Source organism: Thamnophis sirtalis, unplaced genomic scaffold (genome assembly GCF_051295495.1).
Source record: "Thamnophis sirtalis isolate CommonGarterSnake01/CBP01778 unplaced genomic scaffold, rThaSir2_p1.2 scaffold_7, whole genome shotgun sequence".
Taxonomy (NCBI): domain Eukaryota; kingdom Metazoa; phylum Chordata; class Lepidosauria; order Squamata; family Natricidae; genus Thamnophis; species Thamnophis sirtalis.
Genome location: NW_028261387.1, coordinates 23,909,093 through 24,053,271, shown reverse-complemented (window position 1 = coordinate 24,053,271; position 144,179 = coordinate 23,909,093). Strand labels below are relative to the sequence as shown.

At 41.3% G+C, this 144,179-nt stretch overlaps 3 protein-coding genes and 3 long non-coding RNA genes across 11 annotated transcripts in view; 2 read left to right on the top strand and 4 right to left on the bottom strand.

Annotated features, from left to right (window-relative positions):
* Positions 1–14,917, bottom strand: part of LOC106548943 (uncharacterized) — a 16,561-nt gene extending 1,644 nt beyond the window's left edge. The window contains exons 1-4 of one of the 2 annotated variants that reach the window (XR_015697254.1): positions 14,611–14,917; positions 14,148–14,477; positions 1,255–1,420; positions 1–15 (exon numbers count right to left, since the gene is read on the bottom strand). The exon at positions 1–15 is cut by the window's left edge and continues 1,644 nt beyond it. This is a non-coding gene — a long non-coding RNA (uncharacterized LOC106548943). Of the gene's footprint in view, positions 16–1,254; positions 1,421–9,631; positions 10,522–14,147; positions 14,478–14,610 lie in introns of those variants that run through there. The other variant, XR_001313547.2, reaches the window with a different exon arrangement.
* A 32,587-nt stretch (positions 14,918–47,504) lies between these two features.
* LOC148044569 (uncharacterized) lies at positions 47,505–49,497 on the bottom strand. Its single transcript, XR_015697253.1, has 2 exons — positions 49,377–49,497; positions 47,505–47,726 (listed from the first exon to the last, which is right to left on the bottom strand). It is a non-coding gene; the product is annotated as an uncharacterized LOC148044569 (long non-coding RNA).
* Positions 49,498–49,773: 276 nt separating this feature from the next.
* On the top strand, positions 49,774–53,540 carry GADD45A (growth arrest and DNA damage inducible alpha). 2 transcript variants are annotated; one of them, XM_014066445.2, is made up of 4 exons: positions 49,776–50,157; positions 50,794–50,895; positions 51,588–51,807; positions 52,849–53,540. In XM_014066445.2, exons 1-4 carry the CDS (start codon positions 50,114–50,116, stop codon positions 52,960–52,962), a joined length of 480 nt encoding a protein of 159 aa, XP_013921920.1. In that variant the 5' UTR covers positions 49,776–50,113; the 3' UTR covers positions 52,963–53,540. The 2 variants fall into 2 exon arrangements, with proteins under 2 accessions (XP_087575618.1, XP_013921920.1); XM_087719492.1 differs by lacking the exon at positions 50,794–50,895 and having other exon boundaries at positions 49,774–50,157.
* Positions 53,541–58,466: 4,926 nt separating this feature from the next.
* GNG12 (G protein subunit gamma 12) lies at positions 58,467–109,084 on the bottom strand. 2 transcript variants are annotated; one of them, XM_014066440.2, is made up of 4 exons: positions 108,946–109,084; positions 94,310–94,413; positions 66,297–66,414; positions 58,467–62,201 (listed from the first exon to the last, which is right to left on the bottom strand). In XM_014066440.2, exons 3-4 carry the CDS (start codon positions 66,390–66,392, stop codon positions 62,076–62,078), a joined length of 222 nt encoding a protein of 73 aa, XP_013921915.1. In that variant the 5' UTR covers positions 66,393–66,414; positions 94,310–94,413; positions 108,946–109,084; the 3' UTR covers positions 58,467–62,075. The 2 variants fall into 2 exon arrangements, with proteins under 2 accessions (XP_013921915.1, XP_013921916.1); XM_014066441.2 differs by lacking the exon at positions 108,946–109,084 and adding an exon at positions 96,167–96,185.
* Positions 109,085–109,129: 45 nt separating this feature from the next.
* LOC148044568 (uncharacterized) lies at positions 109,130–123,082 on the top strand. 2 transcript variants are annotated; one of them, XR_015697251.1, is made up of 3 exons: positions 109,130–110,506; positions 115,401–115,487; positions 122,982–123,082. It is a non-coding gene; the product is annotated as an uncharacterized LOC148044568 (long non-coding RNA). The 2 variants fall into 2 exon arrangements; XR_015697252.1 differs by lacking the exon at positions 109,130–110,506 and adding an exon at positions 112,782–114,234.
* Positions 121,465–125,238, bottom strand: DIRAS3 (DIRAS family GTPase 3). Of its 2 annotated transcripts, none has more exons than XM_014066437.2 (2): positions 125,024–125,238; positions 121,465–123,354 (listed from the first exon to the last, which is right to left on the bottom strand). In XM_014066437.2, exon 2 carries the CDS (start codon positions 123,290–123,292, stop codon positions 122,696–122,698), a length of 597 nt encoding a protein of 198 aa, XP_013921912.2. In that variant the 5' UTR covers positions 123,293–123,354; positions 125,024–125,238; the 3' UTR covers positions 121,465–122,695. The 2 variants fall into 2 exon arrangements, with proteins under 2 accessions (XP_013921912.2, XP_087575617.1); XM_087719491.1 differs by lacking the exon at positions 125,024–125,238 and adding an exon at positions 124,768–125,013.
* Between the last annotated feature and the right edge of the window lie 18,941 nt (positions 125,239–144,179).

Genomic DNA, 144,179 nt, shown 5'->3' with positions numbered 1-144,179 from the left:
CTTTCTCAAGTCTTTCTGGAGGAGAAAGAAAAAATGTGGTTTGTTAGATTCTCTAATAATCCATCAACAGCTTGTGCATTACCTCTCTCAAGAAAGGAAGGTGAGAAAGAAGGTGCAACTATCACTTTGGCTAAGTGACAAACAAAATAAACAAAATAAAACAATGCAAAGTAAACAATACCCATCCTGCCTCTGGGAAAATGTCACACCAGAAAACGTTTAAAGGACCAGTCTAGATTCATATCTTACATCAAGCCATAATGTGACTTAGTTGGGACTCCTTGTAAACACAGTACAGATAATCCCCCAACGTACAGCCATAATTAAGCCCCGAATGTCTATTGCTAAATAAGGCAGTTGTTAAGTGAGTTTTGCACCATTTTATCAGCTTTTTGGCAGCAGTTGTTAAGCGAACCATTGCAGTTCTTAAATGAATCATGCCGTCATTAAGCAAATTTGGCGTTCCCTATTTGACTTTGTTTAAGAGAAGTCAGCTCGGAATGGTAATCACATAATCCTGGGACAGTGCAACTCTCATAAATACATGCCAATTGCCAATGCCTGAATTTTGATCATGTGACCATAGGGATGCTCCAATGCAGGGGTGGGTTGTTGCCAGGTCGCTTAACGGGCTGCGTATGTGCGCACAGTTGACTATAAATTGTTCTGCACATGTACAGAATATTTTAAAAAAAAATACTAAAAAGATGCCGGCAACGGCATCAGCGACAGGGAACTGGTTTGGGGGCGTGGCCAGCCTGGGTCGCTGCCAGTTCAGGCAACCAAGGCCAAAATATCACTACCGGTTTGCCCGGTTCATGGACCAGGAGCAACCCACCTCTGCTCCAGTGGTTGTGTTGTGGCCTGCCAGTGGCCAGCAGAGCTGGCAGCAGATTCGGACAGTGAGGAGGTTGGGGAGGAACATGGGCCACTCCTGGAGTCTGGGGAAGGCTCTGATGAGGGCTCTATGATGGAGGCAGAGAGGGGGGCAGATCCGTATGCCCGTTATTAGATGCCTTCAGAGTCATGCATCAGTAAGGCAGACAAACAGCTGGAGCCTGTTCCCAGTGTGCACATGTACAGAGTTGCCCGACAAAGGGAATAGCTAAAGAACAGGGGTCGACTTGGGAGTAAGGCCACAGGTGGACAATGAATGGCTCCTCCCAGAGGAAATAAAGGAAGAGCAAAAGGGGAGTGGAGTTTGGAGGAGACAATTAGTTTGCTTAATTGGTTCGTGACTCCGAGACTCCTTACCAAGTTTTGCAGATGTCGGCCTGTCAGCTCTCCAAGCCAGATAAGGTCTGTGACTGTAAATCCTCCCTTGAAAGACTTTGCTGGATGTGAATGAGCAGAATTCATGGTCAATTAATAAAAGTGGTTTTTGTCAGGACCAGGAGTTTGCTTCATGCTCTTGGGAAGCCTAGGTCAGAACAGGTTGCAAGTGTGAAAACACACTTTCTTAGTGCTGTTATAACTTCAGTCACTAAATGAATGGTTGTAAGTCAAGGACTACCTGTAACTGATGTTGAAAGTCATGGAGCGTAGCTTAACATTATGTGTAAACAAACCACTTTGTCTTATTCAACAAAGTTCAGTGAAAACAAATTTCTGGTGGTGAAATCAGCCATTCATATCATATAGTTTATAGCAGTGACCGAAGAATCATCCTCAAGAGAGCTCATCAGACAGAAGACCTGAGTCAGGATTCAGTCTGTGCCTCCAAATATGTTGTAATGTACAAATCCCATAAGTATATTTAATTATCTGGTGTTTCAGTTCTATTGGGGTGGAGGTAGGGGTTATTTATAAAAGTATATAATTAGGATCATGCTACCTGTTGCCATCCCTCAAATTAACATATTGGACATGAAGCCATTTTCTTCCCAAACCTTAAATGTATATCCAGAAAGTCCCTACATTTAGTTAGAAGGCACTCCTGATTTTGCACAAGCTGCAGTGAAAGTTGTCTTCATTTCTTGCAGACAAAATACTGCCTTATAATGTTCTGCTCTCTCACCTCGATGGGTCTATTAGCAAAACATTCCATGTTGTTTTGTTTTGTGTGCACGAATAATCTGACTGGGTATGGAAATCCTAAGAAATTGGGCCGTCCCGTGGTGACGATAGGGAACTGCCCACGAGAAATATCTTGTTTCTCAAGTTAGAGAAAAAATGTGAAGCAACCAAGGACCAGGATATCTGGCCTAAGGTGACCTTTGAGATATGGTTTCAGGACAATGCATATTTTCAGCAGTGGGGTCTTTAATTCTAGAGGAATTTCATGTCTTAAAAGAGGTTTAAAGGGGCATTGTTCTCCTAAAGCAGGGGTGTCACTCGATTTCATTGAGGGCCACATCAGAGTTGTGTTTGACCTTGGGGGCCAGGTGGGTGTGGCCGGAGTGGGGTTAGAATGGGGTTAGTTGTATTGCATGCTTTAGGACAGGGGTGTCAAACGTGAGGCTCGCGGGTTGGATTCGGCCCGTGGGGTGTTTGGAAACAGCAAAGGACTGGCTCATGGTGCCTCTGCCAGCTTGACATTGCTCAAGTCGGGGGCAACCGTACCATACTCTGTTTTCGGCTGCGATGACCTCCTGCAGCACTCTGCCAGCAAAAATGGAGCTTTGGAGGGCTGTGCATGGATCTCCCAAGCTCCATTTTCACTGGCAGAGGCACCATGAGCCAGTCCTTTGCTGTTTCCAAGCACCCCATGGGCTGGATCCAGCCCGTGAGCCTTGAGTTTGACACCCCTGTCCTAAAGCATGCAATACAACTAAACCCATTCTAATGTGAAAATGGCCAAGGATGATCTTTCACATGCAGGTAAGTCTTTGACTTATAAGAGTTGAGGCCAAAATTTTTGGTGCTAAGCAAGGTGATTGTTAGGTGAGCTCTGTCCTATTTTGCAACCTTTTTTGCCACCGTTGTTAAGTGAATTGCTGGAGTGGTTAAGTGGATCACGTTGTCGTTAAGTGAATTCAGCTTCTCCCAGTGACATCGCTTGTCTGAAGCTGGCTGAGAAGATTACAAAGGGTGATCACCAGTGGTGGGTTCCTATCGGTTGGGAATGGTTTGGCCAAACCAGTAGTGGTTTGGTGGCCTGGGTAGCTGGAACCAGCAGCTACCCAGGCCTGCCATGCCCCTGAACTGGTTCTCCCGGTGGAGCCATAGGCAGCGCCATCTTGTTTTCGCTTCTGCACATGCACAGGGCAATTTTTATTGCGCTTCGCATGCACACACAGTAAGCACAGCACACCCCAGAGCAAACCCGCTGTAGTGCCTGCCAGAACCCACCCCTGGTGATCACATGATCCCAGGTCAGTGCAACTGTCATAAATACATGCCAATTCCAAGCACCCAGATTTTGATCACATGACCATGGGGGACTGCTGCGACGGTGGTTATGTGTGAAAAACAGCCACAAGTCACTTTTTTTCAGCACCGTTGTAACTTCGGTCACTAAACCAATGGTTGTAAGCCAAGAACCAGTGATGGGGTTTAGGTTTATGGCTGGTGAGGCAAGCGGTGATGTTTATGGCTGGTGAGGCAAGCGGGCAAAAGGTGCCCTATGTCTGCCAGCGGCGGGGCTTCGGGGGGGCTTTCAGAAAGCCCCCCCGAAGCCCCGCACAGCTTTCAAATTGAGAGAGAGTTTGTTTGAGTGAAGTAAAGAAACAAACACACACACACACGCAAATTACTTACAATAAAAAATTACTTACAAATTACAATAATTTTGAATTCCTCCCCCCTCCCTCCGACCCACATACCTTTTCCAGCTGTGTCACAGAGGATTTCAACTCTGCTCTTGTCTGCCATGATAAAAATGTAAAAAATGTAAAAAGAAGAAGGCAAGAGCTGCTGAGGTCAGGCTGGGTTAGCTGCTGCCAGAGTCCCCAATGGATGACTCTGCTTAACTGTTTAAAAAAAAGCCTCTAAAAAAGTGCCCTCTACAGGAGGAGGCGAGAGAACCACGTGCCTCCTCTACATAAGGAATTTTTCGGCTTTTAACCCTTGCTTAACTCTGCTCGAGTGATCATAAAGTCAGACTAAATGAGGCACGTGGTTCTCCCGCCTCCTCCTGTAGAGGGCACTTTTTTTAGAGGCTTTTTAAAACAGTTAAGCACTAAGCAGAGTCATCCACTGTGACTCTGGCAGCAACTACCTCAGCCTTTTTCCTTTTAATTTTTTTTTCTTTTCATGATGACAATGGTGAGACCCTGCCTCCTCTGCCTCCCCTGACTGCACGTCCCTGCCAAGGACTATTTGTACATGAATAAGCAGGACTTGCAAAGAACTGCAATGATGCCATTCAGATCATTACCTCCACCCCTCCATTTACAATCATCGGAAACATTCTCTCCTTCTACGGCCCAACCCATTTTGCCATGCCCTTCTTGCTAACTTTAAATAACGAGGTGGGAAAAAGAATGACAGAAGTTAAGGGGCGGGGGGGGGGGGAGGCTACTTGGTGTTTTTTTTTTCTTTTGCTTTCTGTGTAGGCACAATCCAAGTAGCCAACTGCCTTTGTCCTTGAAAACGGACTAGGAAGTGACAGGTTTGCAGTACAGTCAGTTCAGTCACTCCCTTCCTGGAAAATCAGCCTTGATATTCTGCCAAGTCAGTCTTGCTTCATTTAGTTCCTGAACAAACATTTGCTGGGTTTCCACTGGAGGTTTTTCTGCAGAAGTGAATTGTAAGAAAAAGTTTTAAGGGCCATTTGAAATGTGCAAAGTGGAGTTATTTAGAGCAGTGTTTCCCAACCTTGGCAACTTGAAGATGTCCGGACTTCAACTCCCAGAATTCCCCAGCCAGCGAATGCTGGCTGGGGAATTCTGGGAGTTGAAGTCCGGACATCTTCAGATTGCCAAGGTTGGGAAACACTGATTTAGAGATTTAAGGAGTGGGAAGCTTGTTTTATTGATATTGGTGTCATAACCACAACTGGGCCTGGTGTTAATTCTATGTAGATTGAACAAGCAGTTTTTTTTAAAAAAAAAAATAGTACGGATGGCTTATAGCTATTTCCAATAGCAGGGAAAATGTTAATTCAAATTGTTGGAAGTTAAAACCCATCCTTCTGCTAGAAAAAGGAAATATCCTGGGAAATTTATTAAGAAGGCAGAATATTATATTTCCCTGAATAAGAAATGGAGAAACATATTTTAGGCAGGAAACAGACTCACTGTTAATAGCCCCCACCTTTGTCATTGGGCCATTAAAATGCCTGAGGCATCTATTCTACATAACAAAGATCTCCCTTCAGCTCCAGGGTGATGGGATTAAGGCATGATAGGATTAGCCATTTACCCATCTCACCACAGGGCAGCTGGGAACACAACCAAGTTTGGGACTGAAATCTGCAAAGTTAGCTAAGACCCCCGCCCCTGGGAGTCTGACAACCAATCAGAATACATTTCTTACACAGGAACAGGAAACAAGAGAGGTGGGGCCGAACAGAGAGTATAAAAAACTAAGGAACTCTCAGCGAGCCCCTTCGCTTCTTTTTCTTCACTCAACATCTGTGAAGCATGTGATCCCCTTTTTGACTTTTGTCCACCATTAAAACCATCTTTCCAAGCAGCCTCCATATTTCCAGTGTCTTTTCCCCCACTTGGAACTGAACCCAGATGGACATTTCTTCCAACAACTTCTTTTTCCTGCTGCAAATGGAGAGAGACTCTGCCAGGATTTGCATGGGGGAAGTAGAGAGAAAGGGGAACTTTCCCATGAAAATGAAATGCAGTTTCCAAAGATCTTTTCCCTGGAAGGCAGCCTTTACTGTCATTCTCTTGCACAGACATTGGGCCAGTGTTCCCAATACATGTGACTCAGAATTAGAATAGCTACCTTAAAAAAAAACAAAACTCCAAGGCCTTTAAGGACTTGTTCTCTCAAAACTTTCACCCAGTTTCCTGTTGGCTCTTAAGGCACGGTGGGATTTTAGAGGATTATTTGGGGGGAAAATAAACCAGGGGAATTCCTTTCCACTTTCAGCCAGGGCAACTTCCTATGACTTTAAAGAATGCACACGCGCACACGCACAGAAACTACACAGGCGTGCAGTTTTATCTGTAACCCTGCAGACGTGGTGTGTTGTGGCATTCTCCTTGGGTGTTGTGTTCTTTTTGTTTTAATTTGCCCCACCTAGCCTACAGCATCTAAGATGTCACCCCGCGTAACCTTTTCAACATTAGCCAAATCAGCTACATTCTAAATTACCAACGCGTTGAACAGAGTCTATCCCCAAGGCAATTACAATCCCTTGCCATCCTGTATTTTATTATTATTATTTTTTTAAAAAGTCTGGACTGAAAGTTACACACAGCTATAGAGTTCGGCGGCACTCTAATCTGTCGGGGAGGCAAGCTGTGCCCAACAGATGGTAGACGGAGTCGGCTGGTTTTACATGCCACTGCGCCCTGCCTCAATGTGCAATCTGCTAGTAGCTCAGAGCACAGTGTAGGGTTGTCAGATTTCAAAACAGATTTGGACAAAATGCTTATGACCTTATGCCAGACCAGCTGCATTCAGCTATTGGTTAAAAGCAAGCATGGCCTCCCCCCCCACCCAGGCTTCTGCACGAAGAGGGGGAGGGAGGGAGGGAGGGAGGGAGTTGCAGCGGCGTTCATGAATAAGTCATTAAAGCAGCGTAACCTGAAAATGAGAGCCCTGAAAAAGTACATGTTAAGGAATAGCAGGAATCTAAAATTCCAAGCACTTCTTCTGAACCATTTTCTTAGTACACACAGGTCCCATTTAGCAAGCGTAGTGGGAAGAGGCGGTTTCTCCAGCCGAGAACAAAGGATGAGAGACTTGCACAAGATTGTGTTTCTCCTAAAAACGTATGGTGACCAAAAAAAAAACACCTCCCGTAAAATGTGCAAAAGACACCGAGGAAATTGAGCATTTCACTTACCAGCATCACTGGCAATATGCAATCAAGGGGGTTGCAAGCTGCTGAGTTGAAGCGTTATCACAGGGGTGGTGGAAATGTGATGTAAACGTCTTTACATTTTAATTCTTGCATGTGCAGCTCTGGGGCATATTTTTACGGGATGGGGAGAGACATTGAAAGACCCTGCATGAAGGGTGAGCAAATGTCCTGCGAGGATACGACACCTGCAAAGTTGCAATAAAGGGGAAATAAGATCTAAGCAAGTTGCACAATGTACACCGTGTATTTTGAAGAAAAAAGAACGCCATTTCATGCTCCCGGGGGATCAAGTTGTCCTCTATGCTGCTGAAGTCACAGAAGCTGCTGCATTGGCTGGAACGTCCCCAACCCTTTTGTTTCTTTGCTGCCGCCGCCACAGTTCCAGGAGCCACACAAAAGTCCATCACACATTGTGCTCTTATCTCCTTGCTCCTTCTGCTGCAAACTTTCCTTTGCATTATTCGAAAAGCATGTGATCTTGCAGAAGCGCTCATCATTTGTCATGCTTAGTAATGTCTACGCAATGCAAAAGTAGAACAAAAAACAAAACTGAGTTCATGAAACTGAATGTCCTGGGTCGGCCCCCCTCCAGCCCTCTGGGTTTGGGACAGTTCCCCAGGCTGTAGCCATTCACAGCCGGTTGCTGAAAAAGCCACCCGAAGTAAACAAGGCTCCCTGGTGAACTGCCTTGACCCAAGGTTTGAGGAAAGCAGCTGGCTGGCTGCCCATGCTGACGATCTGCCACTTGGCTGCAGGGCCAAACAAACGGAGGGGGCTGCACTTGATGAGCCTTCTCTGGGGTGTAAGAAACCACGTTTGCAAGCTCAGAGGAGAAAGAGAGCAGCTTGAGAAGAAATGGGCCCTTCACCTGCGCTCAAACTCCGAAGAACAGAACTGCCAGACATTTGTTAGTTTGTTTATTGAATGGGCATTTTCAGTTTAGGAGAGCAACCTTTCTCCCCCACCACAATCATCTACAGAAAGCCACCAGGTTGCAAGAGCTTTCTTGCCAGTGTGATAATGTTTGGAAAGTTGCATAAAATGAGGGCTCCCATATCTGAGCTGCAAATGTCCGGACGATAGCTAGATGGCAACTAAAAAGAGGCAGAAACTTTCTCTTGGCTGCGTTCCCATTGTTTACTGGTATGGGGAGAAGTTTTTGGTTTGATGCTATGTTGGGGGGCGGGGGAGGCTGTGATAATACCTCACAATTTGATGAGTGCCACACAGAGGACCGAAGAGGACTGGGAGAGTTGCTGTAAGAACTGGAAGTGTTGGGGCTGGGTAGAGAGCAATAGCCCTTAGACTTATAGACTGCTTCACAGTGCTTCACAGCCCTCTGTAAGTGGTTTACAGAGTCAGCATATTGCCCCCAACAATCTGGGTCCTCGTTTTACTTGAAAGATGGAAGGCTGAGTCAACCTTGAGCCTGGTGAGAATCAAACTGCTGGCAGTCAGCAGAATTAGCCTGCAATACTGCATTCTAACCACTGAGCCAAAGGTGGGTTCTTACCAGTTTGGACCAGTTTGGCTGAACCAGTAGTGGTTTAGTGGCTGGGTCTCTGGAACCGGCAGTGACCCAGGCCTGCCACGCCCCCAAACTGGTTCTTCTACAGTGCCGCCATCTTGCTTTTCGACTCTGCGCATGCGCAGAACAATTGTAATTGCACAAATTTATTTATTTTCCTTTTTTTAAGGTTTAGGCACAGATCTATTTTTGTGCAAATGCGCACCGAACTGGCAGCAATGCTGGGAGCAACCCCACTCCTGCACTGCGCCACTATGGCTCCAAAGATGAGTGGTTGTTGGTGGTCTGGGTGATATATGTGGATGAATTGACACCTTTGCCTAGGACAGGGGTGTCAAACTCACATCATCACGGTGGCATCACGTGATGTATCAGGACTTTTCCCCCCTTCGCTAAACTGGGTGCAGTCATGGCCAGCACATGACACATTCGGCCCAGAGTTTGACAGCTCTGGCTTAGGAGGAAAATACAACGACCGGGAGGGAAATGAGGAGAAGGAGAGGAAGTGGTAGGAACATACGCACCATGATGGACAGAGATATGATAGGATCCTGGGGGGGGGGGGGGCTGGGAGCATTGGGCTCCCTTGCTGAGAACAATTCTGATAACTAGCCCCAGGTTCTTCATTCAAAACCGAAATATTGGATCTTTGGTGATCCTGGACTCCACCTGCTGTTGAATGGCAGGTCAGTTTGTAATCAATCTTCCTTCATACACAATTGGGCTGTGAATGACGTAGCCAACTAGGTTATGGTGGGCCTATAGGGGATGCTCCCCTCTTGGAAAAGTGGCCACCTGGGTTTTGGCACCATCCCTCCCAAAGGAGGGGAGGTGTGGTCATAATTGTGATCCATTGAGTTGTTGTAGGTTTTCAGAGACTCTGCCTGCTCCACAGATAACTAGATATGAGATCTTTGACTGAAGTGGACCTATAGGAAACAGGATTGTTGCTGATGAAATGGCCTCTTGCTACCCAGTATCATCCCTGTTTGAGCTACTGGATTCCACTGCTGGGCTGGCAACAGAGATGCCAAGATTGGCGGTGCTCAGTATGTGCTGGGCCCATAATGACCTAGAACATGTCCATAATTGCCATGGAGATCACAAATCCCTGAGCCAACCCATACTCAATGCCACAAGGGATTATTTGCCGCCTGGTGATATTGAGTATGGGTTGGCTCAGGGATTTGTGGTATCCATGACAATTAGGGACATGTTCTAGGTCATTATGAGCCCATCAGACACTAGGTGCTGGATATTAGACTGTCTTCAGCATGGAGCAGTTGCATCATGATGTGGCTTTGGAAGACGTTGTCATTAGTCTGTTGTTGTGGACAGATCACTTCTTAGCTCACTGATCTCATCTCATGTCATGGGGAGAGAGAGCTTGTTAGGTCCGATGGTCCTGGTCAGTCCCAAGATTCCTTTGGTCTACTGAGTAGCTCTGCAAGATAAAGTGCATGAAGAGCCACCTAGAGCACCATTGGAGGAGGATGAGAATGAATCATAGCATAGGTAAGAATCTATATTTGGACTTACATCATAGTGATAAAGGCAGCAAAATCACATAATCCTCTACCCTTAGTGCATCTCCCTGGCAGCCCTGTTCAAGGTGACTCAATCTCTGCTGGGGAGAGATAAATCCAGGACTAACTGCTGTGAGAAATATTTTGCAATTTGGCAGATAAAGACATTTGGAATCATTGAGAGCCGGATTTTGAGTGAACATGTCCAGATGAAGTGCCCAAGGCATGGCCTTGTATAGTCAACTGAAGTGAGCTGGCTTGCGAGTCCTCAGACTACGAACAGGATGCTCTCATCTGGGAGCTTCATTCTCTGTTTTGATCTAGGCCTTTCCTGGATGGTTAAGGGTGCCTAGAGGTGACCTACTGCTGGAGCCAGGCGTACATATATGCTTCTCTGCAGGAGTAGTCTCCTCAGCCTTGAAGGAGACTGTGGTCTGCCTCCTCACCCCACCCTGGGCAATTTCATTCCGGTCTCCAATCTTCCCTTTCTGTGGAAGGTGTTGGCAAGGTTGGTTGGGCTTCAACTCCAGAGGACCCTGGAAAAAACAGATTATTTAGACTGGTTGAGATTCAGTGTAGAGACAGCAGTGGTCACACCGGTTGATAATCTGTGGCAAAACCAGGATGGGGATGGTAAATCCATCCTGGTGCTCCTCAATTCCACAGCAACTTTCAGTACTGTCAACCATGGTGTTCTATTGGGCTAGCTTTGGGGGCTGGAACTGGGAGCCACTTTTTGCAATGCTTTTTCTCCTTTCTCTGTGCCCAGTTCCAATCAAAGCTGTTAGAAGGTGAGAGGTAGCACTTGTGGTTCCTTGCTTGTAGGGTGCTGCAGGGTTCAACCCTTTCTCCCCTTTTGCTTAATATCTAGATGATATCATCCATTAGTTTGGGTTACTTATTATCAATATGCTGATAGTGATACCCAATTATACACAGAGACCTCAGGCCAACCAAGTGACACCACTTAAGTACTGTCCCAATGCCTGGGGGCTGTAGAGTTTGGAAGCGGAGGAATAGGCTCAGTCCTGAGAAGACCAAGTGGCTTTGTTTATTTCACTCACGCAGACAAGACACACACACACACACACACACACACACACACACACACACACACACACAGAGTTCCAGGAACCTTCTATCCCTAATCCTTAATCATAGTACACTCTCCCATACAAGATCAGTATAAACCTAAGGGCCCTCCTGGACTCACAGCTCCTGCTCAAAGATCAGATGGCCACACTGAGGCCAAGATAATCTTTGCACAGATTCAACATGTTCATCAGTTATACCCATTTCTGGACCAAGAGTCCTTTCAAGCAATCACTCATGCTTTTGTTGCCTCTCAATTGTATTAATATAATATGCACTAAATGGGGCTGTCTTTGAAAAGCACTTGGAAGCTACAGCTGGCCAAGAATGCAGTGACATCTGTCTCTGTTGCTTTACTACCTACATTGGCTGGCAGTTGGCTTTTGGGTGCAATTCAAGGTGCTGGTTGCCAGAGTTTCTGAATAGCTACTTGGACCGACCTAAGTACTAATTCATAATTTCATATCCAGTCACATGGGTGGCAAGCCACTCCCATCCGGTCACATGGGTGGCAAGCCACTCCCACAAAGGAGGCCACACTCACAGAGTAATTTCGAACAATTTTTGAAACCCACCACTGGACCTAGGAAATGTATCCCCATAGAGATGGCTCCAGCTTGTGGAACAATATTCCCTGTTGATTCATACTGCTCCTACACTTTGATCTTTCTGCAAATGGCTGAAGACCTGGCTATTCTTGGGCTCAGTAGATTATCGGAGACCCTTCAGTTTGGTCTTTTTGTTGCTTGGTCTGTCTTTCAGTCAACTCTCTTTCTTGATATTTTTTTCTTCTGTGCTTTTTTGTAAACCAGAGTCATTATGGAATCGAAAATAGAATCAATCAATTAATCTGGTGGCATGGAAACATGCAGCTCAGATCTGGGAGCTTTACTGAAATTGATTTGAGAACCCAGATCAAACTTGTTGATGTCTCCATGCTAGCTTCTACTATAAGCAACATCAAGCACTTCTGGTGAAACAGGATTTTGCTTTCATACCAGATACAAATCTCTCAGTGGTGGGATTCAAAATTTTTTACTATGGGTTCTGTGGGTGTGGCTTGGTGGGTATGCCAGGGGAAGGTTACTGCAAAATCCTCATTTCCTCCCGCTCAGGTGGGACTCAGGAGGCAGAGAATAGATGGGGGCGGGGCAGGGCTGGGTTTCAACCGGTTCGCACTGGTCCCTGCGATCCGGTTGGTCGCCGAACCCGGAAGTAAGTAACTTCCGGGAACGGCGAAGCCCCCCCCCCCGCGCCCGCGCGCGCCCGCGCGCGCCCGCACACCCGCGCCCGCTCCTTACCCGGTTTTTTTGAATTTTGCGCTTTCCACGCATGCGCAGAACGCCTGCGCGATCCTCCAGGAGCAGCTGGAGCATTGCGCAGACGCTAATACGCACGCGCGCGCCGCGTGCGTGCGCGAGGACGCCGCCGGCCTCATTCCAACCGATCCGGTTGGAACGGGGCGAGAAACCCACCCCTGGGGCGGGGCCAGTCAGAAGTGGTAATTACTGGTTCTCCAAACTACTCAAAATTTCGGCTACCGGTTCTTCAGAACTGGTCAGAATACCACCTCTGAAGTCTCTTTACTGCTTTTTTCTCATCCAGCTGAAAACATCTTGAATGCACCTTATTTCATTTTCTGCTTTCTAACTTTACACTTTGGCTGCATTCACATGTCCAAACACAAATGCTAAAACCATAGTTTGTTCAAGGCTGCTATGCCTTGATTCACACATTCAAGGCACAAAACATTAGAAGCAAACAAACCACACCAGGGGTTAATGGAAGAAATAAACAATCTTGTCACTACATGAAGTTTGGGGCTAAAAACCATTCTCCATGTTTTGGCTACAATGGCTTAAGCCAGTGATAGCTAACCTTTTTCTCCTTGTGTGCCAATATAGCACGTGCATGCACAACAGCACGCATATGTGTGTGGCCACACCCATAATGCAATGTGCCCCGCCCCCTGCGCATGCATGCACAACCCCTCACACTCCCTCCACGCATGTGCACAACCTCCCCGTGCTCCCCCTGCACCTGTGCGTGACCATCCTGCGCCCTGTTTTGGGCCTAGCAGGCCTCCCTGAAGCCTCCTGAAATAAAAAATGGGGGGGCACCGCACCCCCCCAGTCCCCTCTATGCACATGCAGCCCCCTGCACATGCACGTGTGTCTTTAAAAAATCAGAGACCCGAAAATCAGCTGGCTGGCGGGAGGTACATGAGCTGTGGAGCTGAGCTGGCTGGCGGCTCATATGCCTACAGAAAGGGCTCTGCATGCCACGTGGCACGTATGCCATAGGTTCGCCATCATGGGCTTTAGCTCTTGGAGTTGATATCCAAAACACCAGAGGGAACATCAGGGTGCCTAGATATGGCTTCATATTGTGTGTGACTCAGGATGCCAATTTAACATTCTTCTTAACAGCTGGCAGCAAAACTCTTGGCATCTTGTGTCTCACCAAGCATACAAATATTCCTTTGAAGCATCTCACTAAGGCTGTATCAAGCCACTGATCTCAAAGCTTTCTGACCCCAAGCAGACAATATGTGGTTTGAGAGCAGCATGAGATCCCCACAGATCTTTCTTCTTTCTGTAGTAAACAAGCAGTTCTCTGTAAAGTCTCATGTTCTGCCTGAAACACTACAGATTCATTTCAGGAAGTGGTGCAGAGCTGGGGTTTAGAGCAGGGGGTTCCCAAACTTGGCAACTTTAAGGCGCGTGGGCAGACAAGCTCCCATGATTTCCCCTGCCAGCCATGTTAAGTGGAATTGAAGTCCACGCGTCTTAAAGTTGCCAAGTTTGGGAACCCCCCTGGTTTAGGCAATGTGAGGATGGGGAAAGGAGTAAAGGGGTCTGCTGAATAAGCACCACTTCTGTAGTGTTCCTTTCTGCCAGAACTTTACCTTCGCTGTGTAACTCCCAGGCGTTTCCTTTCGTTTCTGTCGTGTGACTTGCACCGCCTGGGCTTACACACGCTGTCACCCTTTGCTCAGAAGTGATTTGCAGAGTTACCAGCACAGGCTGGGAACTCCAGTCTTTCCCCAATCACACCAACCCTGTCTCACCTTCAGCCCGATTTAAATCTTGATAGTGCTTTTTCCTCTTCCTCATTTAGACAGATCTTTAGACCACGCTGGATTGTCCTTGCCCGATGCCTATAATCAGGTGATGTTGAGAAGAGGAAAACGCCTTGGATCTCAGGAGAAAGAGGGGACAATGCCTGCCCTTCACTCTGGATCGATGACGTTCTCAAACTCCACTGATGTGACGGGAAGTCAGGTCAATGTATCCTTATGCTGGCAGGAGCTTAGATCATAACCGTAGGGATCCATATCCACTAAGATTGATTGTTTTGCATTTGCTGAAGTAGAAAAGGGAAATGACAGCTCTCGGCTCTGAAAGGAGAAAATGAAAAGGCTCCTGTCAGATTCCCTTATCCTCTTTGCCAACCCCACACACCCAGCCCCGCTATTCTTGCAACTATTTTTCAATATGTTTCTTTCTTTTGCATTATATTCTAATGTTTACCAGGTCTGGGGCATTTGTTTGTCCCAGTGACGCATTCCAGGGAATTCTCTCTCCATATAGCATCTATGACAGCCCCAAAGTTACGCCACATTCTACGCAGCAGGAAGAAACACTAGAAGCGAAACAAACCAGGATGTTGACAATATCTCATTGCAAAAAAAATAAAAATAAAACCCACCCACCCTGGCCGCTCAGATCCGAGCGGCAGGCAGCTACTGAAACAGGAAAGGAAGCAGACAGGACGTTTGGTCTTCAGCCAACCTGGTTCCTTTGCAATCGAAAACCACAAAACTAGGCTGGCCTTCAAAACACTTTCTCGAACAGAGGTTAGAAAGACCCGTAAGTTTTGAAGGTACTCATTTCACTGTCCATATCAAGTTGGTCTTGTCTTCCCTCACCTCTTCCTTTTTTGTCACAGCTTGATCTTTATAACAAGAGGGATTTAGCAGGAATATTCTGAAGGGGAAGAGTGGAACACAGCCCGAAGAATGGCATCTCATGGGTATTTGCAGAGAGCTGGTTTCGTCGCTTTCCTTTCACGCTCCATTGACTCTGAAGCCTACTTCCCTTGCCTACAGTTGTCACAGAGGAGGAAATTGTAGTACACGCCACCTGGCAACCCACCTAATAACTCTGCAGTATCCTTCCCATTTGTGTGTGTGTGTGTGATTAGGAATTGCCCCACTTTTGCATGTCACAATCTCAGTTCAATTAAGGTGAGAAAAGAAAAAGTGAAGCACTAACCTAGCTCAGGCCCATCAATCCTCATAGGTTACACCCATTGTTCCTGTCTTGGGGAAATGGTACAATACCATATGTACAGACCTGAAGATGAAACTCAAATACTTTAGCCACCTAATGAGAAGGAAGGATTCACTGGAGAAGAGCCTAATGCTGGGAAAGATTGAGGGCAAAAGAAGAAGGGGACAACAGAGAATGAGGTGGCTGGATGGAGTCACCGAAGTAGTTGGCGTGAGCTTAAATGGACTCCGGGAGATGTTAGAGGACAGGAAGGCCTGGAGGAATGTTGTCCATGGGGTAGCAATGGGTCGAACATGACTTCGCAACTAACAACAAATGTACAGACCATATGTAAATGGTGGACCATATGTCAGTCCTCAAGTTACAACAGTTCACTTAGTGATAGTTCAAAGTTACAACATCATTGAAAAAGTGACTTCTGACCGTTTTTCACACTTATGACCGTTGCAACCTCCCCATTGTCACATGATCAAAATTCGGATGCTTGGCAAGTGATTCATATTTATGACGGTGGCAGTGTCTCAAAGACATGTGATCTCCTTTTGCGACGTTGTAACAAGCGAAGTCAATAGAGAAGCCAGATTCCCTTAACAACCGTGTTACTAACTTAGTAGCTGCAGCAATTCACTTAACACATGTGGCAGGAAAAGTTGTAAAAAAGGGACAAAAGCCATTTAACAAATATTTCACTTAGCAACAGAAATGTTGGGCTCAATTGTGATTATAAGTTGACGACTACCTGTATTTACATCCACAATCGGGACTGAAATTTTTGCCATTAGTTGTTGAGATCATAAGTTGAGTTAGACACGACTGCATGACAATTTGACAATGGTTGTTAAGCAAATCACATGTCGTTAAGCAAACCCAGCTTCCCAAATGGGCACTTTTTGCTGGAAATTGTCAAAAGAAATAACAAATTGCATTTGTCTGACAATATCACCAGTTGCAAATGGAAGCTGGTTGTCAAGTGCCCAAATTACGATCCCATGATGCTGACGATGGTACGATATCGTAAGTGGGTGTACAGGCTGTAAGTCATTTTTCCTGAGGCCACTGTAACTTTGAACCAGTGGAGGGTTTCAAAAAAATTTAGAACCTCTTCTGTAGGTGTGACATGCTTTGTGGGAGTGGCTTGCTGGCCATGTGACCAGGTGGGAGTGGCTCATGGCCATGTGACCGGGTGGGTGTCGCTTCTGGCCATGTGTCTGGGTGGGAGTGGCATGCCAGCCATGTGACTGGGTGAGCATGGCCAACTTGTAAAATGTGGTGAAACTCACTTAACAACACTCTTGCTTAGCAACCAAAATGTTGGCTCAGAAACTCTGGCATTGAAGTGTGCAAGTCTTAAACCGTCAAGTTACAAGACCCTTGCACCCCTTAGAAAAAAAAACCCCAGGGGTGTTCAAACTTGACAGCTTTAAGACTTGTGGACTTCAACTCCCAGAATTCCTCCTCCAGTCATGTTGGCTTAGGATTCTATTCATGTGTGCATTAGGGCTGTGATGGTGAATTTATGGCACACATGCCACAGGTAGCAGCAAAGCCCTCTCGGCGGGCACATGAGCCATTGCCCCAGCTTAGCTCAACCGTGCATGTGCAGGCATCTCTCACCGGCCAGCTGATTTTTGGGTCTCATGCGTAGAGAGTGGGGGGTCATGTGCGCATGAGTGGGGGTGTGTGGTGCGCACCTCTGCCCCCCATCTTTGGTCCCAGGAGGCTTCAAGGAGGTCTGCCAGGCCCAAAATGGGCACAGAGGGTGTCATGTGCGCATGTGTGTGGGGGGTTGCATGCAGGGATCGTAGATGCATTAGATTATGGGTGTGGGCACGTGCATGCGCTGATGCACGCATGCTCTTTCAGTACACAAGGACAAAAAGATTAGCCACCACTCCATTAGGGTATTAATTACGGCACGAATCCTTTCTGAAGCCTCCCGTGTCAATGTTTGAAATATCAATTTTGAACATGCTAATAGTATGGTGTTCTTAGTCCCTGCCACCAGGCTTTCATTCTTCAAAGGCTTCTGAGAACTAAGAGGAAATATGGAATTAGAACTAACTTGGGTTACTGTGGAAATTGAAAAGGACTTTGCTTTTCTCCTACTGACAGCTCTCTCAATCTATAAAGAATTCTCCCCCACCCCCAAAGAATTACAATCAGAGGCACTTTATTCAGCCCCTCCTTTGGTTATTATGACCCATACAAGTTTGGCCCCACTTTCTGCGTTGCTTTTAAATGCAATAAAACCAACTGAGTTACAACATCTGGCTCTTGCATAAAAGAAACCTACGAACTGCCCAGCCAGCAAAGAGGTTCCTTCAAAGCTCAGACTGTTCAGCTATAATAGAATAAATGGCAGCAATTTCTTTTGTGAAGAAATGCATTCCATTCTTCTGGGTGCAGCATTTGAATTGCCTGAACTCAGGCTTTAAAATTATTGAAGGATGGCTGTGCATTTGATATAACCTAGAAACAGGCTTTCATATATATATTTCTGAGTTAGAAAGAACATGGTATGGGAATTGTTATCAGGGCATATTTTGTTTTAGGCGCAACCTGTAATTTGCATTTTAAATAGCAGTTTGATCATTTCCTGCCTACTGGAAGCAAACAACTTTCCCAAACAGCTTGGCAAACCAGCTTGGTTTGCTCCCTCAGTTTCTGCCAGCTGCAAACTCCAGAGAAATGCTTGGAACCTGAGCATTCACTGCTTGCTCGAAGTAAACACCGTTCCATGATTCTCTTTTGCAAAGCTAGATTAGATGGCTTCTTTCTTGACACTTGAGAAACCAGTGGCATTTGCAAGGCATGGTCAAAATGGTCACTCTCTACCATGGACCTCACCCCATTCCTAATAGGTCTATAAAAAGGGGTTGTGCATAAGTGCACCATCAGGTCTACTGTCCCTGTCCTACTGTCCCCATTTACTTGTACTCATTCCTTGTTCATGTCCATGTTTATCCTTATACCTGTTATCCAGTACATGTTTGACAAATTAAATAAATAAATAAAAGAATCAAGAGAGGCGGCTCGTACTACGAGTTTGATCGTACTATGGTAGCCTCCATCTTGACTTCACCATACCTTATCAACACTCTGTATACCACCCTATGCACAGCACATAAAAAATAAATCTGAAAAAGTGGAAAGTTGTGCATTCTTTTTTTAAAAGTGTTTTTATTCAGCGTTTTCCAAACATTAAAATCACAATTACCCTTTTACAGCTTTCCATTATCGGTATTTCTTGTTTCTAATTTCGGGTTTTTCATTTTATAACCTGTTGTCTTATACATATTCCTCTTTGTTTCGTACTATCTCATTACGTGTATATACAATATTTCCATCTCTATTACTTTCTAAGTATATACATCTCCTTTTATTGTGTTTTCTATGTATTCATTATGCATTGATTTTACATCTCTTTTCAAGCCAATTAAGCCACCTATTCCATATCTTGTAGTAGTTTCCTCTAAATCTCTTAGTTCCATCGTTAGTTTGTCCATTTCCACGCATTCTAGCACCTTTTTTATGATCTCTGCATTTGAGGGAATGGTGTTTTGTTTCCAACTTTGGGCAAATGAGATTCTGGCTGCAATAATTATATGAAGCATTATATACTGGTTATCCTTACTAATATTTCTTTTTATTATTCCTAGAAGAAACAGGAAAGCTGTGCATTCTAAGGGGAAATCAATGTGGACAAACCTGGTTTAAAAAGGGATACTTCAAAAACTTTGAAAGGGCAGTGAAAACATTCAGAAAATTATCTTCTTGCTACCAACTTTTTGCTCGTCCAGATTATCGCAAACACACATGTGGTAGCTTTTAGATTTCCAGCAGAAAAAACAGCCTGCATGTGTGTGAGGGAAACTTAATGCTTCCTATGATGTTTTTGTTTTCCAATTTACAACTCCCTAGTTGTTTCCCACACGCATGCCCCAGTCCCAGGAAGGGTTAAATGCATCTTTGAAGATTAATGACATGTAGGCAACTCCATCCTTCCAGGAGGAAGGAAAAGTAAGCACTTTGGGATAGGCAGAGCAGTCTAGTGAAAAAGAAGGCTGTGGGGAAAAAAATTAATATACCATGTCGTTTCTCCACTTTTAATCCTCCCCAGGAGACATTTACTAAAAATATGTGCGCTTGGTGTATATATGTTGTTTGAATTTTAGAGAAGGAGCTCTGTCATATTGTAGGGTTAGAGAAGAATCTCTTTCTCTGTAGAGAAATCTGCAAAAGCCATAAAGAAAACACCTTAATCTTAATATAAGAGTTCAAGGCTCCCTTAAGTGCAACTGATTTATTTTTATTTTCTATTTATTTGTATCCCACCTATATTATTTTTGCAAATAACTCAAAGTGGTGGACCAGAGGTGGTATTCAACTGGTTATCTTCAGTTCGGGTGAACCAGCAGCGGCGGCTGCAGGAGACTCCGCCTACCCACCTCGACGTAATGCATGAGCACTGTGCATGCGCAGAAGGTGGTGTGCATGCGCATGAACATGAGCATGCTCACAGTTGTGAACCGGTAGGGAAAGTAAGTGAATCCCATCTTTGAGGTGACCATATCCAACACATTCTATTTTTCCCACAAAAGCAACCCTGTGAGTTGACTTGGCTTGAGAGAGAGAGAGTAACTGGCCCAAGATAATCCAGCTGTTTTTTTTTGCTATACATTCATTTATTTTAAAATGATGATCACACTCCCCCCCACCCCATTTCAAGCATGGTGCCCCAAATAGCTTCTGTAAAAATAAATAAACCCCCAATTGAAAATAAGATATAAAAGGCAGTCAAGGGGCAGAAAAGACAATAAACAAGACAGGGAATCATAAATAATAACTTGATAGGGTAATGGTCATTAAAGGGGAGATTATAGCATAGAACAAGGCAATATAATGATTTTAATGTTGCTGTTCAATCAATGGACAGAACATGGACTCTCCATGGACAATTCTAACTTCTAATACCTAGCAGATGAATTAAAATAGAGGTGGAAGGGACCTTGGAGGTCTTCTAGTTCAACCCCATGTTCAAGAAGGAGACCCTATGCCATTTCAGATAGATGGCTGTCCAGTCTTTCCTTAAAAACCTCCAGGGATGAAGCACCTACAACTTCTGGAGGCAAGCTGTTCCACTGGTTAGTGATTCTCATTCTTAGGAAGTTTCTTCTTAATTCTAGATTGCTTCTCTCCTTGATTAGTTTCCATCCATCGTTTCTTGTCTTGCGTTCTGGAGCTTTGGAAAATAAATTAAACATCCTTCCCCTCTTATTTGTGGCAGCCCCTCAAATATTGAAATACTGTTATGTCACCCCTTCTTTTCTCTAGATTAGCTGAACCCAGATTAAACAATTTTGGGCTCAATTGTGGTCGTGCATCAAGGACAAATTGCACCAACAACAGAAAGTAGAAAAAAAGGGCGATATTAAAGAGAATGAAATAGCAGAGAATCAAAGGACGACCCATCTGTTTCTGGATCAATCCACTGGTACCATGCACCACCCAACGGATCACCCCCTGAAGAAAGAGGACTCTTAATGAAAACAAAGACAAAATTTCTTCCTCCATTTAATTGTCCCTATCTTAACCCCCTCCGATTATAAATATACATTTTGCTTTAAAAGCCTTATAGGAAAGATCACTCATCACTCTGAAGATTATTATTTTTATTTTTATTGATTTCTATCCCACCTTTATGATTTTTTTTACAAACAACTCACTGTGGCGAACAGATCTAATACTGCTTCCTCCGCCTCTTCCCCACCCCTAATAACAAGCCTGTGAGATGTGTAGGACTTGCCCAAAATCACCCAGCTGGCTTTCCTGGCTAAGGCAGGACTAGAACTCGCTGTCAGGGTTCCAAGGAACACCCCCATCCGAAATAAGAATATGAGGCTTGAAGTTCCTCAAAGTTCAATTTTATTAGAGATGTCATATTGGCACATCTGGGAAAACCCGAATCTGAAAGCTTCCAGGTTTTCCCTACCCAAATGAAAGTCCAAGCCCCTGCCCAGCACCCACATGTCTATCACATGGTCCAATCAAGGTACGGTCCCAACTGGAGATGCCTCCCATCACACCCTTCCAGGTGCAGGGCAAAATGTCCTTGACTCTCGGAGAAAAAAAAATCTTATTATGACTATACATCTCCCCAGATCCATGCAATCCCCCCTCACAGTTTCCCACAGCACTTAATGTGGCAGGCCTGAAGGCTCAATGCAAAAGATGGCTTCCAGGCCTGACAACAGGTCTTCTGTTTTCTAGCCTGGGGCATTACTAGACCAAACTATTGCCTTTATGATACCTCTTTTCTGCACATTTTCTAGTTTGAAACTATTTCCAGGGAGATGGTTGAAACTGAACTGCACCCAGATCTGGAAAGGGAGCCAAACTAACTAAGAAACTAATCAAGGAGAGAAGCAACTTAGAACTGAGGAGAAATTTCCTGACAGTTAGAACAATTAATCAGTGGAACAGCTTGCCTGCAGAAGTTGTGAATACACAACACTGGAAGTTTTTAAGAAGATGTTGGATAGCCATTTGTCTGAAATGGTACAGGGTTTCCTGCCTATGCAGGGGATTGGACTAGAAGACCTCCAAGGTCCCTTCCAACCCTGCTATTGCAATATTGTAACTCAGTAAAAAGGAAGTTCTTAACCAGAAGCTAGACATGTTAGGTAAATGGAGATTAATGCAGAAATCCCTATGAGGAAGAAGCAACCTTTTAGCAAAAGAAGAAGTGATAGCTGTCAGAGGGAGACATGTGTAAACTATGAGTTTAAACCGGTTGCCAGCTTGTTTGCAAGCTGCAAATTGTCACCTGGTGAAAATGGGAGGGAAGCTCAAACCTTAGTCATTATTTCAGAATATAGATAGTCCTCAACTTACGACCACAATTGAGCCCAAAACTTCTCTTGCTAAGCAAGACAGTTGTTGCATGAGTTTAGCCCAGGGATCCTCAAACTTTTTAAACAGGGCCAATTCACGGTCCCTCAGACTGTTGTGGGGCCAGACCAGCTGAGTGGGCATGGCTAGGTGGTCATGTGACTGGGTGTCTATGGCCAATTTAGCAGTCCATTAAACAATACACACAAATTAAACTTAAATTTGTTATGCTCCTGGGGGTGGAAAGCAGGCTAGTGAAGGGATGTGGTTGCCTTGGGATGTGGTTGCCTTGGGATGTGTTTGCGGGCCCATTTTCTGCCTCCTGAGGCCTCTGTGTGTCTCATTTTTGGCCTCCTCAGCCTCCAGTGCCACTCTGCCATCCAAAAACGGGCCCATTTTTGGCCTCTTGAGATCTCTGTGCATCCTGTTTTTGGCCTCCTCAATCTCCAGAAGACAGGTGGGGGCTGGTGGGTGGTAGGTGGGGTGATGCGAGTGGGGCAGCCTCATGGTCCCATGCGGGCCAGATTAATGGCTTCGGTAGGCAGTATCCGGCCCACAGGCCATAGTTTGAGGATCCCTGGTTTAGCCCCATTTTACAACCTTTCTAGCCAAAGTTGCTAAGCGAATGTGGCTTCCCCATTGACTTTGCTTGCAAAATGTGATCACATAGCATAGTAGCAGTTAGACTTATATACCGCTTCATAGGGCTTTCAGCCCTCTCTAAGTGGTTTACAGAGTCAGCATATTGTCCCCCAACAATCCGGGTCCTCATTTTACCCACCTCGGAAGGATGGAAGGCTGAGTCAACCCTGAGCCGGTGAGATTTGAACAGCCGAACTGCAGAACTGCAGTCAGCTGAAGTAGCCTGCAGTGCTGCATTTAACCACTGCGCCACCTCGGACAATGTGGCCCTCCTAAATACATGCCACTTGCCAAGTGTCTGAATATTATCAGGTAACCACAAGGATTCTGCAATGGTTATAAGTGTGAAAAATGATACACCCCCTTTTTTTTCAGTGCAAGCAAACAGTCGTAAGTCAAGGACTCTACCTATATTCCAATCAGGATTCATACAGTTTTATTTTCAGTCCAAAATTAAAAACAAGGCGACTTCTTTTCTTCCCTTTCCCAACAAGAGGAGGAGGTTGAAAAAACAGCTGCCCATCAAAATGCGGTGGAAAAAAAACAAAAGGCAGCTGCTGGAAATCCTGTTCCATTTATTATTGTCCCACCACATTGTGAGGAAAAGTTCTTTCTCAAGAGAAATGCTTACCCTCTCCTGTGTGAACTTCAAGCAGCTTCTCAGAAGGCTATAAATCTCCCTTGGGAAAGAGATTTTCTTCAAATTGTGCACAGATAATACAGGAAGTGTATTTGAAAGCACTGCTGTGCTCTGGCCCCCTTTTTTCAGTTTAAATCAGGGGTGTCCATCCTTGGCATTTTAAAACTGATGGACTTCAACTTCTAGAATTTTCCAGCCAGCATTCCTGGGAGTTGAAGTCCACACATCTTAAAGTTTCCAAAGTTAGACACCCCTGCTTTAAATCAGACCTGGCTGGAGCCTCGAGTTACATTTGTGAACAAGGCAGATATTTTTAACATGAAACTCCAAAAGAGTCCAATCAGAGAAAGGAATATAAACCTAATGTTTATTTATTTATTTTTCAATTTCCATGGCCACCCATTTCAAACAAGTTTATATAATGCTAATATAAAATAACATAACATAAAATTAAGCATAGAAGCTTCACCCCTATCTTTCATCGTAGTAATCAAGATACGCTGCATTACAAGATAAGCAATCATTTCTTTTAATAAATGCAATTGCTGTTGTGCAAAATAATATCTCCATTTAGCTATTTAAAGACCAGTGGACTTGACTTACACAATTCATTTCAAACCAGCTCAAATCTTGTACCTATCCAGGAGGCTACCCTGATGGGATATTGGATAGAATATGATGAGAATTTGATCCAGCCATGTTTCCCAATTGTGGCATTGTTGATCTTGGCACAACAGAAGGAAAAAAAATAAACAGGGAACTACATCCCTTCAGCTCACAGTTTTGGTACTATCTCAATTCAAGCTCATAAAATAATCAAGAAAGTCTTTAAAGTTGGGTCATAAAACAGGTGAAATTTGAATTGCACCATTGCAGCCGTCAACTTGATTTTTTGATTCCAATCTGAGGGTACTCTTGAAAATAATTGACCCCTAAATGGGAAATTAGAGACTGTATCCTTGGAATTTAGAGATATGTGGAAGTCTAATGGTTCCTTCTCCAAAGTGTGGTTAAGCCTTTGGGTGGGAATCCCAAAGGTGCTTTTTCAAGAGGCAACTGGACTTTCTGGTCTTTCTTTGAAGACGTTTCACTTCTCATCCAAGAAGTTTCTTCAGCTCTGACTGTATAGTGGGGAGCTGAAGAACCTTCTGGGATGAGAAGGAAAACATCTTCAAAGAAAAACCAGAAAGTCCAGTTGCCTCTTGAAAAAGCACAATTTTGGGACAACCATGATCTGGATGACTGAAAAATCTCCATAGATTTTTGGTGGGAAATAGCATAGTAGCCAAGGTAAGTTTTCATAGTACTGATGGTACAATTTCATCTACTAGAACTACAGACTGAACCTAAGGTCACTTCCACATAAAAAGACAGAAGGATTGCAGAAAACCGGAACAAGTGCACCAAGGCCAACACTTCCATTCCCACTTGCTTAACTTATCTCCCAAAACCTCCCCTCCTTCCTCAGCCAGGTTAACAAGCTGCACCAAGCACTCCTTGAGATACACACTGCAGAGAAGGGAGGCCTCTAATTTCCATGTCTCTTTTCCCTTCTGGCTGTTGTAATCAAACTTGGCACCACCTGCTTTCCTCTGTGCCTGAGACACATCTGTGTTTACACACCCACATTTGCCACCATCCCATTTCATTCTGCCCGAAGTGTGAAGTTTTAATGTAGATTTGATTGAGTAACCAGCTTCCCTCTTTCTTTTTCTTCTCACGATACTTTTCAGTCTGAGGGCAAGGTGCAGAGGGCCTATCCCTAAACGTAAAACAAATTATTCTGATTTTTTTGTTTGTTGCAAAGGACCAAAGGTCAAAGTGTTCCTGCAGAGTGTGTGAAGAAAATGATTGCTGGCTTGAATACACTGAATCCTAGCTAAGAAATGCTCCAGCTGTGAAAATCAAACATCTTCTCGCTTGGTAGGAGAACCATCAGCTGCATTCCTAGATTGGCACAGAAAACTGAAAATCTGTTGCAAAGACCCCAGACTCTTGGTTAACACCCCAGGAAAAGAGCATTTCTGCTCCCCCTCCCACCTCCCAAAATTGTGGCTCTCGTTACCCGATTGCCATTTGATGTCAAATGTGGGAGTATTTTGGAGTTGATGTCGTCAAGGCTGAAGCCTTAACACTTGCAAAGAGACCTTGTTTTGCAAATGCCACAGGGATTTTTATTTTGTTTGGAAGGGGCCCTGTAAAGAAAGCAAAGCCGGTGATGCACAGAGCTTTCTTTGCACTTTTGCCAAGTGAGAAGAGACTGGGAGTTACCCTGCAGCTGAAAATACTCCCAAGGGGGTGAGAAGTATATATTTTTCCCAAGCAATACACAGTACTTTCTCAGGCCCCTGTGGCAGGGGCTGCTCTCACCTGGACAGGGGAGGGAGGGAAGGAGAAGGGAAGGAGGGCATTTCTTTTACGATTAGCTTGAAGGCCGTTTGAGCACAGTAAGTGAGTACAGATGGTTGAATTCTGATCATTTGTCTGATGGGTAAATATGAAACAGCGTACAAGAACGCCAGTTGCTGAGGTTAAGTAGAGCTCCAGCAAATTAAGCCCTAATTCACTTGGTCTTCAAACAATGCCTCCACCTGTTTTTCCACTGCATTGCCATCTGTTGCTCCCTTCCTACCTGCTTGCACCAGCTGCTTTTCCCTTGAGTAAGCTGTTCATTTCTATCACATAAGATCTTCTCATAAGGTGCAACAGGGGCCTAGGCTCAGCTTACGGGAGTTCAGTAGACTATTCAACTGCGGCAAGGCTGTTAGAAGTAAGAATGACTCTGATGCATCTACCTGAAATTGCTTTTGATCAAATTTTTATTGTTTTTTTCCATCTATAACAACTTACAATCATCACATTAACATTGTTGTGTCATCATACCTGTATATATCAATCTTATATCGTTTCTATATTTATTTATATACATTCATTTACAGTTCTATACATTTCTCTATTGTTTCTTGGCTACATTAACTTTATTTGTTATGCAACCATTTATACCAATTATCCCAAATTTCACAGTATCCTTTAATTTTAATTTTAGCTTGTCCATTTCTACGCAATCTAGAATTTTCTGAATCACTAATTCATCTGGGGGAATATTACTCTGTTTCCAACATTGGGCAAACGTTATTCTAGATGTAGTCAACAGATGTATTAGTATATATTTAATTTTCTTTCTATATTTCCCTGTGGTTGTTCCCAGCAGAAAGAGTTCTGGTTTATATTCTGTTTGAAATTGCTTTTGAAGGCTATTTTGAAGTGCAGTTCAGAGGCAGGTGAGTGGGAGAGTGTCCATGAAATTCTTCAGAATAGTGAACATTTGCATTGCTTCTTTTAGGGAAGGTTCAAAGCACACAGTGGGAATCACTTGAGACTTAGAGATACATTTGCCCGGGTGAAGTTTCTCTTGCACAGTTCTGCTATGACTTGGAAATGTTAAGGCGTCTCTGTTTACAGCCAACTTGGAAACTGCAAGATGTGCATATTAATAAAAATGCAGTAATACGACTTGCATAGTTGTAACAAATGATTGTGTGCTGAAGGGGAAATGGTCAGAGAAGGGGATATTGATGAGAAATTTACATTTGTCATGGTAGAGGGAACTAATGCATTGGATTATATTGAATCTCTGCCCCATTGCAGGGAGTAAATAGAGTGATTTTGCCAAGAGTAAATCAACGTATGAAATAATGCAACATTCCCAAAATAAACATGTGTTAACTGTAACAAAATTCACACCATAACATTGAAGCTTGTACATGAGAAATGCATTATATATGTGTGTGTGCATGCATGTATATCCCACCTTTATTATTTTTATAAATAATTCAATGTGGCAAACATACCTAAACATTCCTATTTTCCACACAACAACCTTGTGAAATGAGTTAGATTGAGAGAAAGAGAGTGATTGGCCCATAATCACCCAGCCAGCTTTCATACCAAAGGTAAGATTAGAACTTTCAGTCTTCTGATTTCTAGCCACAAGACCAAACTGGATTCATTTATGCCTGCAGAAGATTCTAATTGAGGATTATAGTTCCCCATCAGATTAATTCCTTTCCATGGTAGGGATGCATTTCCATTTTAGCCTAATCCTCCTGAGCTAGCCCATCTATGGAACTGTTATACTAATTACCAAAGTATTGCAAAATATAATACAGACTCAAACAGGAGACAAAATGTTGAAATTGTCAAAATAGCAGCAGGGCTAGACGGAGAAGTCAAACAAACATATTAGATGAATCATTTTGGTATTGTTGCCAAGGTTAGCACATGACATGTCTATGCAATTACCAGAATCAGAAACCTTTATTTTTCTTTTTCCTCAACCAAAATCTTATAGCATTCATGCTGTTTTTACAACTAAGTTTTGGAACACGAGGTGAATGTCCTGTCATCTATTCTATGCAAGGGGCTAATGTTACAAAGACAGGTGAACATAGTCATCTTAGAAGTTTCAAGGTCTACTGATATTTAAAATATGGAAATCAGATGAAGTCCTTATTTCGAGCATTGGCGGTAATTATAACCCAACTTAAAACTGTTTCCAGTACATCATACTTCCTGTTTAAGGAGTTTTAGATTAGAAATAATTTTTGAAAACCATCAAAGACTTTTCCATTATTCATTTCATTTTTTTCATTTTATTTGTCTTGTATGCCGCCCACTCCCGGAGGAGTCCGGGCGGCTCACAACAGACAAGGGAAAGGGGATAAATAGACAAGACAACACTTTAAAAAAAAGGCGCAACATTCACAATTTCCGTGGGGCTGGGTGTTTCACAAGCCCCCCGGCCTGCTGGAGCAGCCAGGACTTGGTGGCTTTGCGGAAAACCAGGAGGGTAGTAAGGGTCTGGATCTCCACAGGGAGGTCATTCCAGAGGGCTGGAGCTGCAACAGAGAAGGCTCTCCCCCGGGGAGTTGCCAGCCGACATTGGCTGGCAGATGGAATCCGGAGGAGACCGAACCTGTGAGATCTTATCGGTCTGAGGGAGGTAATCGGCAGGAGGCGGTCTCTCAGGTACCCAGATCCGATGCCATGTAGGGCTTTATAGGTAGCGACCAGCACCTTGAAGTGGATTCGGAGACTAATGGGTAGCCAGTGCAGCTCGCGGAGGATAGGTGTGACGTGGGTGTACCTAGGTGTGACGTGGGTGTACCTAGGTGCACCCACAATCGCTCGCGCGGCTGCATTCTGGACTAATTGAAGTCTTCGAACACTCTTCAAGGGCAGCCCCATGTAGAGCGCGTTACAATAATCCAGTCTTGAGGTCACAAGGGCGTGAGTGACTGTCTGAAGAGCCTCCCAATCCAGGTAGGGTCGCAATTGGTGCACCAGGCGAACCTGGGCAAAGGTCCCCCTGGTCATAGCCGACAGATGGTGTTCTAAAGTCAGCTGGGGATCCAGGAGGACTCCCAAATTGTGAACCCTCTCTGAGGGGCATATAATTTCACCCCCCAGCCTGAGAGATGGAATAGTTATACAACTTAGAGTGCCATTTTACAACTTCTCCAATTCTGGTGTCTATTTTTAAAAACAGCCTTTGAACGTATTATAGTCATATACTGTTCTTTCTTTAGAAAGTGTAGAATACAGCAGTTAACTCGTAAGCAGTGTGTAAAATGTCATTCAGTGCAAAACATTGTTCTGCTTTTGAAATGGCAAATGGAAGGTTTAGACTGAACAAACTCAGTTATTTGGGGGTGATGCCTGTTTCTTAATTAAGTGGAAGATGGCTAGCTCTAAGGCAAAGAGGTAAATGGTCATGCCAAGATACACAGCACTGCAAGACAACAAAATTATTTGGTGCACAACACAGCAGTCCACAAATACTTCTCCCCATCCCTGGTAGGTAGAGTGCAATATTAAAAGCAATCAATTGAATAACTATTGATCCAATGCCCTTTTATGATAGCCCTGCTGCCTCAGGCAGCTATTTCACAGGACTGATGGGGGGTGGGGTGTCTCTGCCTGAAATTTAAATACAATTGTCTCATCAAGAGTTTTGAAATGCTGAGACTGATTCAGTTCACATAAAGGCAAAGGTATCGGCAAAAAGTCACGATGCTTGACTGATGAAATGTGCACTGGGGCATTACACCAGGAGCCTCAGATTTCATACCCACCGTGCAACATTCACATCTGTAAGTTTGCATTGTGATGTCAGGATGCATGTTTCACTGGGGCCCCAAAATTTTGCTTTTAAAATGTGATTTCTAATAGATTTAATCCAGCCCCACAACCAGTTTTATTTGGTTGTAGTTTAATGTGTGAATGCAGCTGCTTGTGTAAATGCAGCTGCTCTGTTTTGTGATCATGCTTTATAGGTTAATCTTACGTGACAATCCAGCCATTGTGGCTATTCAAAAAAACTGGTTAAAGGACAGAGCCATAGACTAAAGAAATTGAGAACTGCCACAAAATCTTGCAGAATAGCCTCATAACCAGTCAGTTTCTATTCTGGGTTTTATACATTCTCCCCAAGCTGAACACTTCCCTCCTCCTCCTCCAACTGGTATTCTGGTGTTTGTTTTTTCCCCAAACTACCAGTCATTTTTCTGTGACTAGAAAGTATGCTCAAATATTCTTGGTTTGTTTCTGAGACAAAACTGCCCCTTCATTAGTGTCTGCTTTTGCCAAACCCTTCATTTCTGCCAGGATGCTAAAACAACAACAACAACCCATCACATTTCTGTTATGACTCTATTTTTGTTGGCATACCTCACTTGGTTGTACAATGAAAGAAAGCGGTAACAAATTCCTACTTGTAAAAGTTAAAAGCTGGTCCTTTGGTCAGTACAAGTTTGACAAATCTTTTTTACTGAGGAATTACAGGAAATCTTTTAATCCTGAATATTGTGCAGCCTCTCACATTGCAATGGATCAATTCAAATGTAGAGATGACTGCATCACAAATGCAAAATGTGCTAATGTACAATGTTTTGGAAACTCTTGTACGTTGTCCCAAGTTTCTTGGAAAAACAGCAGAATAAAAATGGTGGGGGAAGGGAGGACACCCCCCCTCCCATGAATTGTGGGTGAGATTGATTATGTTGCAGGTAAGATAAGCCATGATCCAATACTGTCCCCCATGCAGCTTTTACAAGGATGAGAAAGCAAGTGTCTGAACGTGGGTTAAATGCAACACCATCGCACCTTTCTCCTCCTAATGTGCAATCCTACTTAGAGCTGAGTGCCAGGGACAAACACACACACACATGACGGCAGCTTTCAAATCCTTCTGCTAACCAGACATGGATGGCGCCACGGCATTACATTTCAGAAACTGAAGCAATAACAGCCAACAGACAGTGAGCATACGGAATCCCTGGAATCTGATGAGACAAGCTCAGATCATAAATATCCAGGAAATATGCAGGAAACAACTTGTGGAGACAAAGGAGTTGAATTTAACGTTGGATTCCTTTTTCTAAACCCAAATGGCATTTTGTGAAAATATTGCTATGTCTTTGTTTTCCTGACTTCCTCTCTTCACCGCTGGTATATGGGCAGCTCTCTTCCCCATCACCTTAGAAAACCTGGAATCCAGTGCATCTGTTCATGCAAGCAGCTCTGATCCATATTAGTCATTTTGGGCTCAATTACTGAGGTACGTCAAGGGTTACTTGTACTCAGGCCACTGGCATTCCTTTCACCAATTCCTTGAAGCACTGAGTATCAAATTGTGTCTCCAGGATTCTTACAACTGAGAGAGAGAGAGAGAGGGAGGGAGGGAGGGAGGGAGGGAGGGAGGGAGGGAGGGAGGGAGGGAGGGAAGGAGAGAGCGCCTCTTATTCCAATTCCACTCTTCCCTACAGTTTGTCTTAGTCACCAATTTTTTTGGCTTCTGTTTCAGGGCTCTGATCTATCAGAAATCACATTGCTTGACAGGGATCAGGGCCCCCCATAAAAGTGCTTTCCACGTGAGGGCTTCTTGGAGCAGGAAGCTGTTATGGAGGGATGTGCATTTTGAACATGTCAGGATCATGTGCATAAGGCACTGGTTGACTAATCTAAAACTGTCAGCCACTAATTATAGCAAACAGTAAAAACATTTTAAAAGCAAAAGCAGCTGTGTTAACCGCAAGACAATCTGAAATCTTTAGGAAGGCAATACCTATTAAGCCGGCTGAAAGTTTTGCACAACAATAAGACAGCTTTTGAGTTCAAGTTGTTCACAAAATGACTACAAATCCAGTGGAGGAAAAAAAGCTATTTTTAAAGACATGTTTATACTGTTGGATGTGTATGTGCACAGATAGAGACACGTAGACATACAGTTTTCCATGTTGACATCTTGAAATGGTATGTAAAGAATTAATGAAATGATTAATTGGCAACCAATACATTGAAAATAGTTCATATTAACATACCTCCCAGGGATTAAAGAGATAAAAGGGTGAAACTTTAATCCATAATGCAAATATTCCTTGTTTAGCAACCACAACTAGGACTGGCAACTCGGTCAATAAGCAAAGTAGCTCACAAAGTGAAACTGTGACCATACTACCAGTCTTAATTTAGCTTTCATTTGCTTTACACACCTGTGAAGGTCGTAAATGTGAGGATCGGTCATAGGTCACTTTTTCATCCTGTTTCCCCAAAAATAAGACCTTCCCAGATAATAAACCCAATCAGGCTTTTGAGAGCGCCCCGAAAATATTGCAACACAGCAGCAGCCATGAGGTGACCACACTTGCCGCCTCCTGCACCTCAAAAATAATAAGACCTCTCTGAAAATAAGGCCAAGTGCTTATTTTGGGGTCAAAAGAAAATAAGACACTGTCTTATTTTTGGGGAAACACGGTAACTGAAAATGGTCGCTAAAAGAGGCAGTTGCTAAATGAGGATTACCTGTATTTGCACTGGGCCAGTGAGTAAAAGGTATGGCTTTGGAGGGGGCTGCACAAGAACAGGAAAGTAGAGACTTCACAGGTTTCAGAGCAGAGCATTCCACAGACTTTCCAGCCGCGTAAATTTCAATTTGAGTGACAGCACATGCAACAAGACAGTTTCAGATTATTTCAATGGCTTTTCAGGTCCACAAGATGCAACTGTCAGCATTATGGTTCAAACTTGCTTTGGGCATTATACAGGTAGTCCTCGACTTACGACCACAATTGAGCCCAGCATTTCTGTTGCTAAGAGAAACATTTAAGTGAGCTTTGTCCCATTTTACAACCTTTCTTACCGCAGTAATTAAACGAACCACTGCTTGTTGCTAAGCTAGTAACAACAGCAATAGCACTGCTTCACAATGCTTTTACAGACCTCTCTAAGCGGTTTACAGAGTCAGCCTATTGCCCCCAACCATCTGGGTCTCATTTTACTCACCTCGGGAGGATGGAAGGCTGAGTCAACCTTGAGCCTGGTGAGAATTGAACTGCCAAATTGCAGGCAGATGGCAGTAACTCGGTTGCTAAGTGAATCGGGCTTCTCCATTGATTTTGTCAGAAGGTCACAAAAGAGGATCACGTGACCCTGGGACACTGCAACCATCATAAATACCGTAGGAACCAGTTGCCAAGCATCTGAATTTTGATCTCATGATGACCCCGAGGATGCCGCAACGGTCATAAGTCCCTTTTTTCAGTGCCGTTGTAACTTTGAATGGTCACTAAATGAACTATTGTAAGTCGAGGACTACCTGTAGGTTTGAACAGGGCATGGTAGCTGATTGTCCTTCACGCATGGTTGTATGTCCCATTGCACCCAGTGCCCTGGCTGCAACCTTTTGCGGAAGTCGCAGCTTTCATACCAAGAACAAGGGTTCAATCCAGTTTGGGTGAATCATTGAGTAATTCTTCTGTGGAATATGCTGTGGTTTAGCAGGGTAAGGCTGAGCAGACAGCTCACAGCAGCAGCACCAGTTTCAGGCTCCTTATATTTGGATTCTCCTTGCTTTGTGCCCCTCTTTGGACAACCCTGTCTGCAATTATCTTTTCCACTGGAGCATGCACAGCAGTGGTGGATTCTGGGCGGTATGGCCTGGTAGGGGCGTACCGGTGGTAGCTGGGAGCAGCAGCCACTGTACTGGAATGGTAGCTCATTTGGCCCACCCGCTCGTCCTCGTTCCTTACTGCTTTTTGATGCAAACGGGCCAATTGCTCATGCGCACACAGCGTGTGGCGCTTGCGCAACCTTCGCCGAGCAGCTGAGTGTCGCTGGGCAGTGGCATGCACATGCGTGTGCAGCGTGCATACTCGACAAGGATGCCCGGCTCCACCACAGCGTACTGCTTGCGACGGGATCCGGAACCCATTACTGGTTCACAGCTATGGCTCAGAAACAAAGCTAGTTTAGTTCTTTGCTAGACAAGATCCAGGCTGGAGGTCCAGACAGTTGAGGCTGACTCTAGCAATTTGGAGTTGAATTAGGATGCACAGAGAGTGGCAGAACATCATGATTAGCTAAGGAACATAAAGTTTTAATGAAAATCTAAAAATAACATAAATTAATGCAGAACTAAAAACAACAACGAAGTAAGTAAAAGAGAAATAAAAGTACAAGAAGAAAAGATAAAAAACTTTATAACAGGTAATAACAGAAAAGATAACAACATTATCCATTACCCTATGATTTAAAAAACTCACTTTTACTACTATTGATTTTTTCCCCCCTAATCATTAAAACCACAAATCCCGAACTTCTAGTTTGCCCATAGGGCTGGTTTTTTTGCGCTCCAGAGGCTTCAGGGAAGCTCCTAAAGCCTCTGGAGGGCCTCCAGGGGGGCGGGGGAGGCTGTTTTTACCCTCCTATAAAGCCTCTGGAGCCTGGGGAGGGCAAAAAAAGCATGCAAAAAATGGGGGGGGGAGCACCTGTCATGCATGCATGCACCCTGGGGGGGGATCACACATTGCATTATGGATGCGCATGCCCACACACAATCCCCCCTGCTCTCCCTCCGCTTATGGCACGCGAGCCTAAAAAGGTTTGCCATCTTAGCTCTATGGTGAGTTGTCAGACTTTCCCCCTTTTGACCATACAGTAATCTCGCTGCACTTGTCGTATATAAGACATAAAAAAGGTTCCATGGTTTTTTTCTAGCCGTCTATCCATTAATCCAAAAAGGAAGGATTCTGGTTTCAATTGTACGTTAGTCTTCAAAATCTTTTGAATCAGTGTATTTATTTGCATCTATAAATTTTGGGTGATTTTCCACTTCTACCGTACAGGATAAAATCTCCCTTTCATTAAAGAATTCCCACAACCACATGATCAAAATATGGGCAACTGGCATGTATTTACAACAGTTCACCTGATCGCCATTTGCAACTGGAAAACTTGAAAACGGCGATCAGGCAAAGTCAATGGGGGAAGCCAGGTTCACTTAATGACTGTAATTCTTTTAACAATTGCAGCGATTCACTTAAGAACTAAAAAAAAAAGCTTGTAAAATTGGTCATGGTTCACTTAACTGTCTTGTTTAGCAACAGAAAATTTGGTTCAAATTGTGGTCATGAGTTGAGGACTATCTGTATATTATCATTTTTCTTTTCTGCACCTTCTTTCTTTTTGTTCATTTTAGTTTGCATTACTTTTTATACTATTTTTATTACTTACTATTTTTTTTAAAAAGCAAGTGAAAACTCAGGAAGGTTTGGTGGTATATTTATTTATTTATTTAATTTTATTTAATTTCTCAAACAGGTACAAGATAACAGGTATAAGTAGGAAGATGGACATGAACAAAGGAAATGAATATGAATAAATGGGGACAGTAGGACAGGGATGGTAGGCAAGTGGTGCACTTATGCACGCCCCCTACAGACCTCTTAGGTAAGGGGTGAGGTCCACGCTGGACAGTTTAAGGTTAAAGTTATGGTGGTTTGAAAATGTAACAAAAGAGTCGGGTAATGCATTCCAGGAATTGACCACTCTGTTGCTGAAGTCATATTTTCTGCAATCAAGTTTGTATCTATTGTTTGCTCGCGTATTATTGCGGTTGAAGCTGAAGTAGTCATTGACAGGTAGGAAGTTGTAGCAGACAATTTTGTGTACTACGCTTAAGTCAGATCGTAGGCAGCGTAGTTCTAGTTTCTGCTTCTTTCCTGAAGGCCTGAACAAAACAAACAGGAAGGAAATTCGCCACACACGATGCCTGGCCATTATCTTCTGGGGTCTATCACATAATTACTGGGGTGTCAATCTGGCCCATAGGCTGGATGCGTCACATGCAGGCCACGCCTCCTCCCTAGCTCCGCAAAGGGGAAAAATGACTTCTTCAGCTTCAACCACAATAATACACAGGCAAACAATCGATACAAACTCAAGGTAAACCACTTCAAACTCGATTGCAGAAAATACGACTTCAGCAACAGAGTGGTCAACGCCTGGAATGCTCTACCCGACTCCGTTGTTACAGCCATAAATTCTCACAGCTTCAATCTCAAACTGTCTACCATGGACCTCACCCCATTCTTAAGAGTTCCGTACAGGGCGCATGCATAAGCGTGCCAGCATGCCTACTGTCTCTGTTTTACTGTCCTCATTTATTTGTATTTACTTCCTTTGTTCATGTTTATGTTCATACCAATATTTGTTATCTTGTACATGTTTGACAAACAAATAAAATAAATAAATAAGTTACAAAATGTCACGTGATGGCAAGGTGATGCTATGAGTTTGACACCTGTGACATAGTAGAACTGTCGTTCCACTACCCAGTTTTGTATTTTAAGAAATGTCTCCTTTTTTTCTCGTGCCAATTTTATATTTAAAGGAATGAAACTCTTTTGCAGCATTCCTGTACAAATAAAGCAAGAAATACAGCATATCTGTTATGCTGATGACTGGCAATCTGTGTTTCTATCCTTTATTTTGCTGAGACAGAAATAAGTTACTTCACCCTGCAGGGGAAAAAATCTGCTCTTAATGTCATTTCTTCCTTGGACGTTCACCGATAATAGAAAATGCTGACTCATATTGTGGAATTTATAGGGAACTTTGTAGCTTGATGCAATGTCTATCATAAGCCGGATCTACCTGGAATGTCAGTTGAGCAAACAGTCAATATCCAGAGCTAAATCTATATGCAGACAAGGGCTCCTCGCAAATGTTTGGGGGTTTGTTTAGTTTAGTTGTCGTATCTTCACACTTACTCCAGTTGATGAAGGGATAAGGGGTTAAGAAAAAATCCACAAAAGTCACAAATCTCTCCCTCCTAAGAAAATTGCACATAACATGTAAAGACTGGGTTCAACCATGGTTTATGCCAGGAGTCTCCAACCTTGGTCACTTGAAGACTTGTGGACTTCAACTCCCAAAATTCCTCAGCCAGCTGACTGAGGAATTCTGGGAGTTGAAATCTTCAAGTGGCCAAGGTAGGAGATTCCTGGTTTACACAATTGGCCGAGTTCACACATTATGTTAAGGTAGAGTCTGGCAACCTTTAAGGCTGCCTTGAACTTTTGGAGCAGGCAGACAGACAGACAGAATTGAACAGGGCAACATCACATATTTGGGAGATTTATGTGAGGAACTTAAGAAAGTCTTTATGTACATAGTTCAAACTCTGATACAATTATGCATTTCAAAGCTCCCATCATAATTTCAATCTCTTTCCCACCTAAATTTAGAAAGGAACTGTGCAGGTGGTTTTTGCCACTCAAAAGTCAGAGTGAACTATGAGGGTCCTGAAAATGGAAGGGGCACATTATGGCACTCAGGCTGTTTAATTGCCCATCCCTCCATTAGGGTACAAAGGCTGATTTCCAACCACAATGTTTGGATCGCACAACACTCCAAAGCAAACCAAGCCACAGCACAATGGATTCGGAATTTGTGAACTTAAGCAAAATGCAGGTCGTCCTCAACTTATGACCACAATTGAGCCCAACATTTATGTTGTTAAATGAGACACCTGTCAAATGAGTTTTGCTCCCATTTTATGATCTCTCTTGCCATCATTGTTAAGGAAATCACTGCAGTTGATAAGTTAGTAACATGGCTGTTAAGTGAATTTGGCTTCCCCATTGATTTTACTTGTCAAAAGGTTGCAAAAGGGGATCACATGACCCTGGGATACAGCAACGGTCATACCTATGAAACAATTGCCAAGTGTCTGAATTTAGATTACATGTTCATGGGGCTGCTACAAAGGCCATAAGTGTGAAAAATGGTCATAAGTCACTTTTTTCAGTGCCGTTGTAACTTTAAACGGTCACTAAATGAACTGTTGTAAGTCAAGGACTAGTTGTGTGCCTTCGCACACTTTTAAGGTTGAACTTTTGGAGATCTAAAAACTGGACTGAAATGTAATCTATTTTCCCCTTCATTGAAGAACTGAACTAATCAAAATTTGCAAGTGGCTAATATTGCTCTGTCCTTATCTCCAGCAGCCTTTTTTTTTCAATGTGAGAAAACGGACCTTGCTTTTCAAGACAGCTTTGGTGACATCAACAGCTCTATGGCTTCTCCCTTCCTGTTGCAACACAAGTACAAAGTTTCTCATCATAGCTTTCGCCTGAGTCTTTACATCAATTTACGAGAATACTAGAAATTCAGGATGTGACTCTGTAAAAAATAAAACACCCAAAATGGTGCTAAAAGACATCTGAGCCATTCTCATAAATTGGCCTCTCAGATTTGGGTTGTAAAAATAATCTGGTTAACTATGATCAGACGATTCTAATTTCCACCCTAAATCTGGTGGTCATCTAGAGTTTTAAGAACCCAATTCTGATAGACCCGTGATGGCGAATCTATGGCATGAGTGCCAGAAGTAGCACACAGAGCCATCTCTCCAGGCACTCTAGCCGTCGTCCATTGCTCTTCTGGGTGCTCTTCCAGCTGGACTTCGCAGGAGCACCGGAAACTGGAAGAGCAGCTCCCTAGCGGATATGCGCGCACCAGGAAGCTGAGCTTCCGGTTTCCAGCACACACATGCACACTGGCCAGCTGGTCTTTGTGTGCACATGCATGCCAGAAACCGGAATGCCAGGTGACTGGTACACATGTGCACGCTTGAAACTGGAAGCTCAGCGCTGGGGAACTGCTCTTCCGGTTTCTGGTGCTCCCGCACATGCGCGCCCCATTTTGGCACTCGGTGCCGAAAAGGTTCACCAATACTGTGTAAGACCTACCAAAGAGTAAATTAAAGGAATTTGGGATCAGTTGGCCAGGGCTCACCTAAAATTGGGAAAGCTTAAAAAGAAATCTGTCTCTCCATCATCTTATTCCTTATTGTAATGTTGGCATTTATCCTTGCTTCAATAAGGAAAGCTTTGAAGTGATGAGGATGAGCCTCTTCCTAATTATAGTTTACAGAAGAATGTGAAGAGCAGGAGAGCGAGAAACAAAGTCTTTCCTTTTTGTGTTTTCTCAACATTCCTCATCTTTTTTCTCACCACTAAAAGAAGTAAGATGGAACTGCTGCAGGGTACAGCATCTTTTGATGCGTGATATTGGGATTCTTCTCTCTGGACCATTTGACATCTCCAAAGGCTCATACAAAAATTATTCAGATGTAGGAAATCTGCTGGCAACATTTTTTTGAGTTGTGCTGTCTAGCAGCTGAAGATTTTTCTCCCAGAAATGAATCTATCTTTGGTAACTCTCAGAAAAAGAAGTTTTCATGCCATATTCCTTCTTGTACATCCAAAGATGTGAACCTACACACAAAGCAGTAGACTGCAGCAACTTGGAGATAAACTGTAAGCATCTTTCACTGCTGTTGGCCACAAAAAAGGGGAAACTCTACATGCAATATGTGGTGTTCTCATCTAGCTGATGAATGGATGGTCGTAACAAACAATACCATCCATGTGATCTATTTACTTGTTTGACAAGTTACACAAAGTCACTGAAGTTGTTATAATAGGGGGAAATTACCATGACACCATCCTCTTGCTCATAACTGAATGGAATAGTGAATAATAAAATATGAAGATGCCATCATAACAAAAACTCTCAAGGGGGGAGGGTTCTCACCAGTGGAAGAACACTTTCCTAAGCCCTATGGAGCTCCAGCATTTCACATGGGAATCTAGACTTACAATAATGATTGAGGACTGGGTCCAAGATGGACATAAACCAGACACATTAACATACAGTGTACTAGAGCACTGTTTTCCGAGGAGCATAAAAACTATTTCTTTAAGTGTCTTAATCTTAGCTGAGAATACAATAATGAAAACAAATGAATTGATTTTATCTATTTTTTTTTGTTCTGGAAAAGTTTGAAAGAGAGGGTTGTAGCCCCTTCAGATAAATACAAAACTTGTGAAAGAAAGGATTCCAGCTAAAAATTTATAAATGGATCCACTTATAGTAAGCATAAGTATTGAAGTATTGAAAAATATGGCTGCTGATTCTTTAAAATTCCATCTTGGAGATGCTATCCTCTCAAAAAGTTGAAATATCAACTTTTCAGGGAACATATCCCCAAAAAGGCAATGGGTAAAGAGATCAGGAGTGGTCCATCTAAAATCCCAGGGGCAAGTTCAGCCCTTAGTCTCCTTCTATGTAGCTGGTGGTCCACCCTGCTGAAAATGGATGATGTGATTCCAGCTATGTTGGTGAGAAACAATAAAACCATATAATGTATGCTTTAAAATAGGCTTTAACATCGTTCAGAAAATAAAGTACCGTATTTTCACGACCATAAGCCGCACTGAAAATCCTAAAATTTGACAAAAAACCGGCAGTGCGGCTTATAACCCGGTGCGCTTTATGTATGGAAAAAGATCGAAAATCTCTCCCTCCCGATTTTACGCTCAAACTTGAAGTCCCTTGGGTAAGGTGACCAGTGTACATAAAGAAAAATAAAATAGTAAGATAGTGGGATCCTTCCCCATCAAGCTCAGAAAACAGCGATCCCACGATCTGTCCCACACCTCCTCTTTCCCTAAGAGGTGGTGGGGTGGGGGATCTTTGCCCATCAAGCTCAGAAACCAGTGATCCCACGATCTGTCCCACACCTCCTCTTTTTCCCTCTCTCCCCAGGCGGATTTTGCAGTATTCTACCCCTGGAGTGGGGAGGGAATGGGGATTTCATAGTATCCTTCCCCTGGAGTGAGGAGGGAATGGGGATTTCATAGTATCCTACCCCTGGAGTGAGGAGGGAATGGGGATTTCATAGTATCCTTCCCCTGGAGTGGGGAGGGAATGGGGATTTCAAAGCATTTTAAACTATACCTTATAACCTTCCAAATGGAATAATAATAATATAAGAATGGCAAAGAAAAAGAATAATTATGCTTTATATTTTTACTGTCATTTATTATCTTACAGGCAGACAGGTTAGGAAACGAAATGAACGAGTGGCCAGCCAGGCTAGGAAACGGAATGCAGGCAGTGGGGGAAACGAAATGAATGAGTGGCCAGTCTAGGAAACGGAATGCAGGCAGGGAGGGAAACGAAATGAACGAGTGGCCAGCCAGGCTAGGAAACGGAATGCAGGCAGTGGGGGAAACGAAATGAATGAGTGGCCAGTCTAGGAAACGGAATGCAGGCAGGGAGGAAAACGAAATGAACGAGTGGCCAGCCAGGCTAGGAAACGGAATGCAGGCAGTGGGGGAAACGAAATGAATGAGTGGCCAGTCTAGGAAACGGAATGCAGGCAGGGAGGGAAACGAAATGAACGAGTGGCCAGCCAGGCTAGGAAACGGAATGCAGGCAGTGGGGGGAAATGTTGCAAAAAAAAGTGCGGCTTATAACCCGGTGCGCTTTATATGTGGAAAAAGTTTGAAAAACTAACGTTAATTGATACTGCGGCTTTTAATCCGGTGCGGCTTTTGGTCGTGAAAATACGGTAAGCTCCATAATTCCCTCCAAAATCAGCTTCTGCTAGAAAATCTCCTATTTTGCATCACTCACCACTCATAAAAGGTTAGGTGTAATTCCTGCTATCAACATTTGCCCAGTCTTGGTTTAAATGCTGGTTCAAGCAAATTAAAAATTTTGGTCATTATAAGCATGTAGTGAAATATTAGACAAAAGATATCTTACGATCACTGCAATCTTAAATCTGAAAAAAATATTTTAAATAATTGATAATGTTCCTTACGTGAAATCAAATCAACTACAACCGAAGTGTATATGCTTAAATTTGTCACATTCAGTGATGAGTTATATAGAGGTGACGTGCGGTGAGGTTTATGGCTGGTGAGGCACTGACACAGCGGTGGATTTCAATTTTTTAAAAACTTATGGACTTCAACTCCCAGAATTCCACAGCCAGGCATGTTAAGTTCCGATTTAAAGCAACAGCATTTGTTTTTCTCCTTTGCAAAAAAGTTTCCTTCATTCTTTTTCTTCTCTCTCCCCCTTCCTCCCTCTCTCCCTCCCTCCCCCCTCTCTCAAACAGACACATGCACACACAGAGAAATTGGATTGCACTATCTCTCCTACCCCCCTCCCTCTCTCACTCACTCTCTCTCAAACAAATACAAACACTGAAGTTGGATTGGAGCCGATCTGAACCTTTGATTGCAGGCGGAGCCACGTTGCCTTTTCAAACTTGTAATCAGTGAAGCTGGGCTTATATAGTTTTATCCAGCTGTGTGTGTGTGTGTGTGTGTGTGTGTGTGTGTGTGTGTTCGAAAAGGCAACAAGGCTCTGCCTGCAATCAAACTACACTTGGGGAGGGATCTACACTTGAGGATGAAGTTTGAATAAACACGACGTGCCTCATCTACGTCAGGAATTTTTAGGCTTTTAACCCTTGCTTAACTCCACTCGAGTGATCATAAAATGCCTAAAGTCAGACTAGATGAGGCATGTCGTTCTCCTGCCTCCTCCTGTAGAGGGCGCTTTTTAGAGGCTTTTTAAAACAGTTAAGCAGTGTCATCCACGGTGAATCTGGCAGCAACTAGTTCAGCCTGACCTCAGCTCTTGCCTTTTTCTTTTTACATTTTTTTCTTTTCATGATGACAGTGGTGAGGCTCTGCCTCCCCTGCCTGCATGTCCCTGTCACCGCTATCTCTAATTTGAAAATTAAATAGTCAGAAGTATTCAAATACCATACAGTATTTTCTAAATTTAGAAATAAAGGGGCATTAAGAGATTGAAGTAGCCTTATTTTGTAATTTGTTTGCTTACATGGTTTCTAGTCTGTCCTAATATTAAACTTTTGCAGAATTAAAAAAATTATAATTCTGCCAAGTTTAAAAATCCCTGAAATTTGTGCTATAAAACTAACATTACTTTTGACAACAACAAAAACTTAATCCTCTAACTATTCCTGTATTCCAAAATCTATTTTTTCTCTATTTTTAAGGGAAAGTCCCGAGATTATACAGTATATAATTGAATTCATAATTCTTGATTGATTTTTGGAAACCTGTGACGTACTCCTTTCTAAAGTTAGGTGTGTTTGGTTAGTATATTCTTTTTAACCCGCACCTTTAACGAGGTATTAATATAGTTAGATTGGCCCCCCACTGCAATAGTATTGAGCTTTAACACTCACCAATATTTTATCATTCTCCAAACTTTTTCTGAATTTTCATATGCCCTCGTTCCTTGCTTCTCTTTAACCAGGATTCTTAGAAGCAGCAGAACATTTGGCTCCTGCCAGTGCAGTTATGAAACTGGAAAACACAATGAAGACGCCATATGAGGTCCAAAAGGGAAGGAACGGATTTAATTAGAAGGCGTTTTTTCAAATGTTGAATAGTATGAATGATGCTCATATTTCACCACAGCAACACATTTAAAAAAAAATGTGAAATTGATGCCTCAGATTTCTGTAGTAATTCAGACAAAACTGTATACCTTTACTTAGAAGTAAGTTTCACTGTGCAGGATTTATTTCTGAATAAACTTCTGTACGGTTGCAGTCTTCATTTGCAGTTCTGGGCATAGCTATCTAGTGGAGAAAGCTCCACAGAATGTATGAGTCATACTTTTGAAGAAGTCTATCTGGCTTTGAAGTATAAAGATGTGAACATGTAACAGATACACAGAAAAGACAGAATAACAGAGTTGGAAGGGATCTTGGGGGTCTTCTAGTCCAACCTCCTGCTCAGGCAAGAAACCCTATAACATTTCAAACAAATGATTGTCCAAACTCTTCTTAAAAACCTTCAGTGTTGGAACATTCACAACTTCTGGAGGCAAATTTAGTAGTTTATGTAATTTAGACTACATTTGGGAACACACTTAAATGATTGAATACATATAATTTTAGTTAAAAACCAGACAGGCTCAAATGAAATACAGCTTTTTAAGACATTCAATAAATTCTCCAAGACATGCAGCTTGTACATCCAAGAAAGAAATCAAAATATTCCAGAAGACGTGAGCACGGCGATGATTTCTATTTGTTGAATGTTGACATGGAAGGAGAAATGGAATGGGAGAGTTGTTTACTTTAAGAGCTAACATCTTCTAGAAGGATCTTCAGCCTTTTGGAATCAGTGAACACACATCGAATATTGAAAGCACGTGATGGGTCTGTTATAAGCACAGGGCTGCAGCCATATTTCTTTGCGTATTAATTATCCTTTATATGACCTAGCAATATTTTTGGAAATACATTTATGCTTCAGACTGATGCTTTGCTTTGCAGTAAGCTGTCTCCTAGTAACTTTGTTTTGATTGGTAAAATTTGGTAAGCAATGTTTGATGGGCAATAGCCAACCTATCATCAGCTTTTGCATACATAGCAACCCAGAACTTTCATTCTTTACCCATCAGAAGTTACCAGAGGTGGAGAGCCAAGGATTCCCATAATTTGCGCTCCCTTTGACTTTAAACAGAGACAACAATGGTAGAGGTGCCATGCAGAGCGAATCACATGGGCTATATTTGAGATACAAACCAGGCTGTGGGAAGTGACTAGGTGTAGAGGCAGCATTCATTAAAGTCCATGTGGCAGTCATAGCAATTCAAGCCCCAACCCTTTTGTATGTGCATGCCTGCAAAGCAGAGGGACTTGGATTATCCGCCATCTTGACTTTGTTTGCTCACAGGTCAGATATCCCACCAGAGGCAGCTTCAAGCCTCTTATCGTGTGAGGGCTCCCACTTGTTTGAGGCAAATAACCGCAGCAAAAGGGGTGCTACTCTTGTGCCTTGCACAATGTTCACATCCTCAATTGATTGCAATTTTTATTTATTAAACTGTTATGCCACCCATTTCACTGGTACAGTGACTCTGGGTGGCTTACAATACGATAAAAAGTACAGAAGGTTAATGCAAGGCAATTAAAATGTACCACCCAAATTCTGTGAGAAAAGTGGTAAAAAATGAAATCATCCCATATCCCAACCTTTGTTTTAGCTGTCCACATGATGGTTGTATCTAATATTGGGGAATACTGCATGGATATAGTATTAGGTGGATGGGAGGGAGGGGAGAGGGGGAAGGAGGGGAGAGAGAGAGAGAGAAAGAGAGACAGGCAGAGACAGACACATCCCTTAACGCACACTTTCTCTGCCATTCAGAATTATTCTTTAAAAAGAAAACACAATGTCAGTTATAAAGAAACAGGAATCCCAGCATCATGTTCCTTCATTGTTGTTTTGGATTGTGAAATAAACTCAAACTTCGCTCTGTCATGGATTTAAACCAATAGATTTGCAAGGATTGGCAGAGAATATGCCTTTTTGTTATGAAACCTAAAATCTGTAATGTTGGCCTTTGAAGTGGACCGAGGAAGAACGAGGCAGGAGGCTCCTGAGGTAAGCTAACAGTGTTTATTCAAACTGAACCGAACAGTAGACAGGCTAGCGGTAGATCGGACTCCGCCCTGCTTGACAGCTATTTATACAGAGCTGTCAAGCAGGAAGGCCAATAGGCACGCGTCTGACAGCCCGCGCTCAACCAGCTGCGCCTTAGCCAATCAGGCAAGGCCTGGCTGTTGCTGGCTGTCAGTCGTACGTGCGAGGACTAACAGCCTTGTCTCATAAAAGCAGATTTAAACTAATTTGCAGGCTATTTTGTAGGTGTACATTCATACAACAGCTCTCCACCAGCTCCTAGCCTACATTTATTTGACACAGACCATTGCCTTCCTTTTTCCAATCCAGAAGTGATGGGTTGTCATAATTGTTTTCCTTTGTTCAGCTCTACATTGTGACTCTAGATAACTGTCATATATACCAATTAACTTCCATGTAACTGAATAACACATTCAGTACAAAATTTATACTAAACTAACAATACAGTATTCTGGCTTTCCATTCTGCTTCAGAAGTAGCTATTTTCTTTTCTATTCTATTTGATACCCCGAAATGCGTCCAAAATATCAACATTTGATTCTCAAGATAAGGTACCCTGGCCTTCACAGAAATTGCTGCTTACAGCCAGGTAATAATTAGATCCACTTGTCCTGTGTTTAGAGCCTGATAGTGTTCTTATTTGCACGGATCAGAGGTGGTATTCAGCCAGTTCTGACAGGTTCTGGAGAACCGGTAGAGGAAATTTTGAGTAGTTTGGAGAACCAGCAAATAGGCTGCCTCCCAGCTGATCTTCTTTTGTTGCCCTGAACAGGAGAACAGAGCTGGAAAGCAAGTTAGTGGGTGGGGAGGGAATGGGGATTTTGCAGTAACCTTCCTCGGGCACAGCCACAAAGTCATGCCCACAGAACCGTTATAAAAACATTTTTAATCCCACCACTGGTATGGATGTGAGTGACATTATTTAACTCCTGTGAACCAGCTTTCCCTTTAGTGATGCACTAAAATTATGATAAAACTGTAGTTTCCAGAAATCCTAAGAAGCTTGGCCTTCACAACTGGGAATTTTTGGAGTTGCATAACACATTTTCAGAGTCCCTGCTGAAAACTGATGCATGCAACAGCAATGTGGACATCATACTGAACCAGCAGCAGATAAACAAGAATGTGAATGTAATTTATCAGCTTTTGGTTGGTGTGTTATGTGAACTTAGCCACTTTGCTTTAGAAATCAGAGCTCGCACAAAAAATTGTGATGACACAAACTATAACTTGGTGTCATGTACACAAAAACAACCAATATCCAACAACTGAAAGTATGCATTGATTGGGTTGACACAGCCACACTAGTTATTATAGTGGAGGTAATTTAAAAATTGAATCTGCAGTACTGAGCTCTGGATGACAAATTTTTACACCTACAAGTCATTGCTTGATATTGTTCTCATATATGAGGAATGTGCATGCATAAAACAAAAACCCAATTAACATGGCATGATTGGACCCACCCTTTTTCTTCAGAATTCTTGTCCTTGGATTCAACTTGCCAGAGTCATAAAGGTGACTTGCACCAGACTTATTTACGTAAATAAAAATAGCTGAAGAAAAAAAAGGGGTTGTTAGGAGTAGCCTTAGCCTCTTGAAAGAGTAGGAGAAAAATATGAGGAAACAATAAAAGGTATTATTGAGTTTGAACATGCTAGACTAAAATGTGGATGACTTTCTGGTTCAGTATAGATAAGAACATAGGCAATTAGTTAAGGTCCAGCAAGTTTTAGTTAACTGTGAAACTGACACATCACACAAGTACAGCCACTGTAGCTACATGAAAATTGGGTAATCCATGGCAAAGCACCACTGATCCTGTTCTGCCATTGATCCAGGCATTCCTCCAGAGAATCCCTAATGTTCTTGCCCAATAGGGATTCTTTTGAGGCATTCTTTCCCGTCAAGGACTGAACAGGTTATTAACTCCCCCAAATTAAAATAATGGTTTTCTTCAATGGATTTAAGGTACACAGCTAGCCTAAAGGTAAACAATGAAGCAAGTTGCTTGAGATATCAAATGGTTGTCTTCTAAGCTTCCAGACAACTGGAAGGGACACGGTGGCTCAGTGGCTAAGACGCTGAGCTTGTCAATCAGAAAGGTCGACAGTTTAGTGGTTCAAATCTCTAGTGCCGCGTAATGGAGTAAGCTCCTGTTACTTGTCCCAGTTTCTGCCAACTTAGCAGTTTGAAAGCATGTAAAAATGCAAGTAGAAAAATAGGGACCACTTGTCAGCGTTCCAAATATCATGTAGAATTAAATCAGACTCCAAGGCAAAACGATCCTTAAAATTCCAATTTAATAAATCAGACATCTTGGCATTGTGCTATGAAATCCCAATACTGGAAATGACATCAGAATTCCACCCAATTAAAAGTTCATGATCTTGTCCCCATACCCACAATCCATCACATGGTCCAATCTTCTTCTTCCATGCTGAAATCCACACCCAGCTGCTTCCGGTCAGGTGTCAAAGTACGGAGACAAAGGATGACCTTGGCTTCTAGTAAAGAATGAAAACAATACATTCCATAATCCTACTCCTTCTATTCCCCCCTCCCATCGACTATACTAATGAAACAGCATAATGAAATAAGAGAAAGTGTGGCAGGCCAAAATTCTAAAAGGAATATAATTGCTGGCCTGACACCATCTTTGGTGGGAAGGTAAGAGCATTCCATGAGTCTTCGGCGTTTAGTCAGGCCGGCCACATGACCACGGAGATGTCTTTGGATAGCGCTGGCTCTTTGGCTTTGAAACGAAGATGAGCACCCACTGTAGAGTCAGGAACAACTAGCACTTATGTGTGAGGAGAACCTCTACCTTTACGTAAACTTCCAGAAGGTCAAGCCAATCATGCATTCTAGGAGGTACAGGAATGCCACATCAGTTTGAAGACAGGGCTGGCTGCCATTAAAAGGTTACAGAATCAGCAGCACAGGCCTTATAGAAATTTTGAACCTTTTGAAAAAATCCAATCAGGTTTTCTAAGAGGTCTGATTCCTAGTAGTGTTTCTAACACAGCCTTGAGATCTGCAAGTGATCTAATTAGAATCGAAGTGAGAATCTGGCAAGCTATTTTATTAGCTTGACTGAGGATCCATCTGGCTCCAACCGGACTGCTTTTCTTTCTAATAACTGACAATCCTAGGCTGCAATGGTGGAACACCATTACAAACATGTTGACATCATTTGGCCTCACTCCAGGATATGAGCTATTTTCAGGGTTTGGTATTGCCAAAAAGGTAAACAAGCAGTGACTAGCAAAACAATTTAAGCCATTTTTTACTAGTTGCCAAAGACAGAGAATCATTTACTTGGCCGCCACAAATTATGCTTTTTTTTGCAGCTGGAACCTGGCATACTCCTGCAATTGCCATAAGAGTAGATATTTAATTATGTAGTCTAAGATCCTGCAGTTGCCCTTTATTAATTTTATTATATGCCATTGTTCTGACCTAAGATCACATTAATGTTGTTTTGGCTTTGGTCATTGGCATTAATAATCTTGGCATGTGTGCTATCTAATCTATGATGTCTTTAGGAGCTCAATAGCAAGGGTAACAATAAACAAAATAAACTGCAACAACAAGAAGTGGCATCTTTAATTCAGTGGGTGTCTTTGAACATGACAACTGAACAAGGGAGACTGAGCTCACTCAACAGCCTGGATTCACACAGACGAATGAATCACAGGTAAACCGCAAGGGCTGGGGTTGGCGCAACCCACAAGACCAAAACATGGTTGGGTAGTTTGTGGTTGGGTAGATCTTAAGCCACTAAGTAAAAACACTCAGGTTGAGTTCTGCTCTGCACCTGGTGTTTCCCCAAACACAAACATATACCAGAAGACATCTGCCTCTGCCTTCCAGAACTTTTTGACTTCCCTCTTCCGTCCACTGCATTAACCAAGTCCAATCCTGATTACTTCGCGAGTCTAGGCAAAAGCAGCCAGCTGTTGCCAGCTGTTTCGCCTAGTGCTGCAGGGACTCCACCATTAGGCAGACAGCCCAGCAGCGTCACCTACTCCCCGAGGGAGATAAACTTCTCCGCAGCCGATGGGCTTCCCCTCTGACTTGTAGAGCTTGCTTATTACCAATTATTTATTGTAAACGATTATCTGCAGAGCATTTGGCTGCAAAGAGAAGCTTACCGTCAATCCCTCCCTTTCGATCGCTTCCCCCCCCCCCGCCACCTTTTCAAAACAAAGCGGGGTGGGGGAAAGCGCACCAACAGGAAAAACAGCTGAAGCAGTCAGGCGGGAAGGAGGAGGGGAACCAGCCGCCCGCCGCTCTCCCACAGCAAAGCGCCGCCCCTTTGCAACCGCAACGCCCAATCAGCATTAAGCGAAGGCAGAGAAAGTTACTGACAGCTCTCTTGCCTTTCTCTCGACTGGAAATCGCGGGCGAGTGGGAGGGGGGGGTCAAGCGGAGGAGCACGCGCCACCACCTTATTTGCATGGCCCAATAGAGCGGCGGTATGCAAATGAGGCGCCAGACGGTTGGCTAGGGGTTGGCAGGATAACTCCGGCCCAAGGGATCCTTTGTCCCTCATTCCAGCTGGGCGGTGGAGAGCAGCCGAAGGCAGCCGGTGTCGCGGGACTAGATCGAGAGAGGCGCCAGGCTGCAAGCGGCTTGGGGCGAAGGAGACTCGGGCAAAAGTGCAGAGGGGCGTGCGGCACAGTATAAGGAGAGCGGCGGCAGCCGAAAGCCGAGGATTGGCTTGCTGAAGAGAGAGAGATAGACAGGTCCGTCACTTTACGGGAAAGCAGACGGAGAAGAGGCGCCCTCCAGGACGTCTACAAGGCGAGAGGAGGAGGAGGAACGGGGCAGAACGCCCGATCCCCGCGACCTCTTCCCGTCCTTCTCTACTGGAACCTGCAGCTGCAACATGACCCTGGAAGATCTGGCTGGGGAGCATCAGGCTTTTGGAAGGTAAGTGAAGGATGAGCGGCCGGTGCCCTTTGGCCGTCCGAAAGGAAGGCTGCTCTCCTGCAGAGGCGTTCCGTTGCACGGTGGAAAATCGGGACGGGGGGGGGGACGCGGAGCTGCAGCGGAGATCGCCCCGCTCCCGTTGCTCCGCCGGCCGGCGACCGCGGCTGCCACCTCACAGCTGGGCAGGGATGAGGGGGGGAGGGGGAAGCCGGACAGGCGCGGTGGGGACGCTTGGAGGCGATCTGGGAAGAGGCGGTGCGGGGAAAGGGAGATTTGCGCCTGTGTGGGAATAGAAACTAGGGGAGACAGCGTTTGTGTGTGTGTGAGGAGAGGGCGGCATGGCCTTTTCTGACAGGACCCAGGAATAAGGCGAACAAGTTTTGACAGCGGCCGCTCCAATAGGCAGAAATGATCACACACACGCCTTGATCTCCTCCCTGCTTTTTAAGAGCGGTTCGGTTCCACTTGACGGGACTTTTCTGATGGATCTTGAGTTGTGCACCATAGGCTGGAGGGGGGTGAGGGGCTGGAAAGAAGTGGCCCCCTTACGCGTCTTGTTATGGCGATCTTGGATGACATTTTGGCTGGAGTTTGAGTATTGAAACTTTTTTTTTATTCCTTTCCTTGGGCTGCCAGCATGGAGAAGGTGGGGGATGCCCTGGAAGAAGTCCTGAGCAAAGCCCTGACTCAGAGAAGCATCACCGTTGGGGTGTATGAGGCTGCCAAACTACTCAATGTGTAAGTGGAGATTTGAGGTGCTGGTGCCTGACTGTCTTGACTGGGAGCCACAACTACTCCCAGGTCCTCCCTTCATGGTGCTACTGCACTTTGGTGTTTACTGGTTGATTGATCTACCTCAGGAAACATCAGGGCGGGGATGATGATCTGTCGGAAGCAAGCTCCTGAGCATGCATTATGCAGGCAGGGGAAAAAATAATCCTGAGTTTCTTGCCAAACACAAATGCGCTGATCATATTTAAGCTCCGCACTTGCAATTATTTTATTCCTCTCCCCTATTTACCCACAGTGCAAGAGTTCTAAAGCCAAGTGACAGTTAAGCTGATGGAAACTGCTGACAGGGGTTTTGCTTATGTGCCCTTTGCTTTGATGCTAAAAAGTCACTAGACTGCCTTTTTTTCCACTCTAAGCAATAGTTAGACTTATATACCGCTTCATAGGGCTTTCAGCCCTCTCTAAGCTGGAACTGTGGATGCTGAGCATTTAAAAATGCAGTTCCTGTCATCTGAAGTTCAAGTCCATATAAGACAATGTCTCAGCTTCTGCTTATACCCAGACAGAATTATTTCCCATGTTTGTAATATGCTCCGTGACTTCAGTTCCTGTTTTGTCTCAGTTCCTCATTATAAAATGCACCTATTATTGTTTGTCAGGCTGTGAATAATGCAATCTGTATTGTTTTACCCCTGCAGGGATCCAGATAATGTGGTGCTTTGCCTGTTAGCAGCAGATGAGGAAGACAACCAGGATGTTGCTTTACAAATTCACTTCACTCTGATTCAAGCTTTTTGTTGTGAAAATGACATCAATATACTTCGAGTGAGCAATCCAAGCCGCCTTGGAGAGCTTCTGCTCTTAGGGGCAAGTGGAGGGCTTGAACAGCCTGCAGACTTGCACTGTGTGCTAGTAACCGTAAGTTTTGTTTTTCTTAAGAGATGGGAGTATAAAACCTACTGGGACAGGATAATCTCTGTTGCTTCTTCATAGCCTGCCACTTAGCTATAATAGTAGCCAAAGTAAAAGCCTGAATTTCCAGCATTCTTACCTTACTTCATCTGGTTGTAAGTGAGAATTTGCATGGGCCTTTGTTTTAATTAGCCTTTTCCTCTGCACAAATTGTATCACCTCTTTCTTTGCTTATTGAGCATTTGAAAGCAAAGACCTGTACAAACATGTTTCATCCTGTTGACAACAGGATTGTACAACCTTATGAGTCACCTTCCTACAGTAACTCCCTGCCTATATTTGTCTTTCCTCATTACTAATTAGCTGAGAGGTCATTATTAGATAATTCACTTGGCTGTGATTAAAAGACTGGTCACTGTTACTTAGCAGTAATTTGTTTGTGGCCTTGATGTAATTTGGAGACTGCTAAATTATTTATAACTTCAGAAGTCATACTTTAAGAAGTAGGTTTACAATATTTATTTATTTATTTTTACATTCAAGTTACAATAAGGGAATTCAGTCAATATTTCTGTTGGTCAATCCATTATTTGACATGAACTGCAAATATAGTTTATACAGTTACTTGGCTGTTCATGCAAAGACAAATGATTTTTCGTCATTGTGAAGTGTGTGCATAATGCTTAGCTTGTGAATAAAATATTGATTGCTTATTTTTTTATCCAAACTATACTGCAGACAGTTTTTTTTTTTAAATCTACTTTTTATATTAGAGAGCTCTTTTGCTAGTTATTGGAGCGGGGGGGGGGGAGACAACTCTATTAAGGTGAATTCGTGGATATTTTAAATAAAAGTTGAAATCACGAAAACAGCTGTTTTTATACAAATCAGTTGAAAGTATTAAACTGAACTTACCCCCAGTAATAAATGTTGCATTGCAATCTTATCTAGAGCATTTTGTCTCTTTTATATATAGGTCCTTTTATTGTCAGCAGCATTTTACTTTGTGCTGACAGTGAGCATTTTCTGTCTCATTTTCTCTTGCAGAATCCACATGCTTCTCAATGGAAGGATCCAGCCCTAAGTCAGCTGATCTGCTTTTGCCGTGAAAGCCGCTACATGGATCAGTGGGTCCCCGTTATTAATCTGCCTGAACGGTGACAGCAGGCAAATAAAGCTGAACTGAATAGAGAAAAATTTGCACTGAAGTTTCAAGATACTTTAGTTATTTGCTCAGGAAGTAATTTCCCAGCCTGACACAAGGATTACAGTAATTGAGGTCAAGTCAGCGGGCTGAGGTTGAACTGCGCATTGTGTGAAACTGAAGGATATTTGACAGCACTGTTGGCCAATGATGGACGCAAAGCAGAAGCCATGTTGAGGGAGCAATAGGAACTCCCGAGGAAGTTAAGAGTTCTGCAAGACGGTTGTGAAATCAAGTGTGGCAGAGTTCCTTTCAGAAGCCACCAAGTGGGCTTAGTTGGCATTGTCAGAAAGGAAACTCCTAGTTTCTGTTTTAAATACCTTTCACGTTTGAGACCAAAAAGGGTTCGTTTACTCTAGCAACTATTCTCTTTGGTTTCAAAATGCCCATTGTTTTTCTTCTAAGAAATATTAAATTATTTTGCGAGACCAGTGAAAGATTTATTTATGCACCACTTGTATTAAAATGGTTGAACTGCTGCCTTTTAATGTTTGAAATTGGACTGTGTTCACTAAAATAAAACATTTAAAAACCACCAGGAAATAATTGTTTTTTGCATTTTAGGCTAGAGGCAATACAAAGCATTAGTGTTGGTGAAACAATTCCTGGATCACGATTGTGACTGTCATACAGCATGGCATTCAGAAGGGCCCTAACTTTTTTTCACAATACTTCGGAAGTTGTAGCAGCAAAACTTCTCTGAATATGAGAACATGCTGTGATTTATAAACCACTCTTATAAAATAGAACAGAATTTCTCCCCCCCAACTTAATAATAATAAAAATAGGCAAATGGTGAATTGTGGTTTGTCTTGTGGTTTGCATTCAAAAGAAGGAGCAGGTAACATGGGAAAACTTAACAAAAATAATAATTAAAAGTGTTGTGGTTCTGCAAAGGTATTAGCGTTACTTAAACACCTGAAAGTAAGAATAGCTAAGCTACTCTTCTCACCCACATGCTTGCCAGCCAAACATGCACTCTCTTGAGGAAGGATGGGTTCTACTAAATGACACTTTTGCCCTGAATATCTGGGTAAAAAGGCAAAGGAATCATCAGTAGAAGAAAGATGTATGGCAGTAAATGCATCTGCCCTAGAAAAGGTCTAAAAAAACAGCTGAAGAATTGTAATTGAAACAAAAAAATGTTCTGCTTTGTCTCATTACAAAGTATTGCAAGCGAAATGCTCCGAGTGCAGGGGGACTTGAAATCCCTCCAGACTGTATTGCTATTATTCTTTAAAGACCCTTGGAGTATATTTTATAATTGGACATAACAGGTATTAATTTTTACCTCGCCTTTATTTTATAAGTAACCCAAGGTGACAAACATAGTACTCGTTTTTCCTATTTTTCTCAAGAAAATCATTGGCCAAAGATCACCCAGGTAACTTTCATGCCACGGTGGGAGTAGAACTCACAATCTCGTTTCTAGCCTGGTGCCTTAACCACTACATAAAATTGGCTCATTGAAAACAGAACAAATCTCATTAAAGCAATGGAACTATTCACAGAAATAAATGTCATGGGTTAGGCATATCTGTTCTATTAGGTAAGAGGCAGCTTGTGAGAGGTAGAAAGTGTCCCCAATAGCAATTTATAGTGAACTATTTCATAATCTGTTATTTTTCTAGACCAGAGGCTGCCTAACGGCTGGATCAATTAACTAATATATGCCTCTTGTAAGAAAATGCATTAGTCTCTTTTTTATAGAATTCTTCATAATGAAATGTGCTTCAGAAATAATGTTTAATATATCAACAATAGTGAGGCCATGTTGTGTTTTAGGATCCCCAGCACCAGTAGCCACTCCCATTCTAATATTTTGAAATGTGTTGGACCTCAATTTCAAAGAATAGCTGTGCCACAGCAGGAGATTCAGGAAATCCAGGTAAAGACACCTTGCGACATCCAGAAGCAGCTGAATTGTTCCATTCTATTCTCAAGGTGTAAGACTAGGGAATCTCACTCATAAATTGCTTAATTATTTGTCTAGCCCAGGTCCCAGTGCTACACCATGCAAAAAAGCAAAGCTGCATAAACATCTGAAGTAGGTAAAAGGAAGATAATTATGAATTAGTTTGGGATGCAGGGCATCATTTGTAGCATAATTGTTCAGTAAATATAAAGCGTTTCTAACAAGTCCAAAAAATAATCCACAATACAGGAAAAATAGATAATGGGAAATAAAAACATATCACACCTCAGTGATGAGTGGCATCCGCTAATCCGCTTTCTTAGAGAGCAAGAAATTAAAAACACCAAATATGAAGCAAATAACAAAGTGTTAATAAGAAATGAAAGCATACTATTACTTGAAATATGACACTGTCCCTTGAAACCTCAAATAGCTGCTTTGCCGGCAATTTTAAGTGTCAGCCGTACAAAATAATACCTACAATTATGACTGACTTGGCTTTAAAAATATTTTCCGCTTTCCTTTTAAAATACATAGAAAGAAGTTATTAAAACATGTAAGTTTTTTTAAAGCTGTTTTTGAAAAGATGAGAGTAAGGAAAAGCATTATTGCCTAAAAAGTGTTGCTATGGGAGCTTGCACCTGACTGAATGAAATAAACGGAGACTATTCAGCAGCAAAACCAGATGGCTGAAACCAGATGGGCCAGTATCCTGCACAAAGTTAAAGATCTATGATTAACCACAGTTTCATCAGCAATTAATGTGTGTATACAGCAACAAAACTTGAAAGTAGGTTGCTAAATCATCACTTGATATTGTTGGAATGAAAATCTGAAAAAATATCAGTCCGTACCATCTTGTGCTGCCTGCAGTACAATTCTATATAAATTAGATATTTGGGAGGAAAGAGCGCCTTTGTTTACTGACGTCTAAGTGTGTGATGTGGTATTGATCCACAAGATTTCAAGACTGTATTTACTTGGTCAGTCTTTCTCAATTTGGTACTTTTCTGCTGTATTGGACTACAGCTACCATCTTGATATTAAAAGGTAATGGGAGCTGTTATACAACCCATGTGTGACGTGACGGTTGTGGAGGTTGCATTGCAGACAAACAAAACCATCAGAGAAAACAAACTGCAATTTTCCCAACTGGATGCCCTGCAAGGATCCATCATCCCCAGCCACTATAATTACTTTATGGACCCTTCCTCATGTAAGAATATTGAGCAGAAATTCTATCCCAGTGGTGTAACAGGTTAGTGGGGCATAAGCTCACTCTTACTCAGCAGCCTATGTCAGCACACCCACACAGAAATTATCACAGGCAGGAAGATGCCATTGCTCAACACAGACAAGCTTCCAAAATGTACCATTTAGGGCAATGAAAACTTTCTTTAGTGAATATCTGGTATTCCATTCTAAAATGGCCCAACTATAAATCATGTCTTTCTTAGTGGTCCAACCTTACATTATAGAGTTCAGTAGCCTCAGATAAGTGCATGAAATTGAATGGAAGGTAATATTTAAAGGAGCTGCCAAGAACAGCAATCAACAGAATTGGGTGTCTGAAATGAGAAGTGAGACTAATCCTTGTTCACTGATCTCCAAGCAGAATCTAGTCAAAGGAAGAATTTGTTGGATCTCATGTTTTGACAGGGCAGGTGAACATCTAACATGCAGTTTACCGCAGTCACAGATCCACAGCAAAAACTACCTACCAATAGAAAGGCAGATATTCTGAGCGGTGGAGGGCTATATGGATCTTATCCTGTCCTTTATTTTTTCTTTCCTCGTAAGTATAGCAAACATCAGCATACCAAATGCAACATCGCCTAGCAAGGAGGGCAGGGAGTGGAGATTTGCTACCAGTCCTATGATATTATGAGGATTATCACCACATTGTTGAATAGAATCTGACTATGGCAAAAGCTATTCTTGCTATTCATAATTATCTTTTCAGGATAGAGCATGCAGAATCAAAGGTGAAATATGTTCACTATTCTTGAAGCTAAAAGGTCGACATGCTTTGCAAACCATTTGCAAAGAAAGAATGTGCAGATGTCTTTGCAGTTCAGTGTTCCTCTGAAACGGTTCAGTGAAGTCAGGCTGTAAAAGTAGAGGTCACCCGTTGGCTTTCCAACTGATGCCTTAAAACAGTATCAATAGCAGCAGAATGTGATTGCAGTTACATGCCTGGCTCAAATCGATTTGTCATGTCTTTATTAACTGATGCAACTAATGTGATGTATTATTTCTAACACACTTAAATTCAGTGCACTGCAATGATAGGCAGAAAACAATATGAAAAGAAATGATATTTAATTAAAGTATTTTATATCCATGATACTAAATATATTAGCTGTGAAAAGGAATCTTTACAGTTTTTAATCTTTCTAATGTTTGCAAGAAACCACCTTCCAAGAGCAATCACATTGTATAGAGAGGTACAATGAAAGCAAACAATTACAGATTGTTTATGAAAGATAAAACAAAACTATTAAAGTAATTTCATGCATTCTTTTTTACTTCAAAGGCAAATCATGGTATTATTCTTTTCAATGCAACATTACAGTAATGTGAGAGCAAGAAAAAAAAAACAGAGAAGATTGTCTGTAAGAAATAAAGTTGTTTACTATTATATTTAAAAGGGATAAATAAAAACACAGCATGTTTCTAGACAGTATTATTTTTCTTCCGTGATGTTTCAAAGAAAACACCAAGGTGGAGGTTAGTGGTACAATGACTAAAAACTCCTTATTAAGTTTCATACTCTTAATTTCAAACTTCACAATAGTGTAGAAGTTATTATTTTAAATTAAGTGTTCATTTCCCCCCTATTCTGTTAATCACATTAACCTAAGCACCACTGCAGCAAGTCCCACTGAAGTGAATCCAAGGCAATAGATATAAAGGCAATGTTCTCAATTTCTTGTTGAGGTATCACCATTGCACACATGCAATGTGTGTATGTTTCAACTCTCAATATATTAAAAAAAAAAGTTATGAAAAGCTGGTGAGGGGTGAGGAGGCATCTAGCAACAACTTAAACTTGGAGAGAAATAACTCAAAGCAGCTCGTTACATTTTGGTTCTGAATTTATTGTTGCTTTGATTGAAAACTGCTACATCTCAATCAATACAAGAAACCGAACAAGGGTGAGGTTGACAGCCCATGAGCCTTTCAAGGGGAAGTCAAAATGCATTCGTAAATGGAAGTTGGCACAACATTTTACTTGGCTCAAATGAAAACATCTGCAGTTTACAACACCGTGTTTTCAATAATTATCTCCGGTTTGTAAAATACACATGAATGATAAAAATTTAAAGCACTGCTGGTGAAAATATTGGTTTGGATCCAAAGCACCACAACATAAACCAAATTGCTGCTTGCATTGCTCTGCAAATACAAGGAAAGCAGTTTCTAGACTACTTTAAGATGCAAGTTCATAGCATTTCCTATGCTTCTCTGGCACATGTAGAGAACGGTCTTTGCTTATATCGTACAAGACTATACATGCTTACTCAGAAATAAGCCCCATTATATCGTACAAGACTATACATGCTTACTCAGAAATAAGCCCCATTATAATGAATAGTGGTTTACCCTTAATAAACCATGAGAGACTGTAGCCCCTGAATGGTCTCTTATGTATGTCCCGTCAGCACGGCTCACTTGTGAAAGGGGGCTTTCTCCCTTGCAAGCATGTATTGGATTCTTGGATTCTTGCTTTTCCTTTTTCCTGGGAATATATTAGGGTAAGGCTAAAACATTGCTTTTTGGGATATAGTATATCTTATCCCACATATGGAAGGGCATATTTGGATCCAACCTATTTTGGCCTGGTGCTATAACACTACAACAAGGCGAATACATAAGTACTGTCAGATTTTAACAACAAAAGATCACATTCTAGAAGAAGGCAATGGCAAACCATTTCTATATTGCTGCTCCAAAGCTAGATGGATGTGTTTGTGAAGTTATCAAGAGCTGAGGCCAACTTGAAAAAGACTAAAGTAGCATGATTAGCAATGCAAAAAGAACAAAAAGTCCAGAAAGCAGGCCTAATATTAAGGTGTCAAAACTCAAGGCTTAATTTGGAAAAATGTGAACTGAGAGATGAGTAGAAGAAATTAGAAAAAAAAATAATGGCACCCATCAATTGCAAGGCAACATCTAATGATGTCCTTCTTTCTTTTGGTAATGCCTCCTCTATCCAGTTTGTGTTCAGTCAAGCCAGGCAAGAGGACTATTAAGCAGGATGCTTTTTCAAATGCCTGATCACCAAGTGCTAATCTTAGTTTTGACTCAACGTGTAACAAGTCAAACATCATTTATTAGATACTCAATCACTGAGGGTATTTAAGTAAGTTACAGAGGTTCATCTATCATAAATCTGATTTTAAAATTTAAGGATATGGACCTTTTAATCTTACATGAAGTAGAACTTAAATGAGAGGCAGGGAACAATCATAATCAGTTTAAAATGCCTCGCTAGCAAGAGTAACTGAATGTGTCCAAATTCATTCATTAAAGCATATGGAGCAGCATTTGCTGGTGATAGTGTAGTGTTTGCAACATGGAAAATGCTTTTGTTTGCATATCAGTATATATATATCAGCACAAATACAACTATATATATGAAAATATAAAATTGGTGAATGTGCTGAGAATTTTTAAAATTGCATTCATCTGATGAGTAGAATAGGTCTAAAAAGAGCAGCATTCTAATTGTTTAAAAAAATACTGATATTTGGGATAGGATTTGTAGGAAACAGGTTGGGTTGGTGATGGGTGAGAAAACGTCCAGCATTAACTTCTGCTTTTACAAGTAATATAATGTTCAAGTGCCGATTTACCAGTGGCAATACCAATTTATTCATTACAAATAATTATATCGACTCTCTTAGAGTTGACAGGCCTGCCAATGCAGTCTCTCCTCATTTATAGGCTTATTGCAATGAGCATCAACTCTGACAATTGAGAGGTTCAATATTTTATGGCCATCATGCATGAGCGTAGGTACATGATCTGTACATTCTTAACTCACCAGAGGACCATCTACCCGTGCGAATTAATCACTTCCATGTAGCAAAGTCAAACGTAGGTTGACCTTTTCCTCTGGATTTTACTTCCTATGTTAAGATCATAACACAAGCCTAACTACTGTCTGGTTCACTTTATTTAACAGAAATGCAAGTTAACCCATGTTGTTGCCATGGACTAACGTTGCAAGAATCATCCTTTATAAAGAAGATTTATATAGCTGACAAATCAACTGCTGCCCAATTATCTTAAAACAAACCAAAAAATAGGTCATCTGTGTTAATTTGGGGACACGGACTTAAGACTTGATATCAGAAAAGACACTGTTTAAAATTATGATAGCAACTAAGATGGCACCAAATTCCAGGTAATCTAATTTAATGAATTGTACGTTGATTATGTGATGGCCAGAGTGATATAAAATAAGCAAAATCAATGCAAAATTGTGGATATGTTATCAGTTCCGTACTATTTTTAGGAAGTTATTTTAGTTTTTAAAATGTGTTAAATTTATGTTTTGGGAACATGAAGGCGAAAAGAAACACAATATCAACACAGCAGCATGCAGAATTAATACAGTTCTCCACAAGAGCTTGATTATAATGCAGTGAAAAGCACCAGTAAATTGGGTGGGGGACTTTGGCTTACCAGCTCTGCAGCTAGCTTCTCAATACAGTTACGGTGAAACCAAGTATGCGTTAAGCTGTCACCAAGCAGATACAAACACTATGGAAGTCTAGGTCTTAACAAGAAGAAATATTTGAGGGGCTGTCCCTTGGCTGGTTGAAAATGAATGCTTTGGGGTTGGCTTTGCATTCTATGCTGAAGTTTCTATGAGGGAAATCTAATCATGCATGGAACAACAACAAAAAGCTGCAAGTAATCCACCTTCGAAACACAGAGCTATGGCAGATCACAATAATACTATAAAAATTAAAAGGCCAAACAAATAGAATACAGATACATACCCCTGGCTTAAAATGTATCAGTGTTGCTTCTTTCTATTCAGTATCTCATTATCGCATGAATGGTACCCAAATTTTTTAATAATGTTAACATATACAAGGGATTAGCTGCTGCCGCTGAGAATTGCTATAATCCTTCAAGCATTTATTTAGCACAACCATTGATTTTAATAGGTCTTGTGCAGAAGCAGTAGCACCATAGATTTCACTCAGAGTCTCTCTTCCTACTTAGTGATTGTTTGATATTTATGAAATGTAAATTGAGGGATCAAACTGAAAAAAGGCTGAAAGCTTCCAAAAACCAGTTCATTAGAAACTGTGTAGGAAAAAGGCAAAGGACAGAACTCCTCTTAAAGACAAAAAGAAAAGGAGGATAAATTTTTAGACACCATTATCGCAATCAATCTGAATTTAGTGTAGTCTACATTTCAGTGGAAATAAAAGATAACTTAAAGGCGATAGACGTCACTTTTCAAAGCTATGTTGAGAACCAGAATGTACAAATGTGTAGGTTTTTAAGACATTGTTGAAAGCTTAAGATATACTAAATAGTGAAAGCATTAAGTGCAGAAATTCTATCAATAAATGCAGCAATGAACTCTGAAGAGTGCACTTAAAGAATGCACTTTGGAATGTGTCTATACATCTAAACGAACATATGCATACACCCTAGATATAGACTCCATTTACATATACAAGGTACACACTGGTATCAAATCAAATGCAAAAGAAAGCTTGATTAGCATTCTAGGCTTGTCTACCTCACTACTCTGTAAATGAAGCTCAGGCAACTTTGGTCTTGATAGTTCAATCCTTGGATCTGTGAACACTCACTACATTTTAAAATCAAGCCCAGCCCAGCCCAGCCCAGTTCAGCCCAGCCCGTCAAAGCCAAGAGAATCCATGCCTAACAACATTTGTAGAACCCTTCCATTTTTGCAAGAAGTAACTTTTAGAACCGTGTGCCTGGCATTGAGGATGGGAGAAACAAACATTCAAGGAAACTTAAAAGTTCATTCATACACAAGGTGGAAATAAGTTGCTGTTTTATGCAATGGCTACCAGGTGACCTTCAGGTTACTTCTCTAAAATTGGCTAGGTTGGTTTTGCAGGGGAAGGTTTAGAAGGCATTTTGCTGCTTTGCCTATAGAATAATGCAGGTTTTTTTATCCTTGAAGGGATTTTCTGAAGCAGGTATGCCCATTAGTAAAGGATCCTTCCTGGCATGTTCCTCACAATAGCACATTAGATCTGCTGATGCCTTCGACACCTGCAGAGGAAAAAAGAGGCAGAATTATAAATTTTCCAAAAAGCTTCTTTTAATAAAGTGAATTTTAAGATACACTCATTGAATATGTGCAAGTGTACACAAAAAATACTTTGCAGTCTTTTAGCTTTTGTTTATGAAGGAGGCTTTAGTGGTAAATAAACAAATTGCAAAATGAGAAGCTGAATGTATGTAAACCTTTAGGTTTATGCTTTTTTTATTTGTCATCATGTCCCAAAGGGTGGTTGTAGGATTAAATTGTTAAGAAGCTTGATATGAGATTAAAAGTAGATATGCATTACTTTTCATTTTCTGTTCTTCACATATACATCTTAAAAAGTCTGGGAATGCCTATGGCATTCTTATCTTCTACAAAGAAAGCACAGCACTGGTGCTTTATGCTGATCAAGATACAACAGAGACAGAATCTAGTACATCTTGACAGCGGCTTTCTACAAATGGCTAGAGAATCACAGAACAAGAATTGGACGAGTCTATTCAGACCTTTGGATCAACCTCTTCCTCAATGCAGAAATCACAATTAAAGCATCCCAGGTAGAGGGTTGTCCTTCTCCTTCAACATTCAAAACAAGGGAGCCTATTACCTCTTTGAATAACTGGTTCCACTGTCAACCTGCTTACAATTTGAACACCCTTGCTAACATTCAATCAGAATCTATCTTTCTAGGATTTAAATCTATATTTCCATGGCTGCACTCTAGGATAAGGATGGACAGGCCTTGACCTTCTATGTGACCTCCCTTCAGGAATTTGAAGAATGCTATTATAGGTTCTCTCAAGCATTGTTTCTGAAGGTTAAACGTCTCCGGCCCCTTCAAACTCTCTTCTTGAGATTTGGTTTCCTGTTCTCTGAAATCATTCTTGGTTCTCTAAACCCAAATCTGTAAGACATGGGGACCAACTTAAAATTGGATCTGAGCAAAGCAGAACAATGATTACTACTTTCTGTAATTTATAAATTATACTTTTATTAACTGTATTTGCCTGTTTTCGTAGCACGCTGACTTGTTTTTAATTTGTAACCAACTACTATTCCATTTTCTTTACAAATACAGATAGTCCTTGACTTATGACCATAATGGAACTTGCCCATTATGGTTGTAAGTCATGAAAGTAGTAAAGCAGGTCATTTCAGTTAAGCAAACATTACAGTCATAAAGCGAGTTCATTGGTTGCTATGGGCTGTTTTTGTCAAAAATCATAAGTAAAACCCAGTTATCTGACTGCAAGTCATTGCAAACGACTGCAAGTGTGGGCCAGTTAGAGAACTCCCAACATATGGTCACATGATCATTGGGATGTGTTTGTGTGGCCATTGACACTTTGGAATTGTGCTGTAAGTACCTTTGAAGGAATCTATCAGAATTTTGAATGGTTGCTAAGTGATGTGCATAATTTGAGGACTACGTTTACTTTTACTAAGCCAAGTATCCCACAGCCTATACCTTTATGCAATTTATATGTGTTTACTAAATTATTGTTCCTTCAATTTTTGGTCACCTGCAGATTTGTTAAGTATGCCCTTTACGTTTTCACCCATGTCATTACTGAAAATACCGAAGAATAGAAGATCCAGGATTGATTCCTTCCTCTAATTGGATCAGGAACAAACGATAAACATGCCTGCAAAATTGTGTTTTGAACCAGTTATGTATCGATTTAATTATCATGTCATCCAACCTATACTTAACCAGCTTGCTAATCGGCCTGCCAAATGCTTTTAATGATGTCAAAATATATTACAGCTATAATTATAAACTGGACCAGAATTTCCATCACTAAGTAATGCAGATGTAAAGTGCAAGATCACAAGGTCATACTATTTAGCAGTGGCAATCCCATTGCCATTATTAAGGGGAAATGTGAGTTGTTAAGTGAGGCCCTCTTTGCAATTTCCTAACAAACCAAGTCAATTGGGCAGCTAGCAGGAAGTTGCTAGTCTCAGATGGCTTGCAAGCAGGCAGGGAAACAGGTAAATGGCTGATGTTGGGTGGGAGAGAGAGTGAGGGGGGTGCATGGATGGCCAGGGAGAGGCAGCTGAAGCATGTCAGGGTTTGGGAGTTGCTGCTTTTGGGGGGGAGGGAGAGGCTGCATGAGAGTTTGCGAATGGTTGAGGCACCATGCAAATGCAGTGAGACTTGGGAAGGATGTGTGGGAGGGAGAGACTTACCACAGCAACTTGTGACTTGCTGGCTTCCCTATTGACTTTGTTTGTGGGAAGCTGCCAGGGAAGGTCACAAATGGTGATCACATAAGCATAGGACACTGTAACTTTTGTAAGTACAAGTCAGTTCCCAAGTGTCCAACTGTGATTATGTGACTGTATGGGTGGGGGGACAATTGGAACTTAAAAGGACTGGTTGTTACCATCACTCATTCAGGCAGTGTTCACAACTTCAAAAGTTCACTAAATTAGTGATCATTAACCAAGAACTACCTGTATGTCTACACAGTGGTGGGTTTCAAATAATTTAACAACTGGTTCTCTGCCCTAATGATTTCTTCCAACAACCAGTTCACCAAAGTGCTCAGAAAGTTAACAACCGGTTTTCCCGAAGTGGTGCGAACTGGTTGAATCCCACCACTGTGTTTATAGGAAGAATATGCAGTATCTTCCATGCATGAACTGTTTCCTGCATAGGGCAGCTGGCTCTCAATGGTCTGTACTCAAACCAACCCATGCATGTTTCACATGTTTTGATGTATACAAAAGGGCCTCAAAAGATCAAAAGGCAGACAGGCCAGCACACAAGCCATGCAGAGGAAGTACAAATGTATCAACATTTCCCAATTTGTCTTATAAAAGTCACTCTGTGATCCCTCCTACTTTTGTTTTGGTTGAAACCCAACGATCAAAGTATTCTGGATGTTGTTTTTGCCAAAGCATGGCTCACCGAACCAGTTTGGCACAACTTCCATAATGGAAGAGTGTATATCAGGTTTACAAACTATATTTTTCATTTCATGCACATCCTTAGCCTACAGCATTCCCACAATCTATTATGGAATTTGCTTGATCAAAAAAGAGATTATCCTCTGTCTACAAAGACTCACTCTTGACAAATCCCTGCTGATTTTTTTTTAATCGTTGTTTTCAAGGTGCTGACAAGTGCTTATAATTATTCTAGAATCTCTGCAGGCAGACTGATTGGTCTATAATTTGCTGGACTTTTTGCTTTCTGTGTTTTCTGATTTCTGATTTTGAAAAATGTGTGAGAATTTTGACTATATCATCAGTTAGTTCCTCTCTACCTTGCAATTAATCTGATATTAGAGATTTAAACTTATTAAATATGAATTCTCTGATGATGTTTTTTTTAAATTTAAGGTTCATTTATGCCGCCTGCTCTTCACAATTCCAAGTGGACCACATACACATATATACATATATATGTGTATGTATATGTGTGCATACTGTATGTGTAATATGTATGTACACACTCGTCACACATATACTGGAGAAGACAGCATCAAAATAGAATTTGAGTAACTAACTTTTTCTCAGCATTCTGCTGACACTGAATATATACTAATATCTTTCTTTTTCTTTTGAATATACCTAATAGGCCTTTTTGTTCTTCTTGGGATTCTTTCCTTTGATTTCTTATTCTAACATTTCACTTTCCTGATACTAGCTCTACAATTCCAATTCACTGTCTGTATTATTCCTTTGTATTTATCCTTTTTATTCTTTCCCAATCCAAAAACAGGTTGGAGAGAAATTGTGTAAGAGTCTTGGAACTCCGTTTCTCTGGAAGTCAGCAGGATAACTTTTTGAAAGCTGAACAGAACAAGATCAAAATTACATTATGTCTTATGTGACTGACCAACATAATCTCCAAATGTGTGTCTATTGCATGTATCTAACTACATTGCACAATATATTGCTATATTGTGAAACTTCTTCATTAAGCAAAAGATATTAGACTCCCAATGCCATATTCCAATCACTTCAAGGCAATTCTTAAACTTATTTGATTTTTTAAAAAAGCATTTGAAAACATAAGAGGAGAGACAGAGAACACACTTTAAATAATAAACACATAGTTCATAGCAAGAAAATATATTATGCTTAACCTTTATCCTTTCTATAGATGCTTCTATTCTCAACTGCTGAACAGTTCTTCTTGCTTGAGCTATGTTGTTTGTGGTGCCAGACGTTTTGCCAGACATTCTCGGTGAACTCTTCCAAGCACTGTTAAGAAAAGACAATGGGTTGCTTTGCTGGCAAAAAAAATCATAATTAATCAACAACAGGAACAAAGGTTCAGAATATTCCATGTCTTCCAATGTAACAGTAACTAAGCTTTCACAACAGAAGAAGAAAATAACTTTGCAATAGTAAAGTTGATAAAATATTGGGAGCAATGAGTTTATAAATGTAGAATTTTATTTTATTTTAAAGCATACTAAGACTGCCAGTTCATAACCATGAATCAACTTTTTCCCCAAACATTTTATACATGGAAACAAGCAGTAGAATTATTGTTTTCAAAAGACATTATGTGTATTCACAAAAAAAGTAATAAGATACACGAAAATGTATTTTTCTTATTGAATGTTATATAGTCTGCAACACCTTTGATGTTCAAAGCACTTGTCTAGTCTTCTGCAGCTGGTCCCTTTAGAATTTGGGTTCTAAGTATTCAAGGTTTATGCCCATCAGATCACCTGCTAAATATATTTGGTCTACCATAGGTAGATAAGTGTGTGTGTGTGTTTGTGTGTGTGTTTGTGCATGCATGAGGGAGGGAGAAGGAGATAGAGAAACCTACCTCACAGAGTTGTTATGAGGAAAATAGGAGGAGTAGAGGTAGTCCTTGCCTTACAACAATTTGTTTAGTGACTGTTCAAAGTTACAACGACACTTAAACAAGTGACTTATGACCATTTTTCAGTTATGACCTTTCTTGCATCCCCATGATCATGTGATCAAAATTCAGATGCTTGGCAACTAGTTCATATTTAAAACCATTGTGTGTCCCAAAATCATGTGATTTTGCGACCTTCTGGCAAGCAAAGTCAATGCAGAAGCCAGATTCATTTAACAACCGGGTTATTAACTTATCAATTGCAGTGAGTCACATAACAACTGAGGCAAGAAAGGTCGTAAAATGGCACAAGACTCACTTAACAAATATCTCACTTAACAACAAAAATTTTGGGCTTAACTGTGGTCGTAAGTTGAGGACTACCTATATTATGTAGGTTTGCCACCTTGATATATATATATACACACACACACACACACACACACACACACACACACACACACACTCGCCCATTCCAGTTCTGTGAATGGGGAAAAATTGCAAAACATCACATGACGACAACATGACGTGGTAAGTTTGACACCCGTGCTCTAGAGCTAAAACATTTAGCAGGCTTATGCACTTTTCTTCTTTCTCACATACTTGGGATGAAGGTGGCCTATTGTACTCCCTCTTCCCCCACCCCCCCGCCAAATCTTCCTAAACTAGTCAACTTTCAGTACTTCAACGTTAGTAATTCTTACTGAAGTTTTTTCCAAGTTAAGGTGATAATTCATTAAAGTTAATTCTCTGGACTCCCAAAAGAGACCTTTATTCAAATTGCATAGGACAATAATGTGCTTCAATATATTACCTGTATCTTATTTCTTCTAAAAATGTGTACCTCCAAAATGTGAAATAATGCAAGGTTATAAACCCAGATCTTCTTGAAATTACCCAATCAAAGCAACATCGAGCATATTTAAGAAGATCATGTTCACTTTCTTTTCCTGATCCAAATGACATTGCTTATCATGCTTGGCACTGATTGCCTTCTACATCCAGGCGTGAGTGTTCAGAGCTGAGTCACAGGCCGTAATATCCTATTGTTGGATCCCTTCCAATGATCTGCAGACTCTGATCATCATGTTCAGCCAACGAATGACCCTTGTAGCACAAGATGGTTTCGCTGGAACGGCTTTTTAACCTCTGGGAAGCCACGTGAGTTACTGAAATACCACTCCTGACTAGTTTTCAAGATTATGCCTGAATACTGCCAAAACTGGAATGCTTTGCTCATAGTTTTGAGAACAGGCATTCTATTGCAGCCAATTCTGTAAAAGAGAACTACGACCATTATGTATAAATTAGCAGAAAAAAACAGAATGAAACTATAATATAATCTGATTCTGGTCATAAAAACACCAGTACGATAGCAATACTGTAGAGTAGACAATGCTGCTAAAGCATAAAACAAAACAACTAAATCATCAGTCTGAATTTCAGATCCAACTACTGGATATATTAATGATTTTCAAAAGTGCCTGCTCTCAAAAGTCCTTGATGCCCTATTTAAAATAGTGCAATCTACAACACATATACCTTAAAAATTACAAAGCAGCCTTCAGAGATAGAGACTTCCAAAGCTACATCTATCTATAGAGTCAGTTCATACTATCATTAATGAGTTTAATAAACTGACAAGTAAAGCCCAATAAAATTACTAACACAAACAATATTGATTGGTACACACAGCAATCAATTTGAGTTCTATGAAAAACATTGCTTTTAATAAAAGAAAAACAAACTCAAAGCTAAATATTAATAGAGAAGCCAGTTGATAACAATGTCCCTGCATGAGCAAACCAAAATCAATTCCTTCTGTATTTAATTCTAAAGTCTTAATCTTTCAATAGCCAGTGGGTTAAATCAGAGGTCCCCAACCCTCAGTCCATAGACCAACACCAGTCCACGGCATGTCAGAAACCAGTCTACGCGAACAAGCAAAGCCCCAATCATAGGATGCAGGCAGCATGCAAAACCACGCCCTGTCCAGTCTGCGGAAAATCCTCTCTCCACAGAACTGGTCCCCAGTGCCCAAAAGATTGGGGGCCACTGGGTTAAATAAATGCTCCTTCTTTCTTCCCCCTTGACAGAGGGAGTCACATGCTGTCCTGGGCTTCAGTACTATTGCAGTGTTCAGCCATTCAGGGCCTACATTAATCAATATATTTGTGACCCGTCAAAACCGCGGTAGACAAAACCGTGCTCGACGAAAGCGCGTACCTGATGTCATCAGCAGCGCGATGGAAAAAATTAAAAATAAATTAAATTGAAATTAAAATAAAATTAAAGCAAGCCGATTCACATAAAGGTAAGGGTTAGGTTTAGGTTTAGGTTTAGGGTTAGGTTAAGGGTTAGGGTTAGGTTAAGCGTTAGGGTTAGGTTTAGCGTTAGGTTAAGGGTTAGCGTTAGGTTTAGCGTTAGGTTAACGGTTAGGTTTAGGTTTAGGGTTAGGTTAAGGGTTAGGTTTAGGGTTAGGTTTAGGGTTAGGTTTAGGGTTAGGTTTAGGGTTAGGTTTGGGGGGGTTAGGGTAAGGTTTTCACTTTAATTTTAAATTTACCGCTCACAGCGTGATGTTTTCGTCGCACTGTGATGACATCACGTACGCGCTTTCGTCGAGCGCGCTTTTGTCTACCGCGGTTTTGTGGTGGAACCAATATATTAATATATTTAAAAACCAGTTCGAATATAGTGGTTAAGGTACCAGGTTAGAAACTGGGAGAGTATGAGTTCCATTGCCCATTTACAGTAATTTTTAATAGTTTCTAGTTCTCACAGCTCAGAACCTATATAGACACTAATCCAAACAAATTAAACTCCCATTTTCAATCAGCAAGTTGAATAAGGTTGGGTTCCAATTTACATTTTATTTTTTAAAAATGCCATATGATTCCTAAGCCTATGAGCAAGATTTTAGAGGATGGTTAGAAATCTAAATATCAGCTACATTAACATCAGGCTTCCTCACTGGCTATAAAATAACTTTATTAATTTATTGCTTCTACTGGTTCATCTCTGGTCAGTGATTTTGGTAGCATTAAAGTCACTGTATCCATAATATTCACTAAAAATGTATGTATGTATGTATGTATGTATGTATGTATGTATGTATGTATATATATTTAATTGTGAACAAAAGCAAAAATATTTCAGGTAAGTAGACTGCCAGTGAAATTTATCAAAAGAGAATCTAGTCTGAAGTCACCCTAAGCTGGGAGTAAAAAAACGAAACAAAACAGCCTTCTGCAATGTAGGTACATACCCAGTGATTCAGATCCCAGGAAAATTTGTGCCAATTGTAAATTACATCATCAGTCAAGCATCCTGCCAGGCATTTCGGTTCTTTGTCTAGCAAATAAATCTTTGGTGGTATGATATGATAGAAGCAGAAATGCAACAAATGACAGGAATTTATTTCCAGGGCAAGACTGACTTTCAATCCCTTTTTCTTTTTTTGGTTAGGGAGCAAAGCATAAAATCTTAGTCACTTAACATGCTTATTTTAGAGAAACAATAAAGGTACTTCTTGCCTCAAAGGACAAAATCAACATCTTAAAACTGCCCTGGCAAAAACAATGCAAGCAGGAGCATTAGGCTAGTCATAGACTGACACAGACCAGGGGTGGTGCTTATCATGCTTGTAGGACAAGCAATTACCTGGTCTTCAGAAAGAACCTTTCTGCAGGTTAAATTTCATATCCTTTTACAAAAACAGGCTAAAACGGGTTGACAGTGCAGCTGAGATTCTTATGATAAATAATACTAGCTATACACGCATGGGGATGGTTGGCCATGTTTGTTCTTGTACGTATTACTTGTGAAGATATCAGAATGATGTATAGATTTGATGTAGAAATCTTTGTTTAATCACTACTTGGTGTATCAGAAAATTTGCTTGAGAATCATTTTCCAAGGGTAATTTGCTGGCAAATTTGGTGAGTTAAAAAACACACTACAGCTAGTTCTCGACTTACAACTACAATCGAGCCAGGAATCTTGGTCATGGAGCAAAGTGGTCGTTAAGTGAGATGTCAAGTGACTTTGCTCAACAGCTACAATCCTGGCATTCCTAGTAGTGCTCATTAAGCTACTGTGTAGGTCGTTGAACAGATAAATGTCCCAAAGTAAGGAACACAGGATTCCTTAGGGTAACTGGGTGGGTCCACTCAGGAGCTGAAAATCCTCCCTGCTGAAATCCAAACAAGATTTTCAGCTCTTGAGGGAGGGACCCTCGTGTGCAGCCTGCGCCAGGTGTTCCTCACTCTCCTGAAGCACCTCAGGCTCCTTAACCTTTTTCCCATGTTTTATTTATTTTATTTATATAATACATAAAAATTCAATTTCCATCAAACTGTGTTGTCTGGGTACAACTGCTTTTATGCAATTATAATCAAAATGTTTATAATAGTATTCATCACAATAACATTAATACTATAATAACAATAATATTTAACTTATCTACTTTAACAAATCTCCATTTTAACATTTATCCTTTTTATGTCCTCACATTTCTAACTTCTGTTTCTGGGCTCTTTAACTTATCGTGCTGCCTCTCTGCTCTCTGCTGGGATTTCAGATTTCTCTCATCTATAAAGACTGGCTGAAGGTGCTGCCTGCCAAAGGATGTCCGTTCCCCTACAGCAGGTATACGAATGGAGCTCAAATCATCAGGATCTGAACTCAATTTCTCCGCCTCACTAAAGCAGCTTAACTTCTCTTTACAGGCAGATCTTTTAGCCGACCCCTAGAGACAAGATGGAGTCCTCTCAGCAGATGGCAGCCGGTTATCATCTTCCCTGCTGGCCTCCCCATTGACTTTCTGGGGAAGTGGCAGAGAAGATTGCAAATAGCAATCACATGATGGTGGGTGGTCAGCAGTGGTGGGTTTCAAAAAAATTTCGAACCTACTCTGTGGGTGTGGCCTCCTTTGTGGGAGTGGCTTGCTGGCCATGTGACCTGGTGGGAGTGGCTTGCTGGCCATGTGTTTTCTTTCTCTCCCTCCCTCCCTCCCTCTCTCTCTCTCTCTCTCTCTCTCTCTCTCTCTCTCTTTCCTTCCTTTTGTCTCTCTGTCCCTTTTTCCTTTTTTTCTTTCATCTCTTTCTCACTTTCTCTTTCTTTTTTCTTTCTTTCTTTCTTTCTTTCTTCCTTTCTTCCTTTCTTTCTCTTTCTCTTTCTCTCTCTATGTGAGTCTCTGTGTGTGTCTGTGTGTGTGTGTAAGTGTGTGGTGGGTTTCAAAAAATATTGGAACCTCTTCTGTAGGTATGGCCTGCTTTCGGGGTCCACTGGTGGAACCTCTTTTAAGCGGTTCGGTAGATTTGACGAACCGGTTCTACCGAACTGGTGCGAACTGGTAGGAACCCACCTCTGGTGGTCAGTAACCGGTCATAAGTGAAAATAGGTTGCCAAGTACCCAGACCACGATCACATGACCATAGGGGGACAGTACGGCATTTTATGACAACCAGAAGTGTTATACAGACCGTAAAGCACCCTTTTTGAGGGCATTGCAATACACAATCACTTCTAAGTTTATGTTTTATTGCATTTATAGAAAATGTCTTCTGGAATAAAGGCAGGGTACAAAATAACTGCCTCTCCATTTTTATACTCCCAGTAACCTTGAGACTTATATCAGATTGAGAAACAGCAATTGCTTAAAAGTCATTTAGGGAGCTTCCTGTTGAATAGTTATTGAAACTTCTAATTTCTCCAACCGAGCACAACTACTCTTGTAAAAGGTGCCAGATTGCTTAAGATCTACAGCAAGTGACACAAAATAGGCTAATATATGATGCATTAATGCAAATCTGTAATATAAATAAACGAATGAAGCACTGAATGGCTTGTTTGCGGTAGGGAGACAGATCCTTATTGGCCAAAGAGAGCTTGCCGGGCTTGGCAGTGGGAAGGAACTGGCAGTTCACAAAGGGCAGGAGAAGGTCCTTGCCTAACAATGATATGATCCTCACCTAATGCAGAGGTTCCCAACCTCTGGGCTTCTATCGTTTTGTGGCCTGTTAGGAACTGGGCCACACAAGTGGTGGGTGGGTGAGCAAGCAAAGCTTCATCTAAGCATGCACAGAATTAAATTGCGCATGAAACCCCTCTGCCCAGTCCATGCAAGAATTGTCTTCCATGAAACTGGTCCCTGGTGCCAGAAAGATTGGGGACCACTGACCTAACAAACACAAACTGGATCTACTGGAACTGCTGTTAATAAGCAATGTGGCCACATGCTATTTCATTTAACATCCGCATTTTGCACCAGTTGAAGCTTCTGAATGTTTTTCAAGGGGAGCCCAAGTAGAGCACATTGCAGTTATCCAAATGAAAGATCAGGAGGGCACAAGTAGAACTTATGGTTCCACCACAAATCCGTGAAGCCCTTCTGCGCGGAGACATAAGCGCGAAGACTAAATCGCGCCGTTCTAAGCGCTAGGGAAAAACGCGACCCTACCGCGATGACATAATCGCGGAGGGCAAAATCGCGCATTCCCAAGCACTCACTACCCTAAACCTAACCCTAAACCTAACCCTAAACCTAACTCTAAACCTAACCCTAAACCTAACCCTAACCCTAACGCTAAACCTAACGCTAAACCTAACGCTAAACGTAACCCTAACCCTAACCCTAACCCTAAAACAAACCCCTAAACCTAATCCTAATGCTTACCTTAAATGAAGTCGGCTTTCTGCCGCGGCGCCGTTTTAAAGCACCCTTATGTTGCCGCGCTGTTGTCGCGGCGGTGATGACGTCACGGCTTTATCGCCGCAATTTTATCGCCGAGATTTTGACCAGCACGGTTTTGTCGTGCCACGGAACTTATGAGTAAAATTTACAAACAGAACTTTCTAGTCCAGGCATGTGTGCAGCAGGTGCACAACCAAAAAGTGTGCAAAAGCCCTCATAGCCATGGCTGCCATTTCCAGCAGAAGCCATTGAGTCCAGATTGTGTACTGGATTCATGTAGGACAGTGCCATTCCATCCAGGAAGCACCTTGTCACCAAAAGGCCCAAATACTTAAGAGCCACTCAGTCTAGCATAGTCATTGAACAACATATGATATATTCTCTACAAAATACAAAAAAGAGGTATTAAAGAAGTATTAAAATGTATAAGTTTGAGGTGTACTGAAGTAGTCTTCATAATTTCCGAGAAGTATGGATAAAATCAGGAATTATGGGAGCTGAAGGCTATCACATTGCTTAGCTTGAATGCTTCCGTGCATGCCAAATCTTTGATTACCTCAGAATCAGAATTGCAGACAGTTTACAGAGTTAACAAAATCCTCAACAAGCTATAATAGGATCACATTTCCTATTGTGAATTCAATAAATACAACTCTGGCTACCGGATAGCTTATTCAAGAACATATGCATGATCACTATGGTCTTCAAAAGACTGTTTACCAGAATTTACGCTGCCCACTGCCAGAATCCTCCTTGATTCCTCAAGGGCAGCCTCTAAACTGACATATTTACAGCTCTACCAGTAACTCTACAAGGCCTGCAATAGTTAGGAGCATGATCAACATAATCAGACAATGACAACAGCTGTTTTTTCAAAAGGTAAGTAGGAAATAAGTCAGAAAATTAAGACATATTCTCTTTTGGGGTGGGGGAGAGATTTGGGGGGAGGGGGGGAGAAAGGGAAAAGCATGATTGGCTTTCCCATCCACAATGATGACTTCTGCACTTGATCCAAACAAGACGGAGCACTTTTAAATTCAATGCATGCCCTTCTCGCTGAACAAAAGCTAATTCAGCAGTGGTTAATTTTAGCTCCATCGTGACCCTTGTGTTTTTGCCTTTGTGTGATGGAAACAATGGGACCTATTGCTGGGACTACTTTTTTCCCCGTAATTGTAGCATCAGCCTTTCCATAAAAGGCAACTGACAAGGCCTTTCTCATCTTGCATGACTCAGCATGATTTGGTGATTTCAAACTTACTCACTGCTGTGATACTGATCTACTGTAATGAAATCACACAGCCAAAGTGATTCTTTCTCTAGAGCAGTGTTTCTCAACCTTGGCAACTTGAAGATGCCTGGACTTCAACTCCCAGAATTCCCCAGCCAGCATTCGCGAATGCTGGCTGGGGAATTCTGGGAGTTGAAGTCCGGACATCTTCAAGTTGCCAAGGTTGAGAAACACTGCTCTAGAGAAATGTTACCCCTGCTTATAGCATATTTTTTGAAAATTACATCATTCTTTCTATTAGCTGTAGTTAAACCTGGACCAACTTTCCACACTTAGGCATCAAAGGCGGCAAGCTACTTCTCACTCACTTGCTAATATATTTTCTCTCCTCAGCTTTAAAAAAAACCTTGAAGCTTTTGCTAAAATAGGCATTCTGCAGCTCTTGTATAGCATTTGTAAAAGTTGTCTCTGAAAAGGTTTATTAAGATAGAAGGCGGAACATGCCAGTTTTTTATTGGAAGTAATATTAATTATATTTAATGTAAATGTATTTTAAAGTAAATAGCTTCGGATTTTGCCCTGGTCCTAACCCACTTTTTTCCATTTGGCCACATAGTGCTACTTGGGCTCTTTTCCAATTAGCTGCATGAGGGAGACATATTACCAAGGTAATTTTTCATAACATTTACCAGATGGGGAAATTGTCAATATGTTTTGGTATAGAATTTTATTCCATATTTCAACAAGATGGAGGGAGGGGGGAGATCATTCATGTAAAATAGGTTTTCCTCAATCTGAAAATTATACATCCTGATTTTAAAAGCACTAGCTCCAGTTTGAAGTTAAGAAGGGTTGAGAATGTTAATAACAATATATGGAGCTGGTGTTTGAGTGTTCTTAGTTATTTCAAGTCAAGGACTCCCAGTCCCACCCAATTAGGTCAGGAAGATCATCTTGTTCAAAAAAGAAATCCACAATACTTTCAAAGCTTTCCAGAATTAACTCTTGTAAACTTGTGACAAGCAAACAGGGACCAGACATTCTAAAAAAATATATCCGGGGAATTATTTTATCCCACGGAAACCTCTGAAGTCAAGAATAAATTTGGGAACTCCTACTGAACTCTTCTAGTTTATAATTCACAAGATGGCCTTCCTCCCCAACTATGAATTAAATAAAAACAAACGGAAGAGAAGTGGAAACGATCAGTTACCCAAATGTGAAGGAAAACAGTGTTGTTGAATTCATGCTGTTCATAAACCATAGCAATTGCAGACTTTAAAAAAGACTATTACATTCCAAAACAAAACTCTGTACCTGCCAAAGTGTTAAGTTCTATTTGAGATCCATGACTCTTATATTTTCTTACCCCTTATTTATCTTGACAAAAAAAGGAAAGCCCGTGTCTAGTTATAGTCATATCATCTCTCATTTTTGTGAATTCCACCTTACAATTTAAGTTCACAAAAAAGTTGCTTTTGGAAAGGATTACTAAAATGACATAAAGCAGTGATTTCAAACTTGAGCCTGTTTGCATTGTATATAATATAGATATGCATTTTGCAAACTATACTAATTCAACTTCTTAATTGCTTGAAAAAGTAATACGGTGGATTCCGTCTTGCTGAAGGCTTTCAAATGATATCAAGGAAAGTTCAGAGGATTCCTATACTGAATGGGAAGTTGGGATATATAAGTCCTACAGTATCTTTTATCTAATACATTCTGTGATGCAATGTTGTTTATTTAGTTAGTCATTTGCTTACTTTATTTGAGTTTGGTGTTGTTTGGTTCAAAACAGTCTCTGAGCAGCTCACAGTATATAAAAGTAGAAATACAATAACATAAATAAAAGTGCAGCAATGGAAATAAACAAAATGGCAAATCTGGGCAACTAACATCAAGAGATGTGCAGTTTAAAACAAAGCAGTGGTGAAATTCAATTTTTTTAATACCAGTTCTGTGGGAGTGACAGGGGAAAGAATGCTGCAAAATCTCCATTTCCCAACCACTTCATGGGAAGGATACTGCAAAATCAGCATCCTCTCCCCACTCTTGGGGGAAGGATATTGCAAAATCTCCATTACCACCCCACTCTGGAGCTAGCCAGAGGTGGTATTTGCCGGTTCTCCAAACTACTCAAAATTTCCGCTACCGGTTTTCCAGAACCTGTCAGACACCTGCTGAATTTCACCCCTGAGACAAAGGTATCTAACAAGGGGTTTCATCCACCTTAGCCTAAGCTCTGGAAGAACAGCCAGGCATTTAAGGCTTTCCAGAATGTCATCCAAGGGGGAGCCATCCAGACTGCCTGAAAGATCAATGTAATTTGCTGGTACTTGCAACCAACTTGACTATTCTTATGTAATGTCTGAAACAGTCCTTCTCTTATTAAAATCAATTCACTATGTATCCCATCTAATTTCAGTTTAACCTGAAATGTTGGAAATGCTGTTATGAACATGGTTTTAAATCTGAATATAGTATTTTAAAACACTATAGAATAGGTGGAAATATTGTCTTAAGTGAAAGGTCCCTTCAGCTAAACATGGTATTTACTGTTAATTTTTTTAAGCTCCTTCTGACTTCATTAAAAGTTTCTGCACTACTTGATCTGACCGTTAAGTCTTCTCTTTCCAGTCTTGGTTCCAAATGTACCTTTGAGCCAGAGTTAATAGTCCAATAGCAGTGCCCAGTTCACATTCTTCTGCAAATGGATTTTAATAAACAGTTTTCACCAAGAGTGGAATGTAGATTGAAACCTTAATTTATGGTTGACTATTTTTACTAGTAGATTAATATATAACTTATTTTTCTTAAGCACCAAATACCAGGGATATGATGGCTTAATTCAGGTAGAAATTGGTTCATCTGCCAAATCATCTTTGTATTTTAAAGTGGATGCTGCTTTTATATATAAAAAAAATATATCATAATTTTAATATGTAAAAACACAACAGGAAATTTATTTTTTATAAAAGTTGTATTTATTGTAAAATTACCAACAAACATAATAATAAAGGAATTAGCTATACTTCAGCAACAAAAATATTTAAGAAAAGCACTGACCATAATCAAAATTATGAGATTCTTGGTGCTTTCTGAGCTTGGCTATTTTCTTGCAGACGTTTCATTACCAAAATAGGTAATATCATCAGTGCTAAAAGACAGTAGGGCTTGCTCTCATTTATACACTAGTGCCATGATGGCGAACCTGTGGCATGTGTGCCACAGGTCGCACACAGAGCCCTCTCTGCAGGCACGTGAGCCGTCGCCCCAGCTCAGTTCCACCACGCATGTTTGTGCGGCTCCGCCAGACAGCTGATTTTCAGGTCTCCTGGTCCCAGGAGGCCGCAGGAAGTACTAGGCCCAAAATGGAACGTGGGGGCTTGTGGTGTGTGCCCCCACCCGCGGCCCGTTTTTGCTCCCAGGTGGCTGCAGGGAAGACTACTAGACCCAAAATAAGATGGGGGTGTTGTATGTGTGGGGGGCGAGGCACAGGGGGTGTCATGCACATTGCATTATGAGTGCGGGCATATGTACACACTGGTGCGCACACTTTCAACACACAACAAACAGGTTAGCCATCACTGCACTAGTGTCTCGCCCTATCAGTGTTGGTGGGAGTAGATTTCCTTGATTAGGCTGTTGTTTATTGTTAGCTTGTTTGTCTGAGTTGGTAGTTCCTTGATTTGGGTATTGTTGATTTCGTGATTATTGTCCTAGTGTAAATCTTGGTGTTAATCTCTGCTCATCTGGGTGTTGATTGCCGGTGAGGAGATGTTTTGCTCTTTTTGTTTTTTGTTTTGGCTTTTTGATTCTCTCTTTTGAATGGTATGTAGATGCTGTTTATCTCTATGTGTCTTTCGATCACTGATTTGTCTGAATGCTAGACTTCCAGGAATTCTCTATAGTGTTTTTGGACTTGGCTTAGTCTAGGATGCTCACAGTTGAAACTATGGTTAAGCCTGTTCACGTGTTGTGAAATTAAGGAATTTTCATCATGTCTTCTGACTGCTAGGTGGTGTTCATGGATCTCTTCTGCTAGTCTGCTGCCTGTTTGTCCTACATAGTGGTAGTTACAGTCCTTATTCTGTATGTTTATAGATGACTTGTTTTTTTTCTTCTGGGGCTGCTGGGTCTTCTGGTTTACCTAGGATGTTTTGAAAGCTTTTGTTGGCTTGTGTGCTATGGCCACGGCATGCGGTTGCAATAATTGTTTGGTAGTTTTTTAGATTTTTTTTAATATATAGCAGTACTATCCTTTTCAATGGTTGGGTTGGTTGTGTTACATTGGGTTGAGTGCTCAGGCACTTTTTGATAAAGTTGCATGGATATTAATTGTGTTGGAAGATGTTATATAGACGATGTGTTTCCTTTTTCTAATGTTCAGGGATGCTGCACTGAGTTTGTACAGGTCTAAAAAATGTTCTCACACATTTTTTGTTGTTGTAGGAGATTGGGTTGTTATTTGGTAGGGAAGCACTTGATTGGTGTGGGTGGTTTTATGATAGACTTATGTTTTTAATTTGCCAACAATACCTGAAGATATCCAGGAAGGGTAAGGTGTTATTGTTTTCTTCTTCCCTTGTGATTTTATTCCTTTGAAGATGTTGTTGATAGTTTTGTGTGTGCTCTCTAGTTGTTCCTTTTTTTATTATGACAAAGGTATCCTTCAAATACCAGATCCATGAGAGTACTATAGATTCTAGGTGTTGCATTATGGTCTGAGTCCTGAAAGCAAGGATCCCATGGGTATTCCTTTGATTTGTTGAAATATTTGTCTATCAAACTGAAAATATGTGATCAGACAATGCTTGATGAGACCCATGATTCTGGGCATTTCAGTCTTAGTGTATTTGATTAGGTCGGTTGTGCTGTGTAGTAGTGCTGTCACAGATTCTTTGCTGATTGTGGTTCTACAGATGTAAAGACATCAAATAACACTATGGTTTCATTTCCATCTATTGTCAGGACTTTGATTCTTTGTAGTGGGGATTTGATGGAATATTTGATACCATCTGTGAAGTGTCCAAACTTTTTTTGTCATATTTCTTTAGAAATATTGTAGGTTGGGTCTCCTGGTAGCGATACGATTGCATGGAGAGATATATCTGGTTGGCTTGTTTGGGGGCATCCATAGAAGCATGGGGGACAGGTCCACAGCTCAAAGAGCACCAAGGGACCCCACAGTTCAACCCTAAGGTACAAACATTTTCTCCTACTGATAAATCAGTTTTTTTGTCCAGAAAAGCTACTCTTCTTAAATGGTCTACTAATAAGTCAAGGCATGAAAAAAAAACCCTCAAAGACAGAACAAAGCAGTTCTTCTGGTGAAAGGCATTTGTGAAAGGCATTTTACTCTTTAACTGGCAACATAATTAAAAAGATGCTGCCTTTGCTATTCCTGCTTAATATTCGATCAATGAAGAATGTGGAACATCAGGTAGTAAAAGCAATATATCGGGCAGAGGAGAGTACATACCACTGAGAGAGGATGAGTGGTGAGCTATCTTCTCTTTTATGACCTGAGATTGGGGGGGGGAGGTTAGTTGCATTTTTATTGTATTTACTACTTTGGCCCAGAAAGCTAGAAAAAACTGTATTTTTATAAACAGGAGAGTTATTTGGTTACGAAGTTCCAAGATATTTTAGTCAAATTAAATGTAATAGGCAACACTTTGTATGGAGATAGAAATAAACAATGACTATTTCAATTATTAAAAAAAACCACCACCTTGTTCAATCAAATTAGCCTTAGGCAATTTTGGACCAAAATTTCAAGACACATTCAAGGTCAGCATCATATATAAACTATCTTCTGAAATTCAGTCTAGTAAAGCACAAATGGACAAGACACAGCTGGCAGCCCAACAGGAGCTAATGGAATACAGCATGTCAGCATTCAAAAATAAGAAATAAAAATCAATGACAGATCAAACAGCATGTCCGGATTGCAAAACTGCATTTTAAGAATAATTGCAAACCATCCAATACAGCTGATCCACTACCCATAGCTAGGCAACCAGAAGCCCTCTGCTGATTTACAGATTCAGTTTGCACAATACATCAATCTATGATGTAGTCTGATTTAGTTGAATTCTGAATCCGGGCCATGACCACGCTGTAGTTATAGTGGAAATGTATTAGCTATAATCTGGAGGTTGGGTTCAGTTAACTGATTGTACCTTTTGACCTCTCATTCAAACCAGACTAATAGCTAGCTTATTCAACAGAATGTAAGAACAGCTGTAGCAAAGCCATAGTTGCAGCCTTGTTGCTCTCACTTTTAACCCTAACCCTAATCTTAACCCCTAACATTAATCCTAATTCTCATCCTAAGGGTTGCACAAATTATGATTTGGTAATACAACTAGATGAGAGTTTCATTCGTGTGTGTGTGCGCGCGCGTGTGCGTGCATGTGCACACACCCCTTCCAGATGCAACTCTTGGGAGCGAAATTATTTTTCTCCTCTTTCTTATGACTTAGAGAAGTTGGCTTTTTCTTTCTCTTTGTCTTTGTAACCATATGGCTTTCCTGAAACAGTTCAAGAAGCTCGAGAGATTCTCATTTTGCACAGATAGTAGCAAAAAAAGGATAAGCAAGGCATGAAAACATTGCTTCTATTCTCCATTTCAATTTTCAGACCCTTAGGAGTGTTTCCTTGTGCAAAAAGCAAGCCTAGTTCCAACTTGTAAACAGTTTATAAGGCGCCAATATCCTCCAAATGTCTTCTAGCAAAGCTGAATGCCGAGTTTAATCAAAATATAAAGCTGTAACTTCTAATATTTCTGCTTTCTTGCTCATAAGCAGTTGCTGGTTCAAATTGTTCAATCACTATCAATTGGCTCTCCCTGAAAAAGCCATATTTTGTGACAAGAATTTAATGTATGGATTGAGACTTATACAATCATGATATTGTACCATCATAATACAACCCTTATTAATTATTGGTTAGTCTAGAGGTTTTCTTGCAAAAACAGCAAAAGAGATATAAACGAGACCAGCATTAATGGCTGGTCAATAAGCAGCAGGATTTTGTTGTTTAAGTTCTTAGCTAAATGACTGACCTTTCAAAACTTTGTTTTTAACCACTACTTGAAAACAACTTTAAAAACTTCACCAATAAGCTTATTGTTTTAGGTATATTCTTCAAGTTTAATTGCTAACCAGTCTTATTCATGATCAAATAGTGTTTATACTTTCCAAGTTGCTGTTTATTGTTCTCAAAAGTTGTTGATTTCCTCCCTGAGCTCGTGATCTCTGACTAACCGGAGTTGGAGCCAAAATAACATATAATTGGGCCCTGCAATGAACTAGTTTTTTGAATCCATCTTCATTGGTGGATTCAGTATTTCCTGCAGCATTTTCACAGCTTGGTGAACTCTTTAAGCAATTCCCCCTGAAGCTTTGAGTCTGAAAATCTACAGACTAGACTAGACTAGAGTAGGGAATGCTCTTGTCTTTAACAAATTTAGCAATGTTATTTAGAATGTTAATTGCCACAAATAGAAAACAAATGAGATGCAACTATGGGTAGTCCTTGACTTACAATCATGATTTCCATTGCTAAGTAAGAGAGTTAAGTGAGTTTTGCCTCATTTTACAACCTTTCTTGCCCTAGTTGTTAAGTGAATTATTGAAGTTGTTCAGTTAATAACATGGTTGTTAAGTAAATCTGGCACCCCATTGACTCTGCTTGTCAGAAGATTGCAAAAGGCAATCATATCATCCTGGGATACTGCAATCTTCATAAATATATGCCAGTTGTCCAGCATCCAAATTTTAATCACCTGACCATGGGGATGCTGCAATGGTCATTAAGTGTGAAAAATGGTCATAAGTCACTTTTTTCAGTGCCTATAACTTCAAACAGTTACTAAATGAACTGTTGTAATTTGAGGACTACCTGTATCAGATGTACCTAAATAGCTCAATGGCAGTGAATAAAGCCACTATCACAATGATCTGAAAAAGTGGGACTTTTTCAGATCATTGCCACAGCAAACACATTTTGATGGCATGAAATTCCAGCCCAACTCTATTATGTTGACATAACTGATCCACCATTTGTCCACATTCCATGTTGAACGCTAGCTAATTTAATTTATTTATTGAATGTTTAGACTATCTCAACCATCCAATCAACTCCAGACAACAGTCTGTTGAAAAAGGCTGTTTAAAATGTTTTCTTAAATGAGAACAAAACTCAGAGCTGTCCAAAGCTCAGGGGGGAATATTATCCCACAAGGCAAGAATAGCCAAAACAACATAATTTTAATAGTGGAATATGGAACATGCCTATTCTACTAGATGTAATAAATAAGATGGCGTAAGTGGAGAGATGTGGCCCTGCAGATAACCAGTCCTTGAGCTATGAAGGTTTTACAGATGATAACCTGCACTTTGAATTCCATCCAGGAGCCAAGTGGGAGCTAGTACAGCACTTGAAGCAGGAATTCCCCAAGTGAATTGAGATGCAATTGCACTACATATAGTCCTTGATCTACAACTATAATGGAACCCAGTTGCAAGTCAAGGACTAACAGTAATGTATTCTGAATCAGCTGTAGCCTCCTAGCCTATTGTTCAAAGACAAACTGATGTGGACCCATGCTGCATGAGTGATTGTAAATAGGGCCTTCAATCCTACACCACTTCCTCAAGGATCTTTGAAGCTGCAGCTCCACCACCACCTCTGCAATCGTCCCTAAAAATGAGAGGTTAGAAATTATCCAACACTGCTTTCAACAGTGGCTTCTTGAAGAGGAGGCCCCATCTCTTAGATGAATTCATCATCTCTTCCCAAGCAGCTTCAACCACCAGGAAGGATCTAATACACATCCTGTGCACTTCCGAGACTCACAAACTGAGATTCCCCCAGTAGCAGAAAAGTCCCTGGCTCAGACGAGTCAAACCTGAGTCAAAATTGAAATGACTCTGAGTCACTTTATTTATGCCTGGATTTTCCCTTCTTCCCTCCCATACAAATGTAATGAAGAGTGTAAATCTGCAAAAAGATTTGTACTATTGTTCTATACTGTTTTTGAACAATGACTAGAAAAAGTCAGGTGATTATAAATATGTTTTTCATATTATTTTCCAGAGTTTTTCATTTTGCTGTAATTGATTTGCCTGATGAATGAGCTTTACCTAATGATGTAATGTAGGAGGAAGGAAGAGAAATACAGTTCTGAGGCTTTCTTTCAAAGCGGAAATGATGAAATAATCTGTTTGGAACAGTAAATTATTTGCTCTAATCAGTGATAACAATCTGTGTGAAATTCATCTACTTTTTAAATTGAAGGCCTAAAGGAAGCCAATGATTAAACACAGGAAAGACTTGGTGTACCTTCCTTTTATCTTGGATCCCTTCTTCGTACTTCAGTCCAAATTAAAATATTTTATAATATCCAGTTTTGCAACTTAGGAAAGATATTGATACCATTACAAACTGCTACCCCTCACCTAACAATTAGCATTTAAAGTATCACGCAGAAGCAGAAATTCTCTTTTCCTCTGCATCTCCTGGAGGTATAATTATGGATTCTTACAGAAGCAGTAGCTATGAGGCTTATTATGACAAGAATGTCAAGAATATGCTACTACACTATCACTGTTATTGAAGCCTTTAGTTCAGAATGAATAATTAATGGCTCAGAGCAGAGATATGGTAAAATCCTGTAAATAAATGAACATATTGCAATAAGTGCAATGAACCATTGCAAGCAGGCTAACCAAGTGTTGCTACACTTCAAGAAGAAAATGTTCTGGAGAACAAAACTGTGTCAATTCTACTAGATGCATCATTGCTATCTCCTATTTCTATATTTTACTTCTACCATCTTTTTAAAATGCATTTATGAAGTGCGGCTATGCTATTCAAGATATGTCAAAAGCAGAAATCCTAGAGTCCCCTGGAATTGGGCAACCAATAAAAGTAAAAAGTTTTATTTATTTGTTGGCTTGTTAAATGTATATGCCACTCATCTCAATATTACAATGACTGGGTGGTTTACAGAATGATAGAAAGGTAAAAATAATAATAATACAAAATGATTAAAATTAACATGATTAAATAAGAAACTAAAAATCAAGACAAAGTGGCCTTGGGTTGGGGATCTTGTCTACCCTCTCAGCCACCTCCAATATAGCAGGGCCCAACTGGGACCCAGGTCAGTGACAGTCCCATGTTTTCAGGCCATTTCATAAGGCCAAGAATGTCTCTTACTTTCAATGGGAGAATATTCCAAGGGATGGGGTCCAGCAGAAAAGGCTCTTCTCCTGGACTCTGCCAGCTGGAATTCTTTGAAGAAATTCTTCGGTTGATAGGATTTGAACTACAGGTAGTCCTTGACTTACAACCACAATTGAGCCCCTAATTTTTGTTGAAACATTTGTTAAGTGCTCCATTTTGCAACCTTTCTGGCCATAGTTAAGTGGAACACTACAGTTGTTAAATTAATAACACAATTGTTAAGCGAATCTAGCTTTCCCACTGCCTTTGCTTGTCAAAAGGTGATCACATGACCCCTGGACACTGCAACCATCATAAATGCAAGTGCAGTTCCCAAGCGTCAGAATTTTGATCACGTGACCAGGGGGTGCTGCAAAGGTCCTAAGTGTAAAAAAATAGGTCATAAGTCACTTCTTCAGTGCTGTTGTAACTTCAGTCACTAAATGAGCTGTTGTAAGTCGAAGACTTCCTGTAGGACTGTTCCACTCAAGTGAGTGGAATAAGCCAACATGGCAAAAGCCTGGACCTTTAAAAAACTTTAAAGATAATGACCAACACCTTGAATTAGACCCGGAAGCAAACTGGCAATCAGTCTAGCTCACACAACAGCGGTGTTACATGTGCCTCCCAAGGGGTCTCCAGAACTGTCCACACCTCTGCGTTCTGTACCAGGTGTAATTTCTGAATACCTTGCAAAAGTAGCTCCATGTAGAACGTGTTACAGTAATCTAACCAAGGGATGACCAGGGTTTGAGTGATAACACGCAGGGCCTCACAATCCTGGAAATTTACATTTAATCAATTAATCGAAAGGCACTGTCTTGTCATCTCCTTCTTGTCTTGGAAATGCTTTAACTCATAGAAGGAACGCATCCCCATCACCTTGAGAGCCCAGAAACAGTTATGCAATTATGAACAGGTTCACTGAACAGCGCAAATGTACCTCATTAAGAATGAAGCTCATTTATTCAACAGCACAGGATAATTTATTCATAATCTAACACACACAAACTATCAGTTTAAGATAAAACAAACAAACAAATAAATAAGCAAACCACACCAGCTTTAGTGGACAGACTCATTTCCTTCACGCTATCCTGTGTTTTTAAGTCCCCTTTATTCTTTCATCAGCAGCCTGCAGCTTTCCACAGATGCCTCTGCAATGCCATAACTGAATTCCAGGGATGGATAAACAGTGACAATAGCAGAACACGCTATGGAATCAAGTTCAGTCTGCTCTACAGTTATCCCAACTATGTAAATGTGGCACATTTGGTCCTTAAAGTACTCTAGATAGTTAGCAGTATTGTAGATATGAAAATGCTAAATATAATTATCCACACCACCACCAAAAAAAAAAAAAAAAGATTTGGTAAATACTGACTGACAAATCCGATATATTTTCTTCACCCTTCCTGATCCCTTTCTCTCCTATCCTTTCTTTATAAGAACAGTTTTTTTTATTTTTAATTACCGTATTTTTCAGAGTATAAGACACACCTTGTTCCACCCAAAGAGGGTGAAAATCTGGGTGCATCTTATACACTGAATACAGCATTTTTGGCCTACCGAAACCCCGCCCCCTTTGCAAAAATGGATGTGCAGGGGGTTTGGGACCCTTGTGAAGTGCTCCTGGAGGCTGGGGAGGGCAATAATGAGCAAAAAGTGGCTTGACTTTGCTCATCCCCCCCCCCCCGCCCCCAGGAGCACTCAACAAGCCTCCCAAAGCCTCTGCATGCCCTGGGTTTTTTTTTTGCAAGAAAATAAGATGTGCAGAGGGTTTGGGAGGTCTGCAGAGTGCAATTTTTTTTTAATAAAAAAAATGCCTCTTCAAAATCATGGTGTGTCTTATACTCCGGTGCATCTTATAGTCCGAAAAATACGGTATTTCTGAAGACCACTGGGCCAATGTCCAGTGTTTCTAAGAGTTCCCAACACAACTTTAAATTGATTCCATTAGGTAAAATGTTTTTATAATGTTCTGAATACTGTTTGTACAACTGCTTGTATGTATGTATGCATTTATTTATTTATGTTTATAGGGCTTATAAGTCATTCCAATTCTTTCAAGGCAAACAATTATCCAAGCTCTTAATTTTGGATTAAAAGAGACAGATAAGTAATCACATTTAAAAATTAAAGATATATATTATAAGCAAACATATAAAAAGCATCAACTAGCACTTGGAATTTAATAAACTTAATGCATTGTCCAAAGCAAAATCCCTAGATTCTGGATCAAAATCACTAGATATAGTATGAGATTCACAATGTGAATTCATCTATCTTGCTAAGTTTGTTTCATTGGTTTATGAACTAAACCACAATAGGCCAGGTGCTACAGTAAGTTAAGATACAACGTTATTTACAAACCACACTAGTTGGGTTAACATAACATTGAACAACTTTCCATATAGTTAATATACTGGATGAACCAAACCAATCTGGATTCAGCGCAAGAATAATTTTCTGGGGTTTTAGAAACAAATTATATATCTTCCTTTAATAAGAATACTGAATTATTTGTATCAGATAGTTTAAATACCAATAAATGCAATTCCTATATGATCAGAAACATTACAGTCCAACACAACAATGTATTGGCTTTCTGGTTATTATCCAACACTTAAATATTCCCTAGGATTACAAAAGCACAGTATTCCTTGACTTACGATAACAATTGAGCCCAACATTTCTGTTGCCAAGCGAAGACAGTTGTTAAATGAATTCCTGCAGTTGTTAAGTTAGTAACATGGTTGTAAAGTGAATCTGACTTCCACATCGACTTTGCTTATCAAAAGGTCGAAAGGTAATCACATGACCTAGGACACTGCAGCCATCATAAATATGAACCAGTTGTCAAGCATCAAGATTTTTGATTATGTGACCATAGGGATGCCACAACAGTGTTAAGTGTGAAAAATGATCATTAAGTTCCTTTTTTCAGTGCCATCATAACTTCTATTGGTCACTAAATGAACTGCTGTAAGTCAGGAACTACCTGTATGAACACTTCTAGCTGGCCCCTTTAAAAATGTTACCATCACTAAAGAGAGGGACAGGTATATAAATACTATAGTGGTTATGATTTTTTCAGTACTGGAACGTAAACTACATTGTAGTATATTATTTATTTAAGCACAGTTATGCTGTTTCAGCTGTCAAATTCTCTAATTTCAAAATGATGAATATAACTTTTCCTGTTAAGACCATTTGTAAAACTCCCTTGACTTATAGTTAACAACAGAATCTAAGCAGAGGCGTTTTTGTTTTTATAGGGTTTTTTATATGCACAGCTCTGTGAAACCACAAAAATTTATCCAGTCCTACAGCAAACATTGCAAAGGTATAATTTACGTCTTCTGAGCTTTGAGATGAAGATAGCAACACATTTTTGGAAGAATGTGCAGTTATATTCTATACTAGTTCTTAAAAGCTCTGAAAAGACAGGCTTTACAGAGGCTCAAGAGAAAAGTGATTAAAAAGGCAGAAAAAGCAGCTATTGGCTTACATAGATGTTAAAAAGATAAGACCATAGAAAGTTATCTGGATTTGAAATAAATTATGACACAGAACAAGCTTTCTGTGTTTACAGAACAATCCTTGACTTGAAAGGCACACAAAGATGTCACAATTATATTGTAGGATTTTGTAATTTTCTGGTGAGACTAGTAGTTTTGAAATTCTACTCAAGAATTTGAACAGGAAATACCGTATTTTTCAGAGTATAAAATGCACCGGAGTATAAGACACACCAAGGTTTTGAAGAGGCAAATTTAAAAAAGAAGTAGGTAGGTAGGTAGGTAGACAGAGGGATAGAGAGGGAGAGAAAGAGAGAGAAATACAGTAGGTAGGTAGGGAGAGAGAGAGAGAGTAGTTATGTAGGTAGGTAAGTAGGTAGATAAAGGGATAGATAGAGAGAGATAGAGAAAATACAGTAGGTAGGTAGGGGAGAGACAGTGTGTGTAGGTAGAGAGAGAGAAATACAGTAGATAGGTAGGGAGAGTGAGAGAGTAGGTAGGTTGGTAGGTAGAGGGATAGAGAAAGAGAAACAGAGAGAGAGACAGAAATACAGTATGTAGATAGGGAGGGAGGGAGAGTAGGTAGTACGTAGGTAGATAGAGGGGGGATAAATACAGTAGATAGGTAGGGAGAGAGAGAGTAGGTAGGTAGGTAGAGAGGGAGAGAGAGAGAGAGAGAAATACAGTAGGTAGGTAGGGAGAGAGAGAGAGTAGGTAGGTTGGTAGATGTTTTCAGGTGTATTTATCCATGTGCTGGAGAAGGAAATCGCTGACAATCTGCAACACCTAAGACTTTGTTTCTGCTGGCCCAGCACTTGATCAATGTAATTCTCATCAATCAGTTAAAGAACTTTCCAAAAGAGAAGAAAAAAAGTTTTTGCACTCTGCAAACTTTCCAAAAACAGACCGTTTCCCCCCCCCCCTTGCAGGGGCTTGCAGAGTGCTCCTGAGGGAGGGCAAAAACGAGCAAAAAAACAGCCTGTTTTTTTCCAAAAATGGGCCCGTTTCCCCCCCCCCAAAAAATTGCATGCATAGCCTTATGGAGGCTTATAGAGTGCTGCTGGGAGCTGCAGGGGGGGGGGGATGGCCTATTTTTGCTCATTTCTGCCTTCCCAGCCCCCCAGGAGCTCTCTGAAAGCCTCCATAAAGGTATACACAGCCATTTTGGTGAAGGGGCAGGGCTTCAGGAGGCAAAAAATGGTGAATTCAGTGTATAAGACGCACCCAGATTTTCTACCTCTTTTTTGAGGAAAAAAGGTGTGTCTGATACTCCGAAAAATAGGGTAATACAAATGATTCTGTATTGATCCCACAGAGTACTCACTCACAAACTGACAATAGATCAGAAGGTAAATAAAGGCTAGGTTCATGTACTGCATTAAACTCTGGCTTGTTTAAATCATGATTTGTGGAATAAGCGATACTAACCCTGTTAAAAAATGAACATACCCATAGTTGCTTGATTCACAGGTCATGCTAATTCAAAAGCTAAGAAACTGTGTAATGGTTTAGTGTCAAATATGAATCTGACCACCTTCTTGTTTTTGCTATTCGCCCAGGGATCAAGAGCTGCTGGAAATGTGCGAGCATCACTTCTCAGGATAAGCACCAAGCAAGAGGAACAATAACCTGCTCCCTTTTGTCATCTGAACAAGGAACTGCTGCAAGAAGCTGACTTCCCCCTTTCCTGACAGAAAGCATATCCTCTGTTTCAGTTACTAGTATACTATGGGAGTGAAGAAAAGATTGGAAGTAAACCCAGGCTTTGCCAGAAGAACAAGAAGGTAAGCCTAGACTTCATGTGGGATGTGAATAATAATAATAATAACAACAACAATAACAACAATAGACATTGCAATAGCAATAGCAATAGCAATAGCAGTTAGACTTATATACCGCTTCATAGGGCTTTCAGCCCTCTCTAAGCGGTTTACAGAGTCAGCATATTGCCCCCAACAATCCGGGTCCTCATTTTACCCACCTCGGAAGGATGGAAGGCTGAGTCAACCCTGAGCCGGTGAGATTTAAACAGCCGAACTGCTGAACTGCAGTCAGCTGAAGTAGCCTGCAGTGCTGCATTTAACCACTGCGCCACCTCGGCTCTACAAGGTATTGCAATACCTTGTGATGCACGAATTGAAGATAAACAGCAAGAAAAAATCACAAAGTACCGGGACTTGCAAATTGAAGTTGAGCGACTGTGGAAAAAGAAATCATGTGTTGTCCCGATTGTAATTGGAGCCCTTGGAGCAAAACCCAAAGGGCTACCTCGCTATTTGAAAATTCTAAATTTACCTGACTTGAACATTCTGATTCTACAAAAAACCACCCTACCTGGAACAGCTTATATCCTCCGACATTACCTTAACAATTCTTAGGTCCTTGGTTAGGACTCGACCTGTTGAGCTACCAGCCCCAAAGGCTGTGAATCTCACCAAAGATTAACCATGCAATAACAATAACAATAACAACAACAACCCTGGGTTGTGTCCCCACCATGGGCATGAAAGCTGGCTGGGTGACTTTGGGCCAGTCATTTTCTCTCAGCCCAGCCCACCTTACTGGGTTGTTGTTGTTGCAGAGAAAATAGGAGCAGGGAGGAGTATTATATATCTTCATTGCCTTGAGTTACTTACAAAGTAATAAAGGCAGGATAAAAATCTAATAAATGAATAATAAATAATAAAATAGCCAATAGCAGTTTGATACTAAGTTTCATGAGTTGGAATTCAGGAAGCTCTTGGGAAGGCAAATAAAAAAAGGGGCTACACAAGATCCACAGTGTATGTTTTATCTTGGAAAACTAACCCCCTCCCCTGGTTTCCTTCCATTCTTTTTCGTTTGCATTGGTTTCAATTTTTAAACTAAATGCATCAAATTAATAGAGGTAGTCCTCGACTTACAATTGCTCATTTAGAGACCAGTTCAAAGTTACAATGTCACTGATAAAAGTGACTTATGACCGTTTTTCACACTTAAGACCTTTGCAGTATCCCCATGTTCATGGGATCAAAATTCAGATGCTTGGCAGCTGACTCATACTTATGACTGTTGCTGTGTCTCATGTGAGCCCCTTTTGTGACCTTTTGACAAGCAACATCAATTGGGAAGACAGATTCACTTAACAGCTGTGTTACTAACTTATCAACTGTGGTGATTCAATTAACAACTGTGGCAAGAAAGATTGGAAAAAGGGCCAAAATTCACTTAATAAATGTCTCACTTAACAACATAAATTTTGGGCTCAGTGGTGGTTGTAAGTTGAGGGCTACCTGAAACAATATATTAAATGAAATTGAAAACTGAATAAACAGCAAATCTCTTCAAAGATGGGGAAGCTAAATGAATGGAAGGTAGAAACACAGGCCTGCCCTGTAAAAGCTCTTGTAATTAATGAGCTTATGAATATCCCAGGTCACTCATGGAGCTGGTCTTCAGATTCCTGTTGTGCTAAGTTATATATCTGACATTTCCAGATAAGTCATTTAAGGATACAGAAACACACTGCATTGTGTGCTGAGGACAGCTGGCACTCTATGAGCAAACCTAATGCGTATTTTTAATATTTATGTTAATGTTTACTACTTAACCACTACTGAAAACAATGTGGACCAGTTTCATCTAATGATTAGAGTGTTTAATTGCAACCAGGAATGCCTAGATTCCAGTTCTACCTGACTTCAAACTTCAACGAATGATTCCAGCCTAGACATTATTTTTCAGCCTAACCTTCTTCACAGGGTTGTTGTGAACACAGAATGCAGACTAGTCTCATCTGCATTGCCTTGAGTTTCCTAAATACCCATTTTCCCACAGAAATTAATTTTTCTCCAGCATTCTTTGGTGAAGACTTGGAAACTAGAAAAGGACAGGTCATACAACACAATTAGCATCCTTCTCCCTTCAATTCAACACTCTCCCAATACAAATTCTGGTTTCAAATGAATTATTAGTTTTTAACCTTAGTAAATAGAACACTTTATAGGTAGAAAAATTATGCAAGTCTCATTAGGCCTGGTAGAAGCCTGACCTCTAGTGGACAAAGGTAAAGAAATTCAGCTCAGTATATTCAAAATATACACTCTATTGCCAAAAGTATTTGCTCACCCATCCACATAATCAGAATCAGTTGTGAGCGAATACTTTTGGCAATATAGTGTATTTTAGATTTAAAGACAATCTATTTTGCTAGTTATAAATAATGGATTGCTTATTACACACACACACACACACACACAGAGCAAAATTTGGGCTCAAGATAATAAATTACCATTTATATTTTGATATTTCTGCCCAAAACGTACTTTCAAATGCCTACCTGCCAACACATACAACACACCAGGGGTAGAGAGAAAGAGTGCTAAAATTCCAGTATAAGGTAATTTTTTCTCCCATTCCTCAAGAAGGCTCAGAATGGATATGACTAGAACTGGAAATACAGTAAACAAACTGCTTTTGATCTCCTTTTGTCACCTCCAGAAACTGTACAACTGAGCGATGATGTGAGTCCTCAACTTATGACCAAATTGAGTCCAAATTTACAGTTGTGAGTCATTGCAGTTGTTAAAAGGTCACCACAGATTACCATATGACCAGACCCAATTTTACAACATTTTTAGCAGTGATTGTTAGCGGGTTCAATTTTCCCCAACTGGCATTTTTGCTGGAAAATGAAAGTAAATGCTAGCAGCCAACAAAATGCTTTGAAAATCAGGGTCATGTGACTGCAGGACACTGCAAATGGCGTAAAGAGATGCTAGTTGTCAAGAGCCCAAAATGCAATCAAGTGAACATGTGTGTACAACTATCATAATTTCAAAATTGGGTCAGAAGCATCTTCTGGGGGAAGTGGGGTCCATTGTAACATCAGTTATTAAATAACACGGTTTAAGTTGATGCCTACCTATATCATAGTTTTCTGTATTTTATGTTGTTAGTGTTATATTTCTAAAGCAATTTTAACTGTTCCAAACCCCTCAAAGCCCCACCTCCAGGAAATAAAAAGTCCTGGTGTGCTCACTATAGTCACATTATCTCATTGCTGCTATGTCCCTTGCGGTTCTTGATTCCCTAAAGATTGTTTAAAAAAAGAAACATTCCCCTCTATTGCCTACTGTTATCAGCTTAATATCCCTGGCTGGTTATTCTTCTACCAAACCTTCCATTGGCTTTTACAACAGAGCAGTAAGAAAACTGAGATCAGTGGTAACATCTAGGAAGGATCCATCATTGATAATATGAAACACCTTAATCATGATAACATTAAATATATGAATGTAAATTTAGAACTGCAGTAAAATGTAGAAATAAGAGCTATTAATAACTTCCAGGTGATATACGGTATTAAACTATATACTATTAAATATATATATTACACTTAATTTCTAAACAGCCAGCTTTTTTTATGCAAACATTTTATTACTAGTCCAATCTGGAGAAGCAAGGCAGTTTGTGATAACTTTTAAATCAATAGATCAAAAAATAAAGCCCAACAAAGCAGTCCAACAAAAAATCCCACAAACTGATCTCCAAGTATACTAATAATTCCTGAACTTGAAAATAAGGATGCTATTTTTGGGGGGGGGGGGTAATACCTTCAAAGAACAGGAACACTTGGGCTTTTATATCACCAAATATCAGGTAATCTAGCTTCCAATCCTTTTTCCGCCACAAATAGTGTACTTGGCCTGTGGCAAATCTGTAAAACAAAAGATCAGGAATTAAATATATAGATAATGAAAGAAAAAGAAAGAGTCTATAGAGGGAAACATACCTCTTCTTGCAGCAGTAAAAATGCTATAAAGACTTTTCTTTTAAAATGTATCTGGTTATTAATAACGTGATAATTTAATGAAAATACATGCTTTCTTTAAAGTGTTTATGAGCCAACAATGCCATATAATATTCAGTAAGCAAGTGGACCACTGGCTGAACTCAAACACCCTCCATTGCATAAGGCAATTTTTACATCATATTTTTTGGGAACTCAGCCACTGTGGTTTGTAAATCAGAATGTTCTCAATGGCATCAATCACGTATTTGTTGACACAGAAAAATGCAACTTTTGACAGTATACTGAATGTTCAACATGGCCTGTAAATCCTACATTGGCTTTTTTCCACTTTCTCCTCTAGAAAAACAAATCTTATATTAAAATAAACAGCCTGAAAGACAAAGCACCATTCAAACCTTTGGTATGAAACCTTTGGTATGTATTTTTGCATTATAAGATGCTCCGGACCATAAGATGTACCTAGCTTTTGGGGAGGAAAACAAGAAAAAAAGAATCTGCTTCTGCCTCCCAGCATCCATCAGTAGTCATCTGCCTAGCATCCTTGCAGCAAACAGCAAACAGCCTGGTCAACTTCAGCACATTATCATAGCCTGATTTAGCACGAGCAGCTGATTGGCGATTGGATCAGCCTCCCGGAATACCACCAATCAGCTGTTCCAGGGTGCGGAGATCGCTGCCACTATCACTGCCTCTGCGTGTCCCATTTTTGGCCTCGACGTACCCTATTTTTTGTTTCTACATGTCCCATTTTCAGCCTTCGTGCATCCCATTTTCAGCCCATTGTAGGCAGCAGGGATTGTTATAGGCAGCAGCGATCAGCGGTGGCGGCGACAATCCCTGCTGCCTGGAATTGGCCGAAAATGGGATGCATGTAGTCCGAAAATGAGGCATGTGGAGGCTGAAAACAGGACACACAGAGGCCAAAAATGGAGTGTGCGGAAGCAGAAGTGTGGGGCTGGCAGGTGGGCGGGGCTTTGGCAACATTTGCACTATAAGATGCACAGACATTTCCACCCACTTTTTTGGAGGGGAAAGTGCACCTTATACGGTATTCTGTTCAAAATTTCTACTGTCCCTCTTTACAGACACATAAATAGATGTAAATTTCATTGAGTTAAATGTGGGGTTATTGCCAGTTCAGTCAATATTCAATTTCAGCCCTGGCTTGCTTTCTGTTTCCTTACAATAAAAAATCAGTTTCAAACATATTTAATAGTATTGAGATGATTGCTTTGACTTTTACTACAAAATTCTATCATGAACATGAAATTAAATCTAAATAACTTGCCAGGAGGCTAACACTGTTGTCGGTCAAAATTAAAAAAAAACATAATTTTGTGACACCCCCTAAAAAGGAGTTTTCTAAAAACAATTTTTCAAAGCATTTAATTCTATGAAAATGATCCACAAAAATCTGATCTGATAACAGATTTGAACCTTCAACCTCCACCTCACATCCTACAGGCTGACTTTTCAGCTCATGGGGTCTTGAGCAAAGCTCTCTCCCCTGTCCATCCTACCAGCCCTCCTACTCCTACTTTACTTTGTCCTCATGTTTCTGCTATCTGTGGGGAATTAAGGAATGGGAAATGCCTCGATAAAATAGGAAGCTGATCTTGCTGCAGTTCCTACCAGAGCATTAGAAGGATGGCTTTACCTTTCTATTCCTCCTTGCCATGAAAAAGGTGTACATGAGCAAAACTGCCAGGGCTACTAGGCGATGCTCTCTGCACTCCCTCACTTGTGGATATTGGCACAGATCCTGGTTCATGTGAGTTTGACTTGACACCCTCTTTTCCCTGATGGAAAAAATAATATGCCTGTTGAAGCACTATTTCTTCATACGGAGACATATTCCAGAAGAATACAGTAGGACACTTTAAAGAGGTAGGGATTAATGGATATCATTCTGCTTCAATAGTTAACCAAAGGGTCTAGAATAGATCAAGCTACTTGACCAAATTCATTTCCTTATACTTAACACTTTACTTATACATAACACTTTTTGTTCCAATTTACACAGTGAGCCAGAAAATAGTATGAATAAGAAGGTCTCTCAATGGTTATTGTCATTTTACACAAAGCGGTGGAATAAGCTGGTTCCGTACAACAAAAGAAAGTAGTAGTCAATGAAACAAAAAAAGTGGTTAATACATGTACGGGATGTGTATTTTCCTCCCCATATTTAATATATTACATAAGGGAAGTTGATTTTGGTAGAATTGTACAGGAATGATGACATGTCAGCCTGATTCAAGGGAAGGTCAGATGAATATGCACCTCTTGGGGAATGGAAAAATTGCTAATGAATGCTATGCCCGATCTATTCAGTGATCTGGGCTCTATAGAAAATACCTTTTAAGAGGAACTCATGAAGAGTCCATGCAATAAACAGTTCGATGGTGTCACTTTGGCATATGAGCCAGAATTCCATGGAAATATGTTGACTATTTAAACCAGGGGTGTCTAATCTTAGCAACGTTAAGGTTTAGCTCTTTAACACTTACATCCACAAGTCTTAAAATTGCCATGGTTGGACAACCTGATTTAAACAAAGCAAAAATTATGTTGTATTAAACATATCGGCAATCTTTTCACACACTGAGAGAATTTCCTCTTGACTGCAAGATCAAATGTCCTTAATGTAACAGGCTATTTCTGATCCCCAAACTGTGCTCTCTTACTGATATCACAAGCTTTCCTCACAGCACCATATTCACACAACCTACTAACTACCAGGAAGAAATGAAAAAGGTTCCCCATAAGCTTGAATGTGGCCCAATTGATTGGTAATCAGAACTTGAGCTAGACGCCTGCTTCAAATTTAAAATATCCTACTCTTGTATGAGTGTTTGACCACAGCCTGATTCAGGTATTTATAGAAGAACAAGCAGAACCTGAGGACAGAGTCAAGAGAGGAATCAGCCTGGAATCATTACATTCCCATAAGTGGTCCAAATTCAGCCCTTCTTGAATTCCATTAGTTTAAAGGTAAAGGTTCCCCTCACACATATGTGTTAGTTGTTCCTTATTCTAGGGAGTGGTGTTCATCTCCATTTCAAAGCCGAACAGCCAGCGTTGTCCGAAGACATCGCCGTGGTCATGTGGCTGGTATGACTAAACACCGAAGGCACACGGAGCACTGTTACCTTCCCACCAAAGGGGGTTCCTGTTTTCCTACTTGCATTTTTATGTGCTTTCAAACTGTTAGGTTGGCAGAAGTGGGACAAGTAATGGGAGCTCATTCCATTACACGGCCCTAGGGATTTGAACCGCAGAACTGTCGACCTTGCTGATCAACAAGCTCATTAATTTATGTAGTGCCAATTTAGCGCTGTTAATTGACCACTAGATTTTGTGTATAGGCATGAACAATAAATCAGTTTAACTGGAATTTAATGTGTGGTCCTCATTCTTTGCGCATGACAGGTATTTTGCCCGACATTGTAACTCTATAGATAATCAAACCACTAAATTAACACGGTTTGGGATTATGTGGAATATGAGAGCAACCTGAGTTTAGGAAAGATAGCACAGATATATGTCTGTTAATTTTATATCACATCTTTATTTCAGAGATAGGAGTCTTAACATACCGTATTTTTTGAAGTATAAGACGCATCTTTTTCTCTCAAAAAAGAGGCTGAAAATCTGGGTGCGTCGTACACACTGAATACAGCATATTTTGCCTCCCAAAACCCAGCCCCCTTCACCAAAATGGCCATGCAGAGCCTTTAGAAGGCTTTCAGAGAGCTCCTGGGGGCTGGGGAAGGCAGAAATGAGTGAAAAACGGGCTGTTTTTTGCTCAATTTTGCCCCCCCCTCCAGAGCCCAGGAGTACTCTATAAACCTCCTAAAGACTATGCATGCAAATATTTTGACCAAAAATGGGCCTGTTTTTGTGAAAAATTGGCCATTTTTGCTCATTTTGAGGGGGCACCCCCCAGGAGCACTCTGCAAACCCCCTAAAGGCTATTCATGCCTTTTTTGGGGGGAACACAGGCCCATTTTCGCAAAAAACGGGCTGTTTTTGGAAGGTTTGCAGAGTGCAAAAATGTTTTTTTTTTATTTGCCGCTTCAAAACCTTGGTATGTCTTATACTCCGGTGCATCTTATACTCCAAAAAATATGGTATATTAATGAGATGTACAAAACCAATCTATAATTTACACTTATCATTTTTAATTTCTAGACTGTAATTAAATTGGCTTTCTGTCCATTTATGATTCTCTTTTTAGTAGTATTACTATAACTGTAAGTTACCTTGAATTTCATGTGGAGAATTTTAGTGTTTGAGACACTAAAGATGATGAGGAGCAAGAGGAGCTGTTGCTAAGTAACAGAATACGTTTCATAAGCCAGAAAACTCTTCACCGAGCATCTTTGGTTGCAACAAACTAGCCTAAGGCTCAAAAAAGCTGAAGTAGTCTCTGATCAGAAACAATTGGTGGCTCTCAACCCTATTTTCTCTGCCCCTTCCAAAGAAACGTGACATTGTGCTACTTAGACTTGCTGGAAAATTACAAAAAGGTGTAGCCCATTATTATTTTTTGGCCTATTTCTGGTGGTGGCAATAAATGAAACAAAGAAAAGACTATGTTAAACCTCAGACAATCATGCCACATTTATGTTTTAAAAAATGCCAGTACTTCCTTCAACACTGGAAAAATGGGCTAAAAGCCAATCTTCTCTGATGATAACATTAATCACTATCACTCACTGTAGTCACTGATTCGTTCTTTAAGCATAGCAATCAAGAGAGTTAATGCTCACATCTGGACTAAATGGAGCAGTGTAAGTCAGAGTTGTACATCTTTGTTTTCCGGGGAAAGATTTATGATTTTGTGACAATGGCCTTTCCTAAGAGCTTGAATTAGCTTTTTATTCAAAATTATGATAGTGCTGAACGAGGGCTATTTATGAGGCCATCACAGCACTCCACCCTCCACATGATCACGGTTGAGGCACTTGGCAACCAGCCTGAACTTACAACAGTTGAAGCGTCCTGCTGTCATGTTATCACCGTTTACAACCTCCCCTGCTGACTTCCCACAAGCAAAGTCAAAGGAGAAGCTGACAGGGAAGATTTAAGTTGCTCTTGCTCCTGTCAAAAGTATGATGTCCCGGAGATATTGGATCCTGTAGTGCAGCACTGCAGCACCTCCCTGCCTGCACTCCATAGTACAGAGGTCTCCAACCTTGGCAACGTTAAGACTTGTGGACTTCAACTCCCAGAAGCTGGCTGAGGAATTCTGGGAGTTGAACTCCATAAGTCTTAACATTGCCAAGATTGGAGACCCTTGCCATAGTGCATTTCCACTTGGCCATGCCTAGCCATTGAGTCCTCTGTCTGGCCATGCTCACACAAACCACTGCACCTACCTGCTCTCCACCTATCTGCACTCCAGGGTACTTTCAATACTCAATGCACCATTGCACAGCATCACAGGATTCCCTTACACAAGCATGTTCACACTGTGTCACAGCAATCTTCCCTGCCCAACTATGCTTGCACGAGGCCACAATACCCATCCCACAAGTAGTCTTCATTTAAGGAGGCTAATTGGGATGAGAATTTCCATCAATAAGCAGTGCGGTTATAAAGTGTGACATGCAAGTGCAATCTTTTAGCATTAGAACTCCTGGCAGTTCCTACTGCTATTGTTAAGTGAGGACCTCATGTGATTACAACTTGAGATTTCCTGCTGTCTTCCATCTAGAAAAATCATTGGGGAAGCCAGCAGGAAACCAGAAGTCCCAGTCATGACAAGCCTTTGGTAGGCAGTTCAGAAACAGCCCTGCAGTCTCCTTAAATGAAGACTACTTGTAGTTTAAAACCAATAATAGTACAGAAACCTAAAGATACCATATTAGCACTGTAAGGTTCCTGGAGTAAAGATTCTGAAATTTAAATAACTACCTAATAACTAAAATTCCTGTTATATTAGATGTATAGATGTAATTACTTCTCTGCAATTCCTTGTTGTAAACTATCCTCCAGTTTCAAAGTCCCCAGGACTAAAATACGGTAAAAATTTTTTAAAAAACTATACGAATCATGTAATTATTAATACACACTTCAAACGAGAAATAGAGCAATATCAGCATTAAAACATATTTTTCAGGATATTTCAGAAGTGGTAAAAAATCCAGTCAAGAACCTTTTTCAGCAACAGAAGCTTAGGTGAAAAGACACAGCAAAGCGAACACAGCAAACTAATTGATATCTGATATCAATTTTAAAATTCTCAACTCTTGGGATACTCTGCACATTTCAGCTGTAGGTTTTTATAGGGCAATGTCCCCAACCACTTAGAATGAAATGTACATCTGAGCCGAACTGGAAAATTTAGAAAGGATATTATTCATCTAACTAGTTTAACCTACCACATGCTTGAAAATGTACCAAAAAGGGGGTTGAGAGTTTAAAAATTGTGTTTACATGTGCTTGTATCAAGAAAGGGTAAATCTATCTTTAAATTAGACTAGGTCCTCAATCAAACCCAATTACAACTTTTTGAACATGGGGAAGGGACAAGTTTATAGACTTTGGGGCACTGATTACCAGTATGTTGTATACCAGGTAGTCCTTGACTTGTGACCACAATGGAACTCAGAATTTACATTGTATATCATGACAGCCATAAGTCGAGGTGCCCATGTGAACAACCTGATTTTACGTCATTAAGTCGTTAAGCAAGCACAATGGTTCTTAAACAAGCCCATTGTCTACAATGGGTGGTTTTTGTCAGAACAGCAAGGCTTGCTCATGTGACTGAGAAATGCTACACACAGCCATAACAGTTGGTCTGCTTGCCAAGCATCCCAAATAGAGAACAGAATGCAAGTGTTTTGGCATTGGGTTTTCTTTGGGGGGGCGGCGGCGATATGATTGGTCTTGTTAACCTTTGAATGAGGACTGCATCCTAGTATGCAAAGGAACCAGTCATCTAAAGGTAATTATGCAGCAGAGGATACAAAAGTAATCGGCCTGTAGAATCGCTCTGGAGGGGTTGTGGGCTTTGGCAGACAAAAATGTCCTGTCATATTGTGGCAGCTGGACTTTAGTCATTATGCATTTGTTTGCTTTTAACAATATTTATAACCAACCTCAATTCTGATCCTCTGGGTGAGGTACAATGAAGAAAAGGTATTGGAAACAGATAAAAGTAATAGATTCTTAAAAATGCAAACAAGAACAAAGCTGCTATATCATGCTGCTGCTTGGTCTTATTTTTGAAACATCGGTTGAGCAGCGACCACCCATACCTCTGGGACAGGGTGTTCTTTAAAATAAAGGCTACCACCGTCATCTGGCCCATGATCCACAAACCTCAGAAGTAGAGAGGACTTCCAGAGACCTATTCTAAATAGCTAGGCTGGTGGAACTAATTTGATTTTGGCAAGTATCTAAATATATCCTGGTGCTGCATTGTAAAAGGCTTTAAAAGTGATAGTACTTAATTGATATATTGGTACTGTACTTCAATTTGACCCAGCAGCCTGTTGGCAACCAGGGCAGATTTTTTTTTTCAAGAATAAAGAAGCACATACCACTGAAGGGGAGGTTTTAATGCCATAGGATAAATCTTTCTAAGAAGATTGGAAGATTTTCCCAATAGGGTTATATTCAAGAATTGGAATTTGATAGGAATTTGGGCAGGTTATTTCCTGATCTGTCCTGCAAAAGGAGTCAGACATTTTTTACTAGGCATATATTTTATTCATCCTAGATATATAAAGTATCTGAACATTTGATCAGTGTATTTCTAAGGTCTTAAGAATGATAGGAAAAACATAATAGAAAAATAAGAGTCATTTTTGTTCCTGCATTATGTAGACCATTATGGTCTATGGTAGTGCACTTGTTTTTTATGAAGCTTAATTATCTAATTATTTAAAAATATGTTTATTGCATCTTTGAGTTTTAAGATCTGCAACAAACAATAACATGACAAACTAACAGGGAAAAAAAGGCTGAGGCATGGGTCATATGCAACTCTGCATATAAACTGAAAATCAACAAAAATTTCAAGGTTTTGTGATAATTGAAAGAAGGTATATGGCAAGTAAAACGGGATTCCATTTGGACAACTTTTAAAGTCCCATTTTTGAACAATATTTTGTCTTTTTAGCATTAGCTTTTTTATGAGATGCACCACACTGCTCTCTTACATTTAGCTTGTGATCAAATAAAACCTGAATCTCCTTTTCCACCTTAAAACCAGGGTTTCCTGCTTAACTTCGTTGAAATTCATCATTTAGTTCAATGTTACAGTTTAACAAAATTGTCTGAACATTGATTTAACTTTGTGGTATTATCTACATTTTCAGTTTCACCTCATCTCAAAATATTATTAAACATCTCATAGCAAGCTTTAAAAAAAATAAAGCCTAAGACTGAAGCCTATGATGGTGCACTCAAGATCCCAACCATCCCCAGATGGTTTTAGAAATTTTATTAAGCATACACTGACTTTATTTTATGTAGTGTTAAATTATAGTTTAAACAAACCAGAAGTACTTGGGTTCATACAGTACACAAAACCTCCAAGAAGCTGCATTTTGACTTGGCCAGATGTAAGAATTCATCCTGTGGATTCAGTTGTTTAAACCAGCTTTGTCTCTGGCTCAGGAATTCTGGGATTTGAAGTCCACAGGTTGTGAAGGGGCCATAGTTGCCCACCCCTCCACTGTACTGTACACATTTGTTAAATCTAGACCTGAACTCATAGGAGATTCAGATTTTTACATTTAATGTTATTAAAGTTTTCAGATGCAGGGCCATGGCTGCAATTAGGTTGTTTGGTAAATCCTTGATGATTTGCCAGCCATTCAAAGGCAAAAGGATCTTTTTGCAAATGAATTTCTATAGAGGGAAGGAACTCCTGTGGAATGGTTAAAATTCAAGCTTGCCATTCATTAGTATAAAATCATATATTTTCGAGTTAATTTTTATGACAATGATCTTTTGCCTGAAACTCAAGGCAATGCACATAGAGTGCTCTTTTTTAATTTCTTTCCATTAAAATTGCCTTGTGTAGAAAGTTGGGCAGAGGGAGATTGACTGGCCTCAGATCATCCAGTTAGTTTATGTAGTTGAGATGGACTAGAACCTTCATTCCCAGCTTCTAACCCAACACTTTAACTATTACAACACAAGGTGCAACTTCAACCTATCTGGAGGACAGGTTGGAGAAGGCTACATTATTATCTAGACATGTTAGTGGAAAACTGGATGCTGCGTTTAGTGTAGGAGCATCACTAGCATTTTGGTTTTATTGCTTATCTATGACTAGCAGTCAACAAAATACAGATGTAGCTGATATAAAGCTATTTATTTTTGTTTATATGGAAGACATGTCACGTACATGAGCTTAATCTTGTTTCCATCTTTAGTTTTTTTCTTGCTAAACCAGACTTGCAAGATTTTAAAAAGACATTTTCTGATACTGTATTTCTATTTGATTGAATGAGTGACTGGTTTTGCAGCTTATCACATCAAACTTGTGGCTATAACTTTTAGTTCGCAAAGCATCCGAATGTTTTTTGCTACATGAATGTTGTATCTTTCTACTGCTGTCTAACAAATTAATCTGCATTCATATCAGTACAGCTTTATGTACAATAATGGATTAACATTTCAGTATAATTTCAGTTATGGTGTATAATTTTTGTTGAAATGAATTGTACTTCATTTGCTTTATCTGTTGTCTGTCAGGGTTCTTTTCTTATTCAACCTTGCTTACTTCCATATGGATGGGTGGGTGATAAAATGCCCATATCTGAATTAGGGGCATTTTCTGAGAATTCACCTAGCGTATGTGAGTTTTTCTCCTAAGGAGAAAAAGAAAAAGTAGATGTTATTCTGGCTTTTCTGAAGGAAGCAACAGGAAGAGTCGAGCATAATTTTGTTTCTCTTTATAAAGAGAAAGAAAGAAAGCAGAATGCAGATCCCAAATTATTTTCTGTTCCTCAAGTGACCATTGTGGGATCTTGTAATCTGAAGTTATTTATCTTATGTACTTGAAGTGGGGAAAAAACCCAAACCTTTGCTTGGCCCATCCATTGCACACTTTGAGCCTGGGGCACTTATTGATAAGCACAGTTTCTATAGGGCAGAGGCTGTGAATTACATGGAAGTTTGGAAATACTAAATACTTTAGCAATAACTTGTTTTTGAAGAATTATATTTTGCCTTGGTTCCATAGCATAATTCATTAATTTCTTATTCAGCTATGTAGGAACCTTCCAATCTTGAAAAACACTCCTTGCATGTGGTAATTAATCTTTATACAATATAGCAAACTGATACAGTTCCTTTGAGACACTGGCCTGGTTCATATAATAGCCATACACTGTTTGTTTGACTTTAGTAGTGAGCATGTTATATGAATGCAATCACTGTGGTTTAGAAATCTGCTTTATACTTTGTTATGTAATTTAGTTTATAATGTAATATAATTCAGTAAATCATGATGGAACAAACTGTGGGACGTGCAAGGCAAGAATCCAGTTAGCGTGTGACGGTAGAGCTCAACAGCAGACTACTGTATTACAAATTTTGTCTGCAGATGAAATGAGACAATATTTCTTTACTGCTATAAATGCTGAAGCCAACCAAAGCCAAATTGTGAAATATAGTCAATCTCCACAATAATACAAAATAATCAAATTCTGCAACTCCTAAAGCTGAAATATAAGATGTATCCAGAGGTGGTATGGTAGTGGAAAATTTGAGTAGTTCCGAGAACCAGCAAATAGGCTGGCCATGCCTCTGCTGCCTCCCAACTGATCTTCTTTTGTTGCCCTGAACAGGAGAACGGAGCTGGAAAGAAGGTTAATGGGGTGGGGAGGGAATGGGGTTTTTGCAGTATCCTTCCCCTGCCATGCCCACAAAGCCACACCTACAAAGCCACACCACGACCACAAAACCGCACCCACAGAATCAGTAGTAAAAAAAATTTGAAACCCACCACTGGATGTATATGTCTACTGTACAATCAAAACCATAACCAACTTTCAAATTATGAGATAAAACTGAACTATTGAGCACCCCTCACAATTCTTTCAATCTTAACTCATCACCAGGGACTACAATTAAAAGAAAATCAACTTCTGGTATTCAAATTGCAATTGATATCATTTTATTCACGTATGTGTCTATGTTTGTGTCAAAGAAGTTGAACTTGACTATTGATAATTTCATGGCTCCAGCCATTTAGTATTCTTTGCAACAGTATGGAAATTATTTACCATGGGATGATTTCTTTTAAACTTCTACTTTATCCTATAACTCTGGGATTCCCTGAAGGCAGTGCAAAGACTACTGAGTTCCTCAGCCACTGATTGATGATATGACTCTGTACTGAGCCAAATATTTGCAATTTTATAATGATCTGGAAGGTATCCTAGGCCAATGTCTACTAAGGTCAAGTTTAAAGCTGACCTTGCCTAAAGGTCTCCCATCCAGGAATTAACCAAGAATGCAATAAATCAATTTCAAAAAAGCATGATGGGCATGTGCAAATGTGGAAAACAATTGTTAACATTTACAATAATCTTTAAAATGGAAAATAAAAAAATGTAGCTCAGATCCTAAAAATATGACATACTCTAAATCTCTAAGGAATCAGTTTATACTGTAAAACACTTTAAGTATACATGCTGTGAGAATAGTTACATAAAATCTAAATAAATGCAGTCTGCAAAAGAAAGCAACCCTAACTTCAATTCATCATGACATTATTTTTTTCTATTTGCACAGCTACTAAAAAAAGTTAACAAAAAATACAGAAGTTGAAGCTAAATCTTTCTTAGAGCAAATAATCTCATGTCACCTAGAACAGTTATAATGTGCTGACAGTTATAATCATATAAAGCAAGTATAAGGAGGGATTCTAACTTAAAAGAAATTTAAATAGAGTTTGTCTTAAATAACTATTAAATAGAAGAAGCTGTTTAATCCAACTTTGTTGCATTTCACTATGCTGTCAGTCTTGTGTTTCATTTCCATAACAAACAAAATCAACTTTAAGCATGACAGAACACGTTCAACAACTCCCTAATGTTCTGCTGTCCCATTTTCTTGTGACTAGATTCCCAACATCAGGCCTCCACAAATGTATTTGCCAAGTGTCAGAACAAAAGAGAAATCCTTCTTCAATTCCGAACTTGGAAATGTGAGGAGACCTTCACACTGTACTGAATTTGCAGTAGACTTGGGGATATTAAAATACCCTCCAGAAAGGTGGAGAAGTGTGTTTTTAACTTGAAATTTCAATCGTGCTGAACTTTGGAACAGATAGAAACTCACCATCAGTGAAAGATGAACACTAAGGGAGATATGAGAGGCCCACTTCCTTTCTCAATGTTTCTGGTCATGCAGAGCACTATGGGAATGATCAATGACAACTGTCTCTTATGGAAGTCTAGAAAGCCAAGACTGTGGATTCCTGCCAATCATACTGTTACTTTAGGGAGGAAATGCAATTATTATTCAGCAGACATTTCACTAGCAATGGTGAAAGTGTAATGTTTATTACTGTTTTCAGCATATGCTCCAGAGTCACCTAACATTCAGATTGGAACAATTACTTCCTTTTTTCCTTTCTTACAACATCCTGAGTACTGGGTGGAGTCTCATTCGGCTCACTTTCACAAATTGTAGAGATTTTTTTAAATAGTACATAAAAGCAGCTTAAGACAAAGCAGACAGTGGAAGGCCCCTTGATAACTATTTTCTCCTGCTTTTTCTCCTTAGGTTGTGTACAAAATGATTTGTTCTTTCCAAAATTCTGCCATTTTGAAAAAGATTTCAAAGCAGGAATAGAAGACGTGTGTATTTTTGCCAAAATCCGGAATACAAATTATGTTTGTGATACTCAACCATTACTGAACCACCACCACTAGAAAAAAAATAAGTATGCCATTAATAGTTAGATTCATCTCCAGCTACCATGCCGACTGCTGCCTTTTTCTACAACTACGAAGGTCTATAAAAATCCAGAAACTGAATTATTAGCATGAATTAGGATTATTATGAATGATAACACTTTACCAATGAGATAATAGCATCTGTGCACTGCTGGACATCCAGAGTAGGCAACCTCCATCCACAAAATATTGCAGCCAATGTACCAAACAGGACAAAGATGGGTCTTTTAGCCAAACAATAGTGATCCCTCATCAAGGCAAAACCAATCTGCCATATACTGATTTCCCCATTCCCAATCTGATGCTTATGATGATGGGAGTTCAATGTCCAAAAACTCTGGATAGCACCTGCATGGCAGTAATTAGTAACAGATAAAGGAAGCGTTGTCTCTCCTTCGGTGCTTTTCTGCATAAGGTATAAATACCACTTTTTGTTTTGTTTTTACCGAGGGGGGCCAACAGAACTTTTAAATTCTGTGCGATTGTCTATGAGAAAAGTGGGCCAAATGTATCATACATTCTCACAGGCAAGCCAAACTTGCAGAACATGGTCCAATGCAACCCCTGGGCCAGAGGAACGTCGAGTTCCTCTAAACCAGTGTTTCTCAACCTTGGCAACTTGAAGATGTCCGGACTTCAACTCCCAGAATTCCCCAGCCAGCGAATGCTGGCTGGGGAATTCTGGAAGTTGAAGTCCGGACATCTTCAAGTTGCCAAGGTTGAGAAACACTGCTCTAAACCTATCCTCTGCGTTTCTGAAATAAGGGCCGATCCAGCGGTCCAGGGAAACCTGGGGAGAGGGGGGAAGCCCACTCCTTCGTGGGGACAGCCAGTCAAGTCAAAGAGCTTGGGAAGGAGACACAGAAATTAATTCAAGTTCCTTTAACTGACTCTAACAAAATGATAGGCTGAGGCTCCGGGAAACCGGTTAGGGAGGCTAAGGGCAGGCAGGGCTCATTGCCTCAGAACCTGGAGCTGCTTCCATGCCCAGGCCCGGGTCTTCGGCTTCGCAACAGTGTCTGTCTGGTCATCCCCCAAGGCGCTTTGGGCACACAACCGCGCCTCTGTTCTCTAATTGACCACGGACGGCTTTGAAGTGGGGGGGAGAAGAAAAAGAGGATCCCCGGACGGGCTTCTCCGCCTTCGCAAGCACAGCCGGGATCCGGGGAGCCAGCGCCAGGGACGGGTGGCCTAGCGGCCCCAAGCGCCGTTCTCGCGCCGCAGCCACGCCTCGCCCAGCGCCCCGCAGTGGCGGGAAAGAGCCAGGCGCCCCCGGTAGTGCCCAGTGCCGCCGCCGCCGCCTAAAACCACGCCGCCAGCCAGGGGCGAAGGGCAGCGGCGGGCAGAGCCGAGGGACAGTCCTCACCCGCCAGCCGTCGCCGCAATGGCGAGAGGCGGAGACAAAAAAAAACCCGGGGCAGGGAAGGAGGAAGAAGGCGCTGTCTCTCACCGAGACCCTCCCGCTCTTCCCCCAAAACAGCCCCGCCGCCCCGCCGCTCACCGTCCGCGGGACCCTCCTCGACGCCCCCACACGCCTCCGCCCTCCTCGCCACTCGGGACTCCACCGTCTCTATGGGCGACCGGAGCTGGCCGACCTCTCACCCGCTCCTCCTCCTTTCCTCCTCCGCGGCTGGCTCCGCCTGGCCCCGGGCGGGGAAGGCGACAGGGCTTCCTGGACCGCCGCTGCCGCCGCCGCCGAGCTCCCTTCGCCCGCTCGCCCTTCCCAGCCGTGAGCGGCTTCCTCTCCGCTTGCCCGCGCCCGGCAGGTTGGCTCCGCGCCCCGTGGCGGCCAAGGGCCAGGTTGGGCTGGCGAGCCGGCCGCAGCTGTTCGGTTCAGCCCCGGCTGGCTACAACGTTGTTGTAGGGTTGTACGCGGTTGGGCGTGGAAGGTTCGCCCCGACGGGAGGCCGCGGATCCGGGTGGCGCTTCGGGTTGCAGGCAGGCTGGGAAAGATCTGGATCGCTCTATCGTTTGGCTAAGCCGAGCCGGTGGCTCCCGGGACTCCGTTGACCATGTGCCTTTAGTCGTTTTCGACTCTTAAGAAGCAGGTCGATAGATCTCTACAGGAACCCCATAGAGATTCAGGAGGGCAACTCCTTTCTCTCCAGTTGCTCTTCGGAGAATATGAATCACGGTAACCCCTCGTACGGCATCCCAGGAAGATGCTGTTAGAAAAAATGTCAAATTTTGAACGGGGGTTTCTTGATTTTATGGGGAAACTAAAGACCGATCAGAGCCTGACCTTAGACAAGCCATTATTCTTGCAATTTTATTAAGTTTTAGAAGCAGATCCCAGCCCGAGTATAAATGAATTTGAAAGTGACTTCCAATCAAACGCGCTCATAACCAAGCAGGCTTGATTCCATTACTAATATATTATTTTCTGGAACCACGAGATGGGTGGCACGTAAATTTAATAAATAGATAAATTAAAGGTATGTGATTACTGATACAGAGTGTGCTTTGTTTGGAGTCAGCGTGCTGTATGAATACAGCCATCTGGTTTCATAAACTACATTTGGGTGACACTACACTGTAGTGTTTACATAAACTATGGTTTAACTGATGTGTGAATTATATATTATCTGTGCCAAAGGTGAATTTTTCAGGCGCTCTCCACTGCTGTTCGTCTTTTTGCCCGAATTGTAATATCACGGCTAGCCAATAGATGGCATCATCTCTTTATGAAAAGTTGCCCTTTGAAGCACCACTTTTGACTATCACTAAAAAGACAAAAATATACTAGGCAACACTTTATTTCAGGCAGAATAAATGATCCTTAACCAAACAGAGCAGAATTTATAGCTGTGACTTAAGACTCTGCTCAGTAGATCAATTTTTGCTTATTTTTTATGGCTATAAGTTGTTGGAAGGTTGAGGCCTACACTTGTTCTTCAGAATGAGAAATGGAAATACTGAATTAGGTAGGCTTGATCAATGCCAGGAGATAAGGCACTCTCTGGATCCATCCACGTTTCATCACTTTTGTGCAGACCTCAGCCTTCTCTATTGGAAAGTCCAACCTTCTCTTACTGAGAAATCAACTACAGAGAATTCTAGAGGTAATGAATTGTGTAGGTCATTTTCAGATGGGATTTAATGTTATTCATAAGACAGAATTAGCATGTGTTGTTCTTGTATTACCTTTGTCATGAACTATATTGGGGAATATGCCCACCTTGGTCCTATTGACCTCTTAGCAGTGTTTAATAACTAGTACTCAACTACTTCTGGATATCTACAAGGGTTGGGGGCCAGGGGTGAGTTCCGGCAGTCACTACTGCCAGTTTGCTTGTGGCTACGCGCAGAGAACCAGTTCGGGGGCATGGCAGGCCTGAGTTGCTGTGGTTCCAGCTACCCAGGCTGCCAAACCACTACCGGTTCAGCCAAACCAGTCCAAACCAGCATTGAACCCACCATTGAGAGACCGCCTGCTGCCAATTACCTCCACTAGACCGATTAGATCCCACAGATTAGGCCTCCTCCGAATTCCATCCACCGCCCAATGTCGACTGGCGACTACTCGGAGGAGAGCCTTCTCTGTGGCTGCTCCGACCCTCTGGAACGAACTCCCCGTGGAGATTCGAACCCTCACCACCCTCCAGGCCTTCCGCAAAGCCCTTAAAACCTGGCTGTTCCGAGAGGCCTGGGGCTAAGGAACTGTTGCCCCCGCCTCGAATTGGTATGACTGTTGTGTTTTAATTATGCATTGTTTTTTTATGTTGTTTAAATTCTTGTTTGTATCCCCCTTCCCTGGTTGAGTTGTGAGCCGCCCTGAGTCCCCTTCGGGGAAAAGGGCGGCATATAAATTCAACATCAACAACATTGTTGGGGGCACTGTTTAGATGGATTGTTCCTACCTAAACAGGTAGTTTCAGCCAATATTTGGAGAAGAAGCTTAACCCCATGAGGCTCATTCGTCTCCCCTATGTTATTTATGAGACCAGCGGAAAGGAGCATCCATCATCCATAGATGACATCTTACACCGTGTCACCCTGGTCCAAGCCAGAGATGATATGAATATCCTGAACCATCATTTGAAAGCTCTGAGGATGGGAATAGTGAACAACAAGCACAGCTCAAATCTTATCAATGGGTGATCCAATATTAGCCCCAATATTTATTTTGGATAAGATTGTGCTCCTCTCAAAAGAAGTGATTTGTCATGTAGAACGGGTGAGCAGAGGGGTCCTTCACCTAGTTATGACTCTACTTAGAACAGAATACCTTAGTGATGGTGATTAAACATACAGTTTTTATTGCAAAGAAAATGAAGACACAACAAAAGATTGCAGCTTATTTTTCAAAATAAATGTTTATGTCAGCCTTTATAATGCACATCTATAAATGAGAACCTTATATTGGATGTTAAAGAAAAATATGAACTTTTTGTCCCTAAATACAGGTGTTTTCCATAGAAAGTCTTTCCTATCAGCTAACTTTTCCTTGCATGTAAATTCTTGATATTCATTATCTGCACAGCACCATGATATATTCACATGGGATCTGGGAAATCCTACATTCTAATCTTTCCAAACCTCCCTTCTTGGAATGCATTTGTAGAGAATCTTTTTATTCTGATTGTAACTTTTGGAACCTGCCTTTGAAAGAGGTCTCTGCAATATTTGGAATACAGCTGTAGAATTCCAAATTATCTATTTCAGGGGTGTCAAACTCACGTTATTGCGATGGCGTCATTTCACGTATTGGCCTTTGCTAAATTGAGCGTGGATGTGGCCAGCATGTGACACATCCCGCCTATAGGGTGGGAGTTTGACAGCCCTGATTTATTTGATCTGATGGGATTTCTATGCTGAGTCCAATCCTTGACATACAAGTCAAATAAGAGGAATCAATCATGCCAGAGACTGTGTTAGGCTCAAAATAAAATATTGCTTAGATTTATTGCTGCATAAACAAATTAATACATTTCTGAACAATTCTTGGCAGAGCATATTATGACTATATAATAAGAAATCTGTCTTATGACACAGGATAGTTACTATATTCAATTCACATTCAGACTGCCAAAAGGACAAAAAACACAACTAGAAAAGATCAAAATGTATTTTTAAAAACCCAATAAATGTGCCCATGGCACTCTGAAATACTGGCTCAGAACATCTTTTCTGAGATCTCTACTGAGAAAGACCAAGTGAATTTATAATAATGGAATGTGCTTCCAGGGTAAACCCATCTATCATCAGACACACAATTTCTCTACTGTCTCATACTATGTGTAATATATGTGAACAAGAAGCAGGACATGCCATCCAGTACAGCAGTGCTCAGACTGCAGAGAGCCTGCCCAGCCTTCTTGGCACATGAATTCGGGACCCACAGACCAAGGAGGGATTAAAAAAAAACCAAAGCATAGTGACAGCCTTCTTGAAAAGTTCATTGTCCTGTGTTTGAAGATGGAAATAGAGAAGAGCATCCTGTGCAATGGGAGTAGCTTCACACAATTTATGTATTGCTGGGAGGGAAGGAAAGGAAAAGGGAAGAGATATAAGTGACAAAAGAGACAGATTGCAACCGCCAATTTTTCCCAACATGCCATATGCCTTTGTGGGCTACTGGTCCTTCTAAAAGGCTATTTTCTGGCAGCTGTGCTCAGCTCCCAATACGTTTGGAGAGTTCCAGATTAAAGAAGCAGATCTAAAGGCTTTTTCTTAAATAAAAAAATAAATAAAATGAATCAGAAGGATACATCTTGTTGCAACATTATGGGTTCTATTTGCGACATATACAGATAACATACAATTTTTTCTTCTTCTATGTATATATCATCCAATTTACCACTGGTTCACAACTGTGAGCACATGCGCACATGCATGGCATTCGTGTGCGCCTTCCACACATGCATGCTGCCTTCTTTGCATGCGCTTTGCTCACATGTGTGGTGTGCACACATACACACGATATCGAAAACGATCTGGGGCAGGTGGGTCCACCCACAATTCGCCAGCACCCACAGTTCACCACTACCAGTTCAAGCGAACTGGTCTAAACCGGCTGAATACCACCTCTGCCCCAATTTCAAAAAGGCATTTGCTTTCTGGAAAAGAAAACCAAATCACAAAGTTATTGCAAGGGATTTTTTTTTTTAAAAAAGCATCTGAATCCTCCAGAATAAATGTGGTTGAGTAATGAAAAGGCCGTCTGAGGCATGAACTAGAAAAAGAGGCAGACATAATAGGTTTGGCTAAAGGCCAAAGTAATGGGAAGAACGATCACGCAGGGAATGAACAATTTGCAAAACAGCAGAGCAACTCTAAGGTATTTGGAAATGTGGTGAAATCATGCTGGTAGCAGTGAGTGCAATTTATGTCAGAGAAAGCCTCGCTCGTTGAGTGTACATTTTGCAAGAAAGAAAACCAGGTAGGTCTTCACTTATGACCAGAATTGGGATCAGAATTTCCATTGCTAAACAAAGCAGTTGTTAAATGAATTGTGCCCAATTATATGACCTTCTTTTGCCCTGTTGTTTAGCAAATTCATCACAATTGTTAGGTGAATGATGCCATTATTATGTGAATCTGGGTTTTCCCCATTGGCTTTGTTTGTCAGAAGCCAGCAGGAAAGACTGCAAATGGCAATCACGTGACCAAAGTGTCACGATGGTTTTTTTTGTTTTGCCAGCTGTGCTCATATTCTAAGACATAAGGTAGGCTGACTCTTCTCTGTAAGCCTACTGAGCATGTCCGTTCCTTCTTCCTTCTTTCTGTTTCTGTTTGCCTGCTACGAGGAGGTAGGCTAGGAACTTTACCAGAATGTAGTTATTAGCCAGTAAGTTTGTTTGTTATTTATTTTATAATAAAAATGTGTTTTCTTAGAATCTACCTTGGGTTTATTTTACTTAATCATAAGGTATACTCCAAGGAAAAACCACGATTCACCCCTCATCAAACACAGGGCTGGATTTACAACCCTCACACAAAGGACCTTGCAATCATCATCAATACATGCTGGTTGCCAAGTGCCCACCTTTTGGGATCATGGGGATACTGTGATGTTTGTAAGTGTGAGGACAGGTTATAAGTCACTTTTTTCAGAACCATTGTAAGTTTGAATGGACATTAAATGATTATTGCGAGTTGAGGACGACCTGTAATTATTACCAGTTCGGATCTTTTACAAAGACGTTAATATTTTTAAAAAGTTATAAATATATTTTTTCAGAGGGATGCTGACTAATTCTTCAGAATTGGGTGAAGGGAGAATGAAGATATCCTGGTGGGATTCAAATAATTTAGCAATAGCAGTTAGACTTATATACCACTTCATAGGGCTTTCAGCCCTCTCTAAGCGGTTTACAGAATCAGCATATTGCCCCCACAGTCTGGGTCCTCATTTCACTCACCTCGGAAGGATGGAAGGCTGAGTCAACCTTGAGCCGGTGAGATTTGAACAGCCGAACTGCAGAACAGCAGTCAGCTGAAGTAGCCTGCAGTGCTGCATTTAACCACTGCGCCACCTCGGCTCTTAATCATAGACATTAACAACCGGTTTTCTGCCCTGATGATTACTTCCAACAACCAGTTCACCAAACTGCTCAGAAAGTTAACAACCGGTTCAAGTGGTGCAAACTGGCTGAATCCCACCAGTGCCTATGATGTTCATATTCTCTACACATCATATATAATGATTTAGGATGAGTTTTAAAAATGAACATATTGGATATAAACGTCATGAATAAAATTAAGCCAAACTTAGTATTTTCCACCCAAGGAGCAATTTATTTAATAATTACTTTGATCCTTCTCAAATCAACCCATCATATAAGCCACAAAGATGTATAGCCTTATGTTGCTATTCAGTTGCAATGAAATCTTATTTCCTTTTTATTCTGCAATATTAAACCAGTTACTCAAGTTACTGGCCCTTATCAAATGCTATGTGACAAATTGGAAAGAAAATCCTTTTAATGTGTCTGTCTGTCTATATCTCTATAGATCTTTGGGTGATACTAAAACCTTTAGGATGGAAGCATTCCTGTTACTCTGACACGAACCCATTGATTTATTACTGCTAATACATTTGTAAGTTGATCATTTCTTCTATGCATCATTCCAAGTTTAAAAAAAAGATGTGAAGGTCAACATTACATGTTTTCTCTTTGGGCACGAATACCATGTATCCAGATAATATTATTAATAATTATGAATATTTCTGATGGCCAATTAATATGTATAGAAAGCAAGCAGGGTGTGAAAATATATTATTTCTTAAAATTATTCTTGTATAGCAGGAGGGATGCTACTGTCTAAGTTAATCAAGATCAAGATGGATCATGAGTCACCAGTTCAAAGTCAGCAGCTTCTGTTTTGGAAGGATTTTTTTTTTAGCTGGTTTCAAAAGAAAATATCCTTTTACTGTATGAAAAAGGTCACTGATAATAATCCTTCCCTGGAGGTTTCAGTACCAGAAATAGAATGTTTTGTTTTATACTCTAGTCCTTGAGTTTGACTCATTGGATGACTTTGATGTTCCATGACAAAATTGATTATTCTAATTGACCATCTTCTCACCTACCATCCTAAAACTGGGTTACAAATAAGTGTACTTGGAAGCTCCTCTATGTTAAAACAATATTACCTTCATCCCTTCATGGCTTGCAAAGTAAAATACAATGACCAAGAAAATAAAATCCTGTCCTGTTTTTGCTGAATATGGAATAAACCACCAATTACCATGTTAAACACGATTATATCTCCCATGTTCCCATGATGAGCAGAGACAGGCAACTAGGGCCCTTTATGACTTGTAGCCGAGTTCTGGAGTTTGGAAGCCGGAGAAGAAGTTATGCTCAGAGCACAGCGGTGCCCTGGCCCTGCTTGGCGCCTTTGGGATACTGCTAGGTTGGTGAGCGGTGCTCTGCCTGACTGGAGGAGGGGTTGTCCAGGGAGCTTATTTTCAGGGGGGACTTATATTTTTGCCCACACGAAAAATGTGGCAAGGCCTTAGTTTCAGGACAGATTGTATTTTCGGGGAAACACAAGTCTCTGCATAAAACTGAAATATGATTCAGCTGCTACCACATGATTAAATCAAGCTACAAGAAACATGGATTTCTTTTTCCACACATTTGTTCAAAAACAATAAGCAAATAGACCTAGGTAGAAAATTTTCCAACCTGATTTGGTTGAAGGCAATTTTTAAACAGCACATTTGAAAGAACTGTGTTTATTTAAGCTACTGTATGCCAGTTTCATCAGTTTTTATATGCAATAACAACTTTATACTTTTTCTCTATACCCTGAGGATGGATATTTTTGAAATAATGAGATAATAAGAGAAAGAAAAGTAATATAGAGGAAACACTGTTTAAATATGAATATTTAGTAACTATACATTTCATACTCTTGAGATAGCCACTTTTTTTGAGATTGTCAATTTTCTATGAATGGATTTTATCAGAAATAAGGGAACCCAATGCAAACTTGGCATTGTTGTTCTTGGATGACCTTTGTCATGAACTATATTGGGGAATATACCCACCTTGGTCCTATTGACCTCTTAGTGATGTTTAATAACTACTACTCAACTAAGTCTGTGACAGTTAATCCAGGGCGAGCAGCTTTTTTTCATCATGATGGGATATAAACATTTTGGTAGAAAATGTAAAGATATGCCTTTTGTAGAGCTGAAAAATGTTTATTTTCCTCCCATTATTTTCCTGTAAATTGTTTTTTCTCACATATCAAGAAATTCCTTACAAAAAGTACAGACTTTCCTTAGTAAAGCTATAAAATAATTCAATCTTTTTAAGTCTTAAAAATATAATGGCCCAGATAGAGGTAAACTGATTAAGAATTTATTCAGGCTGTGTAAAACTAAAACAATGAGGGAAACATATTAATATGATGATTAACAGTTAAACTTTTTTTTTAATTAGAGAGGGGACATAATCTACCTTTTAGCCAAATGAAACATAACTGTTCTAATATTAAATAATTAGTGTCATGAAATATTACCAGAAGCCTGCCAGAAGACTGAGTACAAGTGAACTGAAAACTTTTTTACAATAATGATAGGGAGATTTTTTTCCCTGAGCAATACATATCAAGTTACGTACACTTCTTCCCTGCTGAAAGAGCTAATGGGAAATGCAGAGAGAGGGAAGTAAGGTCAATGGACATTTGGCTGAGAGTGCAACTAGAAGACCATAATGATTCCAACCATTATTCACATATTAACAAGTATTTTTGAGTAATTATATAACATTTTGAATAATTATGAATAAATTCATATTTTAGAAAAAACAGAACACCAACTACAGCAAATAATAGATTGTATCAGAGGTGGGTTTCTGCCAGTTCGCCCCGGATCAGGCGAACTGGTAGTGGCAGCAGTGGGAGGCTCTGCCCACCTGTCCGGGTGCTTCTGTGCATGCGCAAAAGTGAGGGTGCGTGCAAGTGCGCACAAGCAAAACAGTAGTAAAATAAATTGAAACCCACCACTGGATTGTATCAATCATAACAGCTGTAATAAAAGGTCAACCATCTCATCCCCAAGACCTGGGAGAATTATACCTTCATTTGAGAAATGAGGACGTTGACAGAGAACTGCTATAAACAGAAAAATGGACTGGACTTTCTGTGATTTATTTTGCAGCTAAAAAACAAAGTTGAAATGACAAATCTTCAAACCAATCTTCTCCAATTTGATGTGTTAGGCCATAAATTTTATGGTAGCTGCAAAATGGAACTGCAGGCCAATGTCACTGGAGGGTATTATATAGGACAAGGCTGTACCAACTGGCTGTATATTTTCCCCTGCTTTTTATATTGCATTATTTTATGTTTTATGCACTGTTAGGCACACAGACACTAAATTGAGATGGGTGAGTTATATAAGTTCTTTAAATAAATACAAGTAAACTTGAGTCTGGTGCAACACAAACCATGATTAATTAGCAAATACTTTGTAGCTTATGACAATGCCTGAAATAGAAGCTTAACTATATTATCTTATGTATGGTTTTATTCAGTCCAATTGACAAAGTTTGTTTAGCACTACAAACTATAAAGTATAGCCAGCTACAAGCTAGGTTACAATGGGACAGGCTAATCTGTGATTCTGAGGGCTGTGTATATAACTTGTTGAAAACTAAAATGGCTTGAAGCTTGTCAATTCTTCGATTGTCTGAGCCTGTAACACAGTGGTGGGTTACGACCGGTACGCCCCAGTACGGACGTACCGGTGCCTGCCAGGAGCACCAGGTACCGTTCCAGTATGGTGCTCCGGAGGGCCCACCCGCCCGCCCTCCTTACAAGTATTTGAGGTTTCCGGGGCTTCCATGCATGGAGTGTACAGTGCCTGTGTGACGCTCCGCCAAGCAGCGGAGGTGTTGCGGAGCATCATGGGCAGTAAGTATGCATGTGCATGCTGCGTGCTGTGCATGCACACTGTGCACATTCATGTGGTGGACTCTCGGCCCCGTTGCACCGTATCAGTTGCAACAGGATCCAGAACCCACCACTGCTGTAGCACGTAAATGCCATGGATTGTGTGAACTTGAAAGATATATTTTGATAAACCTGCTTCACAATTTGCAAATAGAGGGAGCATAATAAATAAGTTTCAAATCATATGACACCCTGCATACCAAAACTTACATCATCTTTCTTAAAGCTTTCCACCTCCTTTATGACCTATTCTCAGTATACAATTCTCAGGAGACTAGCTATAAAACAGAACAGTTATCAAAAGTCATTGGAATCACTCAAAGCAAAAAAAAATCCAAACCAAACAAACAGTGGTTTACAAGGACAAACCCGTATTCTCTGCATGGCTAAAGGCAAGAAAGTAGGCCATGCAATTTGCTAATGAGGACTAGTCTGTATAGCAATAGCAATAGCAATAGCAATAGCAGTAGACTTATATACCGCTTCATAGGCCTTTCAGGCCTCTCTAAGCGGTTTACAGAGAGTCAGCATATTTCCCCCAACAATCTGGGTCCTCATTTTACCCACCTCGGAAGGATGGAAGGCTGAGTCAACCCTGAAATAGCCTGTCTTTCCAACTGCATTTATAGATCTATAAAAACATTAGTCATGCAGGATAGGATTTTTCCCACAGCCCACTTGACAGTCATCAATATCAGAACCCTTGAGCTCATTCTTCCACAACCATCTAGCTAGCTAACATTGTTGTCTGTGAAATACCAGAACCTGCTTTTATAGCTTAGTTTACAAATCAGGTTTTAGTCATTTTTATAAAGGAACCAGGAAACTTTAGTCTAAGAAATGTGGAGAGAAGTAACTAATCAAGATACATGTAGGAAAAAGAACAAACACTACTCACACTAGTAACCCTTGATTTAACTTAGTTTGCCACTGGGTTTAAACATTGTGCTAAGCCAAAACAAATGAAACAAAATTACAACACAACACAGAATTGTAAAATGGTTTGTAAAGTCTGGTTTACAATGCAACATACATGAGGTAGGCCACTATGATTTTTAAAAAAGCTTAATTTAGCACAATGTGTAAAAACGACTGTGTCTAAGAACAGAGAGAAAAGTATTTGAGGTAAATTATGCTGCTGTCTGTCTTTAATAACTGCTAAGATTTTTTCCCCCCTTACCTGATAAGTCACGTCTCTCATAATTTGGTCTTCTACTCAATTTATTCCAACAGCATACTTTTCATTTACAAAGTCCAGATAGCTAAACTGGTTAAAAGCTAATTTAAATCATATTTGGCTCTCTGCAGCTTTGTAAATATTTATTTAGCATTTTTATTAGCTCAGGATCAACACTTTTATGCAACTGAGGTGATAAAGCTACTGAGGCATTAATGTTATCAGGTATAATTATTGCTTACTATGTTCTCTATGGAATTGTATTAAGTTGAAAAGGTACATTATATGTTTATTATAACACAGGTCATTTTTCGAATCTGGATGTCTTATATTTTCAGTTGCAAATGTATAAATCAGCAGAGAGTAGGCACACATGGTAATAAAATGTAGAATGAATTTATAAGCTGTTGTATGACTACATAAAATGAATTTGTTATCCTATATTGGTACAACATTTTATGGTTCAAATTCTACTAGCATAGATTTACTTTGTAGAAAATAAGAAGTTTATTTTTACAGATAGATTACTACAGATTTCTCGATATCAAAACTGAGAGAAAATGATCTTTGTATAGAAATCCAATTTTATCAGTAGAGTAGAGTAAAATGGAGCAATTCCAAGGACCACAGCATACAATGGCTAAGGCTAAGCCATAATGTACCACACAATATATTAAGCCATATTTTTCGGATTATAAGACATACCAGAGTATAAGACGCAGTAAGGTTTTAAAGAGGAAAATTTTTAAAAAAAGTTTTTGCACTCTGCATACCTCCCCAAAACAGCCCATTTTTCACAAAAACGGGCCCATTTTTCCCCCCAAAAAGGGCATGGATAGCCTTTAGGAAGCTTATAGAGTGCTGCTGGGGGCTGGGGGGGGGCAAAAATGGGCTGTTTTTCGCTCATTTCTGCCCTCTCCAGGCCCCAGGATCTCTCTGAAAGCTTTCTAAAAGCTATGCTCCGCCATTTTGGTGAAGGGGGCGCAGTTTCAGGAGGCAAAAAATGCTGTATTCAGTGTATAAGATGCACTCAGATTTTCAGCTTCTTTTTTGAGAGAAAAAGGTGTCTTATACTCTGAAAAATACGGTACATAATTATTGATACTCTCTGAACTTGGTGATTTTCTTGCAGACATTTCACTACCAAACTAGACATCATCATCCCTGCACATCAGAGCATTAAGGTTAACTAGTTTGGTAATGAAGCATCTTCAACAAAACCATCAATCTCAGAAAATACTAAGGATCTCACAGTTCAACCATGAGCTAAAAATATTCTCTTTTATCCATGATGTACCGCATTTTTCGTAATATAAGATGCACTTCCCCACCAAAACAAGTGGGTGGAAAGGTCTGTGCGTCTTATACTCTGAATATTATCGCAGGGGGAGTGGGTTGATGTGGCGCCAATCAGCTGTTCTAGAATGGGCTGCGGCGGTGGTGAACAGACTGTGGTGAACAGGCACCATCAAACAGGCCACTGTGAATGGGCAGTGGCGAACGGGCCGCGCTGGTGGTGAATGGGCCACGGCAAACAGGCCAGATGAATACCGGATGGATGCTGGGAGGCAGAGGCAGATTTTTTCCCCCTTGTTTTCCTCCCCAATAGCTAGATGCATTTTATAATCCAGAGTGTTTTATAGTCTGAAAAATACAGTAGTTAGTTGCTTTTTAGTAGGATATTGTATAAACACTCATCTCCATTCAGTTGCCCAGACTCCACCCTGCAAGGGATTATGGAGTCTTTAAAAGATAATGATTGTGTGAACTGAGCCATGATTCAGAAACTATAGTCTATAGATGAATGCAATACATGTTTAAATATATATTCATGGATTAATTTGGCAAGCTAAAACAGACTGTATTAGAAGATCAGGTGTTCCATGCCAGCTGTATCAAGATAATTTTTTTTAGTACTCCAGCCTCTTTTATTCTTTTTATAAAAGAGGCAGAGTACCAAAATTCCCCCCCCCAACAATTAAATTAACTAAACCTGTCTTTTTGGAAAATAAATCTTTCTAATTAGCAGTTGGAAAGTAAATAGATACACATTAAAAACTCATTTAATTTTAATCATTCACAATCTTGCCAATGTAGAATTACAGCATACAAAGTATTTACATATAACACGGAACACTTGAGAACAAAGTTTCTTTCCTATAAATATACATATTTGAAGGACCACCATAAATAATATAAATAATCTATAGTAATAAAAGAACAAGTTATATCTGTAAGCATTTATTTTTTGCTCCAAGTATATGCAAGCATTGGCTGTAGCACTGTCTAATCATACTGGTTTACTCAGTAGAATCCTGTTGTGATTTTTTCATTCACATTAGTATTTGTAAAATAGGAAATAAGTTGCAAATCGAAGAAAATATAAAAATGTTGGAGTACATTGCAGGTTTAAGATTATTTATGCCACTTTTATCATGCACTTGACCACAGAACAGTATTGACCAGTTTGCAGTAGGCATAGTTGATGCTTGGGCAAAAAGGAACATGCAAAACCACCCTTAAGTAAATATTCAAACAATCCAACCCACATTTAATAGTAACATCTTACTTTACTTCTGAAAATCTCAATAATCAGAATTTTCTCTGACTAGTTGTCCTGCAAGATCAAGACTACACTCTTATTTTAGCCACACAGTAGGTGTCACATCACAGAACATTTGCTTCTCAGTTTATCCTTCTTTCGCCGCTGCTTTGATTTCTTGCCATCCACCTGCAGACTTACATTTCTTCTCTTTTCCAAATTAAGGAGCTCTTCAAAAAGCTCCTGCACATTGTAGTTCATTTTGGCTGAGGTCTCCATGAAGGAGCATTTCCATTTTGCGGCAAGGACTTCTCCTTCACTGGTGCCCACTTCTCTTTGAGGGCCATCGCTCTTGTTTCCTACAAGTATAATTGGGACTTTCTGAATGTCTCCTTTGATCTGACAGATCTGCTCATAGATTGGCTGGAGCTCTTCTATGGATTGCCTGCTGGTCACAGAGTATACTAACATGAATGCATGGCCTTTCGAGATGGAGAGCCTCTGCATGGCAGGGAACTGGTGGCTTCCGGTGGTGTCTGTGATCTGAAGAGTACAGATGTTCTTGTCACAGCTGATCACCTGGCGATATGTATCTTCAACAGTGGGGATGTATGTCTCCCGGAAGGTCCCCTGTATGAAACGAAGTACCAAGGAACTCTTACCAACACCTGCAGCTCCAAACACAACCACTCGGTAATCATTACTTTGCTCTGGCATCCTGCTTGTTCAGTGGGGACCAAGGAAGACCCTTGAATTTACATGTTCCTTTGGTGAATAGCCTGTCAAGGGAAAACAAATTAGATATCAGCAACTGAAGTTCCAACTTGTACTAAAATTCAACATTTGTTCCCTCCAAAACACAGCTTCAAGATTTTTAGCAAGGAATATGGTGCACGGGGATGATCCTGCTATTAGACAAAATGAAATGACAACTACTATGAAGACTCATCAAAATATGAGAGAGAGAAATATATTGGTTTGGCCCTCCACAAAATCCCAATTTCTCATGTGGCCTGTTGGGAAAATTAATTGCCCAACCCTAGTTTAGTTTAGGCAGTCTCCACCATATTGAACATTTTCTGGATGTGTTGGATGTACTGTAATTTCCAGCTACTGATTCCAAAAGTCAGCATAACTACTGTAGAGGATTCTGGTAGACAAAGTCCATGCTTTTGGAGGGGTGGGTGCGGGGAACCAAATAGGAAAGTTTGCCCTATCTTCATAGGAAATTGTACTTGTTCAGATTATTTGTTATTCTAGCCTAATTCATCAAAGGGATCCCAAAGTTTCAGCCACAACTCCGTCCCATAACTAGCTCTCCAATTACAAAAAAAGAGAGAACAAACCAGAGATTAAAGTCCCAGATGGATGACAGAGAATTTTCATAGACATTCAGAGATTAAAGGTGGAAACTATTGCATGTTCTTAAGGATATTTGGGCTACAGAGGTTGAAACAAAGAGTAGCAAAGATTTAACAGTATTCTATCCTTCATTACTGCCTACTGTGGATCTAAATTTTTGCAGGCCTAGATGTTCTGAGTACTAAGCCAAGCCAAAAGCTGACCGGCAACACCCCAGTTAAAGGATGCCTATATTGTGATATAATAGAGACATATTTCATGGTCAGCTAATGTTAAGCAAATCACAATGTGGCTTCTTAGTTTAATGCTTCATGTACAAGCCAATCTCCAAACCACATGGTGTCTTTTTCCATGAGTGCAGTCCAAATGTTTATACCTACACAGAATTGAGAATTTCAGAATTCCATTCCCGTTGCATAAAAATCAGGTCTATAAAAGATAAAGGTATCCTAGAGTCAAGCCTGCCTCCTGACTCCATGGATACAATGATGCAGTGATCTTAATAATAAGATCTTGTTGCTCCCTGCTCCGGGAGACTAGAGTTGTAAAATTCACTTCCTGGAGGTCAACTCATCCAAATACTAACCAGGGCCAGCCATGTTTATCTACATTGTCTGATAAACCACCTTTAAAAAAAAAAGCATCACAGGTCAATTTTTCCAGAAAGAAAGTGGTGGAGGAGGCGCAACAACTTCTGATACATGAACATCCCATTCTCAAGCCTGCAGTAGTAAATGTTTATAAGATTAAGTTTCTCAGAAATAAAGAGGAACATCCTCCCAAGCAATGGTTAAATTTGCTTAAGATCAACAGGGTTTATAGACACTTACCGCTCGCACGCGCGTTTTCCCTCACACCCGGAGTTAAGAGACCGACCATCATCTAACCGGGATTCCAGTCAAGCGTGGATTCCGATCGTGGGAACGCGCTCAGAGACCGAGGTCTCGTCCACCACCACCCTCCAGGCCAGAGGAAACGACACGTGTTCCTTCGCCCCAACACCCGGAGAGCCGAGCAGGCCTGCCGATAATCGGGAGGCCAAAGAGCGAGGCAACCTCGGAAGCGGCAGCCCGGCCAAACACGCACCTCACGGGAAGCCAGCCGAGCAGAAATCCAGTCCGGTATTGGTCGTCTCCGCGCCTTCCAGAGGCTGGGGAGGCGGGACCGCTGTCCTCACGACAACCGGGCAACAGCAGGAGGGATGCTCCCTGAAAACCAGCTACCTCCAAGCCCCGGCCGTGGAACAACTTCCCGCCCTGGGAGAGAGTAGCCCTTCCTTGCGCTTTATCTGCCTCCCTGGCGGCGGCTCAACAGTGTGGCATGTGCCCGGTGGTCCGTCTTCTTCTCTTACTCGGTACGGCTGGAAAGCGGAGCGAGCGGCCAGGAAGGAGATCAGCCCAGCGCTGCCGCCGCCGCCTCGTTCATTCATTCATTAAATCCTCCCCTCTGGGAGGGAGAGGGAGAGGGAGGAGGGTGAGTAAAGTTCTTAGGATTGCGGAGGGACCAAGCGGCGGCTGAGCCGGTGGGCTGGAGAGAAAGCGATCCCCGCGGGATCTCCCCTCAGGCGACGCCCCCTTCCCTTCTCTGTGGAAGCGGGCCGTGTCTCTGGGGCGCCAAGATCAGAATGTGGGAAGTGCTGCATCTGTTGAATTATCTTGCTTGGTCATTAACGGTGACACATGGAAGTACAATCAGAGGAATGAAATGGCAGCAGCCTATGTATGTATGCATTTGTGTGTGTGTGTGTGTGTGTGTGTGTACTGATGTATACACACACACACACACATATATATATATATGACAAATTATTTGCAGTTTTTATATTGCACTAAATACTATTTATCTTTTTTTTCAATTCATGGAATTTAAAATTATGAATTTAGTGGTCCCTGAGGTCCCAAAGGTTGGTGAGCCCTGTTCTAGAATACTTCCCTCTTCCTTGCAGCTATCCATTATAAAACGAAATGCTAATAAATTTTGGAGATCCTATATTAAAGCAGCGATAAGAACCAAAGCAGTACAGGTAATTCTTGATAGTTACTGTATTTTTCAGATTATAAGATGCACCTGACTGTAAGATGCACCTTAATTTAGAAGAGGAAAACAATAAAAAAAGGTCTTTGGCCTCCACGCCCCTTTTTGGGGCCTTTTTTGGCCCTTTTCCAGCTTATTTTCTACCCATTTTTGAGGCTTTTTTCAGCCCTTTTTGGATACTTTTTTGGCCCATCTTTGAGGCTTTTTGGCCCATTTTTGAGGGTTTTTTGGCTCGTTTGGGGGGCTTTTTTTAGCCCATTTTTTGGCTTTTTTGGCCTGTTTTCTTTGGAAAAAATGGGCCAAAAAGCCTCAAAAAAGGGGTGAAAAAATCTCAAAAATTGGCCAAAAAGGCCTGAAAAAGGTCCAAAAACGGGGCATGCGGAGGCCAATAAATGGCCGGTGGTTGAGCGGGGCTTCGGCAATATTCAGTCTATAAGATGCACAGACATTTTGACCCCCCTCTGGGAGACAAAAAAGTGCATCTTATAATCTGATAAATAGGATAGTTTAGTGACTGTTTGAAGTTACAACAATGCTGAAAAACGTGGATTCCTTGGACCAGTTCAGCTGAGTAGGTAGTAACTCGGCACCCACACCCCCAAATCGGTTCTTTTGGCAGCATCTACGGTACCACCATTTTGTTTTTTGCTTCTGCGCATGTGCAGAAGCAATTTGTTCATTACTGTGCATGCGCGCATAGGGCGAATCAAGCACATGCATGAAGCGCATCCCTGAGCGAATTGACAGTAAAAAAATCTGAACCCACCTCTGCTTATGACCATTGAAACATCCCCATGGCCACCTGATCAAAATTCAGATTTGGCAACTGGCATGTATTTATTGCAATTGCAATGTCTCAGGATCATCTTTGCAATTTTCTGACAAGTAAAGTCAATGGGGAAGCCGCATTCACTTAACAACTGTGTTACTAACTTAACTGCAACAATTAACTTAACAATTGTGGTTAAGTGTCATAAAAGGTCATAAAATGAGGCAAAATTCACCTAACTGTCTTGCATAGCAACAAGTAGTCCTTGACTTACGACCACAATGGGTCATAATTTTTATTGTTATGCAAGGCATAGGAACATAGACCAACATAGCTCTCCTCTACAATGTCTACTATGGCTGATTATCAACCACATTTCAGAACTACCCCTTTATGCACTAGCTGGGAACTTTGAAAGTTGTAGGTACAATACAATGGAAAGGCACCAAGTGGAGAAAGGAGAACTTTAGACTTTATTTTCTGTCTCCCTTCGTCTATGATTTCTAAATACCAGTCATGTGTGTAGCACTTCACAGCTGCACAGAGAAAACTTTAGATTTATTGAGCAGGAGAAGGAAGAGAAAAACCACAACACAATGATAAATGTGTGCAAATGCAGGTATGTATATACTAGAAAGTTTGAGTATATCTAGAGATAAAGGCTGGCCAGAAATAATCAGAATGAAGGAATCAGTTCAATCTCACTGATTGACTAATTATTATGTCACTAATACATATAACTAGCTGAAATAGCAGTTCTGCTTTCTCAGTGAAAATAGATAATAAAGATTAAAATCAGAGGTGGCCTCTGTAAAAGTGGACAAATATCTAAGGTTCAGCTTTTCCTAGCATGAAGACATATGTATTGACCAGAAGAGCAGCATCTATAGATTTTCTGCTTACCATGTTGCAGGCAATCCTATATAGCAGCAATCTCCAAACTTGGCAACTTTAAGACTTGTGGACTTCAACTCCCAGAATTCCCCAGCCAGCAAGTCCACAAATCTTAAAGTTGTCAAGTTTGGAGACCCCTGCTAATATAACATAAACAATAAACAACAATAAATCTCTCTTACTATGAGCTGTTAGTAGAGGACTGCTATTACTAAACAGCATATTTCCTTTGATTTTTACTCATGGGTTATTTATTTGCATTTAAAAAGCAGACAGATTAATTAAAGCTCTGTATCTTGGCTTGATTTTCAAAGGTTTTCTATTATTTATTATTCAGGGCAGCTGCACTTCTTCAGCTACTAAAAGCAACGGATTATTGTATTTCCCCAGAATAAAGATGCACTCCGCTGTGTAGTATATATATTATCTCCTCCAGGCTGGAGAGAGAAGATACATAATTTTTGCTGTGTTCCCCTTTATGTATTGTAAAACATAGATCCAGCTTTTAGGCTCTTCATTTAAAGACAGCAATTAGCAATTTTCTTTGTAGGGCACATCCATTTTTTTCCACTAAAAATGGTATTAACCATGCTGTAGGTTGAGTTTGCTTGCCTTTCTAATTGGCCCATCTAATCTATTTTTTTAACAGCTGCCAGATATGCAAAAATTACTATACCAGGGAAGAATTGCAAACAAATTGGTTGAACATAATGGGAAGGAAATCTAAACCTGGTTTGTTCTTATTTGCATATCTGCTTGTTAAAGTCACAAAAAGTATGATTGCCATTATACTAGTATAGGTAATTCTCAACTTATGACCACAACTTATGGAGTTGCCATATTTTTCGGACCATAAGACGCACCAGAGAGTAAGATGAACCAAGGTTTCAAAGAGAAAAACAAGGGAAAAAAATAGTTTTTGTCCTGCCCGGTCCCCAGGAGCATTCTGCCAGCTTCCTAAACTCTCTGTGCTTCCCATTTTTGCAAAAAATGGGCCTGTTTTTGGCCTCTCAAACCCCCCACACATCCAGTTTTTGCCCTCCCCAGCCCCAGGAGCACTCTGCAAGCCTCCAAACCCTCTGCACATCCAGTTTTCATGAAAAATGAGCCCATTTTTGGCAAAAACGGGATGCGTGGGGTGGGGTTTCGGGAGACCAAAAATGGCCGTATTCGGAGTATAAGACGCACTGACATTTCCACCCTCTTTTAGGGGGGGGAAATGTACATCTTATACTCCAAAAACTACAGCAATTCCCAGTTCACAGCATCCCCAGTTCTTACATTTCCTAATTTGAAAATATCCAAAGGAAAGATGTCTTCTTTAGTACTTAATAGAAGCACAACCATTCAGGGAGACTGAGACTGCTGGAGAGAGGTTGGTACAAGGAAACACTTTATACATTTTTTTCCTCCAATTTTTTTTATCCAATTAATGAGAATGGAGGGAAACTCTGATAAAATGATGGATACAGCACCAGTGGTAGATCTTTCTTTCACTTTAGCTTGGAGAGCTATAGATATCCACATACCTGACTTCAGGATATTTTTGATTGAAGTCCGTCCTCATTATCCTGAATGTTTCTAGTGATCCACAAATGCTTTTTGTAAGAGGGATTTTTTCGGCTGCAGTTTTCAGCAGGCTTCTGCTGGAGGGAAAACACTAACCTTCAATTAAGGTTCAGTAGATAGCACAACTGTTCAGTAGGAAACTCAAAATGGAGACAACTGTAAGTCGTTGGGGGGAGGCAATGAAAACTATAATGGGAATTTAAATGGTATTTTAGTTGGAATTCTAAGCCCATTCAGCCCAATTAAATTCTTGAGCTCTGTAAAGATAGTACAAAACAATTAAAGGTTCCTAATCAGAATTATTTTTCTTTTCTATACTACAGCCTTTAAAACACCCGAGAGCTGGCAGCATTTACTGAAGGTTGCCTCTTTCTCTGCATGCTCCAACTGGTACTTAATTGGCCTTGGGTGGCTGCATTATCAAGAACATTAATTTTAAAAGCTAACTTACTTTAAACATTAACCTTTTCAGGGTACTTTACAGAACTGCAAAACTGTGGTTTCTAAAATCTGCTGGTTCATCTGATGATGGGAAGATACGAGAATGAAAAGTACTGGTCTGGAAACCAGGAGACTGCGAGTTCTAGTCTCACCTTAGGCATGAAAGCCAGGTGGATGATCTTGAGCCCATCACTCTCTCTTGGCCTAATCACCTCACAGGATTGTTGCTGAGTGGGAAACGGGGATCAAGGAGTATTAGGTGCGTTCACCACCTTGTGTTAGTTATAAAAAAATAATCAGAGTTTATTGATAGACTATACATTAGTTTTTACAAACCATATTAAGCCAGAAACCACAATGGCTGGCTTTAATAAACCACTTAGCTAAAACCAAACACAGCTTTGCTGCCTTTTCTTGGTTCTTGGCATTTCTGCAGCCCAGACAGGTACTTCTATTCCAGCTCGGGAATTCTGGGAGTTGAAGTCCACAGGTCGTAAAATTGCCATAGTTGCCCAACCCTGTTCTAGAGGCAGCCTTTTGCAACCATTTTTTTCCTGGAGGAACCCTTAAAACAATTTTCAGGCATGAGGGAACTCCTGCCTAAAAATAATTATACCCACAGCTCACAATACATAGCATGATCAATGAGTTGCAGCATTCCCATCATAGCAAGCCACAGTGTGCAAAGCTTTTTTTAAGTTGGTTTTTAATTATAATCTCTCATGGAAATTGTAGGGACTTCTTGCAGAACCCGAGGCTAACCTTAAACTCCCCTTAAGAAAGACTTTACATCTTGCTTTTCCTGGATAAAATCTGAAGCATTTGGAAGTCATTGGGTTGCTACCTCTTCTACTAGATCAGTGGTTCCCAAACTTGGCAACTTTAAGACTTGTGGACTTCAACTCCCAGAATTCTCCAGCTAGCTCTTCTGGCTGGAGAACTCTGGGAGTTGAAGTCCACAAGTCTTAAAGTTGCCAAGTTTGGGAACCACTGTACTAGATGAATTTCATACCCTTGTAGCAGTGGTGGGTTTTAACTTTTTTTAGAACCTCTTCTGTAGGTGTGGCCTGTTTTGTGGGAGTGGCTTGCCATCCATGTGACGGTGGGAGTGGCTTGCTGGCCATGTGACTGGGTGGGTGTGGCCAACTTGTAAATTGTGGTGAAACTCACTTAACGCTCTTGCTTAGCAACCAAAATGTTCGCTCAGAAACTCTGGCATTTAAAGCATGCAAGTCTTAAAGCTGTCAAGTTACAAGACCCTTGCACCCCTAACCCTTTAGAAAAAAAACCCAAGGGTGTTCAAACTTGACAGCTTTAAGACTTGTGGACTTCAACTCCCAGAATTCCTCCTCTCGCTCTTCATCTTGATGATGTGTGGATGGGCAGGGGGAGGGAGCTGGAACCGGTTCTAAACGGCACTGTAGATTTGTGGAACCTCTTCTATAGAAGAAGTTAGAACTGGCAGGAACCCACCTCTGCCTTGTAGGATGGAGAGACCCTTTGCCCACATTTATCCTCACTGGTATTTTGATGCAGGTAGTCCTTGACTTGTGACTGGTTGTTTAGGCACTGTTCAAAGTTATGACAGACCCTGAAAAAGGGATTTGAAGCTCTGATGGCCACCCTTTATGGTCATATGACCACGTTTTGGCCCCTCACAACTGAACTGCATTTATGGACATTTGCAGCATCCTGCAGCCCTGTGACCATGATTTATGACATTGTTCTGATCTAGGCTTCCTGAGTCAGTAAAAATCACACTTCCCAAAAACCCATTTTTCATTTAAATGGTTGTGAATTATGTTCTTTCACAGCCCGTAATGATTCACAAATAGTTTGTGAAGACTCCGACAGAGATCTGCCACAGTCTTTCATGGTAAGGCTGATAAGCACCCACCTTTATTTTATCTCCCTTGAAACCTAATTGCCAATTAGTTTTGCAAGGCCAAACGGAGCACAGTGTCAAACAGAGCTTCAAAGTTTAAAACAACCAGAATGAACAAAGATTGCTTCCTGCAAAAGTTCACATCCGTTTGCTCCTCCTTTATGTCCCATGGGAGGGGCCAATCATCTCCAAGCTTTACTCCCAAGTTGCCCCTTTTGTCTTAACTGTTCTTGCCTTCTGGCAGCTCTGCGCATGCTTGCACTGGGAACAGGCTCCCCCTGCTACTCTGCCTTGCTGCTGTCAAGCTCTGGAGGCAGCACATAACTACCAATGGCCCTGGCCCCCTCTCTGCCTCCTATGCAGAGGGCCTCGCCCGAGCCTTTCCCAGACTCCAGAACCGGCCCATGTTCCTTCCCAACCTCCTCACTGTTTGACTCTGCTGCCAGTTCCGCAGGCCGCCAGCAGACCACAACAGGCATTTATTCCCAGCAAAAACAACCCATGGCAAACAATGTTTGTTTAATAGCTGCAACATTCACTTTACAATCACTGTGTTCACCTAATCACTGACGTAAAAAAGATGAAATGCTCCCATGACCTGCTTTATACCCTCACGACTTATGACTGAAATAGTGAGCTTTATGGTACTCATAAGTCAAGGAGAGCCTGTACTTGCTGTCAGCTCCTATGATCCAGCTCGTTTCAGTAGCATGTGGGCTGAGTGAAGCTGGTCACGATCAATGCTGATTAATCTTGCTGCCGGCTTTCTTCCCCAGAGAACTGGAAAACATAACCATGGTGACTGAAAGCCTTTTGTGCCTTTGAACAGAGAGCTTTTCTGTGCATTGACTGAAAGCTACAGGAAAAGCTCCCTCCCTCCCTTTTAATGGACACCAATGCATATAAATATTCGCTCCCTTATGGAGTTACTGATATGCTTCTGTTCACACACACCATGCAATACCACCTTGCTACTTGTATGAGAAAACATGGTTAGTTAGACAATAATAATTCCCAGTGACGTCACCATTAAAACACCCATTGTGTATAATGTGAAGATTGGATTCTATGTCTCCAGGAGAACAACGTGATAGGAATTTAATAGGAGCACAGAGGATCATGCCATGAATCACAAAAGTCTCTTTACATTTGTTGGATTACATTTTTCCAATCAAATTAAAAGTGGCTTTTCATGGAATTATTTTAACAGTTGTGGCATTGAGAAAGTGCATCCAAGTTTAGGCACCTTTTAGCATACAAGCTCTGTCTGAGTGAAACATTTCCTAATGGAGAGTATTTTTATCTTGCTGTGCACAGGATGTGTCAATAAAGTTGGTATACCTATTGATTCCTTTCTTTTAGATTAGGTTTGTTAAGCCATACCCAGAAATGGAGGTTCATTAGCAGTTCTCAACCAAATTGAGCCATCTGAATAGTTATGGATTTTCTTGTCCCTTTTCCCACTGATCCCTTCTGCTTCTCCTTCTAGCCTACAGCTATTATTTCAGGTTGGTTATAGACAACATGGAGAAAACAATTAAAAAGATAGGAGAGAGGATGGTTGCTGAGCCCAAGATTCGCTTATTATGCTAATTCCAGTCTTCCTTCTCTCTTGAAGGCCTTTGGCATGTGGACTTAAAAAACTGGAATTGTCAAAAAGGACAATATTATGTAAAAGGGTTAGGGAGCTGAAGCTCTTAGATTGGGGAAGACTGTGATAAGATACTGAGTCACAATTTGTGAGTTCACCAATATGATATCTAACAAGCATCTTAGTGTGATGTGTGAACTTAGTTATCACCTAGCCCAACAATTCTAAGGCAAAAATCAATTTCTAGTTTTCCATTTTATCATGAGGTGCTGAAAATGATTTACTGAAAATGATTTACTGTATTGTATTCCCATTTCCACAACACATTTAACTGGATCAATAAGAGTGATGGGAACACCAGAAAGGACTTAGTTGACTTAATTATCTACTTTCCAGGGGATAAATTAATTTCCAGGGATTAGATCCTGTCAAACACACCTATTCCAACTAGGCAGCCATTTCCTGATAATGCTAAACTCATCTCTCTCATTTAGTATATTTAGTCCTCCAAAAACAACGATAACAGCAGGAAAGTAAATTTATCTGGAAATACAAACCATGCAAAACTCGGTGCCAAAGTCTAGTAATCCAGAATGTACCTGCATGATCAAATAAAAATTTATTGGTTTACTGGTGCTAAAACTCATGGCTCGCCAGGCACTTTTTGGAGGACATAAGCAAGGCTCCTATTTCCCAATTGGTGACATGATTTAATTGTTGGTGTGACAGCACACTGTCAGTAGCGCCCTAGGATTGACTGCCTGGATTAAGCATGCTGAGGGAACAGACCCTCTGTGACATCTCTCTGACAATCCAGGTTGAGATAGCAGACATTGTTTTGACAAGAGGGCTACAAATCTTGGTCCACGCTGAGCCCCAAAGCTTTCTGATTACCTTGGGATCAATTTAGTCTTCTGCTTAAGCTATTTTAATATCAGTAAAATATAAGATACCTCCAGGTACATGTCTCATCCCCAGGCTTACTATGGATTATTCGGAGGAGCTCTAGACACAGATACAGAATTAGCCATCCTAAAATGGACTGCACAGTTGTTATAACAGCACTGGAAGGAATGAAGGTCACTCTGATTAAACTCCTCTCTGTTTCAGATGTCTGGAAGAATCAGAGAAATAATTTATCTTCTGTCATTCTGCCCACTACCTAAATAGCCGCTCTGCAAAAATTATGAGGAACCCAGTTGAGAGGAATTTAGATGGAAGAGGGCAATGAAGCATGTTTACTCCTGTCTTGTAAACAGTAAGGTGTTTTTGGCTAAATTGTTGCTGGATCTGAATTTTTCTTCGCTAGATTTAAAATCCTTGTGTGTGTGTGTTTGCTTAGGTCAGTGTTTCTCAACCTTGGCGACTTTAAGTCCTGTGGACTTCAACTCCCAGAACCCCCCAGCCAGCAGAGCTGGCTGGGGAATTCTGGGAGTTGAAGTCCATAGGACTTAAAGTCGCTAAGGTCGAGAAACACTGGCTTAGGTTATGGTAATCCTAAAAATCAAGCTAAGAGCTGAACAAGGTGAATGAGTCCCTTGTTCTTAAACTAAAGGAGAGAGCGAGAAGACAAGAACAGTTGTAATGTATCCCGAAGGAAGCACATCATACGTTGGCATTCAGATTGTAAGGAAAAGCATATTTACTCTTACAAGGTCAAGTCAGACTCATTTAGTCCTGGGGGACTCAACTAATGAAAGCATCTAACAGACATGTTTTGGGGTGAGGCTGGAAAGTAGTTGTCTTGGGGACATGTGCTATCACCACTGAAAATGGAAAGGAAGAAGTTTAAAATGTTTTCAGCGCCCTCATATGATCACCATCTTATCCTGGGATTGATTTCAGAATTACCCCTTTATTTTTAAATGTACTTTAATATTATTTTTCTCTAAGAAAAAAAGAGTCTTTTACAACTCTTGACAGCTTATTTCTTTCACTGTTCTACATTATGCCCAGACTGGCCTCCAGCATCAACACAATTTTACAGAGAGATGCCATATAAATGGAATTAAAAGCTTTGTGACATGAAGGTACAGCATTTCCTCAACTCCATTTGATAGCCTGAAAACCTGAAGATGTTGGGATTCATTCTATCCAGCCTCAAAATGTATTGCAAACTTTTAAATAAAGAATTGGAATATCCTATCAGTACTTCAGGTTTTAAAGAAGGTTGGATTTGTGTCTTCCAATATTAAAATATTAATTCATCAAAAAAACTTCATGTTTATTAGCAAATGTTGTCCCCCCCCCCCAAAAAAGCTACCTGTCATTTAATAAAAATACTGGCGATATAATGCATTTAAATAAACTTTAACCCATTTGATTTGGAGCTTGTCTTTGGTTGTTCAGTGTTGGTTTAAGATTTGTATTTTTATTAATAAGATTTTCAGATTATAATTAAAGTTTAAACATGCGAACTTAAGGCTCAATTATGAACCAACATTTTGGAATATGTCAATGTGTAATGAATTTTAGATGTATCATACTTGCGTATCAGAATGTAGCAAACTAGATAATGTGCGGTTGGGATGGGGTGGGGAAACTCTACCAGCCCAGATGTAACACACTGGATTGAGGACATGTTTTGTTGCTTTCATCCTTCCAAATGGCCCTTTGTAGATGCAATAGAAATACTGACTGATATAAGTTGGAATGATTGGCATTTGTTCTAAAAATGGATATTTATATATTGATGTGTTTTAGGGTGTTTCTCCTCTTTAATTCTAGCTAGGTATTTTTTTTATATTCTGAAACACATGAAAATGTAGGGGCTCTAGGATTTTATAACTGTTGGAGAGGAGGTTTGGATCACAACTTGACAAATTTAAGAGTAAACATACTGGATACAGGAAATAGTTTGAACTGGTTCAAAGCCTACAGCTTTTAACAAGCAGAAATGACTCAACAGACTTTACAAGGAATCTTGAGTTACTTATTTCATAATACTGCAGTGGCCAAATGAAAAACCATTTTGGAGGCTTTAATAGCCATTTCCCATAAGCAGGATGCTTATGCCCAATATGTAGAATCTTACCATAACTCTTCTATACATCTCTAAAGAATGAAAATTGACAAAATTATTTGCCTTGAAGATGATGCATTAAAAGGAAGAAAGCATTTTTATAATGGGATTTAACAAGGATTGGATTAGAAATAAATAAAATATTTAAAATAAAGATATTCCTTGTACCTTTGCTCTGGGGCAACAAAATATAAAAACAGATAACACCAATGAAGAAAAGGCAAGGGTATCATATAATACAATCAAGAGCCTACTTAGTCCAGACTTCTAGTCTGAATTTACAGAGAGCTATCCTTTGTCAGGGTTCCAAGTAATAAAACCATAGCAAGCAAAACTCGAGGCAGGTAGATTCCCCAAAGAATAACTTTATTGGAAATATCATATTGGAACATATCTGGTGAAAGATATGAAAACTGACACTGAAGTCTCCCGTGGTTTTCACCTAATTAAAAGTTTTTCTACTTTTTCAAAGCAATCAATCACATGGTCCAATCACAGTATGGACTGGCAGCCAGGTAGCATCACTCTGCCTTCCTCTGACCAGGTGTGAGAATGTCCTTGATTCCAAAGAGAAAATATTTTGTTTTGGCTACAGAATCCCCTCTATCTCAAATCCCCCCTCCCTATTCCTCAGCTCCAGTGTGGCAACACTGAAATGATCAAAAATGGCTTTAGTCAGGTCATCTTCAGGGTTGACATCCTGGTCAATGTTTCTAAATGCATGTTAAAGTGATGCTTTCACAAATTATATGGAGTTTGTAAATGGTTATACAAAAGACAGTCATGCCCCAAATTTGGAAAATGTAAGTTTATATCCTCTAGCATAAAAGAGTAGTACTCTTTTATGAGTTCTCATGTTCTGGCTCTCTGTGCACATTATTAGTTCCTGGTTCAGAATATATTCAGAATAATAAGAGTCGGCAAGGACTTTGAAAGGTCTTCTAATTCAACCTCCTGTTCAAGTAGGAGACCCTATACCAGTGATGGCGAACCTTTTTTGGCTTGTGTGCCAAAAGCGGAGGGAATGCAGGAGGGTCGTGCATGGACATGCCACACCCATAATGCTTTGTGCATAATCCTAGCACACATACGCACATGATCAGTGCTCCCCCCATTTTTGGCATGCTTTTTTTTGCCCTCCCCAGGCTCCAGAGGCGAAAACAGTCTCCCCAATCCCCCTGGAGGTCATCCAGAGGCTTCAGGAGCTTCCCTGAAGCCTACGGAGTGCGAAAAACTGCCCCATATGGGCAAAAGACCATTGGCTTACCTGAACGGTCGTTCTCTGGGCGCTGCCTTTGTTGCCATGTTGTCAGTGAGCAACAGAATGTGATTGCCTGCAATCTGAAGGGAGAACTGACGTAGAGCAAGCCGGTCTGCACTTAGCTCTAACCAGTTTATGCTGTGGGAGGACTCCCTCTGACTCCACAGTCCCTGAGCAAGCTGGTCCTGGCAGTGAGCTCCCCACCCTTGTAAGCTGGCATCAGAGGTCACCACAATTCTCTCGGGTTCTTTGAACAGAGATCCTTTCTCCACCGCTTTCATCTTCCACCAAGCTAGAGAGCGGATCACCTTCGGTGGAACTCGGACACGCCTGTGCAAGTTGCTGTTCCTCGCCCTTTGCATGGGTAGGAGGAATCATTGTAGTTCCCTGGTGTGAAGATGAGCCCAGGGAACTATCTTCAGGCAGGAAATCATAATGCCCAGGAGTTGTGACAACTGGACAATCTGTACTGACCTGGACACGCTGCAAAGCTGCACCCTGTCCTGGAGAGTCCACAAACGTTCTAGGGGCAGGAAAACCTGACGAGTTCGAGTCCAGAATGACCTCCAGGTGTTGTATGCGTGTAGTTGACTCCAGGTGGCTCTTCTTCAGGTTTACTGAGAAGCCGTGTTGCTGGAGTGTTCTGATGGTAGTTCGGACATCCCACCGAGCTTGGGCTTGGCTTGAGAGTGAATTATGATGTCATCGAGATAACACTCCAGGCAGATGGAGAGGTTCTGGAGGTGGGCCGCTACTACTGCCAACAGTTTCGTGAATGTCCTGGGTGCCGATGACAGGCCGAAGGGGAGAGCTTGGTACTGGTAGTGCTCCCCTTCAAAGAAAAACCTCAGGAACTTCCTGTGGGCTGGGTGGATGGGAACATGAAGATAGGCCTCCTTTAGATCTATTGAGATGAGGAGGTCTCCTCGTCTTACGCAATCCAAGATGGAGTTGAGGGATTGCATTTTGAACCGCCGATATGCCAGACGGAGGTTCAGGCGCTTCAGATCTGGGATGGCCCTCCATCCCCCTGATGCCGTGGGCACTAGAAACAGGATTGAGTAAAACCCGTTTCTCCTGCTCCTTGGGAACCGGTTCTATGGCTCTTATCTGGAGTAAGTGGTGGATCTCCGCTTGCATGAGTTCCATTTTTAGGAGGCTTCTGGGAGAGGGGCAACGGATAAAGGTTCTTTGGGGAAATGACAGAAATTCCAGAAGGAGACCCTTCCTGACCGTATTCAGCACCCATTTGTCTGTGGCTATCTCCCCCCACCTGTCAGCATAAAATTGAAACCAACCCCCTATGGGAGGATCCCTGTGGTGGTCACTTCCCTCTGCGGAAGTTCCGGGAATTGGTTCCACCATGAAAGGGCTTGCAAAAGGAGACTTGCTGATGTTGTTGCCTACCCCATGCACTGAAGGACCCCCTGTCCTGACCCCTATCGCCCGATTGGGAGTAGGGCCTATGGTAGGAAGAAGAGGTGGAAAGTTGGGCATTGTCTTGAGCCTGAAAGGCCTGCCTCCGAAAGAAGCCAGACCCCTTACGGTCAGATTTCTTAAGGGTTGCTGGAAGTATCTTTCTTTTATCTTTGGTTTCAATGGTGAACTTGTCTAATGCCTCCCCAAACAGGAGGACCCCTTTGAATGGGGCCGCCACCAACTTCCACTTGGCCTTCATCTCTGCCTGCCAGTGGTGGAGCCATAGCAGGCGGCGAGAGGTCACGTTAGAGGCCAGCGCCCGAGACGCAAACTTTGTTGCATTCAGGGAGGCGTCAGCGGAGTACTCCACAGCAGTGATAATTTTAGTTAGGTCGTGTCTCCGAGATCCCCCAGAGGGGGGCTTGGATCTCAGCTGCCTCAACCAAAGGAGGGAGGCTCAAATGAAAAATGAGGCAGAGATGGATGCCCTAATTGCCCAGGCAGCCCACCTGGTGCGTCTTAAGACATGCCTTTTCTGATTTCTTATCTTCTGCCTTGAGACCTTCTAGGTCCGCCGGGAGATTAGAAGTGGAGGTTAGGGAGACCACCGGAGCGTCCACCTCAGGAAGCTTGAGGGCCTCCTCAATCCTACTCTCTACAGCATAGAGCATTTTGTCTCCCCCGCTGGGGTTGGTCAAGGTCCCAGGTTGTATCCAATGCCTCTGGACTACGTCCATGAAAAGATCCGCAATTCCTGGGCTGAGGCCGTTTCTTTGAACAGACCCTCTTTATGGTCCCCAGTGTTTGTGGCGCTTGCAGCCACCCCCTTAGGAGCAGAACCTAACTCAGGGGACGCCACCGCCTTATGGAGAATAGATTTGAAAAGGGAAGGCTTAAAAAGGCCGGTGAAGGCCGGCTTATCGGGAGGAAGGTCCTCATCCTCTGATAACTCGAAGTCTCCTACCTCTCCCTCTTCCAGGACGGACTCCTCCGTAGCAACTGATGTGCTAGGGGAGGCCGGGGCCTGCTCTACAGTCTGTCTGGGAGCATGCTTGGCTTTTGGAGGTGTGACTTTGTGACTTTCCCTCAGTTTCATGCCCTTCGCGATACCTTGGGAGATGGCCAATGTAATAATCTCCCTCATCTCCGCGGACAGGCCCGACTTCCTGCCTTTCTTGTGGCGGGGCCTGCTTGAAGACCTCCGGCTTCCGCTACTCTCTGAATTGGAGCCCTCCTCAGTGGGGAGGATGCCTTGGAAAGGCTCCATCTCCTCTCTCAGGGATGAACTGGGTGAATCAGGGTAGCCCCAGGAGGCCTCAGGGGAGGAATCTCTAGAAACATCTCCAGCAGACGAAGGGAACCTGCTCACCGGAGGGGAGCCAGGTTCCCTGTCCACCCTCTGGGCAGGGGTGGGCCCAGACACTTCCCTGCGATCTGGGGATGGATCCTGACCCCGTGGCTTGGGGGATCCCAGCCCCCCTTCTGCTGTTTGGGGCCTTCTCTCCTATCACTGTTCCCAGTTGGCCCCGCGGGGGTCTTACTAGAGGATCCCTTGCCCCCATTACCCCCTTTGGCCAGGGGAGTCCAGCCTGCTTGGTTTAGCGGAGGGCCCTGCCTACGTCTCCTGGGCCTCCAAACCTCCATCTGGCATGGTGGTTCAGCCAAGGGGAATGGAACTGTGGCAAACTTGATTGACAGGCTGGTATCGGGTTCGAGCCAGCTGGCTACGAGTGCCTGCAGATCTAGGAGGAGAGGGAAGCCCATGGGACAAGGCCCTTCCTCCAGCCGCCTTCCGTTGCCGGATTGAAATTCACAGGAGAGTTTTGCTGGCGCCCCAGTCAAGGTCCGCTCTCCCGGGCGGCGATCTGCTGCTGAGATAGTTGTCGCCTAGCTGGGAGGAAGCCCACGCACTGCCGTGGCTCCTAGTTCTCCTCAAACGGCTGCTGCTGTGATGTGGTGACTGCTAGGGTCGGGTTCGGCGGCCAAACTACATGCGGCCGCTCGAAGGCACAGTCGGAATGCCCCAAAATGGCCGCCACTGCGCGCGCAGCCAATGTATTTTGCCACTAGAGGAAAGCGCACGAAGGCCACCAAAATGGCCACCGCAACTGCCGGGTTAGAGGGCCGCCTGCACCCGCTGGAGCTCCGATAAGGCTCTGTACCATGCTATATGCCTGGCGGCTGGGGAAGAAGCCGAACGGGAAGCCTCCCACTGCCCCCCTCCGTTCACCAGCAGCTGCCGGGCAAACGACTCACGCGTCGCCCCGCTTGCGACCAGCACACGTGGCGATCTCTCAGCCTCTGGAACAGCTTCAGAACTATTGAAACATCCAATCTTCTCCTGGTGGTGTTGGAGTGGTAATTTTATACTTTGAAGCTAATCTTTTAATGGGAAGTTCAGTCTATCTGCACTAAGACCGAGGAACTCCTCAAATAGTAGTCCTCACGGGCAGACTGAGTTTTTAATCTGAGATTGTGGAGGCAAAGGGAGGCGTGGTCAAGGAAAAAAGATACTCAGTCCTAGGGCAGATAGACTGTGTTAACCCATGCTTGGACTCTCCAAGCAGCGCTCAGGAGAACCAGAAGTTCAGGAAAGTACCTCCGGTTTGCTCATAGGGCCGGTTTTAGCCCTCCGGAGCCATCAGGGGCCTTGAAGGCTCTGGAGGGCTAAAACTGGCCCTACGAACAACTCGGAAGTTACTTCCGGTTTGTTCATATGGGCATTTTTTGCCCTCTGGAGCCTTCAGGGAGGCCTCCTGAAGATCCCTGAAGGCTCTGGAGGGCTAAAACTGGCCCTATGAGCAACCCGGAAGTACGTTCCTGAATTTCCGGTTTGCCTGTAGGGACTGTTTTTGTGCTCCGGAGGCTTCTAAAGTCTGAAATCAGCTGGCACATGCTGGCTGGCTGACAGGGCAACACCTGACAAATGGCTCCGCGTGCCACCTGTGGCACCTATGCCATAGCCTTGCCATCAAGGCCCTATACGATTTCAGAGAAATCTGAAGACAAGTCTCTTTTGAAAAGCCTCCAGCCCCCACAACCTCTGAATGAAGCCCTTCCATGCCTATTGTTACTGAGTTTATCCACTGGTTTATTGTTGTTGTTATTTTTGAATGCCAGAGTCGTCTCTTATAAATCTCACTTATCCTAGATTAAAGATGTTACTGAGTTTATCCACTGGTTTATTGTTGTTGTTATTTTTGAATGCCAGAGTCGTCTCTTATAAATCTCACTTATCCTAGATTAAAGATCCAGGACTTACTTATACTTACTTAGTATATTACGGAGATGTGGCTGGGCTGGGCACAGGGTGGGTGCTCTCTGAAATGTGCCCATACACAGGCCATTGGGTTTGGTGCCAGCTGTGGCCCCACAGCTGGAAGAGGGTTGCTGTTTTTTTGTGGGGGATGAGACTGGGGTTGTCAGAACTGCAGAACTCCAGTTATTAGAACTGGAGTAATCTTGTGCGGTTGGGCCTTAGGGATCAGTTGGATTTGCTACTAATATCAGCTTCCAGCCCATACTGCTTGATGCAACATCTGGGCTGGTGTTGCAGTCTATAGTTTTTGGGGGTTTCAGCTTGCTTTTCTTGGATACAGACTCAGAGACAGTCAGGAGTTCATGGCCACCACAGCCTTGACTTAGATAACAGGCTCGACCTATACAATGGCCATGTGCTAGAACTGGTCTTTGTTTTGGAGGAATGATATGCAGTTTGAGGGATATTGCCATCAGTGCCTTGACATAGACAGATCACTCCCTGTTATCCTTAGAGTTATCATAGCATCCCCTCTTTGCAAGGAAGCTGGACTATTCATGATCTCCTCATGGTGTATAATGGATCCATTTGGGTTTCAGGGGGAACTTGGAGCTGGCTCATGGTTTGCTGACTGCTTGAAATGAGTTGGCAATGGTAGCTTTAGATGTGTTTGTGTAGATTCTGACTGTCCAAGCCGCCTTCTGGTTTAGAAGATGAAATAAAAAAAGGATCCCAAATTGCTACTGAGTGAAAACTGGAAGTAAATCTGAGCAGATACAAGTAAGAGCCTTCATTTAGGATCTACGTTGTGGAATAGGTCAGAGTGCAAATGCTGGCTTGCGGCTCAATATTTAAACAACCTGAAATTCATACCAAGGGGCAATGTCAACCCAATACAAACAGAAGAAGTTAAATAGCATGTTGTTGTAAACTGGTGAGATGAGCAGCATAGAAATTTAACAAATAGTAAGATCATACCTTTCTGGGCTCAAACATCCATAGGGATGATGAATGAAAAGAGACATGTCTACTATATGGAGAAAGACTGATAGTGCTATACAAAATATTAAAGCAGAAAAAAATCATACATAGGCCTTAATTTTCCAATTGGAACACATGACTGTGAAAGCTGGACCAACAGAAAAAACTGAAGGAAACAATAGAGGCATTGAACGGCTAAAGTGATGCTAGAGCAAAGTCCTGTGAACACCCTACACTGCGAAGCTAAAACTAATTCAATGTTAAATGAACCCAGACTTATATGCATTGCAAAGATTGCTTGGACATCCAATGTAATCTTCCTAATCCCCTATTTGGATTGCCCCTGTGACTATGTAGGACAGGTAGGGAGAAAGCTAACCACCAGACTGAAAGAACCTAAGTGAGCCATCACATGAGGAGACCTGAACTCATTGGCAGTCTCACACTACAATGAACAAGGACACACATTCAACTCTGCAGTGATTAAGATTGTTGGATGAGCAGGCACAAAAACAGCCAGGAAAGTAATTGAAGCCTGGGAAACAAGCTCCTCTTCAGTCAACAGGAGTGCTAATTGACCAGCCTGTCAAGTACTTAGAAGGTGAGGACTGGGCAAACAACAGCCAGTGACTTAAAAGCCAGCCATCAACACATCCCAATGAACATCTAAAAAGCCATTTACAGCAGGCACTATAAATACCACACACATAACAGCAGACACTCTACTGAAAAAAAATTCTCTGAAGATGGGTTCTAGCACCAGTCCAACAGCTCGGAAGACAGAACCTCTAGTGGTGGGGACCGACCCAGATTGGATCCTGCAACATTATTCTAGGACACGTTTATTCACTCTCATTCATAAACTCAAGACTGCTCACTGGAAGCACTAACAATAAAACTAATGGTATTTTGAAAAAGGAGGAAAGAAGACATTGTAATAGATCCTAATGATTTAAAAATTGACTTAAAAAATAAAAATCAACAAAAAAGGCTAATACAAGTCATGGTATTTAAATAATCAAACCAATGACACAAATATGACCTTCAGGAACTCAAAACCCCAGTAATTGACAGCCCTGATGAAATTATGTCCAGAATCACAGAGAGCTTGAAGCAA

What these genes read in the sequence shown, in the direction of transcription:
- GNG12 (XM_014066440.2), bottom strand. Translation starts at nt 66,392, where the DNA reads ATGTCTGGCAAAACGTCTGGCACCACAAACAACATAGCTCAAGCAAGA. An exon ending in CATCTATAGAAAGGATAAAG is followed by an intron (nt 62,202 to 66,296) that starts GTTAAGCATAAT and finishes TTTCCTCTGCAG; the next exon opens with GTGTCGAAGGCATCAGCAGA.
- GADD45A (XM_014066445.2), top strand. Translation starts at nt 50,114, where the DNA reads ATGACCCTGGAAGATCTGGCTGGGGAGCATCAGGCTTTTGGAAG. An exon ending in GAGCATCAGGCTTTTGGAAG is followed by an intron (nt 50,158 to 50,793) that starts GTAAGTGAAGGA and finishes TTGGGCTGCCAG; the next exon opens with CATGGAGAAGGTGGGGGATG. An exon ending in TGCACTGTGTGCTAGTAACC is followed by an intron (nt 51,808 to 52,848) that starts GTAAGTTTTGTT and finishes TTTCTCTTGCAG; the next exon opens with AATCCACATGCTTCTCAATG.
- DIRAS3 (XM_014066437.2), bottom strand. Translation starts at nt 123,292, where the DNA reads ATGCCAGAGCAAAGTAATGATTACCGAGTGGTTGTGTTTGGAGCTGCA.